The sequence below is a fragment of the Phyllobates terribilis genome, unplaced genomic scaffold (assembly GCF_046119375.1).
Source record: "Phyllobates terribilis strain yellow unplaced genomic scaffold, ASM4611937v1 Scaffold_3__8_contigs__length_932513732, whole genome shotgun sequence".
Classification (NCBI taxonomy): Eukaryota; Metazoa; Chordata; class Amphibia; order Anura; family Dendrobatidae; genus Phyllobates; species Phyllobates terribilis.
This window is the reverse complement of record NW_027362763.1, coordinates 574611798-574755976: the sequence shown is the minus strand read 5'-3', so window position 1 is coordinate 574755976 and position 144179 is coordinate 574611798. Positions and strand designations below refer to the sequence as shown.

General features: G+C 45.4%; 1 protein-coding gene across 2 annotated transcripts; it reads right to left on the bottom strand.

Annotated features, from left to right (window-relative positions):
• Positions 1-60238: 60238 nt before the first annotated feature.
• On the bottom strand, positions 60239-133526 carry LOC141258248 (protein unc-93 homolog A-like). Of its 2 annotated transcripts, XM_073673263.1 has the most exons (9): positions 133437-133526; positions 126750-126931; positions 124659-124888; positions 114832-114853; positions 81572-81681; positions 79196-79395; positions 70242-70377; positions 66344-66475; positions 60239-60743 (listed from the first exon to the last, which is right to left on the bottom strand). In XM_073673263.1, the coding sequence occupies exons 1-9, from the start codon at positions 133524-133526 to the stop codon at positions 60511-60513; spliced, it is 1335 nt and encodes a 444-aa protein (XP_073529364.1). In that variant the 3' UTR covers positions 60239-60510. The 2 variants fall into 2 exon arrangements, with proteins under 2 accessions (XP_073529364.1, XP_073529365.1); XM_073673264.1 differs by lacking the exons at positions 81572-81681; positions 114832-114853.
• Positions 133527-144179: the final 10653 nt, after the last annotated feature.

Here is a 144179-nt window from a genome sequence, read left to right as displayed (position 1 = left end):
TCCTTCCTGGGATAGAATGTGCCCCATCCTGGTTTCCTTCCTGGGATAGAATGTGTCCCATGTAGGTTTCCTTCCTGGGACAGAATGTGCCCCATCCTGGTTTCCTTCCGGGGATAAAATGTGCCCCATGCTGGTTTCCTCCCTGGGATAGAATGTCCCTTATCCTGGTTTCCTTCCTGGGATAGAAAGTGCCCCATCCTGGTTTCCTTCCTGGGATAGAATGTGCCCCATCCTGGTTTCCTTTCTGGGATAGAATGTGCTCCATCCTGATTTCCTTCTTGGTATAACATCTACCATCCTGGTTTCCTTCCTGGGATAGAATGTGCCCCATGCTGGTTTCCTTCCCGGGATAGAATATGCCCCATCCTGTTTTCCTTCCTGGGATAGAATGCGCCCCATTCTGGTTTTCTTCCTGGGATACAATGTGCCCCATGCTTGTTTCCTTCCTAGGATAGAATGTGCCCCATCCTGGTTTCCTTGCTGGTATAGAATATGCCCAATCCTGGTTTCCTTGCTGGTATAGAATATGCCCCATCCTGGTTTCCTTCCTGGGATATAATGTGCCCAATCCTGGTTTCCTTCCTGTGATATAATGTGCCCCATCCTGGTTTCCTTCCTGGGATATAATGTGCCCCATCCTGGTTTCCTTCCTGAGATAGAATGTGCCCCATCCTGGTTTCCTTCCTGGGATAGAATGTGTCCCATGTAGGTTTCCTTCCTTGGACAGAATGTGCCCCATCCTGGTTTCCTTCCGGGAAAAAATGTGCCCCATGCTGGTATCCTCCCTGGGATAGAATGTGCCTTATCCTGGTTTCCTTCCTGGGATAGAATGTGCCCCATCCTGGTTTCCTTCCTGGGATAGAATGTGCCCCATGCTGGTTTCCTTTCTGGGATAGAATGTGCCCCATCCTGATTTCCTTCTTGGTATAACATCTACCTTCCTGGTTTCCTTCCGGGGATAGAATGTGCCCCATGCTGGTTTCCTTCCCGGGCTAGAGTATGCCCCATCCTGGTTTCCTTGCTGGTATAGAATGTGCCCCATCCTGGTTTCCTTCCTGGGATACAATGTGCTCCATCCTTGTTTCCTTCTTTGTATAACGTCTACCATCCTGGGTTCCTTCCTGGGATATAATGTGCCCCATCCTGGTTTCCTTCCTGGGATATAATGTGCACCATCCTGGTTTCCTTCCTGCAATACAATGTGCCCCATCCTGGTTTCCTTCCTGGGATAGAATGTGCCCCATCCTGGTTTCCTTCCTTGGATAGAATGTGTCCCATGCTGCTTTCCTTCCTGGGACAGTATGTGCCCCATCCTGAATTCCTTCCGGGGATAGAATGTGCCTCATGCTGGTTTCCTTCCTGGGATAGAATGTGTCCTATCCTGGTTTCCTTCCTGGGATAGAATGTGCCCCATGCTGGTTTCCTTCCTGGGATAGAATGTGCCCCATCTTGGTTTCCTTCCTGGGATAGAATGGGCCCCATCCTGGTTTCCTTCTTTGTATAACGTCTACCATCCTGGGTTGCTTCCTGGGATATAATGAGCCCCATCCTGGTTTCCTGCCTGGGATATAATGTGCCCGATCCTGGTTTCCTTCCTGGAATACAATGTGCCCCATCCTGGTTTCCTTCCTGGGATAGAATGTGCCCCATCCTGGTTTCCTTCCTGGGAAAGAATGTGTCCCATGTAGGTTTCCTTCCTGGGACAGAATGTGCCCCATCCTGGTTTCCTTCCGGGGATAGAATGTGCCCCATGCTGGTGTCCTTCCTGGGATAGAATGTGCCCTATCCTGGTTTCCTTCCTTGGATAGAATGTGCCCCATCCTGGTTTCCTTCCTGGGATAGAATGTGCCCCATGCTGGTTTCCTTTCTGGGATAGAATGTGCCCCATCCTGATTTCCTTCTTGGTATAACATCTACCATCCTGGTTTCCTTCCTGGGATAGAATGTGCCCCATGCTCGTTTCCTTCCCGTGATAGAGTATGCCCCTTCCTGGTTTCCTTCCTGGTATAGAATGTGCCCCATCCTGGTTTCCTTCCTGGGATACAATGTGCCCCATCCTGGTTTCCTTCTTTGTGTAACGTCTACCATTCTGGGTTCCTTCCTGGGATATAATGTGCCCCATCCTGGTTTCCTTCCTGGGATATAGTATGCCCCTTCCTGGTTTCCTTCCTGGTATAGAATGTGCCCCATCCTGGTTTCCTTCCTGGGATACAATGTGCCCCATCCTGGTTTCCTTCTTTGTATAACGTCTACCATCCTGGGTTCCTTCCTGGGATATAATGTGCCCCATCCTGGTTTCCTTCCTAGGATATAATGTGCCCCATCCTGGTTTCCTTCCTGCAATACAATGTGCCCCATCCTGTTTTCCTTCTTGGGATAGAATGTGCCACATCCTGGTTTCCTTCCTGGGATATAATGTGCCCCATCCTGGTTTCCTTCCTTGGATAGAATGTGTCCCATGCTGGTTTCCTTCCTGGGACAGAATGTGCCCCATCCTGAATTCCTTCCGGGGATAGAATATGCCCCATGCTGGTTTCCTTCCTGGGATAGAATGTGTCCTATCCTGGTTTCCTTCCTGGGATAGAATGTGCCCCATGCTTGTTTCCTTCCTGAGATAGAATGTGCCCCATCTTGATTTCCTTCCTGGGATAGAATGGGCCCCATCCTGGTTTCCTTCCTGGGATAGAATGTCTCCCAACTAGGTTTCCTTCCTGGGACAGAATGTGCCCCATCCTGCATTCCTTTCTGGGGATAGAATGTGCTCCATGCTGGTTTCCTTCCTGGGATAGAATGTGTCCTCTCCTGGTTTCCTTCCTAGGATAGAATGTGCCCCATGCTGGTTTCCTTCCTGGGATAGAATGTGCCCCATCCTGGTTTCGTTCCTGGGATAGAATGTGCCCCTTCCTGATTTCCTTCTTGGTATAACATCTACCATCCAGGTTTCCTTCCTGGGATAGAATGTGCCCCATGCTGGTTTCCTTCCCGGGATAGAATATGCCCCATCCTGGTTTCCTTCCTGGGATAGAATGTGCCCGATCCTTGCTTTTCTTCCTGGGATACAATGTGCCCCATGCTGGTTTCCTTCCTAGGATAGAATGTGCCCCATCCTGGTTTCCTTCCTGGTATAGAATATGCCCCATGCTGGTTTCCTTCCTGGGATAGAATGTGTCCCATGTAGGTTTCCTTCCTGGGACAGAATGTGCCCCATCCTGGTTTCCTTCCGGGGATAGAATGTGCCCCATGCTGGTTTCCTCCCTGGGATAGAATGTTCCCTATCCTGCTTTCCTTCCTGGGATAGAATGTCTCCCAATTAGGTTTCCTTCCTGGGACAGAATGTGCCCCATCCTGAATTCCTTCCGGGGATAGAATATGCCCCATGCTGGTTTCCTTCCTGGGATAGAATGTGTCCTATCCTGGTTTCCTTCCTGGGGTAGAATGTTCCCCATGCTGGTTTCCTTCCTGAAATAGAATGTGCCCCATCCGGGTTTCCTTCTTGGTATAACATCTACCATCCTGGTTTCCTTCCTGGGATAGAGTGTGCCCCATGCTGGTTTCTTTCCCGTGATAGAATATGCCCCATCATGGTTTCCTTCCTGGAATAGAATGTGCCCCATTCTGGTTTTCTTCCAGGGATACAATGTGCCCCATGCTGGTTTCCTTCCTAGGATACAATGTGTCCCATGTTGGTTTCCTTCCTACGGTACAATGTGTCCCAACCTAGTTTCCTTCCTGGTATAGAATGTGCCCCATCCTGGTTTCCTTCTTTGTATAACGTCTACCATCCTGGGTTCCTTCCTGGGATATAATGTGCCCCATCCTGGTTTCCTTCCTTGGATAGAATGTGCCCGATCCTGGTTTCCTTCCTGGAATACAATGTGCCCCATCCTGGTTTCCTTCCTGGGATAGAATGTGCCCCATCCTGGTTTCCTTCCTGGGAAAGAATGTGTCCCATGTAGGTTTCCTTCCAGGGACAAAATGTGCTCCATCCTGGTTTCCTTCCGGGGATAGAATGTGCCCCATGCTGGTTTCCTTCCTGGGATAGAATGTGCCTTATCCTGGTTTCCTTCCTGGGATAGAATGTGCCCCATCCTGGTTTCCTTCCTGGGATAGAATGTGCCCCATGCTGGTTTCCTTTCTGGGATAGAATGTGCCCCATGCTGGTTTCCTTCCCGGGATAGAGTATGCCCCTTCCTGGTTTCCTTCCTGGTATAGAATGTGCCCCATCCTGGTTTCCTTCCTGGGATACAATGTGCCCCATCCTTGTTTCCTTCTTTGTATAACGTCTACCATTCTGGGTTCCTTCCTGGGATATAATGTGCCCCATCCTGGTTTCCTTCCTGGGATATAGTGTGCCCCTTCCTGGTTTCCTTCCTGGTATTTCCTTCCCGGGATAGAGTATGCCCCTTCCTGGTTTCCTTCCTGGTATAGAATGTGCCCCATCCTGGTTTCTTTCCTGGGATACAATGTGCCCCATCCTGGTTTCCTTCTTTGTATAACGTCTACCATTCTGGGTTCCTTCCTGGGATATAATGTGCCCCATCCTGGTTTCCTTCCTGGGATATAGTGTGCCCCTTCCTGGTTTCCTTCCTGGTATAGAATGTGCCCCATCCTGGTTTCCTTCCTGGCATACAATGTGCCCACTCCTGGTTTCCTTCTTTGTATAACGTCTACCATCCTGGGTTACTTCCTGGGATATAATGTGCCCCATCCTGGTTTCCTTCCTGGGATATAATGTGCCCCATCCTGGTTTCCTTCCTGCAAAACAATGTGTCCCATCCTGTTTTCCTTCCTGGGATAGAATGTGCCACATCCTGATTTCCTTCCTGGGATATAATGAGCCCCATCCTGGTTTCCTTCCTTGGATAGAATGTGTCCCATGCTGGTTTCCTTCCTGGGACAGAATGTGCCCCATCCTGAATTCCTTCCGGGGATAGAATATGCCCCATGCTGGTTTCCTTCCTGGGATAGAATGTGTCCTATCCTGATTTCCTTCCTGGGATAGAATGTGCCCCATGCTGGTTTCCTTCCTGAGATAGAATGTGCCCCATCTTGATTTCCTTCCTGGGATAGAATGTCTCCCAACTAGGTTTCCTTCCTGGGACAGAATGTGCCCCATCCTGCATTCCTTTCTGGGGATAGAATGTGCCCCATGCTGGTTTCCTTCCTGGGATAGAATGTGTCCCTTCCTGATTTCCTTCTTGGTATAACATCCACCATCCAGGTTTCCTTCCTGGTATAGAATGTGCCCCATGCTGGTTTCCTTCCCGGTATAGAATATGGCCCATCCTGGTTTCCTTCCTGGGATAGAATGTGTCCCATCCTGGTTTTCTTCCTGGGATACAATGTGCCCCATGCTGGTTTCCTTCCTAGGATAGAATGTGCCCCATCCTGGTTTCCTTCCTGGTATAGAATATGCCCCATCCTGGTTTCCTTCCTGGGATATAATGTGCCCAATCCTGGTTTCCTTCCTGGGATATAATGTGCCCCATCCTGGTTTCCTTCCTGGGATATAATGTGCCCCATCCTGGTTTCCTTCCTGGGATATAATGTGCCCCATCCTGGTTTCCTTCCTGGAATACAATGTGCCCCATCCTGGTTTCCTTCCTGGGATAGAATGTGCCCCATTCTGGTTTCCTTCCTGGGATAGAATGTGTCCCATGTAGGTTTCCTTCCTGGGACAGAATGTGCCCCATCCTGGTTTCCTTCCGGGGATAGAATGTGCCCCATGCTGGTTTCCTCCCTGGGATACAATGTTCCCTATCCTGGTTTCCTTCCTGGGATAGAATGTCTCCCAACTAGGTTTCCTTCCTGGGACAGAATGTGCCCCATCCTGAATTCCTTTCCGGGGATAGAATGTGCCCCATGCTAGTTTCCTTCCTGGGATAGAATGTGTCCAATCCTGGTTTCCTTCCTTGGATAGAATGTGCCCCATGCTGGTTTCCTTCCTGAAATAGAATGTGCCCCATCTTGATTTCCTTCCTGGGATAGAATGTGCCCCATCCTGGTTTACTTCCTGGGATAGAATGTCTCCCAACTAGGTTTCCTTCCTGGGACAGAATGTGCCCCATCCTGAATTCCTTTCCGGGGATAGAATGTGCCCCATGCTGGTTTCCTTCCTGGGATAGATTGTGTCCTATCCTGGTTTCCTTCCTGGGATAGAATGTGCCCCATGCTGGTTTCCTTCCTGGGATAGAATGTGCCCCATCCTGGTTTCCTTCCTGGGACAGAATGTGCCCCATCCTGAATTCCTTCCGGGGATAGAATATGCCCCATGCTGGTTTCCTTCCTGGGATAGAATGTGTCCTATCCTGGTTTAATTCCTGGGATAGAATGTGCCCCATGCTGGTTTCCTTCCTGAGATAGAATGTGCCCCATCTTGATTTCCTTCTTGGGATAGAATGGGCCCCATCCTGGTTTCCCTCCTGGGATAGAATGTCTCCCAACTAGGTTTCCTTCCTGGGACAGAATATGCCCCATCCTGAATTTCTTCCGGGGATAGAATATGCCCCATGCTGGTTTCCTTCCTGGGATAGAATGTGTCCTATCCTGGTTTCCTTCCTGGGATAGAATGTGCCCCATGCTGGTTTCCTTCCTGGGATAGAATGTGCCCCATCCTGGTTTCCTTCCTGGGATAGAATGTGCCCCTTCCTGATTTCCTTCTTGGTATAACATCTACCATCCTGGTTTCCTTCCTGGGATAGCATGTGCCCCATGCTGGTTTCCTTCCCGGGATAGAATATGCCCCATCCTGGTTTCCTTCCTGGGATAGAATGTGCCGCATCCTGGTTTTCTTCCTGGGATACAATGTGCCTCATGCTGGTTTTCTTCCTAGGATAGAATGTGCCCCATCCTGGTTTCCTTCCTGGTATATAATGTGCCCCATCCTGTTTTCCTTCCTGTGATATAATGTGCCCCATCCTGGTTTCCTTCCTGGAATACAATGTTTCCCATCCTGGTTTCCTTCCTGGGATAGAATGTGCCCCATCCTGGTTTCCTTCCTGGGATAGAATGTGTCCCAACTAGGTTTCCTTCCTGGGACAGAATGTGCCCCATCCTGAATTCCTTTCCGGGGATAGAATGTGCCCCATGCTGGTTTCCTTCCTGGGATAGAATGTGTCCTATCCTGGTTTCCTTCCTGGGATAGAATGTGCCCCATGCTGGTTTCCTTCCTGGGATAAAATGTGCCCCATCCTGATTTCCTTCTTGGTATAACATCTACCATCCTGGTTTCCTTCCTGGGATAGAATGTGCCCCATGCTGGTTTCCTTCCCGGGATAGAATATGCCCCATCCTGGTTTCCTTCCTGGGATAGAATGCGCCCCATCCTGGTTTTCTTTCTGGGATACAATGTGCCCCATGCTTGTTTCCTTCCTAGGATAGAATGTGCCCCATCCTGGTTTCCTTCCTGGGATATAATGTGCCCCATCCTGGTTTCCTTCCTGGAATACAATGTGCCCCATCTTGGTTTCCTTCCTGGGATAGAATGTGCCCCATCCTGGTTTCCTTCCTGGGATAGAATGTGTCCCATGTAGGTTTCCTTCCTGGGACAGAATGTGCCCCATCCTGGTTTCCTTCCGGGGATAAAATGTGCCCCATGCTGGTTTCCTCCCTGGGATAGAATGTCCCTTATCCTGGTTTCCTTCCTGGGATAGAAAGTGCCCCATCCTGGTTTCCTTCCTGGGATAGAATGTGCCCCATCCTGGTTTCCTTTCTGGGATAGAATGTGCTCCATCCTGATTTCCTTCTTGGTATAACATCTACCATCCTGGTTTCCTTCCTGGGATAGAATGTGCCCCATGCTGGTTTCCTTCCCGGGATAGAATATGCCCCATCCTGTTTTCCTTCCTGGGATAGAATGCGCCCCATTCTGGTTTTCTTCCTGGGATACAATGTGCCCCATGCTTGTTTCCTTCCTAGGATAGAATGTGCCACATCCTGGTTTCCTTCCTGGTATAGAATATGCCCCATCCTGGTTTCCTTCCTGGGATATAATGTGCCCAATCCTGGTTTCCTTCCTGTGATATAATGTGCCCCATCCTGGTTTCCTTCCTGGGATATAATGTGCCCCATCCTGATTTCCTTCCTGGGATATAATGTGCCCCATCCTGGTTTCCTTCCTGGAATACAATGTGCCCCATCCTGGTTTCCTTCCTGGGATAGAATGTGCCCCATCCTGGTTTCCTTCCTGGGATAGAATGTGTCCCATGTAGGTTTCCTTCCTTGGACAGAATGTGCCCCATCCTGGTTTCCTTCCGGGGATAAAATGTGCCCCATGCTGGTTTCCTCCCTGGGATAGAATGTGCCTTATCCTGGTTTCCTTCCTGGGATAGAATGTGCCCCATCCTGGTTTCCTTCCTGGGATAGAATGTGCCCCATGCTGGTTTCCTTCCTGGGATAAAATGTGCCCCATCCTGATTTCCTTCTTGGTATAACATCTACCATCCTGGTTTCCTTCCTGGGATAGAATGTGCCCCATGCTGGTTTCCTTCCCGGGATAGAATATGCCCCATCCTGGTTTCCTTCCTGGGATAGAATGCGCCCCATCCTGGTTTTCTTTCTGGGATACAATGTGCCCCATGCTTGTTTCCTTCCTAGGATAGAATGTGCCCCATCCTGGTTTCCTTGCTGGTATAGAATATGCCCAATCCTGGTTTCCTTGCTGGTATAGAATATGCCCCATCCTGGTTTCCTTCCTGGGATATAATGTGCCCAATCCTGGTTTCCTTCCTGTGATATAATGTGCCCCATCCTGGTTTCCTTCCTGGGATATAATGTGCCCCATCCTGGTTTCCTTCCTGAGATAGAATGTGCCCCATCCTGGTTTCCTTCCTGGGATAGAATGTGTCCCATGTAGGTTTCCTTCCTTGGACAGAATGTGCCCCATCCTGGTTTCCTTCCGGGGATAAAATGTGCCCCATGCTGGTATCCTCCCTGGGATAGAATGTGCCTTATCCTGGTTTCCTTCCTGGGATAGAATGTGCCCCATCCTGGTTTCCTTCCTGGGATAGAATGTGCCCCATGCTGGTTTCCTTTCTGGGATAGAATGTGCCCCATCCTGATTTCCTTCTTGGTATAACATCTACCTTCCTGGTTTCCTTCCGGGGATAGAATGTGCCCCATGCTGGTTTCCTTCCCGGGCTAGAGTATGCCCCATCCTGGTTTCCTTGCTGGTATAGAATGTGCCCCATCCTGGTTTCCTTCCTGGGATACAATGTGCTCCATCCTTGTTTCCTTCTTTGTATAACGTCTACCATCCTGGGTTCCTTCCTGGGATATAATGTGCCCCATCCTGGTTTCCTTCCTGGGATATAATGTGCACCATCCTGGTTTCCTTCCTGCAATACAATGTGCCCCATCCTGGTTTCCTTCCTGGGATAGAATGTGCCCCATCCTGGTTTCCTTCCTTGGATAGAATGTGTCCCATGCTGCTTTCCTTCCTGGGACAGTATGTGCCCCATCCTGAATTCCTTCCGGGGATAGAATGTGCCTCATGCTGGTTTCCTTCCTGGGATAGAATGTGTCCTATCCTGGTTTCCTTCCTGGGATAGAATGTGCCCCATGCTGGTTTCCTTCCTGGGATAGAATGTGCCCCATCTTGGTTTCCTTCCTGGGATAGAATGGGCCCCATCCTGGTTTCCTTCCTGGGATAGAATGTCTCCCAACTACGTTTCCTTCCTGGGACAGAATGTGCCCCATCCTGAATTCCTTTCCGGTGATAGAATGTGCCCCATGCTGGTTTCCTTCCTGGGATAGAATATGTCCTATCCTGCTTTCCTTCCTGGGATAGAATGTGCCCCATGCTGCTTTCCTTCCTGGGATAGAATGTGCCCCATCCTGGTTTCCTTTCTGGGATAGAATGTGCCCCATCCTGATTTCCTTCTTGGTATAACATCTACCATCCTAGTTTCCTTTCTGGGATAGAATGTGCCCTATGCTGGTTTCCTTCCCGGGATAGAATATGCCCCATCCTGGTTTCCTTCCTGGGATAGAATGTGCCCCATCCTGGTTTTCTTCCTGGGATACAATGTGCCCCATGCTGGTTTCCTTCCTAGGATAGAATGTGCCCCATCCTGGTTTCCTTCCTGGTATAGAATATGCCCCATCCTGGTTTCCTTCCTGGGATATAATGTGCCCAATCCTGGTTTCCTTCCTGGGATATTATGTGCCCCATCCTGGTTTCCTTCCTGGGATATAATGTTCCCCATCCTGGTTTCCTTCCTGGGATATAATGTGCCCCATCCTGGTTTCCTTCCTGAATACAATGTGCCCCATCCTGGTTTCCTTCCTGGGATAGAATGTGCCCCATCCTGGTTTCCTTCCTCGGATAGAATGTGTCCCATGTTGCTTTCCTTCCTGGGATAGAATGTGCCCCATCCTGGTTTCCTTCCTGGGATAGAATGTGCCCCATCCTGGTTTCCTTCCTGGGATAGAATGTGCCCCATCCTGGTTTCCTTCTGGGGATAGAATGTGCCCCATCCTGGTTTCCTTCCTGGGATAGAATGTGCCCCATCCTGGTTTCCTTCCAGGGATAGAATGTGCCCCATGCTGGTCCCCTTCCTTGGATAACATACCCCATTCTGGTCCCCTTTCTAGTATAAAGTGCCCCATCCTGTTCCCGTACTTGGATAATGTGCTCCATCCTATGCCCCTTCCTCTGATAATTTGTCTTGTTCTTCTGCAGCACATGAAAAAAAAAGATTCTACTCACCTTGTCAGCGAGCCTCCCTCCACCTCTGGGTCCAATGCAGCTGCACCGCCGATTTGTCTGTCTGAAGGAAACTCCCCTTAAGCAATATGAAACTTTTTAGAATTTACCAAATGGCTGCAATGAAACAGAGAGTGAAAAATGTAAAGGGGTCTGAATACTTTCCATACCCACTGTGTGTATATATATATATATATATATATATATATATATATATATATATATATATTATTAGTTATTATTATAGCGCCATTTATTCCATGGCGCTTTACATGTGAAAAAGGGGTATAATACAAGAACAATTACAATAATCTTGAACACAATGCGACAGCGACTGGTACAGGAGGAGCAAGGACCCTGCCTGCGAGGGCTCACAATCTACGAGGGATGGGTGAGGATACAGTAGGTGAGGGTAGAGCTGGTCGTGCAGCGGTATGGTGGAGCGGTGGTTACTGCAGGTTGTAGGCTTGTCGGAAGAGGTGGGTCTTCAGGTTCCTTTTGGAGGTTTCCACGGTAGGCGAGAGTCTGATACGTTGGGGTAGAGAGTTCCAGAGTAGGGCGGAAGCATGGGAGAAATCTTGTATACGGTTTTGGTAGGAGGAGATAAGAGGGGAGTAGAGCAGGAGATCTTATGAGGATCGGAGGTTGCGTGCAGGTATGTAACGGGAGACTAGGTCGGAGATATATGGAGGAGACAGGTTGTGAATGGCTTTGTATGTCATGGTTAGAGTTTTGAACTGGAGTCTCTGAGCAATGGGGAGCCAGTGAAGAGATTGACAGAGAGGAGAGGCCGGGGAATAGTGGGGGGACAGGTTGATTAGTCGAGCAGCAGAGTTTAGGATAGATTGGAGGGGTGTGAGAGTGTTGGAAGGGAGACCACAGAGCAGGAGGTTGCAGTAATCAAGGCGGGAGATGATGAGGGCGTGCACTAGTGTTTTTGCAGATTCATGGTTTAGGAATGTGCGGATCCGGGAGATATTTTTGAGTTGGAGTCGGCAGGAAGTGGAAAGGGCTTGGATATGTGGTTTGAAGGAGAGTTCCGAGTCCAGGGTTACCCCAAGGCAGCGAGCTTGAGGGACTGGGGAGAGTGGGCAGCCATTGACGTTGATAGATAGGTCAGTTGGGAGGGTTGAATGAGATGGCAGAAAGATGAAGAATTCTGTTTTGTCCATGTTAAGTTTTAGAAATCTGGCAGAGAAGAAGGATGAAATAGCAGACAGACGTTGTGGGATTTTGGTTAATAAGGAGGTGATATCGGGTCCAGAGAGGTAGACCTGTGTGTCATCAGCATAGAGGTGATAATGAAAGCCATGAGACTCTATGAGCTGTCCCAGGCCTAAGGTGTAGATGGAGAAGAGCAGGGGTCCTAGAACTGAACCTTGGGGGACACCGACAGATAGGGGGAGAGATGAGGAGGTGGTGTGTGAGTGGGAGACACTGAATGTCCGGTCTGTTAGGTATGAGGAGATCCAGGATAGGGCCAAGTCTGTGATATATATATACACTGCTCAAAAAAATAAAGGGAACAGTCAAGTAACACATCCTAGATCTGAATGAATTAAATATTCTCATTGAATACTTTGTTCTGTACAAAGTTGAATGTGCTGACAACAAAATCACACAAAAATCATCAATGGAAATCAAATTTATTAACCAATGGAAGCCTGGATTTGGAGTCACCCCCAAAATTAAAGTGGAAAAACACACTACAGGCTGATCCAACTTTGATGTAATGTCCTTAAAACAAGTCAAAATGAGGCTCAGTATTGTGTGGGGCCTCCACGTGCCTGTATGACCTCCCTACAATGCCTGGGCATGCTCCTGATGAGGTTGCGGATGGTCTCCTGTGGGATCTCCTCCCAGACCTAGACTAAAGCATCTGACTCGCCCCCTGGGCCGCGTGGGGAACCCGGAACCGGGCCTCTGGTGGGATGCTGGGGGTGGTAGTCTCAGTGTGGCGACGACCCGGTCCGTGGCTCAGGGTGGTCAAACCAGTGGCAGTCTTAGTGTAATAACAAATGTCCGACTACGCCACCCGTGGATTGCGGTCAGTGGGGACCGCCGCTGCGCTGCCGACCGCTGAGGCTGATGTTGTAAGCGCAGCCAAGTATGGGATAACTCCCCACAGGAGAAGTATTGCCTCAGTGCAGCTAGTGTGGATGATGGGAGTGATGGTGTGAGCGTCCCAGTACTAATGGTGCTGGTGCGGCGATAAAACACAGAGTCGTGTGGTGCAGTTCAGGGCCTTTACTGATGGTATAAAGCAGACCTTCCCGGGAGTACTGGTTAGCAGTAGAGGCCTGGTCAGTCTGTGAGCAAGCAGGATCTCCCCTGGCCAGGCGGAGTTGTAGGCCTCCCTGTCTATCTGCACTTTCCTGGCTACCTTGCTGTAAGCGGTTACAAGTAGCCCACATCCCTGAGTATACCGTGTGGTGCTCACCAGTATGGCTGGTGACTTGGGGCCTTCTGTTAGCCTCCGCTCCTGGATGGCGGCGCTGGTCCCTTTCTTGTGACTGAGCCTCCGGGCTTCTATGGCCAGACGACCTGGAATCCCCTGCCGGCTGGTTTCTGCAGCTGGGTGTATATCAGTCCCCACAGCCTCGGACTCCGGTGTCCGGTTGTAGTGTCCTCAGCCAGGGCGAGCTCTGCTCAGCTCCAGCCCCTGGTCTTCAGCTACTGTTCCTACAGAGCTCCTGCTGTATCTTTCCCTCTCCAAGCTCTGACTCTCTAATCCCACCCCAGACCCAGTTTATAAGGGCAGATTTCTCCCCTCCCAGGTCTGGGCGGGCAGTGTTGCATGCTTATGGCTCCTGACCAGAGAAACCTCCCACTTGCTCTCAGACATAATATTTCTATTACTGTGGCAACCAGACCCCTGGGGTGCCACACATCCGCTAACTCCTGGACAGTTTGTGGTGCAACGTGACCTTGGTGGATGGAGCGAGACATGATGTCCCAGATGTGCTCAATTGGATTCAGGTCTGGGGAACGGACGGGCCAGTCCATAGCTTCAATGCCTTCATCTTGCAGGAACTGCTGACACACTCCAGCCACATGAGGTCTGGCATTGTCCTACATTAGGAGGAACCCAGGGCCAACCGCACCAGCATATGGTTTCACAAGGGGTCTGAGGATCTCATCTCGGTACCTAATGGCAGTCAGGCTACCTCTGGCGAGCACATAGAGGGCTGTGCGGCCCTCCAAAGAAATGCCACCCGACACCATTACTGACCCACTGCCAAACCAGTCATGCTGAAGGATGTTGCAGGCAGCAGATCACTCTCCACGGCGTCTCCAGACTGTCATGTCTGTCACATGTGCTCAGCGTGAACCTGCTTTCATCTGTAAAGAGCACAGGGCACCAGTGGCGACTTTGCCAATCCTGGTGTTCTGTGGCAAATGCCGAGCATCCTGCATGGTGTTGGGCTGTGAGCACAACCCCCATCTGTGGATGTTGGGCCCTCATACCACCCTCATTGAGTCGGTTTCTAACCGTTTGTGCAGACACATGCACATTTGTGGCCTGCTGGAGGTCATTTTGCAGGGCTCTGGCAGTGCTCCTCCTGTTCCTCCTTGTACAAAGGTGGAGGTAGCCATCTTGCTGCTGGATTGTTGCACTCCTACGGCCCCCTCCACGTCTCCTGGTATACTGGCCTGTCTCCTGGTAGCGCATCCAGCCTCTGGACACTACGCTGACAGACACCACAAACCTTCTTGCCACAGCTCGCATTGATGTGCCATCCTGGATGAGCTGCACTAGCTGAGCAACTTCTGTGGGTTGTAGAGTCCGTCTCATGCTACCACGAGTGTGAAAGCACAACCAACATTCAAAAGTGACCAAAAGATCAGCCAGAAAGCATTGGTACTGAGATGTGGTCTGTGGTCCCCACCTGCAGAACCACTCCTTTATTGAGGGTGTCTTGATAATTGCCAATAATTTCCATCTATTGTCTATTCCATTTGCACAACAGCATGTGAAATTGATCATCAATCAGTGTTGCTTCCTAAGTGGACAGTTTTATTTCACAGAAGTTTGATTTACTTGGAGTTATATTCTGTTGTTTAAGTGTTCCGTTTATTTTTTTGAGCAGTGTACTACTGTCACTATTTCACAGTCTTGAGTCACAAAATAACTGCAGACAAATGTTAGGAACCAGACAAGCCCTTTAAAGGGAACCTGTCTAGTAAAATAAACACTATTAACCTGCAGATATGGGGTTAATCTGCAGATTAATAGTGTTCCGAAGTCGTGTGGCCTCCGCACTTAGAGTCCCGCTGCCAGGAGGAAATAAACTTTAATCCTCCCGGTAGCCTAAGGCTTTCAATCATAGAGGTGCTGCTGGGCGGCTTCAGTAACCGCTCAGTGCATAGTGAGCAGCAGCTGTAACTGCGCCCCTGCCCTTACTGCCGACTCTAATGGTGAGCAGTTGTCAGTGCCGGGGCGCGGTTACAGCCAGGATCTGTCTCTCACAGCCATGGGTGGAGATGAGCTCCGCCGGCTGCTGTTAACTCCTTTTCCAGTACCCGGACAACTCCATCTCAATCCATATGTTTCCCCCTTGTAAAATACCAACACTTCTACTCAGCGCTGGTGCCGTACCAACAGTGCCGCTAGTATGGCACCAGCAGTCAGTATAAATGTTATTTTACAAGGGCGAAACATATGGAATGAAATGGGTTTGTCCTAGTAGTGGAAAACCCTTTTAAATGGAACCTGTCATGTTGGATAACGCTACTAACCTGCAGATGTAGGGTTAATCTGCAGGTTAATAGTGTAGAAAGGCACCTGACAGCTGTACTGAAAGTGAAGCTCATAGGAAGAAAAATGGACTTTATTCATCGCAGTAACCATATTGTCTTGGCCTATGAGCTGTTCTCCTCATTGCAGTACGGCTTATGGTCTCTTTTTCTTGTCCTGATTGAAGGAATTCCCTGATGAAACTGTGAATGACCAAAAGAGGGACAACACGTCGGCAGAAGATGCCATTAACCTAAGTACACAAGTTTTCAGGCCATATAGGGTCTAATATTTATATGAGGTATATGGGTGTGGTTTAATTGCACTGCCATATAGGGGGAAGTTAACATACTTAATTCTGCTCAGTGTTAAGCCATACAATTAATATAAAAAAAATAATTATAATTAATATGTTAATATTGAGCAGAATTGATTTCAGTATATTGGTTCCACCTCCACAACAGTCACAGTCTCTCTTATGGCCCACTGGGAATATTAATCTCCCTCCCCTGCTCTATTATGTATAGTGCTGTACATAAGGGAGAAATTTGCGCTACGTGTGCCGCTATCTGTAGTTTTCCATCTACAGATGAGCACCTGTGTGTAACTCACAGAACCTATCACATCATCTATCAAAAGGGATCAAGTGACATGTCATGTGATACATCAGGTACCTGGGGGGGACCCACACCTTCTAAACTGCCCGGGGCCCTGGCTATTCTTAATCCACCCCTGGTCATTAGAGGCACATAAGTGCAAGATTTATTGGAAAAAAAAATCAGTTAGGGTAGTGGATAACTTCTTTAATTATCTGGATTTTTTTTTAATTCTCTTTTTTATTTTTTTTTTTACAGAATTATTCAGCCCTTCCCAAAAAGGACAGAATAAGGAATGCCCAGAAAACAGCCACAACAACAATATTGGTGAGGTGTGAATGAATGTCAAATTTGTCTGAGGTATGAAACAACTAAGTACAGTACAACCCCTGGTAAAAATTATGGAATCACCGGGCTCGGAGGATGTTCATTCAGTTGTTTAATGTTGTTGAAAAAAAGCAGATCACAGACATGGCACAAAACTAAAGTCATTTCAGATGGCAACTTTAGGGCTTTAAGAAACACTAAAAGAAATCAAGATTAAAAATGTGATATGCCGTAAGGATAATTTTTTTAAGACCAAGCAGAGGGAAAAAATTATGGAATCACTCAATTCTGAGGAAAAAATTATGGAATCACCGTGTAAATTTTCATTTCCAAAACTAACACCTGCATCAAATTAGATCTGCTCGTTAGTCTGCATCTAAAAAGGAGTGATCATACCTTGGAGAGCTGTTGCACCAAGTGGACTAACATGAATCATGGCTCCAACACGAGAGATGTCAATTGAAACAAAGGAGAGGATTATCAAACTCTTAAAAGAAGGTAAATCATCACGCAATGTTGCAAAAGATGTTGGTTGTTCACAGTCAGCTGTGTCTAAAATCTGGACCAAATACAAACTATATGGGAAGGTTGTTAAAGGCAAACATACTGGTAGACCAAGGAAGACATCAAAGCGTCAAGACCGGAAGCTTAAAGCAATATGTCTCCAAAACAGGAAATGCACAACAAAACAAATGAGGAACGAATGGGAGGAAACTGGAGTCAATGTCTGTGAACGAACTGTAAGAAACCGCCTAAAGGAAATGGGATTTATATACAGAAAAGCTAAACATAAGCCATAATTAACACCTAAACAGAAATAAACAAGGTTAAAATGGGCTAAGAAAAAGCAATCGTGGACTGTGGATGACTGGATGAAAGTCACATTCAGTGATGAATCGCGAATCTGCATTGGGCAAGGTGATGATGCTGGAACTTTTGTTTGGTGCTGTTCCAATGAGATTTATAAAGATGACTGCATGAAGAGAACATGCAAATTGCCCCAGTCATTGATGATATGGGGCTGCATGTCAGGCAAAGGCACTGGGGAGATGGCTGTCATTACATCTTCAATAAATGCCCAAGTTTACATTGATATTTTGGACAGTTTTCTTATCTCATCAATTGAAAGGATGTTTGGGGATGATGACATCATTTTTCAAGATGATAATGCATCCTGCCATAGAGCAAAAACTGTGAAAACATTCCTTGAAAGAAGACACATAAGGTCAATGTCATGGCCTGCAAATAATCAGGATCTCAATAAAATTGAAAATCTTTGGTGGAGGTTGAAGAAAATGGTCCATGACAAGGCTCCAACCTGCAAAGCTGATCTGGCAAAAGCAATCAGAGAAAGTTGGAGCCAGATTGATGAAGAGTACTGTTTGTCACTCATTAAGTCCATGCCTCAGAGACTGCAAGCTGTTATTAATGCCAGATCTATCTCTCCTTATCAACTGAATCTCTGTATTATTGTCTTTTTTTACAGACTACACTAATCTTCATATCTGCAGTCCACTGTCTTATGACTTTCTCACCCAAAATGGCTGATGCATTTATATTGCAGGTATACAAAATGCAACAGCAGAGACACAGGCAGATCAAAAGTATATTTCTTTTAGTTAACAACTAATATTAATTGTAAAACACGTATTATATGGTAACAATTTCTTTACAATGTTAGATAGTAAAACAAGCTTAAAATCACAGAACAGAATAAAATATCAGAATACACTAGAATTCAGGGGCTGGTAGTTTAAAATGATCTACTGGAGGGAAGAGGAACTAGATTGTCATTAACTATACCGGCCGAGGGGCAGTCTTTTAAAGGGAATCTGTCACCCCCCTGGGCGATATAAGACCGCTACTCTGGGCATACAGGTTATAGAAAAGTAAATCCATACATGCCTGTATGGTCCTTAGTAGAGGTTTGATTGCACAGAAAAGCGCTTTAATCAATTCTATTTTGTACAGGCTTGGCATCCGTGGGACGCCAAGCAATCCCCGCCTATGTGCTTATTATTCCCCCAAATCCCCGCCTGTATGCTTAATTATCATATTTCCCCCCCACCTGCACGTCACAGGGACCTGTGACGTGCACTGTGCTCCCTGACTTCCCGGGCATGCGCAAAGAACCGCTCACATAGATCGCGCTTTTCTTCTTCCCCATCTGCCTGTGCACTGCGCTGCAGGTTTCTATTGCGCAGGCGCCGGGGAGTCACTGTCACTTCCCGGCACCTGCGCAATAGAACCCTACAGCGCAGTGCACAGAGAGACAGGTCCGGGAGGAAGCAAAGCGCACTCTATGTGAGCTGCGCTTTACGCATGCCCAGGAAGTCAGAGAGCACAGTGCACGTCACAGGGCCATGTGACATGCAGGGGAGGGGGGGGGATATGATAATTAAGCATATAGGTGGGGATTTTGGAGAATAATAAGCACATAGGTGGGTATTGCTTGACGCAAAGCCTGTGCAAAAAAAAATTTAATAAAGCGCTTTTCTCTGCAATCAAACCTCTACTATGGGCCATACAAGTATGTATAGATTTACTTTTCTACACTCTGTATGCCCATAGTAGAGGTCTGATAACTCCAAAGTGGTGACAGATTCCCTTTAAAGCTTTGGCTATACTCTGTTCCTATCACAACTCACTGCCCGTTTCCCCCGTCATTCTTTATTCACTTTTGCGATGCCGCTCTTGCGTCTGCTGATCTCCGTCTGACTACTGTCTTTCCCTCTATCCGTGCCCGGTACCATATGTCTTTGTAAGAGGTAACGGCCCATCTCGTGCGTCCTTCCTGGTCGCCGACCCGACCGTAAATCTCTGACACCTTCAGAGTTTTCGCAATATCCTGTCACACGTCTGAGAAACGTGCCGCCGCAACCTGTTCCCGTTCTGTTGACCGAAGTCACCCGGGCGATGAATCTTGACTAGCGTTGCTCTGGTCTTCGGGGCTTAACCGTTGACGTCTTGGTTGGGAACCTTGACTGGCGTCACTCGGGTCTTCAGGGCTTGACCGTCAACGTCTGGGCTGGGCGGATACGCGGCACCGTTCTTACTGACTGGAGCTCCGGACGCTGATGTTGCTCCTCCCATTTCTCTCTTCGGCATCAGAATCACCTCAGAACTTGCACATGTGCCGTTTTTCTCCTCAGCTCATTTCCCTGACAACACTGTACCCAGAGTCCTGACCAAATGCCTCCCTTCTGTCACGCCTCCATGCTGTTCTGGTTCCACAATGTCTTATCTCCTTACATTCCTCCCTTTTTTTATCTTGCCAGTCCCTGGACCAGGGAAGTTTACAAATGTGTGTTGCTTCTTTAAGGGTAGTCCAACTTCTGCCAAGAGCTGCACACATTCCTGAGTCTTCTGTTAGATTTGTGTCCACATGAACTCATCTTGTGCATACCGCATAGGAGGAATGCCTGCATTGGCTCATTCTGCCCTGTGAGGTTTTCCCGATAGAGGTTCTTCTGAGAGATCTGAGATCTAGTCCGTTCACTGGGCGTCAGCCCCAGTAGTTCCGTCGGTACATTGATCCACCCTTCATTATGATCAACTGCCAGTTCAGTAACTGTTTCTAGTGGGATCTTCAGGGGGAGCGGTAATTGGAAAAATGATGATCCAGCTCCACAGACTCCAATAGTAAAAACAAATGTCTTTTATTTAGAATTTTAAAAATATCCAGATGGCGAAAATGTAACTCCAGCTGGTAGAAGAACGATACTAGAAGGGAAACACAGGAGCACCAAGGAGGGGTGCGCTACCAGACACGTTTTGAGAGAAGAACACTCTTAAACTTGGTATGAATAAGTGTCAGACGGGAGGAACCCTTCTTATGCTGTCACTAATCAAGAAAAGGTGCTGCAGGTGTGTAACAACCCAAGATAACAGAGAAAAAAAGAAAAACATTTTTTGTAAGAGTAGTGAATTAAAAAGCAACAGGAATTTTAAAAACAAGAATGAGACACCAAATCAATAATGTAACATGAACTCTTTTCTATAGTTTAAGCCTGAGGGAATTCTAGTATCCAGTACAAAAATCCAAAACACCTCCCTATTTCTGAGAGTATTTTGTCTGTCTCCGCCATGGATGTGGCGGGGAACATGTTCTATAGCATAAGCTAATAAGCCTTAAGTGCATTTATTATGACAATTAATAAAATGTCTGGAAGCACCAGACATACTACGATTAGATTGATGGAAAATATCATATAAATGTTCCCTCAGGCGTACTTTAAATTTCATAGAAGTTGATCCGATATATTTTCGATTACAAATAGTGCACTCAATCATGTAAATAGCATAATCAGTGTTACAATTCAGAAACCCTTTTATTGGATATACCTTGGAACTATTTTTATCCGTAAATGTTAATTTTTTTTATGAAACCAGACATGATTTGCAGTTCGTAAAACAGCACTTATGGTATCCACTAGTTGATAGCCAGTTACCAGTCGTTTTGATGGGCTTTCCTCTGTATAAACTTGCAGAGATTTTGTTGTCTATTGTTGGTGCTCTACGTGGAACTACTCTAATTCCGTCCTTTAATATTGCATCCATAACTGAATCCTCTCTCAGAATATCTATATTGCGTTTTACTATATTAGATATTGCAGAAAAGTGAGTATTGTAGGTGAGAACTAATGTTGGAATATTAGAGCTAGTGTTGTTGTGGTGGTTCCTTTTAGTAATGAGATTGCTTCTAGATTTACTATGCACTATTTTTCTTGCTCTATCTAAGGTCCATTTTGGATAATTTCTACATGATAGTCTAGAATTAATGGTGGTATATCCTTTTGAGAAGGAAATGGAATTCTCCAACTGGAATGGCTTTTAGAACATGGGGTGGGTGAAAACTGTGCTCATGCAAAATTGTATTCCCTGATTTGGGTTTCCTGAATGTTTTAGAAGTGTACAATTCATTATTTTGGCCGTTTAGTTCTAAGTCCAAAAAAGTAATAGAGTTACGATTGATGGTATATGTAAATTGTAAATTAAATTCATTATTGTTCAAATACGATATAAATTCTGGAATGTCATCCATGTTGCCCCCCCCCAAAACCATTAAAATATCATCAATGAATCTTGAGTAATAAATGAGGGATGTACAAAAGGGGTTATGGACACTGTACACATAGCATTCCTCCTACCAAGCCATAACAAGATTAGCAACCGAAGGGGAAAATTTAGCCCCCATAGAAACTCAACCAGTTTGGAGAAATTTTTTTCCATTGAACATAAAATAATTGTGTGTTAATAGAAAAGATAAAACTGTTTTATTGAACGATTGAAATTCATGGGAGTAATAACTATACTTGAACATATGGTGATCTATGGCAGAGATTGCTATGTGGTGAGGAATGCTAGTGTACAGTGCCGTAACGTCACAGGTAAGCCATGACCATGAATGTGACCAGGTAACATTATCAAATAAATTAAGGACGTCGCATGAGTCCTCAAGATAACCTGGAATACGCATGACAGGTGGCTGGTAAAGCAGAGTCCAACCATTGACCTAATCTTTCTCCCAGGGAGCCAATTCCTGAGATAATTGGGCGCATGGGTGGTGGTCGTTCATTCTTGTGAGTCTTAGGCATGTAAGATGGGAATAGTTGGAGAATCCACAATGAGGAATTCTGATTCTTTTTTAGTGAAAAAGCCCAAAGAAACCCCCTCTTGTACTAATTTGATGAGTTTTTCGTGAAAAAATGCCGTTGGGTCATTGAAAAGAATGATATATATATTATGATCTTGCAACATGTTATTAATAGAAAGGACATAATCCTCACTATTCAAGACCACCACTGATCCACCCTTGTCCAACATCTTGATCACAATGTCTGTTCTTTTGGAAAGATTGTCTAAGGCAAGTTTTTCAATTCTGGACAAATTGCACTTTCCTCTATGAATTTGCATGGATTCCTGCTGTAATCACGTTCTATATTTTCTTGGAATCTGTCCATGGTGTCAGTGCGTGTTTGTACTGGATAAAACTGTGAATTTTTGGTCCGGAATGAGGAGATGGAAGATAAATCCTGAATAGGAGTTTCCTCTGAGTTGAGATCTGTTAGGCATGAAAGTGCAAGTTGTTCTGGAAATCTTAAACCCCTGTAGAGATTGATATGTTTCTGGGGGAGTGTTTGGTTTTGTGAGTCATCTGACCAGAAATGTTTTTTAATGGTTAAGCCTCTCACAAAACGGTTGATATCTTTGATAGAAAAGATATCAAGTTTGCTGTTTGTGACAGCAAAATTTAACCCTTTGGAAAGCAGTCGATGTTCAGCAGTAGTGAGGGGAGTGGATGATAAATTAACCACATCTAGTGTTGGAATCTGCTCCTGTTCCGGAGTCGATGTTTGATTGATTCCACATTTTTTCCGGTGCTTGCGACCTGCTCTTCTCCCCCGTTTTTTGAAACTCGCTGTTTTTAAAAGTAATAATATTGGGGTTTTACATTCACTAGATCTCCCTCAGAGGCATCAGTGGAATTATCTGATTCAAATTCAGATGAGGAAAACGTGACTACTTGGGATCTAGGTGTGGAACCTGTCCTAAATCCACTGCATTTTAAAATGGATTTAGGAAGTTTTTTAGGGTGTTCCCATCTGCCCCACTCATATACCTGATATTTCTCATAATCTATTGTGTTACGGCTGAATTTCTTTTCTTTAGTACAAATAATAGAATCTTCCAGATCTTGCACCTTTTTTTAAGGATTTTTTGAAAAATGTCAAAATCTTCAGTGGGCATTACTGTTTTAATTTTCTCCATCAATTTAGTTATTTCACACTGTGTGTGTTTTAGTTGTTCAGTCTCGTATTTTAAAATAAGTTCAATAAGTTGAAAGGAGCAAGTGAATAGAATAGCATTCCATTCAGTAACAAATTGTGGACAGTAAACTGTAGTGGAGATTTTTTTGATGCGTAGACCACGTGGAATCATATTTTTTTCAATATAATTATTCAAAGTTGTTTGGTCCCACCATGTTTTGGTTTCATTCAAAGAGAGTTTTTCTATGTCCATAATTACAGTACAGACCAAAAGTTTGGACACGCCTTCTCATTTAAAGATTTTTCTGTATTTTCATGACAATGAAAATTGCACATTCACACTGAAGGCATCAAAACTATGAATTACCACATGTGGAATTATATACTTAACAAAAAAGTGTGAAACAACTGAAAATATGTCTTATATTCTAGGTTCTTCAAAGTAGCCACCTTTTGCTTTGATGACTGCTTTGCACACTCTTGGCATTCTCTTGATGAGCTTCAAGAGGTAGTCACCGGAAATGGTTTTCACTTCACAGGTGTGTCCTGTCAGGTGTAATAAGTGGGATTTCTTGCCTTATGAATGGGGTTGGGACCATCAGTTGTGTTGTGCAGAAGTCTGGTGGATACACAGCTGATAATCCTACTGAATAGACTGTTAGAATTTGTATTATGTCAAGTAAAAAGCAGCTAAGTAAGGAAAAACGATTGGCCATCATTACTTTAAGAAATGAAGGTCAGTGAGTGCGAAAAATTGGGAAAACTTTGAAAGTGTCCCCAAGTGCAGTTGCAAAAACCATCAAGCGCTAGAAAGAAACTGGCTCACATGAGGACCCCCCCAGGAAAGGAAGACCAAGAGTCACCTCTGCTTCTGAGGATAAGTTTATCCGAGTCACCAGCCTCAGAAATCGCAGGTTAACAGCAGCTCAGATTAGAGACCAGGTCAATGCCACACAGAGTTCTAGCAGCAGACACATCTCTGCAACAACTGTTAAGAGGAGACTTTGTGCAGCAGGCCTTCATGGTAAAATAGCTGCTAGGAAACCACTGCTAAGGACAGGCAACAAGTAGAAGGTACTTGTTTGGGCTAAAGAACACAAGGAATGGACATTAGACCAGTGGAAATCTGTACTGTGGTCTGATGAGTCCAAATTTGAGATCTTTGGTTCCAACCACCGTGTCTTTGTGCGACGCAGAAAAGGTGAATGGATGGACTCTACATGCCTGGTTCCCACCGTGAAGCATGGAGGAGGAGATGCGATGGTGTGGGGGTGCTTTGCTGGTGACACTGTTGGGGATTTATTCAAAATTGAAGGAATACTGAACCAGCATGGCTACCACAGCATCTTGCAGCGGCATGCTATTCCATCCGGTTTGCGTTTAGTTGGACCATCATTTATTTTTCAACAGGACAATGACCCCAAACACACCTCCAGGCTGTGTAAGGGCTATTTGACCAAGAAGGAGAGTGATGGGGTGCTACGCCAGATGACCTGGCCTCCACAGTCACCAGACCTGAACCCAATCGAGATGGTTTGCGGTGAGCTGGACCGCAGAGTGAAGGCAAAAGGGCCAACAAGTGCTAAGCATCTCTGGGAACTCCTTCAAGATTGTTGGAAGACCATTTCCGGTGACTACCTCTTGAAGCTCATCAAGAGAATGCCAAGAGTGTGCAAAGCAGTCATCAAAGCAAAAGGTGGCTACTTTGAAGAACCTAGAATATAAGACATATTTTCAGTTGTTTCACACTTTTTTGTTAAGTATATAATTCCACATGTGTTAATTCATAGTTTTGATGCCTTCAGTGTGAATGTACAATTTTTAAAGTCATGAAAATACAAAAAAATCTTTAAATGAGAAAGTGTGTCCAAACTTTTGGTCTGTACTGTAGATTGTGCACATCTGTGGGTAAATCCGGTTTAGTAGGGTTAATAGTGAAGACTTTAGCAGCACGCTCTCTGCGTGAATGTTCATATAAAGGATCCATGTCCAAAAAAAACAAAACAACTCCTTTGGTGCATTATGTATATTGTAATGGAAAACTAGCATAAAATCCACTGTGTTTCCCCAAAAAACTATACAGTAAGTAGTCCAATCTTAGGAGATATGGAGGAGCATGGTGGCAGAGTCACAAAATGGAAAGGGAAAAGAAAAAAAAACAGGGGGAGCACCTTTTCCCATTTTTCCATCTCAGAAAGGCATGGGCGAAGCATATTTCTGTGCAACACTCGTGTCGGGGCACTCTCTTCACCTTCCGGTTGAACTTCATAAACTATTTGGGTGGACTCTCCACACAATTTGATAGGGCACTTCTTCCCACTGGAAATGTAATTTATTCTTGGGTTGCTTGGCTTGTATTAACATTGTCTGTCGCAGCTGAGGCCAGTACACTAATCGTTGCAGCCATCAGAAAGTCTTTTCAGTGCTGAAACGGGCCCCCCGTTCATGAGCTTCTGACGCGCCCCCTGACCCGTGGGGATACCCGGAGCCAGGTCTGGTAGATGCTGGGGGTTGTAGTCACCGTGGCGGCGACCCGGTCCGTGGCCCAGGGCGGTCAAACCAGGGTAGTCTATGGGTGTCTGTTATATATAGTTCGACTACGCCACCTGTGGAATGCAGTTATTGGGAACCGCCGCTGCGGAGCAGTCCACTGAAGCTGATGGTGTGTGCAGCAAGCTGATGTGACTCCCCACAGGAGGAGTGTAGCTTCAGGGCAGTGTGACTGGATGATGGTGGTGCTTGTGCAGGGCGTTCTAGTGCTGTGAGTGCTGACGCCGCAAGGAACACAGAGACAAGATAGTGCAGTCCCAGGGTCTTTACTCACTGTTGTTGTAGTTCAGATTACAGATACCAAGCAATCTTCCCCCGTCGTGCTGTGCATACTCAGTGAGGGGTTCAGTCCACCCTCAGGTATTTCCAGAGCACTTATCAGGACCCCGTTCTGTGTACCTTCCTCTGGCCTCTTCCTGCACCCCACACCCAGCGCCACTTCTATCCGGTACCCTCGGGCCTTGGCGGGCGACGTATGTTCCGTCCCCTGGGTCCTATATGGCTACCTTCTTAGGGCTACTGGTGTGGACTTGTGGCCTACAGTACTTGAAATTCTGCAGCCTCCGGTTTCTAGCTGAGCCTTTGTGGTTTCTCTACTAGTTGAGGGACCCGGTTCCCTGTTCTGGCCTGACCCCTCTACCTCCTGGTAGCAATGGGCGTACGGGTGGCCTTCTGCATGGCCCGCACCCCTAGGGTCCCTTCTCTCCTCATTTCCTGGAGCCGTCCTGCTCCCTCTCCTCTCTCAGGCTCAGGCCTCAGTGCTATGCCCGCCTGTGGAGCAGAGCTCATACAGAGCCTCTGCTCCCTGACTTCTCCTCAGTCTGTCTGACTGGAACTCCACATACTGACTCCCCTGAACCAAGATGGTTACTAGTTTTTATAGCTCCTACACATGTGCTCCCAGGATCTACGTCCTCCACCCATCCACTACATAGTTCCCCCTCTCTAAGTGGTTCCTCCCCACTCCAGCCAGGGATCAGGGACTGTGCTCTCCCGTAGGAGCAATCTCGCCCTGTCCCCCGGAAATGTGGTGTAGTGGATGTAGTGTTAGGGTCCTGAGCCATACTCCTTCCTTACCTGAGAGTGAGATACCACACCTCTGGGTGAGATGCAATACCTCTGTGGTGACCGAACCCTCAGGGGCGCCACACTTTCTTTGCAGACTCATCGCTATTTCTTCAGAGATCACCACTTGCCAGGTGACGTCCATCTCCTGAAGCAACAGAATCATTCAGCACAGCAGACCATTCTTCATGACAAGTCATTCCCATTGGCCTAAGATCTGCAACATACCAGCTGATATAGACGCTCTTAACTCCTGATCAGGTTTCTGCCCTAAGGTAACCCACTTCCTCAGCTCTGCAAGTTCAGGATTGGACTGCTGGAGATAAATCCACTCATCCCTTGGGCGTCCCAGGACCTTGGCGGGTTTGCTCTTTTTCTTGAGCAGCCACCACGGCGGCTGCGAAACGAGTGAAATCCGGGATCTTGTCACCTTCTAGATCTTCATCTGTGTCTCCCTTTGGACTTATTGGAGTATCCTGAGACAGTGCATCGGCATGGGTATTCTGAGCTTTTGACCGATATGCAATTCTGTACTGGTACTTGGACATTCTGTCAACCCACCTTTGTTCCAGCACTCCTAACTTTGTATTTTCGAGATGAGCAAGGGGATTGTTATCGGTTCTCACCTGAAGCTCCGACCCTGACAGATACTCAGCAAACTTTTCAGTCATGGCCCAGACTAGCACAAGCACCTCTAACTTGAATGAACTGTAGTTATCAGGGTTCCTTTCGGTTTCTTTCAGTGACAGACTAGCATATGCAATCACCCGTTCTTTGCCTTCTTGAATTTGCGCTAATACTGCTCCTAAGCTGTACAGACTTCCATCAGTGTATAGTAAGAAGGGTTGGGAGAAATCAGCATAGGCCAATATGGAAGCATTGGTTAATGCCATCTTTAGGGCACAAAAGGCTTCTTCTTGTCGGGGCCCCCACTGAATGGCCCATTGTTTATGTTCCCCAGCTGGTCCTCTCAGAAGCTCGTGGAGCGGGGTCGCTATTTTGGCAAAATCTTTGATGAATCTTCGATAGTAACCTGCCAGGCCCAGGAACAAGAGCTCTCTTTTATTAGTCGGAATGGGCCACTTCTGTACAGCCGACACTTTTTCAGGGGTGGTGTAGACCCCAGCACTTGAGACAATGTGCCCTAGATACTCAATCTCCCTCTGGAACAAGTGACATTTCCGAGGTTTAATCTTCAGCCCATGCTTTTGGAGCCTTTCTATCATTTGTTCTAATCGACTGATATGTTCCTCGAAGGTGGAGGAGAATACTACAATGTTGTGCAAGATAGATTAAGGTTGCTTTGAAATTGAGATACCCAAGACATCTCTCCATCAACTGTTGAAAAGTTCTAGGTGCATTAGTTAGGCCGAAGGGCATCTGGTTGAACTCGAATAGGCCATGGGAGGATGAAGGCAGTCTTCGACTGATCCTTATCGGAACTTACCAGTAGCCGCTGGCCAGATCGAGGGAGGAGAAATATTTAACTTTTCCTAAAGCAGATAGGGACTCTTCAATCCGCGGCAGGGGATAGGTGTTATGATCTGCAACAAGAACTAAGGAAAGATAGGGGAAAGCTGTCCCTACAGTAAGACTAAGCTGAATCCCTACGATGTAGCGGGCTGCCTGTTCCTAGTGAACAGACCCGCCTTCATCCTCGGCTAGTCTGAACAAAGACCTATAGAATGAAGGGAGGGGTCCCTAAAAGAACTAAGGACTGGGACAAAAATGGGACACCTCCTAAACAGAAATTGTTGTAGAGCACAAAAGACAAACTGACAAAAAGTACTAGAGGTCACAGAGGACCAAGCGAACTAAACAGAGATAGGCACCGAAGCACCTGGCTAGAGAGACAGTCAAACAACACTGAAGTCCAGCAAAGCCACAAGGGCGGAGCTGGAATAAATAGGCTGATGGTCACGTGACCGCAAAACACAAGATAGAAAAAACTAACAGGTGGGTTCTAACAGTACCCCCTCTTTTATGAGGATCCTCCAGATCCTCCAGGCCCAGGCCTATCCAGAAACCTCCTGTGGAAAGCTTTAACAAGCCTAGGAGCAGAGACATCATCCATCCTTACCCAGGAGTTGTCTTCGGGACCGAAACCCGTCCAGGAGACAAGATACTGTAATTTCCCTCTATGCCATCTAGAATTCAAAATACGAGAAATTTCATATTTGCCATCTTCCACCACAGGAGGAACTGTGACACGTCAGCCTTTTTCAACAAGGAAACATGAAACACAGGATAAATCTTCCAGGAAGTAGGGACATCCAACCTAACAGCAGACGGGTTAACAACCTGAAGCACTTTAAATGGACCCACAAACTTAGGACCCAGTTTTTTAGAGGGAATCCTCAACCGCAGGTTCTTCGAGGAGAACCAAACCATGTCACCCACAGTAAACAAAACCTCTTTACGTTTCCTGTCAAAATACTTCTTGGACTTCTTGTTAGCCTCTTGCAGGTTACAACGTACATTAGTCCAAACTCTCTCCAAATCACTGGAAAAATTCTCCTCCTCCACCACCGCCGACACAAATTTGGAGAACGAACCAAAAGACGGATGTCTCCCAGTACAACAAAAAAAAGGAGAACACCCAGCAGAGGAGGATGTATGATTGTTAAGAGAAAATTCTCCGAGAGGCAGAAACTCAGACCACACCTCTTGATTGTCTGCCACAAAACAACGCAAAAACTGTTCAACATCCTGGTTCTTTCTTTCAGTCTGTCTATTCGACTCCGGATGATAACCAGACGAAAATGACAAATGGACTCCCAACCTGTCACAAAAAGCACGCCAAAAGCGAGCCACAAACTGAGGTCCTCTATCAGAAACAATATCCGTGGGAACGCCATGGAGCTTGACAATCTCCTTAACAAACGCCTTAGCGAGTGTCTTGGCGCAGGGCAACTTAATGAATGGAACCAAATGACACATCTTACTAAAACGGTCCACGACCACCCTCGGACACAGGAAGATCAGTAATAAAATCCATAGTGAGATTCGTTCAAGGCGCACTAGGAACCTCTAGAGGGCAAAGCAACCCCGCAACAGGAGTATGTGAAGCCTTTGACCTAGCACACACAGTACACTGACGCACCCACTTGATGACTTCCTTCTGCCATCCAGGCCACCAAAAACTGCGACTGATAAGTCTCTTAGTCTCCGAAACTCCCGGATGACCTGCCGAGACTCATGACACTCCACAAACAAATCTCTCCTAAAGGCTCTAGGCACGAACAACCTCCCATGGGGAGTGTTAGATGGAGCATCATCTTGAGCATTCAGAATCCCCTTCTCCAAAACGGAGTCCAAAGCCGCCACCACAACTCCTTTCTGCAAAATGCTCTCCTCCTCCTCGGCACCGACTGTAGGAGAGAAGCTGCGAGATAAAGCATCGGCTTTAACATCCTTAGTACCAGGGATGTAGGTAACAGAAAAATGAAACCGAGAAAAAAAAAGTGCCCACCTAGCTTGACGGGCATTCAAGCGCTTGGCAGCATCCAGATAGATCAAATTCTTATGATCTGTGAAAACCTGAATAGGAAATCTAGCGCCTTCCAAAAAATGACGCCAGTGTTCAAACGCAAGTTTAATAGCCAGCAACTCCCGATTTCCAACATCATAATTCAGTTCAGTTTCCGAAAAAAAATTCAAAAAGAAGGCACAAGGATGTTCTCCACCCTTGTTCTCCTGAGACAAAACTGCTCCAACCCCCACTGATGAAGCATCGACCTCGACCAAAAAAGGCTTGGTCTCATCAGGCTGCATAAGAATAGGGGCAGAACTGAACCTCTCTTTGAGATACTCAAACGCTTCAATGGCCTCAGTAGTCCACTGGGCCGTATTTGCACCTTTCCTGGTGAGATCGGTTAGAGGTTTAACAATTACAGAAAAATTCTTAATGAATATCCTGTAATAATTGGCAAAACCCAAAAATCTCTGTATAGATTTCAAACCAATAGGCCTAGGCCATTCCTGCACAGCCTGAACCTTCACAGGGTCCATCTCAAAGCCCTCACTGGAGACAATGTAGCCCAAAAAACTAATTTTCTGCACAGCGAACTCACATTTCTCCAGCTTAGCACAGAGTGAATTATCACTGAATAACTGCAAAACTTCATGTACACTCTGCCAATGGGACTCTAGATCTGGTGAATAAATCAAAATGTCATCCAAATACACAACCACATTCTTACCAATCAAAGGTCTCAGGATGTCATTAATAAGGTTCTGAAAAAATGCAGGTGCATTGTTAAGACCAAAAGGCATCACCAGATTCTCAAAATGACCTACCGGAGTGTTAAAAGCAGTTTTCCATTCATCACCTTCCTTCACACGTAACAAATTGTATGCCCCCCGGAGATCAATTTTTGAGAACCACTTGGCTCCCAGTAACTGGTTAAACAAGTCAGGGATTAACGGCAATGGGTTGGAATTGCGTACGGTAATCTTATTAATTTCACGAAAATCCAGACATGGACGTAAACCGCCGTCCTTTTTTTTAACAAAGAAGAATCCAACTGCCACAGGTGACTTAGAAGGTCTAATGTGACCAGCAGCCAAGCTAGTCTGTATGTACTCCTCCAAGGCCTTTCTTTCAGGGATAGTCAGATTAAACAAGCGACTTTTGGGAAGAGTAGCACCCGGAACAAACTCAATGGCGCAATCATAATCCCTATGAGGAGGTAAAACTTGCGACTCCTCCTCCGAAAACCCCCCCCAAAAATCTTGAATAGGTACAGGTAATTCCCCTTTTTCCACAGCCGCAATGCGACCATTACAACGTTTATCATAGCAATTAGGACTCCAAGACTTAATCACATTAGAAGACCAGTCTAATAAAGGATTGTGCAGTTTTAACCAAGGCATTCCTAGAACAACTGGAGAGGGCAAATTATCCAAAACAACCAAGTCCAAAATTTCTTGGTGAACTCCATTGATAGTGAGGGAAAATGCAGCAGTCTTGTGAGTAATACATTTCAAAGGAGTGTTATCAATTGCAACGACAGAAATAGGTGATGACAAAGGTTTAGATTTCAATTTAAGGTTTTCCAAAAACCCTTTATCAATCACATTAAGTGTTGAACCACAATCCACAAATACCTGAAATTCAATCAAATCTCCCTGCAGAGTAGTACTCCCTGAAAGAAATACTCCTGCAGAGCGTAAGCAAGCTATATAGGCGTAACTGACCTTTTTTTTCTTTACTTAAACGACGCTCACAATACTTAATCAAATGATCAGCTTTACCACAATAAAGACATAAACCCTCTGCGAATCTCCGGTCTCTTTCCTGAGAGCAGAGTGACATTGCCCCAACCTCCATTGGTTCTCCGCTGTCAGAGCAGAATTTCTGGGAACTAGGACCTGACGTTACAGGAGTTTTTACATCATTCACCCTGGACCTCAGTCTCCTGTCCACACGAACAGCTAACTGCATAGCTTCCTGCAGAGTCTCAGGTGCAGGGAATGCAATTAGCAAATCCTTAACCCTTTCACTCAGACCAGCAAGAAATAAACATCTCAGTGCCGAATCATTCCATTTAACTTCTGAGGCCCATCTCCTGAAGTGTGTGCAATAATTTTCAACATCATCTGACCCCTGATTCAAACGTCTAAGTTCTGATTCAGTAGATGAGATTCGATCAGGATCGTCATATAATAGCCCCATGGCAGAAAAAAATTCTTCAACAGAACTTAAACACGGATCATTAGGCTGGAGAGAAAAGGCCCAACCCTGTGGTTCTTTGCACAAAAGTGACATAATAAATCCAATACGCTGTGATTCATTCCCAGAGGATCTTGGTCTCAAACGAAAATATAACAAACAAGCATTTTTAAAGGAAAAAAAATCTTGCTGTTTACCATAAAAAACATCAGGCAGTCCTATCTTCGGTTCGACAAAATGCGCTCCAGGACAGCTACTCACGTGTTGCTGAAGCTCGGCCACCTCCAGAGACAATCCCTGCAGGCGCTGAGCCAAATCCTGGACGGAAACCATACTGATTCCCGAATTTCTTTCCTTTAAGTTTTTTGGGCTGGACTTACTGTTATGATCTGCAACAAGAACTAAGGAAAGATAGGGGAAAGCTGTCCCTACAGTAAGACTAAGCTGAATCCCTACGATGTAGCGGCCTAGTGAACAGACCCGCCTTCGTCCTCGGCTAGTCTGAACGAAGACCTAGAGAATTAAGGGAGGGGTCCCTAAAAGAACTAAGGACTGGGACAAAAATGGGACACCTCCTAAACAGAAATTGTTGTAGAGCACAAAAGACAAACTGACAAAAAGTCCAAAAGTTCCTAGAGGACCAAGTGAACTAGACAGAGATAGGCACCGAAGCACCTGGCTAGAGAGACAGTCAAACAACACTGAAGTCCAGCAAAGCCACAAGGGCGGAGCTGGAATAAATAGGTAGATGGTCACGTGACCGCAAAACACAAGATAGAAAAAACTAATAGGAGGGTTCTAACAATAGGAATCCCGCACCATACAAGCGTTCAGCCGCTGATAATCTACGCAGAAGCTCAAGGTCCCTTCCTTCTTCCGAACTAGTTCAATGGGTGCGGCCCAAGGGCTCTGACTTTCTCGAATTGCTCCATTTCGTAACATATGGGACAAGAGGTCTTTCACTTCTTGATACATTTTGTGGCAGAATCTGACGGTATCTCTCTCTAATGGGAGCGGTGTCCCCCATAGGGATCTCATGCTGGATAGCCTCAGTGCACCCGAAATCCTCTTCATGAAGAGCGAACACCTCATCATAACGCTGCAGTAGGCCCTCGATTTGTTCTACTTGCTCTGGGGAAAATTCTGTAAGGTCAGCCTTCACCTGTTCCAGGAGAGAGCGACCAACCCATACTCCCCCCTTCTTTCATTCTCGTAGCAAGAGACACTGATAGAGTCCCTCCTTCCAGAATTGTCAACTCAATGAAGTCGGGTTACGTTCACCTGGGCTATTTCTTTTCAAGGGTTCAACTGTAAATTTATTTAGCTGAAGTTGATGCAGCATACCGGCACATGCCCGTGCCTCAATGTGGCGAGAGTTCGGGTGACCAGGAGCCCAGGTATTGTTTCGTCTCCTTCTATGGGCTCAATTTGCACCTCCACCCACTCGATTGGTACACAGGCCCTTACAGGGAGGGTGAGTATGGTTTGTGCAATGGGTAGAATCATGGCAGCCTCCGGAGGTATAATCACTTTGCCAAGAAGCTGAGAGATGTCTGGTAAGTTCTGGACCAGACTCACTCGGATGAGTTGTTGAAAAACCCTTCATCTAGCGTGACGCCTGGTTAAGTAATTCCGGTTGCCTCTTTGTTGTTCACCAGTCAGGAACTTTCCTAGTTCCTTCCGGATATTCATTCCCAACGTCACTATGGGCCTGGGGCTTATTGGGCCTTTCACCAACACAATCCCTGTCTTTCCTAATACTCGTCCACATATATGAACAGTCATTCCCACCACCCCGGCCACTGGAATTGGGAGCTGGTTGGCAGCTACTAGTCATCATATTCGGCACTTTGTTGGACCAGCCGACTGCAAGGAAGTGAGCGTGGAAGTATTCTTCAGGCATAGTGGTCACCTGAGAACCCGTGTCCATTAAACATTGAATGCATTTCCCATCAAATTCTGCCCAAGACATGGGCCTTTCAGTGACAATATTTTCAGAGCCTTCCTCTCCTTCTCCTGGGACATGGTACCCCATGGTGTGCTCCTCAACCGTGGGGCGCCTTAGTTTAAAGGACGCCCCCTTCTTCCTTAGCTCTGGCTTCGGCACTCTCAGGATATATGTCCTCCGCCACCACAGTTTCAACATTCAACTCTTCGCTCTTCCGGCCAGCAATGGGTCTGAGATGACAAATTCAGGGTTACAGCATCTTCTCCTTATATCTAGCTGAGGGGCCGTCCCTTGGCAAGTTACTAGAGACTCCTTGTGTCTCCTTTTGCTGTCTTTAGTGTTAGTGGGGACTGACTAGCACTCATCCCCCTCCGTTCCCTAGCCAGACCCTAGCTCTAGGGAGAGACAGGGTTTTAGGTTCCTGCTCGGCGATTGGTGAGCAACTAATATAGGGATGGTAGGGAAGGATAGGGTGATATCAGATCAGCCTAGGAGGTCTCCACCCCCTCTGTCCTTAGTGTCTGGACTCCCTTCCCCTCATCCCTTCGTGTTGCACATTGTCTTTCCTACACTGTGCGTGACCCAGCCTGTTGCAGGTATGGGTCCCTTAGTCCGACAACAATTTGATCCCGCAGTACTTTATCTAAGGATCCCAGCCCTCAACATTCCTCTTGAGTCTTCTTGGCAATATGGGCCATCACCTCCTGCAGAGCATTGACATACTGCACAATAGTCTAACCTTTCCCTTGAATTCGTTTAAATAAGCGCATGTGTAAGTTACCAAGGTCAGTTGTGTCACCGTGCATATCTTCCAAAATCTCAATCACTTTTTCTATTGTGTCACAGTCCTTAGGTTGTCGGTACATAACAGTCTGTCATGCCTCTCCATCAAGAGTCAGTAAGGCTACCTCTGCCTGCATGGCTGGGGTCATAGGGTACATCCTGACCATGCTCCGCAGTCTCTCCCCCCAGTCCCACAACTGTAAATTATTCCCCGTGAATTTTGGGAAGTTACTGAGCATGGCCCCAGGGGAATACTTCCCCTGACAAGCCTGCCATCACCCTGTTCCGCTATTCCCATAATGGAATGTTGCATCCTGCCGCCTATGCCAAATATAATGCAGGGCAGGTAAACAGTATGCAACAGCGGAGGCACAGGCGGATTAAAAGAGTGTCTGTGACGTCCTGTCACCGGCGCACACATTTGAGAACCATGACGCCGCAACCTGTTCCCATTCTGTCAACCGACGTCACACGGGTTAGGAACCTTGACTGTTGTCGCTTGGATCTTCGGGGCTTGACCTTCGAGATCTAGAATGGAAACCTTGACTGGTGTCGCTCATGTCTTCGGGGCTTGACCGTCGACGTCTGGGCTGGACGGATACGCGGCACTTTTCTTCCTGACAGAAGCTTTGGGTGCTGCTGTTGCTTCTCCCGTCTCTCTCTTTGGCATCAGAATCACCTCAGAACTTGCACACGTTCTGTTTTTCTCCTCAGCTCATTTCCCTGACAAAAATGTACCCAGAGTCCTAATCAAACTCTTCCCCTCTGCCACGCCGCCATGCTGTTCTGGTTCCACAGTGTCTTGTCTCTGTACACATTTCCTGCCTCTGCTTTTACATAAGCTATATCCTGTTATGTGATAGTTGCAAGCTATTTTGAGGAAAGCAATCAAAGGTATCCAGCCATTTGGATATAAAACATCACTAATTTATTAGTACAGCTTAAAAGGTTCCAGGTATATTAACCCCTTTACAACCCATGACGTCTTAGTACGCACATTTGCGTACTGCCCGTTCAGTGAGGGCTGCTGCGCTGAGCCCTCACTGAACCGAGCACATGTCAGCTGATTCTTACAGCTGACATGTGCCCGCAACAGCCGCAGGTGGAATCGCGATCCACCCGCGGCTGTTAACATGTTAAATGCTGCTGTCAATCTCCGACAGCAGTATTTAACGCGCGCTTCCGGGTTGCGCGTCATAAGCCCCGCCCATCGGCGACCTCGTCACGTGATCGCGGGTCACCGATGGGTGGGCATGACAACCCAGGGTCTGCAGCAGACACCTGTGGTTGTCATGATCTGGTCGCTATGAGCGCCACCTAGTGGTCGGCGCTCATACTACAGAACCATTTCTGCTGCATGCAGGGGATCTGCTGGTCCCCTGTATGTAGCAGAGACGATCAGACAACTGCTGCTTCTAGTCTCCTATGGAGACTATTGAAGCATGCAGTAAGTGAAAAAAAAAAGTTTTTAAAAATATAAAAAAAATAAAAAAAATATAAAAGTTTAAATCACCCCCCTTTCGCCCCATTCAAAATAAAATATATAAAAAAAAACCTACATAGACATATTTGGTATCGCCGCGTTCAGAATCGCCCCATCTATCAATATAAAAAAAGAATTAATCCGATTGGTAAACGGTGTAACGAGAAAAAATTCTAAACGCCAGAATTACGTTTTTTGGTCGCCGCAAAATTGCAATAAAATGCAATAACGGGCGATCAAAACATCGGATCTACCCCAAAATGTTATCAATAAAAACATCAGCTCGGTGCGCAAAAATAAGCCCTCACCCAGCCCCAGATGACGAAAAATTGAGGCGCTATTTTTTTTTTTTTTTTACCAAATTTTGGAATTTTTTTTCACCACTTAAAAATAAAATAACCTATACATGTTTGGTGTCTATGAACTCGTAATGACCTGGAGAATAAGAAGGGCAGGTCAGTTTTAGCATTCAGTGAACGTGGTAAAAAAAATAAATAAAAAACAACTGTGGTATTGCACTTTTTTTGCAATTTTACCGCACTTGGATTTTTTTTCCCGTTTTCCCGTACACAATATAGAAAACTAGTAATGGCGTTGAAAAGTACAACTTGTCCCGCAAAAAATAAGCCCTCACACGGCTATATTGTCCAAAAAATAAAAACGCTATGGCTCTGGGAACAAGGGGAGCAAAAAACGAAAAAGCAAAAATGACAAAACCCAAGGTTGTGAAAGGGTTAAGAAATATTGCATCCTGAGGTCATGTGAGCCTTCTCTGGCTAATGTAATCTTCTGCATTGTGTAAACTGACAGTAAGCATTTTTAACAATTTGTTTAAAATGAATCGAAAATTTTTCAGATTTTTTGAGTCCAGCAAATTCTTCAGAATTCAACATAAATTTGATTTGCATTGAATCAGTTTGTTTATCCCTATCAATATAAATATGAATGCTGTATTTCATAGTCTAAATCCATAAAACATAAATGTTGATTAGTTTTGCTCATTTTGGTAGCTATTTTATATCTTAGACAATTTTGATGTAAATACTTATATATATTCTTTCTTGTTTACAGTCCATCATGTTGTTGTATTATATAGATTTTCAATAAAGAATTCATATTTTTATATAAATCCTGCAGCACTTTTTCTATTTTGATAAATTTCCAATCATGAATCTACATAAAGTAATAAATAGTTGATCAATGGACCAAATAATAAAAAGTAAATTGTATGTAAACAATTGAACAATCAGCAACAATAATTCTCAATCAGTTTTTAACAAATAGCCCTCTTGATACACGTCACTCTTTCCTTTTTGCATTTTTATGACACACAATGTGTGATAATATGACTTTATTATAGTACATTAAAAACAAAAGCATTTATAAATAATTGCATAGCACAACACATTCTGGCAATAGACATTTACCATTCCCATTTGCAGACACAAAATAAAATATAACAGCAATGTGAAATACTGTATGTACAATTAAAAAACACTAGCAAGAAAATTAAAAAAATCTAAGATTAGTCATATGAAAGTGTATTAAAGGGAAGGTGCCGCGATTTTTAATTTTGTATTAATAATTATTGATTTTGTAATAAATTATTTTTAATACAAATTAAATGTACCACTTTATTAGTTTTTTATTTATTCATTTTTATATTAGCCACTGGGGGCTGCAATTTTAATTAGGTGGGTGTGTAAGAGTCTAAGCAGGACTTTTACACACCTCACTTATGGCAACTATGGGCATAAGAGACTGTGGTCGGTCTCTGACCACATCTCTAACATTAGAAGCCACTCCTCCTGCCTCTAGCTGCAACCTGGGCATGCCCCCCTGGGCTGTCCAGGTCGCAGCTCTGGAGGAGACCACGGCCATCTTTGTGGATCCCACAGTGTAAGCTGGAAAACGTTTGCCAATCTTAAATTTTTCTCAATCTACCGTAACATCTCCGCCTACACCTCACCCACGGTCCAGCAGTTTGTCATGTGGATACAGATGGTTCCCGAAAGCTGATGGCAGTAGAAGTCCCCCAGTACCAGTTGCCCAGTTGCCCAGTCGCCATTGCTAGAAAGCTGTGCCTGCACTACACCAGCATGTTGCAGACAACATCACCTATTCCTTGAAAAAATCTATGTCTGCCAGGGTGCATTTCACCACTGACACCTGAACAAGCAAGCATGGCCAGGGGCGTTACATCTTGCTGACTGGGCAGTGGGTGACTCTGGTGGCTGTGGGGCAGGCTGGGAAGGGACTGCTCTACAAGTCTTGGAATCCTCAAGGCTTGCGGGAGAAACCTCTGTATCTAACACTTCCTTCACTGCTTCTGCCTCCTCCACCTCCTCTTTCCGCTGCAGGTTATCATTGCGGAAAAAAACGTAGCACTACCAATTATTTTGCGGAAGCGCTGTGTTTTCGCCGCCATTGACTTGCATTGAATTGCTTGGATTCCGCATCACTGCATCTGTAGATGCGGAATCCAAGCGTTTCAATGTGCGGATGGTACCCGGGTGTGGAGGAGAGGAGACTCTCCTCCGGACCCGGGTACCATAGAAACTGTAAAAAAAAGAATAAAATAAAAAATAAATATTATATTTACCTTCTGATGGCCCCCGCTGCACTCGTCCTCCCTTGCCAGCAGCTCGCGGTGGACTGAAGGACCTGCGCTGACGTCATAGTTATGTGATGGCAGGTCCTTCAGTCCGAGCTGCCAGCAAGCCAGGACGGAGCGAAGCAAGACTCCAGGGGTCATCGGAAGGTAAGTATAGATTTTTTATTTTTTTTTTAAACATTCTTTAAGGTCACACGATATAAATCCATACTGTTTGCATGGATGTATATAGTGTGACCAAGTTGACAAGCACTTTCCAAGTGATGCTAAAATCGCTTGGAAAGCGCTTGTCAACCCGCATGCGGAAATGCATCTGAAGAACGCTTCACATCCGCATGTCCCTGGCAGGAAAAACGCACGTACAATCCGCATGTACAATCCGCATGTACAATCTGCATGCGTTTTTTCTGCCAGGGAGATGCAGAAACGCTCAGGAAAAAATCCTGAGCATTTCTGCATCGTGGGCACATAGCCTTACTGTTAGAGCACGGACCCCAAGCACGGACTTCATCAGGAAGTCTGTGTTACTGTTCGGGTCCGAGTGTTTCCTGCGCTGTCATCTGCTCTGATCGGCGGTAGCATCGTTACCACGAGTCATAGCACTGCGGGATCACGCTGTTAGATGTCAGCGGGATCACACAGCTGTGACCCTCATCCGCGGTAAAAAGCTTACCGCGGGTGACAAACGCCGGCGATAGGATCATTTGTAGCACAGTCACATCAGCAGTCACTGATGTGACTGCTCTACAAGACAACAGACTATACACTGACAAAGCAGTGTACTCACTCCTGTGTCAGTGTATAGCGCTGAGCTGCCGGTAGTGAGAGCACCAGAGTTCAATCAGCTGATGAGCCCGGGTAACCTCACTTGGGAATTTTCTCACACAGCAGTTGTGCTGTAAGTGAGGTCACCAGAGCTTCATTAGCTGATGAACTCACTCATAGCAGCTCAGCGCTATACACTGCACAAGCAATGACGCCGGCTGCTGAATAGAGTGGTTACATCTAACGATGTAGCTGTTCTATTCATGAGATTTGCATGGGACACTCGGGACTACGGCAGATAGGTGGGGATTATGGTGGTTTATTATTTTTTATTTATTAGAGGTGACAGGGGACGAGAGCATCGGGGACTAGATGTAAGTGAGTATAATGTGTTTGTTATTTTCATTTCAATATTTATTTATTAATTTTAACTTCTTTTTTTTTTACTTTCAGGACAGGCACCGCTGATGAGAGACTACTGCTCCCATCTAGTGCGCTTTCTATTTACAATGACAGCAGGCGCCGGCTGATGGGGGTAGTAGTCTCATCAGCCAGCGCCTGTCACTCATGGTAAGCTTTTTCCCACTGGTGATAGTCGCAGCTGCGGGATCACGCTGTGATCCCGCAGCGCTCTGACCCGCGATAATGATGTTACCACTGATCAGGGCCCATGTTTACCGCGTTGCCACACAAACGACAGCGTGAGGAACCAGGGATGTTTGGGTCCCCAATTCGTATGAATGGGGTCCGTGTTTGGGTTCAGGTACGATTCTGGTACTTGAACTTGAACTTTTAATAAAATGTTTGGCTGAACTCGCCGGACCCAAACAATCAGGGGTTCGCCCATGACTAGCCTTAAATTTTTCTGCCAATAAGAGTCTCCGGAACTGATGTTTGTACCACCTGAGTGGCTGAGCGGAAAAGCGGTTTAAGCAGTTGCATTAGGTATCAGGGCTCCCACCACAGCAGGCCTACACCGGTCCCTCTCCCACCTCGTCTTAATATGAACTGAAATTCAAAGCTGTAAATGACCCTGATACCTCATGCATGGCCCATGGCTGACTGCTGCTGTGCCATTCTACAATTTCTACTGTGGGTCAACTGATCAGTCAACTACCTGTGTTACTATCCTTAACTTTTTCTACCATTAGTAGTCTGCAAAACAGATGTTAGTGCCACATTAAATTCAAAGCTGTATATGCTGGTCCAGACCCTGATACCTCATGCATTGCCCATGTGTAGTAGAAGGCAATGAAGCATCAGGAGAACTCTTGCAGGATGTGCCAGTAATGAGGAGAGATTGCCATCTCCTGGCCAGGCGAAAAAAAGTGCAACCAAGTTGTGCTGGAAGAGTTGAATGAAGAGCAAATTCAGATGCCGGACCTGATCAGGTGACTCTCCAGGAACGATTTCCTGAATATAAAAGTCCAGCACGCCAGGCTGCAGAGTGGTGCAGACGTGCTCCAGAACTACCGCAGAGCCCAGCGTGACAGACCTCAGCTGGAGGCCTGCGTCGCACAAGAGCCGGACGCCACCTGATAAGCTCCGGACTCCTCACAGAAGTGTCCCGAGTTCTACGCAGGTTTATGAGAGTCAGGACCTGCGCTCTGCACTGAGTAAGTTCCTGGAACCCGAAGTCGTCTGTCAAGAGCTGAGGTCTGGATCCCCTTACCCCAAGCGTGAGAGACTACCGTCGATGGTTAAGTTGAGAAGAACTGAAAGAATACTTTGACAGTAGAGACGCAGCAGCGGAGAAACCGCGCACGTAAACAGGGCTGTCACTTCCAACTTTCATCTACAGTACCAGGGACAGTTGGGATTAGGACTTCAGGTTGGGAGGGGGCCGGTTGGTGCATGGGAGGCTAAACGTAATCTGATAGACTTTATCCGGAAGAGACTTGTGGCCTAGCGGGAAGAACCAGTGACCTCCGCTAGGGCCATATAAAGAGAACTCCCGTGGTGACTCCCACGACTGGGTACATCACATTTTTGCAAAAAACTTTACTGTTATTGACTGAAAATACTTCTTATTGTTATTTCAAGTTACTGTTTATTTCCCTTGCTACTAACTCCCTTTCAGAATAATTGTTATACATATTAAGTGGTTACATCAACTCCTGACTGTTCCCGCCTTGTGTCTCTGTGTGTTACATTCGGGTACCTGTGTTACATTTGGCTTGGTCGGCAGGATGCAACATTTAGACACAGAGATGGTGAACAGGTCCATGACCGAGTCCGACAGGGGTCATATACCCTTGGGGGCTATGCTTGGCAACCTTCCTAAGTTTACGGGGAGCAGCATGCCACTGTGGGACTGGGTGGAAAGACTGAGAAGTATGCTATGCATGGATCCCCTGACTCCTCTCGCCCAGGCTGAGCTGGCCCTCCTAACACTTGATGGGGAGGCCCAGCAGACCGTGATGCACCGCCCACCGGGGGACCGTGACACCATGGATAAAGTGATAAAAACCTTGGAGGACATGCACGGTGATACCACGGACCCAGGGCACTTATGTCTGCAGAAATTTCAGTGGGTCCAAGGGGAAAATGAGACCATAAATCAATATGTTAATGCATTGCAGGAAGTGATAGCCCATATCATCAAGAAGACTCGGGATGAGAACCGAGAATTGGGACCATTAGACAAAGTGTTGCGTGACCAACTGATTGCTAGCCTGAAGGATCCCTCCCTGAAACAGATCTTAAAGGACCGACTGCACTTGAGTCCTGATCTGGGCTCCCTGGAGATTGGGGACGAAGCTAGAGTCCTGGAGAAAGAGGTTTCTGTTGTCAAGGCCGCAGTCAGGAGCCATGAAGTGACTACTCCTGAATTAAACCACAAAGAGCCCGACTGGGTGTGGGAGATACGTCAAGAGATTCGGGATATTAGAGGTGAGCTGCGCAATATTAAAGGGACCCCCTACTGCCTTCTCCCTGGCAGACCGCACAGCCCCTCGTGGATTGAGGTCAGAGCAGGAAAGGTGTTCCTACCGAACTCCACCACGCCATATACCCAGCCCATCTGTTTAGCGAGTGCCAGAGTGTTGAACCTGCGGAGGTAGAGGACATATCTCCAAAGACTGCCCAAGTCAAGAAAGGAGAAGACAGGGGCAGCCGTTAAGCTAAGATGCACCCCATGGTCGAGGAGCATACCGTGTGGTTCTGAGCCTCAGAGGGTGAAAAGGAAAACTCTGAAGACATTGTCTCCAAGAGGCCCATCATCTGGGCTGAATTTAATGGGCGATTCATTGTTTAATGGACACAGGGTCTCAGGTGACCACTATGCCTGAGACGTATTTCTAAAGTCATTTCCCTGAAGTTATTCTCTACTGGAAAGAACCCACTGGCTGGTGGCGGCTAATCAACTACCTATTCCTGTAGCGGGAGTAGTACGGATGTCTGTCCAGGCGTGCAGAAAAGACCTTGGTCAAAAAGGGATAGTACTGACCATGGGGTCTGGAGGCGAAGGACCCATTGTAACCTTGGGCATGAATGCATTAAAAGAGGTCGGGCAGTTCTTAGCTGAGGGCTCGACAAAAACAATTGGACCCGCGCCACTCGCGATCCAGGCAGCAAGAGAGTATTTCAGCATCTCGTGCAAGTCAACCAAATTCAGAAGCTACCCGATGCTTCCCAGTATCTCGTTAAGGTATCAATACCGCTCGAAGCCACAGTAACACTGCCAGTGGGACAGACTGTAATCACTATACTAGTACTGGCACATGTATCCTTACAGGGGGGAGGGCGTTCAGATTGAGCCAATGGAGGGAGAGGAGGCACCCTCTGGACTCTTGATTGCTCACACTCTAGCCACCATGCGGCAGGGGAGGGTGCCCGTGGGTTGCATCAATCTAAGCGGAGCGAGTCTACAGTTGTTGCCCCAACAAGAGTTGGCTCGAGTTTGTATAATGCCGGAGGATCTCACCAGAGCTGACACTATAGGATTGACACCTGTGAAAGGAAAACCATGAATCATAGAGGTGTCACTCAACAGTCAAGATAATGGAAGAGAATTACTGGCTGAACGCCATCTCTTAGAGCAGATGAAGGCTAACCTACGGTGGTACCAGGTGGTGTTTGCACAGCTTGAAGATAACTTTGGGTGCACCCAGGACATTCAGCATGAAATACCTACAGGAAATACTGCTCCCATTTGAGAGAGGTATCAGCAAATCCCACCTCAAATGTATCAGGAGGGGAAGAACTGTTGGCTCACATGATGCGGAAAGGCGTGATACGTGAGAGTCAGAGTCCCTGGGTAGCCCCTGTCGTGTTAGTTCGGAAAAAGGACGGTACCTTGAGGTTTTGTATAGACTACTGGAAGCTGAATGCATGCACTGTCTCCTATCCCTTACCCAGAATCGAAGAGTCTCAATCAGCACTGGGAAGTGCCAAATTCTTCTCTTCCCTCAACCTAGCTAGTGGCTATTGGCAAGTCCCAGTAGCTGAGAAGGACAGTCTGAAGACAGCCTTTGTTCTCTCATGGGCTTGTTCAAGTTCAACCGGATGCAGTTCGGGCTGACAAATGCGCCAGGGACCTTCCAAAGGCTGATGGAAAGATGCTTAGGGGATCCACTTTGATATCATAGAATCATAGAATCATAGAATGGTAGAGTTGGAAGGGACCTCCTGGGTCATCTGGTCCAACCCCCTGCTCAAAGCAGGATTCACTAAATCATCTCAGACAGATGTCTGTCCAGCCTCTGTTTGAAGATGTCCATTGAAGGGGAACTCACCACCTCTCGTGGCAGCCTGTTCCACTCATTAATCACCCTAACTGTCAAAAAGTTTTTTCTAATATCTAATCTGTGTCTCCTCTCATTTAGTTTCATCCCATTGCTTCTAGTCTTTCCTTGTGCAAATGAGAATAAAGATGATCCTTCTACAATGTAACAGCCCTTGACATATTTGTAGACAGCTATTAAGTCTCCTCTCAGTCTTCTTTTTTGCAAGCTAAACATTCCCAAATCCTGCAACCGTTCCTCATAGGACATAGTTTGCAGACCAGTCACCATTCTGGTCGCTCTTCTCTGAACTTGCTCCAGTTTGTCTATGTCTTTTTTAAAATGTGGTGCCCAAAACTGTACACAGTATTCCAGATGAGGTCTGAACAAAGAGGAGTAAAGACCGATAATGACTTCACGTGATCTAGACTGTATGCTTCTGTTAATACATCCCAGAATTGTATTTGCCTTTTTTGCTGCTGCATCACACTGTTGACTCATGTTCAGTCTATGATCTATTAGTATACCTAAGTCTTTTTCACATGTACTGTTGCTTAGCTCTATTCCTCCCATTCTGTATATGCTTTTTTCATTTTTATTGCCCAGATGTAGTACTTTGCATTTTTCCCTGTTAAAAACCATTCATACTTAGATGATATAATTATCTATTCCGCTACGTTTGAAGATAACCTCCGCCAACTGGAATAAGTGTTAGAGCGACTTCAGAGACATGAATTGAAAGTTAAGCCTTGCAAGTGTCATCTATTCAAGCGGGAGATTGAATATCTGGGGCATACGTGTCCAGTGCAGGAGTGCACCCCACCGCAGAAAAAGTAGCTGCAATATAGAAGTGGCCCACACCTACCAACCTGAGAGAACTGAGGGCATTCCTAGCGCTCGCCGGATACTACTGCAGATTCATAAAATACTTTGCTAAGATTGCAGTACCCCTTAATGAGCTGCTGTAAGAAACGGCAGGGGGAGCCAAGTGACATCCTATTCAGTGGGGCCCACGACAACAAGAAGCGTTCCGAGCATTGAAGATAACACTAACGGATGCCCCAATTCTGGCCTACGCTGATTTTTCACATCCCTTCGTGTTGTACACTGATGGGAGCTTGTATGAGCTGGGAGCAGTATTGGCGCAAGTGCAAGAAAGAAGAAAGCGGGTGATGGTGTATGCCATTTGGTCACTACGGGATACAGAGAAGAACCCAGACAACGACAGTTTGTTCAAACTGTAGTTACTGGCATTGGTATGGGACATGAACGAGAAATTTGCTTAGTACTTGCCGGGGTCAGAAGTACAAGTGCAAACAGACAACCCCTTGGTCCACTTAGAGAATGTGAAGCTGGGTGCATTAGAACAGCGGTGGGTCGCAAGGAAGTCCAAGTACCAGTACAAGATCTCCTATCGGTCTAAAGCCCTGAACACCCATGCAGTTTGCCACTGCTGTGGTAGATGCCCAGAAGTCTGGATCTGAGGAAGAGCCCAGACCCACCCAAATTCTGGGCCGCTCAAGGGACAAGTGGATACATCTGCAGCAGTCCACCCAGAATTGGCAAAACTGAGAGAATGGGTCACCCAGGGGCAAAGACCTGACCAAGAGGCTAGGGCTGCTTCACTCCCAACTACCCTGCAAATCTTGGGCCAATGGAAAAGGCTCTTCCTAAAACATGGCTTGCTCTGCCGAAGGATCCAATTACCTTGGGAGTTTGATGTCACCTGGCAAGTAGTGGTCCCAGAAGCGCTAGCGGTGCAGCTAGCCAAAAAAGCTCATGAGAGGGGTGCTCACTTTGGTGTGGAGAAGACCTTTCGGTGGTTACAATGGCTGGTGTATTGGCCCCAACTGCGGCAAAAGTTGAATGAGTCTGCCGAAAATGTCGTCAGTGTGAGCTAAGTAAGCCCCCGGAACAGAAGGCTCTTATCAGACCATCCAAACTTCTGCACCCTTGAAGGCCCGGATGATTGACTACCTCATGATAGAAACTTCATACAATGGCTACGGGCATTGCTTGGTGATGACTGACCACTTCACCAAGTTTTCAGTGGAGATCCCTACTCAACACCAGATGGCAGAAGCTGCAGCTAAGGCTATCTGCCAGGATTTTATTAAAATATATGGGTGCTCTAAGCGAATACACTCCGACCAGGGAGCCTATTTCCAGGGGCGAGTGATGGATGAGCTGTATCATATCTATGAAATCGATAAATCCCGAAAGACGCCATATCACCCCCAGGGGAATGGAGCCTGCGAACGCTTCAACCGAACCCTGTTGCAAATGCTGCAAACTCTGGAAGAAGACAAAAAGATGAAGTGGCCCCCGAATTTGTGTCTGAGCTGGTGTGGGTGTATCATAATTGAGTTCATGCAACTACTGGCTACACCCCTCACATGTTGCTATTTGGAAGAAATGGACGAGAAATCACTGAACTAGACCTGGACTCAGAAGACCCCTGTCCGGGCAGCAGCCCAAGTACCTGCATTTGAGAGCACCGACGCTGACTTCACACAATGAGAAGATTGGTTGAACAGAAGTTTCAGGAAGTAGAGCATTCAAGTCGGTCCCCGACCTCGGGTGGACTATTCCAGCCAATCGACCATGTGCTAGTGCGGGCCAAATGACTCGGGAGTAGCTGGATCACCGTTGGGAGGCGATACCCTATCAAGTGGTGAAGAAGGTGCACCCAGATAACCCAGTCTACGAGGTCAGACCCGATGGGGATGAAGCCGCGACATCTAGAGTGTTACACAACAATATGCTGTGGCCCTGCTCCTCCGAAGAGGAGGACTGTAGCGGGGCTGAGTCTCCAAATGAGGTGGCTGAAGCATCACAAACAGGGGCCTTAGGAGATGAAGAAGGATGGGCTACAGTAACATTGAGTCCACCAGAGCTGCCAATGCCACTCTCAAGTGGGACAGTGAATGAATCAGGAGGTGATTTACAATCCCCAGTGATTGATTCTTCAGGGACTCCAGAATCACCTCTGAAAGAGGAGCTCTGTAGCACTGAGTGGGCTAATGCCGGGATCCCTCTTAACCAGTATGCCCAACAAGAGTTTATCTGGTCTCAGATTCAACAGAAAACAGAAGCATGTGCTCAACTCTTGTCTGAACTTGCGCTACCTGGATGGAGACGTCAATCCCGCAGGAAGTCCACTCGCTCGAGGACTGGTGAGCAAAAAGGGGGGTGGAATGTAGTAAAAGGCAATGAAGCATCAGGAGAACTCTTGCGGGATGTGCCAATGATGAGGAGAGATTGCCATCTGCTGGCCAGGCGAAAGAAAGCGGAACCAAGTTGTGCTAAAAGAGTTGAAGGGAGAGCAAATTCAGATGCCAGACCTGATCAGGTGACCTCCAGGAAGGATTTCCTGGATATAAAGTTCCAGCGCGCCAATGCACAAGCAGATTTGGCACTAGGCTGCAGAGTGGAGCAGACGTGCTCCAGAAGTACCGCAGAGTCCAGCGCGACAGGCCTCAGCTGGAGGCCTGAGTCGCACAAGAGCCGGACACCACCTGATAAGCTTCGGACTCCTCACAGAAGTGTCCTGAGTTCTGCGCAGGTTGATGAGAAGTACCAGTACAAGATCTCCTATCCATTTAAGGCCCTGAACAGGAGAGACGCTCTATCAGTAGCGGAGAAACCGCGCAAGTGAAAGGGGCCGTCACTTCCAACTTTCACCTATGGTACCGGGGACAGTTGGGATTAGGACTTCAGATTGGCAGGGGGCCGGTTGGTGCGTGGGAGGCTAAACGTAATCTGATAGACTTTATCCGGAAGAGACTTGCGGCCTAGCGGGAAGAACCAGTGACCCCCCCTACGGCCATATAAAGAGAACTCACGTGGTAACTCCCACGACTCCCACAAAGAACTTTACTGTTATTTACTGAAAATACTTCTTATTGTAATTTGTAGTTACTGTTTATTACCCTTGTTACTAACCCCCTTTAAGAATAATTGTTAAAGTGGTTAGATCAACTCCTGACTGTTCCCGCCTTGTGTCTCTGTGCATTGCAGTCCAGCACCTGTGTTTCGTTTGGCGTAGTCGGCAGGATGCAAGTTGAGATGAATCTGTGCTGCACTTTATGTACATGCTCAGTAATGAGGCAGAGCTGTGGAGTTGGAGTCGGAAGTCAGGGAAATTGAGGAGTTGGAGTTGATAGTTTGGCTTACCGACTCCACAGCCCTGACTTAGGAGGCAATGCTGCAGGGACTAATCCAGTCTCTGAAACAGATGTCACTGATGACGCTTTGTTTCACGGTGGGGAAAGCAGCTGTGACACTGACTGCAGCCTCTGACCCCTGATGACATCCTATGAGAGTATCCCAAAATGCGCTGGGATTCTCAAACAAAACGTCATTGGCAGTAAAAAAAAAAAAAAAAGACACTAAGTTAGAATAGGGGGGGAATGGTAGAAAATGTTTAAAATTAAGTATATTTAAAAACGTATTAGATTATTGAATTAAATAGACCTTTAGAATGAAATCCACCTTCTGTTTTGGACCACCCCTTTAATTCTGCATAATATTAATTTTATCTCCTTATAAAAAGCAGTTACATGAGCGTATTAAAAAAATATGATTTTCATTCAGAAAAACAGACGACTTTTATACATCAGAAGTGAATAAAATTTACAAGAACAAATACAGGGTCCTATGTTAGTAATGGAAATGTATTAGTAAAAGTCGGATGCTATACAGATGATTCATATGGGATCAAATTTTTTTTTTCACACCCATAGACTTCAATAGGCGAGAATCATCTGAAATACAGAAGAGACCAATACGTGCTTGTGATCTTTTACACAATCTGAATAGCTGAATTGCATAACATTGTTCCTAGTGCTGTCTGTATGGGGTCAAGGTTATGTTTTTTCACGGACGGCTCTTGGACCAAAAATACAGTCGTGTGAACTTAGCCTGAATACTTGTTGCAAAAAAGCTTATCGTAACAAGCATTAGCAGTTGATCAAGCAATAAATAAATTGGGAGCATTGGAAAAAAAGTTGTTTGCCCAGGCATAGATCCACATCACATGTGGGGCAGGAGGTGACAGTCAGGAAAGGGGGGGATCTTTATTGCAGCCTATGGTATGAATGTGATAAACCACAGATCACAGTGGTGATCACAGGGGCCTAACCCTTACCTCACCTGCTAGGTGCAAAGGGGGAGGAAAGGGTTAACCTTCACATACAAAGGTGAGGAGGCAGCAGAATACATGGTAAAGCAGAAAAGCAGTTTGAGGAGCACACGGAATATCCCATCTGCATGCTGCATGTAGTGGAGATGAGAGGGGCACTTCCCTGTTGGACCCTGTATTCAGTAGGAATACTCAGCCCACGTGTTTTATCTCTCATCAGCTGCCAGGAAGACCCAGGTAGATACTGTGGCTACTAAATAGCTGCTCTCCCTGAACATAAACTGTAGTCCCAGATTTTATTCCACAGTTAGGCTATGTGCCCACGATGCAGAAATGAAGCAGAAAATTTCTGCAGCATTTCTGCATCTCCCTGGCAGAAAAAACGCATGCAGATTGTACGTGCGCTTTTCCTGCCAAATACATGTGGATTTGAAGCGTTCTTCACATGCGTTTCTGCATGCGGGTTGACAAGCACTTTCCAAGCGATTTTAGCATTACTTGTAAAGTGCTTGACAACTTGTTCAATGTGACACCCAGGGGTCTGGTTGCCACAGTGATAGAGATATTACGTCTGAGAGCAGGTGGGAGGTCTCTTGATCAGCGATCCTATGCATGCCACACCTCCTGCCCAGTCCTGGGAGGGGAAGAACTTCCCCTATATAAACCTAGGGCTGAGGCAGGGTTAGTGAGTAGAGAAGAAGTAGAGACAGAGAAGCAGATATAGGAAAAGAACATCAGGAGCTCTGTGGGAGCAGTGCTACAAGGAGTCAGGGGCTGGCAGCTGCAGAGCTCGCCCTGACTGAGAAGTTATCACCGGACTCGGAGTCCGAGGCTGTGGGGACTAACTCCTATCCAGCAGCAGAAACCGACCGGCAGGGGATTGCAGGTCCTCTGGCCCAGAAACCCGAAGGCACGGTCACACGCGTGGGACCAGCACCGCCGTCGTGGAGCGGAAGCTACTAGAAGGCCCCGAGTCACCGGCCATACGGGTGAGCACCACACGGTACACTCAGGGACGTGGGCTACTTATACCCGCCTCTAGCAAGGTAGCCGGAAGAGTATCGTTAGTTTGGGAGGCCTACAACTCCGCCTGGCCAGGGGAGATCCCATCTGCTCAAGGACTGACCAGGCCCCAATCACTAGCCAGTACTCCGGGAGGGTCTATCTTTGTCACCAGTAAAGACCCTGAACTACACCGTACCGTCTCCGAGTGGTTCCTGCTACCCCCATCATCCACGTCGGCTGCCCTGAGGCCATACCCCTCCCGTTGGGGGTTATACTATCACGCTGCACAATCCTACCACCGGCCTCAGCGGTCTGCCCTGCAGCAGCGGTTCCTCAGCTGTACTCAACGGGTGGCGTAGTCGTCCAACATCTACCGCTAATACAGCGCCACTTAGTCTGACTCCCTGGGCACGGACCGGATCACCGCCACGAGACTACAACCCTCAAGAGATCCGGCTCCGGGTAAGCTCCCGCGTGCGCAACGCAGCGCGACACAGGCCCAGGGGCGCGTCACTTGACAACTTGTTCACACTATATAAATCCATGCAACCGGCATGGATTTATATAGTGTGACCCTAAGAATGTTTAAAAATAAAAAAATAAACCTATACTTACCCTCTGATGGCCCGGCGTGTGTAGCTGCGCTTGTTCCTGGCTGCCAGCTGATCGCGTGACACTGCACTGAAGGGCCTGCGGTCACATGACTGTGACGTCACCGCAGATCATTCAGTCCTGCCCGCACGCGCAGGGAAGGAGACCGGGGGCCGTCGGTAGGTGAATATAAACTTTATTTTTTATTTTAAATTCTTTTTTTTACAGGTACAATGGTACCCAGGTCTGGATGAGAGTCTCCTCTCCTCCAGACTTGGGTACCATCCGCACATTGAAACGCATATAATCCGTGAGTACAAATGTACTGACACGGATTATGTGCGTCTCAATGCAAGTCAATGGCGGCGATTACGCCGCACTTCCGCAAAATTAATGGACATGCTGCGGATTTTTGAGCGCAGCATAAACGCTGCGGAAAAATCCGCACCATGGGCATAGAACTTGCGGAATCCCCTTGGGGACCATGGGGTGCGGATTACCTAGCGTTTAACAAGCGTTTACGCTGCGGAAATTCTGCAGCATATACGCTTGAAAAACACTACGTGGGCACACAGCCTTAGTGTGAAAGGAGTCATGGCAGGTGCCATGATGTAATCAGCACAGCACACACACAATGCTGCCTCCTAGGTGTTATCTGGGCTCCAGCTTCTTGCCCATTATCTGCAGCAGATGGGTGTTGCAGTCCCAGCTTCCCTCCTCCTGTCCTGAACACTATAGCAGAAGTTTGAGGCAGCAGCAGCCCTGCATCCACCAATGAAAAGGCGGGGGCGGGGCGGCTGCAATCGTACTCGTCTTCCTCTGGCTCTCTGTCTGAGGGTGTCTGCGGGCCAGACAGGAACAGTCAGAGGGCCGAATGTGGCCCGTGGGCCGCAGTTTGCCCAGGCCTGACATAGGACATAGGGATTAAGTTACAAAGGGGAAAGATTTAGTTATGGGAATATTAGACACAGGAGGTTCAGTGCATTTTGTTAGAGGGTAGTGACTGTAGTTAAGTGATGGAACGGTGAAGTTTGCCTAGCAACCAAAGGAGACACAGTTGGGGATTGGCGCAGTTAAAAGTGGGAGGGATTTGGACCAGAGAAGAGCAGCATTTTTTTTCCTGTTAGTCAGTCAGGGATGAAGTGAGATTTAGATGGAGATAATTCTGTTTAAAGAAAGATAAACAATGCAAGCAGAGTTCAGGGCCTGTGGGCTGAAAGTCACTCAGGACACCAGGAAAATGAAAGGAAAAGAAGGCAGCATTATGAGTTTGCAGCGACCAATTTCAGTGAACTATCCCTTAATGTCCGAGGCCTGTGGCTTGGAAAAGGTATGGAGGAGCCAGCCTTGCTTTTGTTCCCGAGGGGAATTAGGGACAGGGATTCATGGACAGAAAATAGGTCAGTGGTGCGGGAGGCTGCGGAGCCGTGCAAAATATCCCAGGGGCAAGAAGTGCCAGGAGAGAAAAGGACAACGCAGCCATCAGAAACTGTTACCACTGTAACATGCGGCATGGTGTCCATGACTAAAACTTAACTGAATGTTTTAAGTAAAGTTGAACTTTTGAAAACAGATTAAGTGTCTGGTGTAAAATGTATGATTGAAACCAGGACTGTGAGACAGAGGGAGCCCTCAGGAGAAAACGTGAGTGTTATACAATACACACAAGTCACACAATAGACAGGACTTTATCTTTTATTTGTGGTGTGCCAGGGTGTGGGAGGAGTACAACAGCCCCTCGCCATGAATACCATCCTGTGCCCCACTCACCTGAGTGCGGCTGAGCAGAAAAGCAATCAACTACCTCTGTTACTATCCTTAAATGTTTCTACCAATAGTAGCCTACAAAACTGATGTTTGTGCCACCTGAGTGTGGCTGAGCAGAAAAGCAGGTTGAGCTGTTACATGAGGTATCAGGGCTTCAGCACAGCAGGCCTACACCTATCCCTCACCCACCTCATCTTAATTTGAAGTTCAATTCAAAGCTGTAAATGCTGGCCTAGACCCTGATACCTCATGCATGGCCCATGACTGACTGTTGCCGTGACATTCTATAATTTCTACTGTGGATCAATTGATGCCACTTTTCTTGGTGTCTGTTCCTAATTTTTGGAAATGTTTGGACTCCAATATTGGGTCTCCTTTTGTGAACTTGGCATGGCTCTCAGAGCACCAGGCCTACATCTGTTGTGACACCCCAGGGGTCTGGTTGCCACAGTGATAGAGATATTGCGTCTGAGAGCAGGTGGGAGGTCCTTTGGTCAGGGATCCTGTGCATGCCACACCTCCTGCCCAGTCTTGGGAGGGGAAGGACTTCCCCTATATAAACCCGGGGCTGAGGCAGAGTTAGTGAGAAAGAAGACAGAACAAGAGTAGAGAAGAGAAGCAGCATAGCAAGAAACATCAGGAGCTCTGTGGGGAGCAGTGTTACAACGAGTCAGGGGCTGGCAGCTACAGAGCTCGCCCTGACTGAGAAGACTTCTTTCCGGACCCGGAGTCCGAGGCTGTGGGGACTAACTCCTACCCAGCAGCAGAAACCGTCCGGCAGAGGATTTCAGGTCCTCTGGCCCAGAAGCCCGAAGGCACGGTCACACGCGTGGGACCAGCACCGCCATCGTGGAGCGGAAGCCATTAGAAGGCCCCGAGTCACCGGCCATACGGGTGAGCACCACACGGTACACTCAGGGACGTGGGCTACTTATTTCCGCCTCTAGCAAGGTAGCCAGAAGAGTACAGTTAGTTGGGAAGGCCTACAACTCCGCCTGGCCAGGGGAGATCCCATCTGCTCAAGGACTGACCAGGCCCCTATCACTAGCAAGTACTCCGGGAGGGTCTATCTTTGTCACCAGTAAAGACCCTGAACTACACCGCACCGTCTCTGAGTGGTTCCTGCTACCCCCATCATCCACGTCGGCTGCCCTGAGGCCATACCCCTCCCGTTGGGGGTTATACCATCCACGCTGCACCATCCTTCCACCGGCCTCAGCGGTCTGCCCTGCAGCGGCAGCTCCATAGCTGCATTCAACGGGTGGCGTAGTCACCAACCATCTACTGCTAGTACATCGCCGCTCAGTTTGACTCCCTGGGCACGGACCGGGTCGCCGCCACGAGACTACAACCCTCAAGAGATCCGGCTCCGGGTAAGCTCCCGCGTGCGCAACGCAGCGCGACACAGGCCCAGGGGCGCGTCACTGTCACTCATCCATCTGCTACTGATCTATGTTTAAGCTAGAAATGCTGGTCCAAGCCCTGTCCCAGGCCCTGTACCATGCATCCGTGCTGCGCAATTATACTATTTGTACTCCAGGTCAATTGATGCCACTTTTCCTGGTGTCTGCCCCTAATTTGAGCTGTTTTCGCAGCTTTCGGGTACCCCTGAAGGTGTTGTCTTTGCGATTGGTTTTGCCTCCCATTGAATTCAATGGGGTTCGGATATGTTCGGCGAACTGTCCGGTGAACATCAGGAAGTTCACCGATCGTAACTGAACCAAACTTCTAACCAAACCTCATCTCTAGTATATACCCCAATACTGTATCAATAAAAACGTGAACTTGCCATTCAAAAATAAGTCCTCATACAACTTCATTCTCCTTGTTCCTGGTAAAAACCACCTCTTCTTTCTTGATGAATGTGGATGACGTCTCTTACACCATCCACACAGTGCTCAAAGTCTATGCAGTTGAATCAGATACCTGTGCAGGCATGCCTCACTCTGTCCTATTGAGCAGCCAGCAGCTCATGGGAAAGTTGATGACATGGTAGTAAAGCTGGTGCTTATGCACTACAGGACTTTGCTCTGCATTCAGTAGAGCAGAGCGAGGATCATCTGCTTAAGTCAACAATTCAACTGCACAAGCACAAGGCAAAGAGTATTGTTTTGATGACATACAGTAGGAGTCTATATCCATGTCTATCAAGAAAGTAAAGGAGGTGTTTCTTGGGACTGAAGAGGCCTTGAATATGGTCTGGAGACACTCATCAGTCTGGACAGAGAAATTTGAACATTGTACAGGACACAAATAAAATACTTTTTTGGAGGTGTGCAGTGCTCCTCTGATGAACCCCTTTTACACACTCGGTGATGGCCAGGGTTTATAAAGTGAAAAATTGCTGACAAGTTTTTTTAAAATAAAAAAATAAACTATACAAGTTTGATATTGCCGTGATCATACTGAGCTGAAGAATCTTATAGCAAGGACATTTTTACCACACAATGATTGTCATAAGTCATAAAAACAAAACCCAAAATTGCAGAATTGTATTTTTAGGCAATTTCAAAGCACGTTTCTTTTTCTTTCGTTTTCCAATAAATTGAATAGTAAAATTAATGGTGCCGTTCAAAACTAGAAATTATCCTACAAAAAAATAAGCCCTCATAAGGCAATAGGAAAGGAAAAATAAAAATTTATAAAGGAAGGGAGGAGAAAATGACAGCTCAGAAATCCAAAATTGTTTGGTCGGGAAGAGGATAAATCAACTCTGATCCCATAAAAGTGATTACTTTGATGTCTAGGCCTCAAAAACTTTCCTGTTGTATTCAAGATAATATGAATACAAGATGGAGATTTAGAAGATTATACAGTACAGACCAAAAGTTTGGACACACCTTCTCATTTAAAGATTTTTCTGTATTTTCATGATTATGAAAATTGTACATTCACACTGAAGGCATCAAAACTATGAATTAACACATGTGGAATTATATACTTACCAAAAAAGTGTGAAACAACTGAAAATATGTTTTGTATTCTAGGTTCTTCAAAGTAGCCACCTTTTGCTTTGATGACTGCTTTGCACAGTCTTGGCATTCTCCTGATGAGCTTCAAGAGGTAGTCACCGGAAATGGTCTTCCAAAAATCTTGAAGGAGTTCCCAGAGATGCTTAGCACTTGTTGGCCCTTTTGCCTTCACTCTGCGGTCCAGCTCACCCCAAATCATCTCAATTGGGTTCAGGTCTGGTGACTAGGGAGGCCAGGTCATCTGGCGTAGCACCCCATCACTCTCCCTCTTGGTCAAATAGCCCTTACACAGCCTGGAGGTGTGTTTGGGGTCATTGTCCTGTTGAAAAATAAATGATGGTCCAACTAAACGCAAACCGGATGGAATAGCATGCCGCTGCAAGATGCTGTGGTAACTATGCTGGTTCAGTATGCCTTCAATTTTGACTAAATCCCCAACAGTGTCACCAGCAAAGCACCCCCACACCATAGTAACATAGTAACATAGTTTGTAAAGCCGAATAAAGACTTGCGTCCATCAAGTTCGACCTGTTAGTTCTGTAATTGCTAAAGTTGATCCAGAGGAGGGCAAAAACCCCAAATGATTTGGCCAATCTTCACCTGAGGAAAAATTCCCTCCCGACTCTGAAACCAGCAGTCAGAATAAATCCCTGTATCAACCTACTATTTTATTTTATTTTTAAGTATACGCTGAAATCTGCCTGGTATCTAGAAATGCATCCAGTCCCCGCTTGAACTGGTGTAGTGAATCTGACATTACCGTCTCCTCACTCAGTGAATTCCATATTCTCACTGCTCTTACCGTAAAGAACCCCTTCCTATGCTGGTGCTGAAACCTTTTCTCTTCCAGTCTTAGTGAGTGCCCTCTTGTTACCGTAATATCCCTCCTTTTGAACAAATCCCGGGCAAGATCTCTATACTGTCCCCTAACATATTTGTACACATTTATTATGTCCCCCCTCAACCTTCTCTTTTCCAGGCTGAATAGTCCTAGTTTTGCCAACCTCTCTGGGTATTGCAGTCCCTCCATTCCCTTTATTAATTTTGTTGCCCTCCTTTGTACCTTTTCAAGCTCATTTATATCCTTTCTATATATTGGGGCCCATAACTGAGCACAGTATTCCAAGTGTGGTCTGACCAGTGCTTTGTACAGTGGAAGAACAATGTTCTCATCCTTTGCAGCTATACCTCTTCTGATACATCCCATTACCCTGTTTGCCCTTACAGCAGCGGCCTGACTTTGGGCACTCCAATTTAGTTTGCTATCACACCTCCTCCTCCATGCTTCACGGTGGGAACCAGGCATGTAGAGTCCATCCGTTCATCTTTTCTGCGTCGCACAAAGACACGGTGGTTGGAACCAAAGATCTCAAATTTGGACTCATCAGACCAAAGCACAGATTTCTACTGGTCTAATGTCCTTTCCTTGTGTTCTTTAGCCCAAACAAGTCTCTTCTGCTTGTTGCCTGTCCTTAGCAGTGGTTTCCTAGCAGCTATTTTACCATGAAGGCCAGCTGCACAAAGTCTCCTCTTAACAGTTGCTGAAGAGATGTGTTTGCTGCTAGAACTCTGTGTGGCATTGACCTGGTCTCTAATCTAAGCTGCTGTTAACCTGCGATTTCTGAGGCTGGTGACTTGGATAAACTTATCCTCAGAAGCAGAGGAGACTCTTGGTCTTCCTTTCCTGGGGCGGTCCTTATGTGAGCCAGTTTCTTTGTAGCACTTGATGGTTTTTGCAACTGCACTTGGGGACACTTTCAAAGTATGCCCAATTTTTCGGACTGACTGAACTTCATTTATTAAAGTAATGATGGCCACTCGTTTTTCTTTACTTAGCTGCTTTTTTCTTGCCATAATACAAATTCTAACAGTCTATTCAATAGGACTATCAGCTGTGTATCCACCAGACTTCTGCACAACACAACTGATGGTCCCAACCCCATTTATAAGGCAAGAAATCCCACTTATTAAACCTGACAGGGCACACCTGTGAAGTGAAAACCATTTCCGGTGACTACCTCTTGAAGCTCATCAAGAGAATGCCAAGAGTGTGCAAGGCAGTCATCAAAGCAAAAGGTGGCTACTTTGAAGAACCTAGAATATAAGACTTATTTTCAGTTGTTTCCCACTTTTTTGTTAAGTATATAATTCCACATGTGTTAATTCATAGTTTTGATGCCTTCAATGTGAATGTACAGTTTTCATAGTCATGAAAATAAAGAAAAATCTTTAAATGAGAAGGTGTGTCCAAACTTTTGGTCTGTACTGTACATAAAATTAGTGTTATGGTGAACACTTTGGTATGTTCACTAGTTGCCTGCTCCTGGCCTAATGGATATGATCAAGTGCATGCAAGAAAGAATAACATCAGACACACACACAGTCGGATGTAAGCTCTCCTTGATCAGCTATGGCACAGCTCCAAGTGTCTTTATTCAACCCGAACATAGACTTATATAGACTGTAAATAGGGCTCGGTTAACCCTAGAATGGGAGTAACCAGATGTATTCATTGGTTAGTCCATGGGCAGATCCATGAGGTCATCAGGGGGCGTGATCCATGAGGTCATCAGGGAGCGTGGTCCATGAGGTCATCAGGGGGCGTAGTCCATGAGGTCATCAGCGGCGTAGTCCATGAGGTCATCAGGGTGGGTTGGTCCATGTGGTCATCAGGGGGCGTAGTCCATGAGGTCATCAAGGTGGGTTGGTCCATGAGGTCATCAAGGTGGGTTAGTCCTTCTATAGAATGCAGCTTCCTCCCAGAACAAAGCATGGTGTGATGAAACAGGAAATGGCAGATGCAGATGTGTTATGTGCAGCATGAGATGGGGCATTATCATGCATGAAAATGATCTTGCTGCGGAATGCACGGTTCTTCTTCTTGAACCATGGAAGGAAGTGCTGTTTGAGAAACTCAACATACATTATGGAGTTCATCTTTACCCCTTCAGGGATCCTAAAAGGGCCGACAATCTCTCTCCCCATGATTCCAGCCCAAAGCATTACTCCACCTCCTCCTTGTTGGCGCCGTAGCCGTGTTTGCATGGGGTGTCCATCAACCAGCCATCCTCCACTCCATCCATCTGGACCATCGAGATCATTTCATGCATGATAATGCCCGGTCTCATGCTGCACATAACACATCTGCATCTCTGGCTGCTATGAGCATAAAAGGGGACAAACTTATGGTGTGGCACCCATGCTCCCCTGACCTCAACCCCATTGAGAACCTCTGGAGCATCATCAAAAGGAGTGTCTATGATGGCGGGAGGCAGTTCACATCTAAGCAACAGCTCTGGGAGGGTATTCTGTCCTCATGCAAATACAATTGAAGCAGAAACCATCCAAAACCTGACAAATTCAATGGACGAGAGAGTTCAGAAGCTCCTTTCGAACAAGGGGTCCTATGTGCAAATGTAAGATCACCTAGAATAAAGTTTTCATTTGAAAACTGTTTGATTTCAGTGTGTAATAACCTGCTAATGCTTATAATTTCATAAATGACCATTTTTTTCTTCTTTATTAAAATGAAAAGGTTGAAAACTCTGCTGTGCATAATAATTGGGAACATGCATTTTGAGTGCAGTTTGAGTGTTTTATTTTTTTAAAAATATCCTGTTATCATAGGCAGTTTGTACAAAAACCTTTCAATTGTACTCTAATAGTTATTTGACTGGAAAATTACAATGACTGCAATTCATATAGGTAATTTGGGAAAATCTGAGAAAATATTATTTGCATATTAATTTGGAACACAGTGTAGTGTGACCAAGTTGTCAAGCACTTTTCCAAGTGATGCTAAAATCGCTTGGAAAAGCGCTTGATAACCAGCATGCGGAAATCGCATGTTAAAAACGCTTCACAAACGCTTATACTTGGCAGAGAAAACGCATGTACAATCTGCATGTACAATCCGCATGTACAATCTGCATGCGTTTTTTCTGCCAGGGAGATGGAGAAACGCTCAGGAAAAATCCGGAGAATTTCTGCATCATGGGCACATAGCCTTAATGGTGCTATATATGTGAGTAAAATAAATAAATAAATTAAAATATAATAATTTGTTAATAATTGTGTCATTTTAGATAAAATAGACAGCTCTTAGTAGTCTCCCCCAGATGGGAGAAAACTGTTTATTAGAAAACTGACATTTTATACTATAAATCATATCGTAAACTAGAAGTGAAAACATTTTATCAAGTCATTCAAGGTTAGGACATTTTGGTTATAGGGTACATTATATATATATGTATATTGTGTACAACTCCATAATCCTGGCCGAGTCTGGTGTTAATCTTTGGGTCCTTCTTCACTTGTTCCACAAGGATTTTTATATTCTATATATTCCACAGCTCCATATAGCAAAATTCCCACCACAATAAAACACATCAAAATATAGAGTTTAATGTACACACATAAAAATGAACTGTATCCAAAGGCAATGGCAAATCCAAGGGATTCCCAAAGAGAGAAATTGGCAAAGGCTGCTTCCTTGTTTTTTTCAAACAAAACACCATATAATGCTGCAAAAATAAAAACAATAAGAAGAAACATGAGAACCAACAAAATCAGAAAAAGATAAGAACATGAGTATGTTCCACCCTGTTTACCAGCAAATTTTCCTTTCCTCCTTTACTATTATGGAACTATGCTATATTTCTACTAAATAAGAAAAGTAATTTAAACCATGGTTCAGTCATATAAAGGGGACACTATGCAGAGAGAGCAGCATGATGTGTGGGCAGTGTGGAGATCATACTTGTGTAAAGGTCATAGTTCACAAGGGCTGACAGTGTGGTGGTTATAGTATTTAAGGTAGTTTGGTGTGATAGGAATATTTTATAGGAGATGATATTATAGATAGGAGATTTTATAGGAGATGATAGTATAGAGGCCCTGTATCATAAGAGGCACAGTGTGGGGTTATTTTTGTGCAGGGAGCACAGTGAGGAGCTATTATTTACAAAGGGGCACAGCATGAGTGGTTATTATTACTCAGGCGGCATACTAAACTTGGTGCTGTATTCATGTACTAATGGAAGTTTTGGTGATGTAGTTATGTACCGATGCTGACTCTGCTGCTGCATTTATGTACTGATGATGGTTCTGATGATGTAATAGTGTACTGATGGTGGTTCAAGTTAAGCAGTTATCTACATATGGTGGTTGTGATGATGTAGTCACGTACTGATGGTGGTTTTTCTGATGTATTCATGTACAGATGGTGGTTCTGATAATGTAGTCGTGTACATATGGTGGTTCTAGTGATTTATTCATGTACTGATGGTGTTTATGGTGATGTATTCATGTACTGATGGTGGTTTTGGTAATGTAGCCATGTACAGATGGTGTTTCTGGTGATGAATTAATGTATTGATGGTTGTTTTGATGATTTATTCATTTATCAATGGTGGTTCTTGTGATGTGACCATGTACAGATGGTGGTCCTGGTGATGTAGTCATTTACAGTTTTGGTGGTGTATTCATGTACTGATGGTGGTTCTGGTAATGTAGTCATGTACTGATGGTGATTCTGGTAATGTAGTCATGTACAGATGGTGTGTCTGGTGATGTATTGATGGTGGTTTTGGTGATGTATTCATATACTAATGGTGGTTCTGGTGATGTAACCATGTACAGATGGTGGTTCTAGTGATGTATTCATGTTCAGATGGTTGTTCTGGAGAATAGTCGTGTACTTATGGTGATTTTGATAATATAGCCAAATGCTAATGATGATGATGACTAATGATGACTGTAATGATGTAGTCATCTTCTGATGGTGGTTCTGGTTATGTATTAATGTAGATGTAGCAATCTTTAATTAATTGGACTTGATATGAGGTCATTATAAGTTCAGTGTGGTGGACTAAAAATACAGTTATCAAAATGAAGCCATATACAGTCATGCCCAAAAGTTTTGGCACCCTTGAAATTGTTCCAGAAAATGAAGTATTTCTCCCAGATAATTATTGCAATTACACATCTTTTGTTATACACGTTTATTTCCTTTGCGTGTATTGGAACAACACGAAAAAAGGCAAATTGGACATCATTTCACAAAAGAACAAAAATAGGCCAGACAAAATTGTTGCCACCTTCCCAAAATTGTGGGTAAACAACTTTGTTTCAAACATTTGATGCTCTTTTAAACTCACCTGTGGCAAGTAACAGGTGTGGGCAATATGAAAATCACACCTGAAACCAGATACAAAGTGGAGAAGTTTACATAATCCACACTAAGCATGGAGAACAGAAAGAAGAGAAGAGAACTGTCTGAGAACTTGAGAACAAAAATTGTTGAATAATAACAACAATCTCAAGGTTAAAAGTCCGTCTCTAGAGATCTTGATGTTCCTTTGTCCATGGTGTGCAACATAATCAAGAAGTTTACAACCCATGGCACTGTAGCTAAGCTAATCTCCCTGCATGTGAACGGCAGAGAAAGATTGATGAAAGGTTGCAACGTAGGATAGTCCGGATGGTGAATAAGCAGCCCCAATCAAGTTCCAAGTTGTCAAATATGGTGGAGTTTCAAAGATGTTTGAAATGTTTGAAACGCTACCCCTTAGACCTCAGTCCAGAGCCTCTCACCTAGCCAAATCACTTCTCTTACTTTGCACTGATGAGGGCCAACAGCCAGAAACACTGTGTCTGCAAATTGAGATTGTGATTTGGCTTTTATCCTAAGTCATATTGCACGACTCGTTAAAGGGTTGATTGTGACTTGTAGGATTGCTACTTCCAAAAGGTGGCGCTATAGGGTACAAGTCCTCTTTTTCTCTGAAGAGGGAGTTTGCATATTAAATTTCCCAGAGGAGCATTGCATGGCGAATAAGCCTCCTTACCTTGACGTGCCAGAGCTGGTGTGTCACTTTCCATAAGGAGAAACGCTTCCCCTTAGACCTCAGTCCAGAGCCTCTCACCTAGCCAAATCAGTTCTCATACTTTGCACTGATGAGGGCCAACAGCCTGAAACACCGTGTCTGCAAATTGAGATTCTGATTTGGCTTTTTTCCTAAGTCATATTGCACGACTCGTTAAAGGGTTGATTGTGACTTGTAGGATTGCTACTTCCAATAGGTGGTGCTATAGAGTACAAGTCCTCTTTTTTCCCTGAAGAGGCAATTTGCTTATGAAAGATGTTTTGGGGTTGTTTTGCTGCCTCTGACACTGGGTACCTTGACCGTTTGCAAGGCATCATAAAATCTGAAGATTACCAAAGGATTTTGGCTCGCAATGTAGTGGCCAGTGTAAGAAAGCTGGGTTTGCGTCCTAGGTCATGGGTCTTCCTGCAGGATAATGACCACAACCATACTTCAAGAAGCACCAGAATTGGATGGATACACAGCCCTAGAGAATTCTGAAGTGGCCAGCAACGAGTCTGGATCTAAATCCCATTAAACACCTGGAAAGAGATCTTAAAATTGCTGTTGGGAGAAGGCACCCTTTAAATATGAAAAATCTGGAGCAGTTTGCAAAAGAGTGGTCCAAAATTCCAGTTGAAAGGTATAAGAAGCTTGTTGATTATAGAAAGTGATTGATTGCAGTTATTTATTCCAAAGCGTGTGCAACCAAATTTTAAGTTGAGGATGCCAACAATTTTGTCCTGTCCATTTTTGGGGTTTTGTGTGAAATTATGTCCAAATTGCCTTTTTTTACTCAGTTTTTTTGTGCTGTTCCAATACACCCAAATGAAAGTAAACATGTGTATAACAAAACATGTATAATTGCAATAATTTTCTGGGAGAAATATTTCATTTTCTGGAACAATTTCAAAGCTGCCAACACTTTCGGCCATGGCTATATGTGTATTTGCATGATTGTTCTTAACGTGTTTTGTTTTTATGGATTAAAAGAGGTGTTATTCAAATTTTTATATATTTTTTTTTCAGATTTTTAAAAACTTTTTTTTGTTTACTTTTTACTGTATTTTCTAGTCCCTTTAGAGTACTTGAACCTGCTGTCGTCTGCTCTCTTGTACTATATACCGTATTTTTCGGACTATAAGACGCACTTTTTTCCTCCAAAATTTTGGAGGAAAGTGGGGGGTGCGTCTTATAGTCCAAACCTTCTATTCTATACTGTCTTGTTGCTGTGGGTGGTGGGGTTATAGGGAGAGCAGCAGCGGCGGAGGAGCGGGGTACAGGAGGCAGCAGCGGCTACTGCAGCCTACACTGTCCCCGCTGCTTAAGAAAATGAATATTCAGTGTTCCCCACGCTCATGGGCGTGGGGAGCACTGAATATTCACTGTCCTTAATCACGGGTGTACAGTGTAGCTGCAGCGCGGCTCCTGCTGCGCTCGGCAGTCATTTGTGCCCGCTACTAAAGAGCATGAATATTCACCCCCTCTCCACGCCCATGGGAGTGGAGAGGGGGTGAATATTCATGCTCTTTAATAGCGGGCACACGCAACTGCCCAGCAGCAGGAGTCGCGCTGCGACTCCAGTGTGCGCCCGCTATACGGGAGCATGCAGTCACTGCTCCCCACGCACACAGTCCCAGCGTGGGGAGCAGTGACTCTTCCGGCATGTCAGTGACGTCATGCGCGGCTCACACAGGGAGTTCAGTGCTGGCTGCAGAGGAGGACACAGCGCTAGAGGAGAGAAGAAGAAAGGTGAGTAGGAGTGTTTATTTTTTTTTGTAATGGATGTGGGGGTTCCAGGCATACCAGGATGTGGGGGTGCCAGGCATACCAGGATGTGAGGGTGTCAGGCATACTAGGATGTTGGGCTGCCAGGCATACTAGGATGTGGGGCTGCCAGGCATACCAGTATGTGGGGGTGCCAGGCATACCGGGATGTGGGGGTGCCCGGCATACCAGGATGTGAGGGTGCCAAGCATACCAGGATGTGTGGGTGCCAGGCATACCAGGATGTGGGGCTGCCAGGCATACCAGGATATGGGGCTGCCAGGAATACCAAGATGTGGGGCTGCCAGGCATACCAGGATGGGGGTGTGCCAGGCATACCAGGATGTGGGGCTGCCAGGCATACCAGGATGTAGGGCTGCCCGGCATACCAGGATATGGGTGTGCCAGGTATACCAAGATGTGGGGGTGCCATGCATACCAGGATGAGGAGGGGCATGCATACCAGGATGAGGGGGACCTTGCATACCAGGATGAGGATGGCCTTGCATTCTAGGATGAGGGGTGCCATGCATGCCAGGATGAGGGGTGCCATGCATACCAGGATGAGGGGGGCCTTGCATACCAGTAAGAGGGGTGCCAAGCATACCAGGATGAGGGGTGCCAAGCATGCCAGGATGAGGGGTGCCATGCATACCAGAATGGGGGCTATTAGAACAGAATTAGGGGATATTACCCCTATAACCGTGTCAGCAGCAGACCCTCAGCCCCCTTAACAGGGCATCATGACCACATTTTTTGCTTACATTTTTTTCCTCTATTTTCCTCCTCTAAAACCCAGGTGCGTGTTATCTTCCCGTGCGTCTTATAGTCCGAAAAATACGGTACAGCAATACTACAATATTGCTGTATATAATAAAAATCAAGGTTTCTTACACTTATTTACTTGAAATGGAATTTGTCACCAAGTCTTTGCCACCCAATCTGAGAGAAGCATGATTTAGAGTCCATGACCCAGATTCAAGCCTAGTAAGGCGTTATCAGAGACCCTGATTCCACCTAGTATCCCTTACTAGGTGGCTTGCTGTAGTTTTGATGAAATTACTGTTTTATAAATAGGAGATTATCTAGAGGAATATTTATCCTGCTGCCATGTAATTCTCCAAATTTGTGAGCTTTGAATAACCCAGTCCCACCACTCATTGGCAATTTTCTGCCTATGCACAAGGAGCACAGAAAGCTATCAATTAGTGGTATGGGTGGGGTTTTATAGAGCTCAGCATTCAGAGAAATGGCAGATAAAACAGTGATTTTATCAAAACTATAGCAAGCAGCCCAGTAAGTGACTGATACATCATTGGTCAGAGTCTCTGTCCTGACATCATACTGCTCTCAGATGGAGTAGGAAAATCCTGGTGACAGATTCCCTTTAAGGCAAACAGATCATTGGTAAAATTAGCATAAAGTATGAAAAGAATCATGGCTATAAATTGTTTTGGGTAGTGGCCTTTGGCAAGCTATTTTATACTCACAGCTTAGTAGCGTCTGCCACACTGCATCTGCAATTCCCCATAGTCCAGACATCACAAAAAACACTGCAAAGTTACCAGTAGCTGGTTTCCATATCAAGAAGCCAATGATACACCCAATATTAATAGCTGCTCCTATTAACAAAAAATGGACACGTCTGTTGAATACACTAAAATAATCTAAAATGTGACATGTATTAGAAAATTGCAGTAATTTTAAATGCAACCTAAACTATAATGTAGCAGCGATTTAATGTGACTTAGGTAACACACTCTTTATTACACACATATTTATTATAAGGTATCATAATATAATGTATTATATGCTAAAATGTTCTAGTAATCACAAATGTCAAATACTTTTCTGCTTATAGTGTTCCTATCTGTTAATTATAGCCTTTCTCATACTGAATCTTATAGAACCTGCATTTCCTATTGGTAAAAAGAAATAATTAATCACTAGTTCTAATGAATTTCCTTATTATTTTCATATGTAGTATTTCAGTAGCTCCATGGGAACTCTTAGATTTTCAGTTTAATAATGTATTTAAAGTGTTTCTCACTACAGACGTCCACTGTAATAATCAGCCATAAAATTAGACCAGAATAAATAATGTTCTTAAATACATTTAAATGAGTTGTCTAGTACTTTAAGATTGATGATCTGTCTTTTGTGTATGTGCTTAGTAAAGTGACATATCGGGGTCGAGTTAGTGCCGTGTACTACTGACCAATTCTCCAGTTTTCTCCTAAACTTAGCAACAATAGGATTTCAATTCAATCACTCATTATCTGAAAAAGATTCCAAAATGTATTTACAGGTTGTAATCAGGCACTGTTATATTATGCTTCTCCATCGACTGGTAAGTAACTGATTGAGACCAATTAGAACCAAATAACATCCTAAAATTTATTTGGTCTTCCTCTCTATCGTGAAGGAGCAGAAAGTTTCTCGTAAGCAAAACAGATCATCAGCTTATAGTCCTGTTTTTCTTCTAGTTAGCACTTTCTAATATTACTAATATATGTATGATTTTATAAGCTATTATCAGCTGTATGGTTTGTGTAAAGAGCAAGGGGGTCCGAGGGCACACACCAAATTAATTTCTGCTTCAAGTAAGCACTGGACAACTCTTTGGTTCAGATGGTTTCAGCTTTACAAAGCAGGCGGAATTCAACTTGCCTTCCTATCATGAATGTGACAGTTTTCGCTGTTGCTTTTTGGGAAATTTTGCTTAGGGTTCAAAGAGCTCCATGGTCCCCGGGAACCCTGATTGAGAAACACTTATATAAATTACTAGCTATTGAACCCGTTCTATGCCCGGGTGGCGAGCATTTTTATTGGTATATGCTGCCCCCATCCTCTTTTGTGCTGCGCCCCATTCTCTTTTGTGCTGACCCCATCCTGCGCCTCCATCCTGCTCCCCCATCCAGAGGCTGTGCCCATAACACACTGTCAGGCGCCATTTTGATGAAGACACACTGCAAATGTGTCTTCACTAAAATGGCATCGGACAGCGCGCTATGCGCATGCACCGATTCCAGCGCCGCACCCCTCCCCCGACCTCCGGACCGAACAGAGGCGTGGTGGCAGCACTCTTCCCGGTCAGGTATGTACTTATGGTGCCGGACAATGCGATATGCGTTCAGTGTCTATGCATACCGTGATCTCCAGCGCTATACACACCTCTTAGCTGTAATGGCTGGATGTGTTCTTCTGTCTGGAGCCAGACTGTGCAGGAGCATCGCGCATGCTTAGTCTGTAGAGGCTTCGGACAGAAGGACACATCCCTGATTATAATATAGATGTCCCCCAATTCTGTTAATATCCCCCATCCTGGTATATATGCCCCCCCTTCTTATTATACGCGGCCCCCATTCCATCCTGGTATGCATGGCACCCCTGATTCCCATCCTGTTATGTATGGTACCCCTCCATCCTGGTATACATGGCCCCCTCATCCCAATTCCTGGTATGCACGGCCCCCTCATCCCCAATCCTGGTATGCATGGCCCCCTCATCCCCAATCCTGGTATGCATAGCCCCCTCATCCCCAATTCTGGTATGCATGGCCCTCATCCCCAATTCTGGTATGCATGGCCCCCTCATCCTCAATTCTGGTATGCATGGCCCCCTCATCCCCCATCCTGGTATATATGCTCCCCTTCTAATTATATGCGGCCCCCATCCCATCCTGGTATGGATGGCACCCATGATCCCCATCCCTGTGTGCATGGCACCCCTCCATCCTGGCATGCATGGCCCCCTCATCCCCAATCCTGGTAAGCATGGCCCCCTTATCACCAATCCTGGTATGCATGGCCCCCTCATCCCCAATCCTGGTATGCATAGCCCCCTCATCCCCAATCCTGGTATGCATGGCCCCCTCATCCCCAATTCTGGTATGCATGGCCCCCTCATCCCCAATCCTGGTATGCATGGCCCCCTCATCCCCAATCCTGGTATGCATGGCCCCCTCATCCCCAATTCTGTTATGCATGGCCCCCTTATTCCAATCCTGGTATGCATGACTCCCTCATCCCCAATCCTGGTATGCAAGGCCCCGTCATCCTCAATCCTGGTGTGCATGGCCCCCTCATCCCCAATCCTGGTATGCATGGCACCCCTGTTCCCTATTGCTGGTATGCATGTCACCCCTGATCCCCATCCTGGTACGCATGGCACCCTTGATCCCCATACTGATATGCATGGCAACCCTCATTCCTATCATCGTATGCATGGCACCCCTCATCCCAATCCTGGTATGCATGGTACCCATCTCTATCCTGGTATGCAGGGTACCCACTCTTCCATATCCTGGTATGTAGGGCCTCTCATCTCTATCCTAGTATGTATAGCATCCCTCATCCCAATCCTGGTATGCATGGCACCCCTCATCCCATTCCTGGTATGCATGGCACCCCTTATCCCATTCCTGGTATGCATGGCACCCCTGATCCTGGTATGCAAGGCACCCCTCATCATGGTATGCAAGGCACCCCTCAGCACCAATCCTGGTATGTATGGCCCCCTCATCCCCATCCTCTTATGCATGGCATCCCATCCCCGAATCCTGGTATGCATGGCACCCCTCATCCCCCAATCCTGGTATGTGTGGCACCCCTCATCCCTATCCTGGTATGCATGGTACCCATCTCTATCCTGGTATACAGGGTACCCACTCTTCCCTATCCTGGTATGTAGGGCCTCTCATCTCTATCCTGGTATGCATGGCACCCCTCATCCTTATGCTGGTATGTATGGCCCCCCTCATCCCTATCCTGGTATGCATGGTACCCCTCATCCCTATTCTGGTATGTATGGTACCCCTCATTGCTATCATGCTGCACACACACAAAAAAATAAACACTTATACTCACCTCTCTTCCCTGTGCCTCAGAACTGCGTCCCGTTCTGTCGGAGGCCGGGGGAGGAGTGTGGCGCCGGAGTACGCGTGTGCCCATACCGTGCTGTCCGGCGCCATTTTGTTGTAGACACACTGCAAATGTGTCTTCAGTAAAATGATATGTGCCGATTGCGCCGCCTCATTCCTGCCCCAGCCAGAATTGAGGCGCCACAGCAACGCTCCTCCCGATCAGGTAAGTATGTCCTTATGGCGCCTGAGATCGCGGGATGCGTTCAGTGTCTATGCATATCGCAATCTCTGGCACCATACACTCCTCTTACCTGTAACGCTTGTGCAGTCTATAGAGGCTTCGGACAGAGGAATGAATCTAGCGTTATATTATAGATAATGGCATTCAAAATTAGCAGAGACAATTGCATTAATTGGCGAATGCAGTTTTCAACATACAGCCGAACTTTTGTTGGTAATTGGTCGTAATTTGAATAGAATTATAGGAGTACCATATAATTAGCATCATAATTAATTGCCATTACCTAGTAAAAACAAAGGTACTCTTCCGGTATATTGCGTCAGTTTTCCAAATATAGCTGCACATACTGAATTTGTAACACCAAAACAGATGATCACAAAGCCAACATATTTTAACCCCAAGATGCAGGTCACATAAGACTAGAGAATAATAAAAGGAAAAAACAATATTTAATATCATTAGAAACTTTATCAATATTTAATTGCATTATAAACTTTATCAAAGAGTGTTCAACAGATTTTCAGCAAAGCTTAAGGCCCAATTTTATGTGGAATTTTTTAAAGTCCCATTTCTTTTTTGTCTTGTGGTATTTGCTGCCTTTTTTTGCCTGAATAAGATGTCGTGCAGGTATACCTGAAAAATGACACATATCTCCTGGCTGGTACCAATGGTCAGGAGAACACAACAGGGGAATCACACAGATCCCACCACTGCCACCAATTTGTCAAGGGAACAGCAGGGGAATCACACAAATCACACCGATGCCAACAATTTGTCAGGAGAGCATAGTTAGCCGCCTGTAATCGTCAGAACAATTTAAGCAATTGACTGACGAGTGATAAATGAGGCCACAGCTGTTTTCACTACTTAGCCAGTTATTGGAGAATATAATATATACACATCCGATTCAAAGACATGGAATATATATACAGTACAGACCAAAAGTTTGGACACACCGTCTCATTTAAAGATTTTTCTGTATTTTCATGACTATGAAAATTGTACATTCACACTGACGGCATCAAAACTATGAATTAACACATGTGGAATTATATACTTAACAAAAAAGTGTGAAACAACTGAAAGTATGTCTTATATTCTAGGTTCTTCAAAGTAGCCACCTTTTGCTTTGATGACTGCTTTGCACACTCTTGGCATTTTCTTGATGAGCTTCAAGTGGTAGTCACCGGAAATGGTTTTCACTTCACAGGTGTGCCCTGTCAGGTTTAATAAGTGGGATTTCTTGCCTCATAAATGGGGTTGGGACCATCAGTTGTGTTGTGCATTAGTCAGGTGGATACACAGCTGATAGTCCTACTGAATAGACTGTTAGAATTTGTATTATGGCAAGAAAAAAGCAGCTAAGTAAAGAAAAACGAGTGGCCATCATTACTTTAAGAAATGAAGGTCAGTCAGTGTGAAAAATTGGGAAAACTTTGAAAGTGTCCCCAAGTGCAGTTGCAAAAACCATCAAGGGCAACAAAGAAACTAATAAATAAATTCCATGAACAAGGTTTAGCCGAAACGCGTTGGAATGTGCTGTACCTAAGAGCCGCTATATTGCTCATTCTGTAACTCATCCTTGGCTTTTACAATTTGAAATTAAAAGTGAAGTTTTAACAAGATATATACAACCCTGGTCCTGCTGGAGACATCTTTGCTTGATTTCTCATTACTTGAAGTTTTAAGTAAAGCTACTTTGTTTTGGAAACTTCCTATAACTTAGCTTTTCTTAGACTACATTGATAAAGTCTTATTCAGGTTACATGCACTTTTATTTCATTTCCGCTGTGGAAAAGCACAAAAGCATTTTTTATCTGTGGATTTTCCTCATCACATTCAAGTCTATGGGTAAAATCTGCAAATAAAACAGATATTTACCAGTCCGCAAGAGAAATTGACATGTTGCAGATTTCAAAATTGTATCAAGTTTAGGTATCGACAAAGTAAAAAAAGCACAGTTGGCATGAGATTTCTATAAATCCCATACACCAAATGCTCACCTGGGGAACTTAGTCTAATATGTAAGGGGCCCTCGACAGATGATTGTTGGGTGAGGTAAGGATTTATCGGACTACTGATCATTTTATTGTCTAACAGCTATGCCACCAGCAGAGATGTCTGACAGTGCCTTTCTCGTAGAGAACACAGAACTGGGTGTATGGGAGACTTAGGAAAGATAGCTGCTGGCTGATCAATCAACTGAACCATCATTTGGCTGACAGCTTTCTAAAGTGTATGTGACACGCCCCTTGGGCCGTGGGGTACTCGGTGCCGGGCCGGTCGGTGCAGGGGATGTCACAGTGGCAGTGACCCGGTGCGTGACCCAGGGCGGTCAATAAAAAGGGGATTATAGTTTTTATAGTTTAATGTTTGTGACGCCACCTGTGGTATGCGGCTATATGGAGCCGCCGCTTCGGTGCAGATCCTCTGGAGCTGATGGTGACGCAGCAGAGTTGGTTCAGCTCTCCACAGGTAGAGCTATGCTCCAGGGCAAGTAATAGTGATGTTATGAGGTAGATGTTGCTAGTGCTGTGTAGTGCAGGGCTGGTGATGGCGCAGCAATTATTCAAGGACACAGTGGGGTGCAGTCTTCAAGGTTTTACTCACAGTTATTGAACTCCAGGCTACCAGTGCCAGAGTAACCTCCCACATTGTCCTGCATTCAGCAAGGAAGGGGTTCAGCAATCTCTCAAGTAACTCAGGAGTACTTAAATGGGACCCCGTTCTATGTGCCTTCCTCGGTCGTCTTCCTGCGCTGGCTCTCACCCTCCTGCCCTGCGCCTAACAATCAGTGTCCCAAGCCAGTAGCCTCAGGTCTTGTCAGGCGACCTGCAGTCCCCTGGACCCTCTGTGGCCACCTTTTCGGCGATGTAATTGTGGTGGTTGGCAGCTGCACCTTGCAAGTACAGCAGCCTCCGGTTATCTAGCTGAGCCTTGTAGTTCTCCACTAGTTTAGGGGCTGGTCCCCTCTGCGGCCTGATCCCTCTACGTTCCTGCAGATTCGGGCACACGGGTGGCATCCGCACTTCCCGTGCCCCTAGGATCTCTTCTGTTCCTCCTGGAGCCTTCCCTGCTCCTTCCTCTTCCAGCCTTTCCTCCTGGACCTCTCAACTCAGGCCCGCTCCTCCTGAGCAGAGCTCCTACAGAGCTCCTGCTCCCACTCCTTCTCCTCAGACTGTTTGGTTCTCTCTGCCTGCTTCTAGATGGTTCCCTGCTTTCTTATCCTACTGCTGAAGTGCTCCCCTGAATTTCTTCCTCCACCCGCACCCACTACATGGTTCCACCCTCCAGCTAGGGACCAGGGACTGTGCTCTCCCTTAGGAGCAATCTCGCCCTTCGCTCCTGAAGTGTAATGGATGCAAGTGTATGGGTCCCGGGCAGTACTCCATCCTTACCTGAGAGTGGGATACCACACCTCTGGATGAGATGCAGTACCTCTGTGGCGACTGAACCCACAGGGGCGCCACATATGGGAGGCTTTAGTCGGACACTTGACCCTCCAAACTGTGCCCTCAATAAATACCACTCCCCCTCACTGGCTACAGTAAATATTCCTTGTATCTTCAGTCCCACTAAGGAGTGCTTACCTTCCCCTCCTTTGTGGCGCTCTATCACATACAGTCCTCACCCAGCGTCGGACTGGAGTACATTGGGCCCACCAGAGAAAATCATTCTTGGGGCCCACTATGTAGCTACATAGAAATAAATAAAAGACCACCAATTGTGGATCAAGTCAGTGGAAAAGGTGCATCAGTAGTAAAAATAGCAATATCTGCACAATATCTGTATGGATATTACCGCTATTAATTTGCTGTGGGATTTCCATTTTAGAAATTAAGCAGCAAATACAATGTGAATGTGCCCTCTAATAGTGGTGGGGGCCCTAAATCACTGATGTATGACATTGGAGTGATATTGAAAGAGCTTTCCCTTACATCACCCATAGACTTTTTATGGAGATCTCTCTGCCACATTTAAGGCCATAAATTTTTATGAAGGGCCTTATTTTGTCAGTAGTGGGGAATTTTTTTTTTTTAATCTAACAGGGGTGATAGAGGAAGAGGAGGCTCAGTCAGGGGTGACAGAGGGAGAGGGGGCTCAGTCAGGGGTGATAGAGGGAGAGGGGGCTCAGTCAGGGGTGATAGAGGGAGAGGGGGTGTAGTTAGGGGTGATGCAGAGAGGGGGCTCAGTTACGGGTGATATAGGGTGAGGGGGTGTAGTTAGGGGTGATATGGGGGGATAAGGCTGCTGTCAGGGGTGATGTAAGGGGATGGGGATAAGTCAGGGGTGATATAGGGTGATGGGGTGCAGTTAGGGGTGATGCAGGGAGGGGTCTCAGTCGGGTTAAATTGGGGGAAGAGGGTGCTGTTAGAGGTGATGTAAGGAGATGGGGTTCAGTCAGGGGTGATATAGGGTGATGGGTGCTGTTAGGGGTGATGCAGGGAGAGGTTGCAGTCAGGGTTGGTAAGAGAGATGAGGGAATAGGGCCTTCATTCATTCCTAAGTAACTTAGTCCCCTCCCCCTCTATCACCCCTGACTAAAGGCTCCTCATTGCACTTACTCACTATTAGGCTGGCAGGGGGGCCTCCTGTAATAATTGCAGCTGTAACAGGAAGTCGTCTATCTTCTCTGCTGCTGATGTGGCGCCCCTGAGGGTTCAGTCGCCACAGAGGTACTGCACCTCACCCAGAGGTGTGGCATCCCCTTCTTTCAGGTAAGGACGGAGTACTGCCCGGGATCCCAACACCAGCATTCAACACTACACTACTCCAGGCCGGCTGGAATTGCATTATGCACTTCTTCTGCTGCCCTGTCCCTGGCTGGAGTGGGGGGAACCAAAGAGAGGGGGAACCAGTAGTGAGTGTGGGTGGAGGACGTAGAACAGGGGAGCACATGAATAGGAGGTGTATAAAAAGGGGAAGCCATCTTAGAGTTCAGTGCAGTCGTTCAGTCAGTGAGTAGTAAGGAGAGGAGAGGAGGGGAGCAGAGTCTCTTCAGGAGCTCTGCTCCAGAGTGGGGCCTAGCAAGAGAGACCCAGGAGTGAGAGGGGAGCAAGGGAGGAATGCTCCGGGAACAGAAGGGATCCCAGGGGGTACGGTGAGTGCAGGACGGCACCCGTACGCCCAAATCTGCCAAGCGTCAGAGGAATCAGGCCGCAGGAAGGGAACCGGTCCCTGGACCACCCGTGTTACTCCAGGTCTCGGCTGGAAAACCGGAGGCTTCTGCACTTCCATGGTGCAATTGCCACAACCTCACCCTAGTCGCCGTGAAGGGCATCAAGTAGGTCCGGGAACTCCAGGTTGCCCAGAGGGATCTCAGAGTACTTGATCGGGACTGTGTGTGGGGAGCGCAGGGCAGGAGAGAGAAGACCCAGCGCGGGAAGTCGGCCAAGGAAGGAACATAAAGGAAGGGGGTCCCGTTAAGTGCTTCTAATATACCTTAAGGAGTGCTGAACCCCTGCCTGGCAAACGCAGTGCGACGCGGGAGTCTGACACCTGGACAGTGTACCCAAGGAACCTAAAAAGAACTGTGAGTAAACTCGGATGACTGCACTCCACTGTCTCTGTCAGTTATTTCCACCACGCTACCGCGCCTGCTCTACAACGCCCAGCATTACCATCTGCAACTACACTGCCCCGGGGGCTCGCTCCACCTGTGGGGAGCAGAAACATCCCAGCTGCCATCCCATCACCCCCGGAGGTCTGCAGCAGCGCTGGTCACCATTACCAGAAACCACAGGTGGCGTCACGAGACAAACTGTTAACAAAAACCCCCTTTTAAAGAGTGACCCCAGGGTACGGGCCCGGGAGCCGACTGCCGTGACATCCCACAGAAGGTCAAGGCCCGGGTACTGAGTTTCCCCCATGTCTCCCTGGGCAAGTCACTGACACAGTGGGGGAGGGGAGCGGGCACTGTGTGAATCCCTGTACAAAGCTGTGCTGTACAGCCAGCGAGGACACACACAAAATTAACACTGATTAGCTGTGCTGCGGCCAATCAGTGTTAGCCTTATCAATAGCTACACCTCTCTCTCTGCTTGTTCAAGGCAGGGAAGAGTGGTGACATAAGAAGCTATCAGGGTGCATCAACAGTCTGTTACCTACAACTAGCAGTCTGCAACAGGGTCGCCTGGCTTTAGTGTTGAGTGATGCGCACTGTGCTCCCCAGCCTGGTTGTGTAACTCTGGAAGGAGCTGCGAGGAGTAATGATGTCCTGCTGGCGGCTCTTCCCAGAGTAACCGGGAGAGCACAGCGCGTATCACTGATAACACTGAAGCCACGCTCCCCTGTGGCAGACTGCGGCACACTAGTTGTGAGTAACAGAATGCTGTTGCGCCCTGACAGCTTCTTATGTCACCGCTCTTCCCAGTTAAGACAACCGGGGAGAGCGGTCATTATGCGCATCGCTGGTACATGTGAGGTATGTTCACTGTGCCAGCAGATGTCAGTGCCTGGGCCCACTGGAGGATCCTCCGGTTCCCCGGTGGGCCAGTCCGACCCTGTCCACACCCCATGCACCCCTACATACAGTCTGCACCCCATGTACCATGCACATAAAGCCTGCTCCCCTATGTCCACCCTACATACAGCCTGCATTCCCATGTCCCCTACACATACAACCTGCACCCCCATGCCCCCCCCACAAACAGCATTCACCCCTATATGTACCCCCTATATGTACCGCCAAAAATAGCCTGCCCCTCCACATATATTTTATTTATTTATTATGCATTGCTTACACAGCACTATCATTTTCTGCTGCACTTTACAGACATTATCATCCCTGTCCCCAAAGGGGCTCACAATATACATTCCCTATCAGTATGTCTTTGCAGTGTGGGAGGAATTCAGAGAAAATGGAGGCAACCCATGAAAGACGAGGGGAACATACAAACTCCTTGCAGATGTTGTCCTTGGTGGGATTTGAACCCAGGATCCAGCACTGCAAGGCTGCAGTGCTAACCACTGAGCCACCATGCTGCCCATATAGCCTGCATCCCCATATATATCCTGCACCCCCACATATAGGCACCTCACAGAAATGGACATGAATTAAAAAAACATCACAGAAAAGAAACAGCCTTACCAACACCAGGTCAGATTACCAAAGCACAAGCAGGATGCAGCAGACCTCCATGATAAAGGCAGGGGGCAAGCACAGGTGCCAAATGCTAATGCGACAGCCACCCCCTCCATGAATTGGCAGATATGTGAGTGACTGTAGTACTACAATTGCACACAGATGGGGCTTGCATAGGACGCCAGTCACACAGGTGTGATGCACAGTGTCTGGCTTACAGCCTATTAATGATGCCCATAATTTTAAATCAAGAGGGCTGTCCAGCACTATATACATCCACCCCACAAGACAGACGCCCTAATTCATCCAACCAACACTAAAGGGCCTGGGTGCATCCTGCAAAAAATGAAAAATGTGCAAAAAAGATGAAAGATGATGTATGAGATAAATACATTACATGAGGTAAGTGGATAGTCACCGGAGGCAGATAGTCACTGGACGCGTTGTTAACAGCTGTTGACTATCTCCCTAAGATCCTTATTGGTCCACCAGCATTTAAATATCCGGTTTTTTGTCTCTAGAGCTACTTCACTTGGAAAAGCCAGGAGGGTGAAATATACGTCGGGATCTGCTCTTGTGTGAGGTCAGTATGTACATATACTTTCTGCTATTTGCTGCTTATTGTCTCTATATTACTCTATATTATGCACTAACTGCACTAATGCACTTTACCATCTGTACCTATTGACATACATTTTATTACATATCATGCTGCTCCATATGTTGCACTTTTTTTCACTAGTGTACTTTACTATCTGTACCTAGTGGCATACATATATGCTACATATTACATTATTTGTTGCACTGATTGCATATGTATATGGAAAATGATTTGTAACATATACTGTATGTCATTTGAGAAATTCTATTGGCATTGGGACAAAATACTTGAGCTGTATTATTACTTATTACTAACCTAATTATTGTTTGGTGCATATATTTTATTTCAGTGTATATGAGACCCCTCTCTTGTTTTTGTGGTTATTGTACCATATTATGTTATACTGTACCTCCACTTAGTTATCATGTTTGTGTCTAATATCCCCCCCTTTTTCCTTGTTTTTATGGATTCTTCTATAAATTAAAATAATTGATTTATATATTTGAGCTACGTTCCCCATTTTGTAGGTTCTACATCTGGGGCTCAGCAAATGTAACATGGTGTTCACAATCTATTCCAGCCAAAATTGTGCTCCAAACTTAAAATAACGCCCCTTCCCTTTGGAGCCCTGCCGTATGCCTAAAAAATAGTTTCTGACCACATATGGGGTATTGTCGTGGCCAGGAGAAATTGCATAACAAATTGTATGGTCCATTTTCTCCTGTTACATTTGTGAAAATGAAAAATTTGGGGCTAAAGCAACATTTTGTGAAAATAACTACATTTTAATTTATTGTTCACAATTTGTTTTAATCCTGTGAAGCACCTGAAGAGTTAACAAATTTCCTTAATCAGAATTTGAATACCTTGAAGGGTGCAGTTTTTAAAATGGTGTCCCTTTTGGGTGTTTTTTAATATATAAGACCCTAAAAATCACTTCATATGTGAAGTGGCCCCCCTAATAAAATAGATTTTGTAAATAATGAAAAATTGCTGCTAAACTTTTAACCCTTCTACATTTGTAACAAAAAAAATGTTTAAAAACGTATGCTGATGTAAATTAAACATGTGGCACATGTTATTTATTAATTATTTTTAGTGGTATGACCACCTGTTTTAAGGGCATAAAGATTAAAATTTCGAAAATGTGCGATTTTTTCAAAATTTTCATCAAACTTCCAACTTCTTCATAAATAAGCGCAAATCATATAAACCTAAATTTACCACTAACATGAAGTACAATGTGTCATGAAAAACAATGTTGAAGAATTTCAAATTTATTTTAACATAAATTAACATTGGTCAGAATTGAAAAATTTTGCCTGGTCAGACGGTGATAACAGGCTTCAGCGGTAAGGGGTGGAAGCCATAAAAAAGAATATTTTCTATTTTGCGAAAAAAAATTTGAACCACATGCACCATTTTGAAGAATTTGACTAAAAAAAATACAGAGAATACCACAAGCCTAAAAAGGAAAAGTGACTTCAATAAATCTCAAATGATGCCGCTGTTTATTAATTGTAGATATATTTGAGAAAATAAAGATACATACCTTTGTAAAATCACTGGCAATAAAGCCTTGTTCAAAACCGCTAAACATAGTGAGTGGAATAAGAAGACATTGTCGTTTATCTCGGAGATGCTTAAATGCTAAGAGAAGTGTGGAACCACAGTTAATGTCTTTTTCTTCTCTGTCTCCTTGTATTTGATCCAAAAATATGATTATCAATAACACAGCTAAAACTCCACACGCTTAAAGGGGAACAAACACATGTAAATTATATTTTAAATATTGCATATTGCAAATACATACAGCGTGGACAACACAAATTAGCACCTTTTGACTTTAAATGCTGAGTTCCGTGTTATATGTCTGAATATACAGAATTTTGCTATCACCACACAAACATAACGTCTATGTCAAGAGCAAATGAATATGAAACATCTATTGTGCATTTCTCACTCATATGCATAGTGTTAAATGGATTTGATAGTGTTTTTGGAGAATGTACAGACATGTCACATGGTGATTCAGTAAATGCTTGTTGAGAGAGCGTAATCCTCAGTGGCTCATGGAGTCACTCTCAAAATCTTCATTGGCTTGTTATAAACTTCAGGGCTTTATGTTTTCCATTTTTGGGGAGATTAATGAAAATGATCCGAAATGATGCATTATAAGCAGCGTGAGCCATATGTTGAGACAATATGGAAAAGTATCTCCTGAACAGCACCTTCAATGCTGATAGTGAAATTAAAGTAAAACTATATGGAATTCAGGTCAGGATAGACAAGTGTATGAAGAATCGATTGATTTTACAGAAAACAAACGATTTTCTTTTGTATTGTCATCCATTTTCCAAGCTTTCCAAGTTTTCCATCTGAGTATCTGTATTTTCCATACTTGTGCCATGACATTATTGCATATATAATAGACGGTCAGGTTAACCCTCAATGAAATATTTGAGCAACCATTAGTGCTAATCAACACAATGCAATCACCCAGGGCGTCCCTCTGGGAAAGCATGTACACATATCATGAAGTCAAACCATACCAGAATAAAAAATCCCTCAATGATCATATGGCAATTGCAGATCAATAAATATAGATGTTCCTATGAGCGGGCATATGATATGTAATAAATGTAATAACCACAGAGTAAATAATCCCACCAAATGATCAAAGAGAAGGGGGATAAGGAAGAACCACATAAGTAGACCAGAGGGTGTATGAGCCTACAGAAGCCCCCTATGCTGGTAAACTAACCACCAATGGCATGCTCATTGTGCTGAACATAGTAAGCCATAATGACAGAGGATACCATACTAAGACTGCGGGCATGGAAGGACCCACGCGTATCGCCGTCTAGCGGCTTCGTCCGGGCTGGTCATGTGGTGCAGTGCGCACACCGGTGAGTATATAGTGTGCATAATTACCTTAGGTATGGCTTATCATATGCCTTCTCATAGGGACATTTCTATTTATTGATATGCAATTGCCATATGATCATTGAGGGATTTTTATCTGGTATAGCTTGACTTTATGATATATTTACATGCTTTCCCAGAGGGACGCACTGGGTGATTGCATTGTGTTGATTAGCACTAATGGTTGCTCAAATATTTCATTGACGGTTAACCTGACCGTCTATTATATATGCAATGATGTCATTTATGCAATGATTGAATTGTTATTGTATACAGCATATATGGACATGGTTTTTGAGGTCTTTTTGTTTTTAAATGTTTTAACGTTTGCTTGTGTGCGCACTGATTTGATACTAATAAAATTATTGTTTTTTTATTTTGGTGTGCATAGCCTTCCCTTTGCATTAGTCTTTCCTCTCCCTTGTTGCATGAAAAATCATGCGAGAGGAGCGCAGGGAAGGAGCAGTGCCATATATGGTAAGTATATCATATTCAATCAATGATCATAACATATGGTATAGTAACCCTACACTTATCCAAGTGGGGAGGGCGTCAAAGGTACATATACATATTTAATGAATGCACAATTCTAAAATATAAATGCTGGAATACTGAATACCTTTTATAGACCCAAACATGTGCAGGGGCTCCAGAACACCTGCTTGCAGGCCCCAACGCGCGTTTCGGACCAGCCTTTGTCAAGGGGCATTTGACGAAGGCTGGTCTGAAGTGCATATCAGGGCCTGCGTGCAGGTCTTGTGGAGCCCCTGCACATGTTGGTGTCTATATAAGTTATTCAGTATTCCAGTATTGAAATTTTTGAATTGTGCATTCATCAAATATATATATGTACCTTTGACACCCCTCCACTTGGGTAAGTATAGGGTTACTATACCCTGTGTTATTATGACCATTGATTAACTACTGATCATTGTTTTTTCACCGTTTCTCCCTTTCATAACTGTGTAGAAATATAACAGTTTGTTCATGTATAACTAATTACCAGTATAGGATCCAAGAAGAATATAGATAACAGTGTTCGATGGCCGGCCAGATGTACTGTTTCCAGTTTGAGTGCTATCAACTGGGCAGTCACCTGCTCCACATATAGTTTGATTTGGCGTATCCAGACCTGAAAACAAGATTTAATCTTTTAAGGGTCTTGTCATACAGCAACCTCTCTGAATATAGTATATTAGGATATACAGTATGAATGTCAAAGCAGAGATTCTTTGATTTGGACCACCCTGTATCTGCCAAAATGACCCAGCGTGCCTATGCATTACATGGACATCCATTCATTTGACTATTATAATGAGGCTCTGTCACTGGTTGATTGGAAGCTCTAAAAATGGCTACCACAACAGATTAGGCACTAGTCAGTCTGCTAACAAGATCCTAAGGCCTGCGGTGGCCTTTACCCTTCAATCCCTGTACAAGGATCTGGACTTACACGTGGAACCCTGGGTTGGAACCATGGCATCAGCTGTTGGCCAATGGTGCAGACTGGCAGAAGAGGTCAGGTCGCCAGGTCAGAACTAGGAAGCCAATCAAGATGCAAAATGAGAAGATGGAAGAATAGTCAGGAAATGGGCTAGGTAAATAACAGGAAAAACACTGGAACAATAGGAGCTGTGATCAAGTGGTATAAACCAGGCAAGTACTATATCTGGTGACCCCCATCAGTAAGCTGGGAATTTTAGTAGGGTATTTTGCTGTCCCATTCTCCAATGCATGTGACTAAATAGCCCAGCTGAACCACACACATACTCATACAACCCTAGTCTCAGTAGCTCGACAGTACATGCGCTGACCAAAGGTTCTGGCCCCGACTTATACCCCATCACCATTGCTGCTTGCAAAATGAATATGGTGGCACCTGAAAAGCAGGTACTTAATGAGTTATGACAGTATCACCTTACCCCCTTTTAAGAGGGGCCTCCAGACCCTTGGGACCCGTTTTATCTTGGAACAGTAGAGAAAACCTTCTGATCAGGCTGTTGGCATTGATATTACGTGCCGCAACCCAGGATCTCTCCTCTGGGCCATAACCCTTCCAATGCAACAGATGGTGTATGGGCCATCTCACTACCTAAGAATCCAGCATTCTCTGCACCTCCAAGTTGTTGCCTTTTACTACCAAGGAACGAGGAAAATCTATGATGGAGCGAACCGGCAAATTATATGACTTGAGGAGGGACTTATGAAACACATTAAGTATTTTGATCGGCGGAAGAAGTTTCAGGCAGAAAGATACAGAGTTAATGACCTTAATAATTTTATAATCACCCATAAATATGGGACCAACTTGAAAGAAGGAACGTTAATATTGATATTTTTCATTGGCAACCACACCTTGCCCCAACTCCTAAGCTTGAACCCCTAGAAACAAAATGAGGATGCAACCCAAAATTAAAGAAAATTGAGAAGTTTTAATGGATTGTTGATATTGATTATAAATAGCAAATTCAGCTAATGGGAGATGTACAAACCAATCAGATTGATCATCTGAGGCTTTACACTTAAGATATTGCTTGAGAGTTAGATTAACATGTTCTGTCTGACCACTGGTCTTTGGGTGGTAGGCAGGAGAAAAAACTGAACTCAATATTGATCTTTTTCCAGAATGCCCTCGAATATTGGAAGATGAACTAGATCCCTTGGTCGTAAACTATATCTTTTGGAATGCAATGTGAACACACTATTTGTTTAATGAATAACTTGCTTAAACCATAACCGTCGTTTTAATTTTTATTTCATAAATCAATAGTATACATGAAAGTAGGCAGCTTTGTAACATATCTTATCAGATTTGCTTCTTTATCTGCTAAAATTGATCAGTCATTATCAAAATTCTCAATTGTGAGGTAAATCCCACATTCAAACGTTCAGTATGTGGTCAGTATTTTACATCAGTATTTGTAAGCCAAAATCAGGAGTGGAACACTCAGAGGAAAAGTATAATAGAAACACGTGCACCACTTCTGCATTTTTCACCCACTCCTGTCTAGCAAAACAGAAGACACAACTATACCTTTGGCGAGAATAGGAACTAGTTAAGAGTCCACAGGTTGAAATGGACAGAAACTTCAGGAAAGTGCATTGACATTTAGCTGATTCTATAAAAGTCAAATTCCTGTGGTCCGTGATAACAATAACTTTATGTTTGGCACCTTCGAGGAAGTGACACCATTCCTCAATTCCTGCAGTTCCCGGTTTGTCCTGACAACAGAGGTGGTGCTAGAGAGCAAAACCAAGACATTTTTTGTGTTTGTTGACAGTGGAGCCGGAGTCAGCATGATTGATGCTGAGTTTGTGAAAACTCATGGTCTTGCTTGCTGTACTTTAGATAAACCTATTTCCATTTTCACCATCGAATCGGCGCCACTTGCACAGAAAGCATTTACTCAGATTGTACATAATGTAAAACTGAGGGTGGGATCGGTTCATTGTGAAATAATCCCTTGCTATGTCCTGGACAGTCTTCCCACCCCAATTCTTTTGGGTCTTCCCTGGCTGGTGAAACATAATCCATTGGTTGATTGGCAAGCCGGGGAAATTATTGAATCGGGAGATTACTGCCATGAGAACTGTTTAAATATTTCCCTTGCTACAGTTTCTATGGAAATATTACCTGCTTTTCTGTCTGGTTTTGAGGATGTTTTCTCCCAAAGGGGGTGTCAGGATTTACCTCCTCATCGCCGTACGACTGTCCTATTAACCTGACTCCTGCAGCTAAACTACCGAAGTCCAGACTGTATAATCTTTCTGGCCCTGAGATACAAGCCATGAAGGATTTAATTGCAGAAAGTCTGGAGAAGGGACACATTAGGCCCTCATCTTCACCTGTGGCGGCAGGGTTCTTCTTTGTGAAGAAAAAAGATGGCAGTCTACGTCCCTGCTTATATTTCTGAGAATTAAATCTAATTACCATCTGAGATCCATACCCTCTTCCTCTGATTCCTGATTTGTTTAGTCAGGTTGTAGGAGCTAAGTTATTCTCCAAGTTGGATTTAAGGGGAGCCTACAATATGGTTAGAATCAGAGAAGGGGACGAATGGAAAACAGCGTTTAATACTCCTGAAGGGCATTTTGAGAGTCTAGTTATACCTTTCGGTTTGATCAATGCACCTGCTGTATTCCAGCATTTCATAAATTTATATTTTCCATCATTTGGTGGGAAGGTTTGTGGTGGTCTATATGGACGATATTTTGATTTACTCACCTGATTTTGAGACACATCGGGGGCATGTTAAACAGGTGCTCCAGATATTAAGGTATAACAAAGTTTATGCCAAACTAGAAAAATGTGTTTTCGCCGTTCAGGAGGTGCAGTTTTTGGGGTACTTATCATCTTCTAGTTTTCGGATGGATCCGGAGAAGATCTGTGCAGTCTTTGATTGGGACCGTCCCGAGAACCTTAAGGCTCTACAACATTTTCTGGGCTTAACTAATTTTTACCGGAAATTCATCCAAAATTACTCAGTAATTGTGAAACCCCTTACTGGCTTGACTAAGAAGGGGTCTGATTTTTCCAAATGGTCGGATGCTTCCCTCCAGGCTTTTTCTTCCTTAAAGAATTATTTTGCCACTGCGTCTATACTCAGTCAACCCGATGTTTCCCAACCCTTTATAGTGGAAGTTGATGCGTCGGATGTGGGGGTTGGAACTGTGTTTTCCCAGGGTCCGTCCCTTTGTAAATGGCGACCATGCACCTTCTTTTCTAAAAAAAAAATTTCGTCTGAAATTATGACATGGTAATAGGGATGAACAGTCGCCCTGCAGTTGGTTGCAGAAGATCTCTTCATTTGGCATTACAGACACCTTGTTAGCTGTTTCACTCTATGACCCAGCGACTACCTCCTTCCTGCTAATTGACACCCTGGCCTGGGTGTTTAAATAGTTTCACTTTGCAGCAGAAATGTGCCGGTGATACTCACATGTTTCCTTGTCAATGTTTGGAGCTCTCAGACTGCTATTTTCCTCTGTGGTGCCAAGAGGATGCTTGAAGTTACCTCTCTGAAGTCGGCTAAAGCTAAGCTACTTTCCCCCATGTTTGTCTCCCTGGTTGTCTTTAGTTGTTAGTGGGGATCGACTAGTGTTGATCCCTTCTTCCCTATCCAGGGCCAAGAGCTAGGGAAATACAGGGTTTAGGTTCACATGCGGCGATTGGTGAGGAACCAATATAGAGACATTAGTGGAGACAGGGTGGTATCAGATTAGCCTATGAGGTCTCCACTCCCCCCTTTCCCTAGAGTCTGGGCTCCCTTTTCCCCTTCCCTTTGTGTTGCACTTAGTCTTTCACACACCTTGCGTGACACTAGGACAGGCTGCAGTTTCAATTATACCAGGGATGCCATTTTATCTCATTTGCATAAAAACAATTTAATGGCTTGAACCTTAGAGCAGGGCCGAGACAATGTATTTTGGTGACTAGGCAGATGAAGCCAGTGGCGCCGCTCACCCCAAAGCAAAGGAATGGGTCAAAGACTAAGGTAACAGGACCCCTAATCCACATATCTCCCCTCCGATTGGTCAGGTAACAAGCTCTGATGACCACTTCCACTACAATTGTTACCTTTTTCACAAAAAAGTTAGAAAACGTAAAACAAAGTGGTGTAGTTTAAGGATGTGGCTTAACTGGGAGTGCAATTTCAAAGTTAGATACAGAATCAATCATTTATTGTGGACCATTAACATTTGATCTGATGTCCTATATTTTAAATGTCAAGCCCAAGGATAGTAATGGAAACTAATAACAGGTAACTATAATGGGGCCATTTGATTTCAATTTAGATTTCGCAGATACCCTAATGGAAAATAAACAGACCCCCATTATAGATAAAAGGATAAATCTGATGGTTTTTGCGTCCGTCATGTGACAAATACAGCTTGCACAAAACTGATGGTGGTTCAAGTGATGTATTTATGTATTGATGGTGGGTCTGGTGTAGTGATGATGATTTTGGTGATATATTCATCACCAGTACTATCATCAGTGCAGGAATACAAAAAAAATCATATTCAGTACATAATTAGAGCACCAGAGCCATCAATAGTATATGAATATGGCACCAGAAGCATCATCAATGAATAAATACATCACCAGAACCACCATCAGTACATTAATGCATCACTAGAATCACCATGAGTACGTGAATGCATCACTAGAACCACCATCAGTACATGAATATATCAACAGACCCACCATCAATACATGACTACGTCACCAGAACTACCATCAGTAAATGAATATGTCATGAGAACCACCATAAGTACACAAATACATCAAAAGAACCAAAAGTATTTGAATACAAGAACCAAGCTTAATACAGCAATCAATTGTAATGTCAAGTCAGCCCCAATAAACAATTGTGTTACATGAACCCACAACCCTATAACTCCCAGTATATTCTTAACAATGGTAAGGAGATACTGGGAGTTGTTATTAACAGTCATCATGAGACTACGGACCATACAGTACTGATGTGACGCAGCAGTATCACAAATAAACATGATGAAGCCATATTTTCACATCCACAGCCTCTCTCTTTGACCTCTCTCTTTTCCAGTATTTGCATCACATTTCCACGCAATGCCCTTAAAAAAAGAGTTTTATTAAAATGCACTCTGCATGAAAACATCTGTCCATACTGTACCCTAAGTAAGCCTCCCATGATATATGGCTTCCACATTGTCTACCATTATCAGGTATAACTGCCACACCGTCCGCCTGTATAACCCACGACCTATACCATGGCTGTTCCCTCTCTAATTTTCCTTTACAGTTAATGTAACTATTGTCCCCTCTCCATGCTAATCCCTCTCCATATTATGATGCACCCCAAAGCACCCAATACAGTATTATGGGTCACAAACAGCACCCCAAACTGTATGCTATTCACCACAATCCCCTATCCTGTATGGTCACCACAGCCCCCAGTATAATGTCCTACACAGCCCCATATTGAGTAATGTCACCACAGCTCCTCATATACTTTGCTGTCCCCCCGCACAGCCCCTCATTTGCTGGCTCCCACATAGCCTTTGATTTTATGCCCCCCTGCACAGAACCTCATTTTATGCCCCCCCTGCACAGCTTCTCATTTTATGCCCCAAGCACAACTCCTCATTTTATGCCCCCCCTGCAAAGCCCCTCATTTTATGCCCCATGCACAGCCCCTCAATTTTATGCCCCTCTGCACAGCCTCTCATTTTATGCCTACCCTACACAGCCCCTCATTTTATGCCCCAGGAACAGCCTCTCATTTTATGCCCCCCTGCACAGCCCCTCATTTAATGACCGTTGCACAGCCCCTCATTTCATGCCCCCCTGCACAGCCCCTCATTTCATGGTCAAGTAATATAATAAAAAAAAGGCTTATACTCACCTAATCCAGGCTCCCTGTCCAGTCTCCTCTGTGCAGCAGTGTGCGCTTGATGGCTCAATGACATCACTGCGCTGCCTCATCAGACATCCCCTGCGTTCTCCAACAAGGAACACACTGGAAATTACCTGCGTCTTCGTAACCTGCGCCATGATGGAGATCCCGGTGGAGCAGGGGAGATTACAGCTCCTCTGGTCTTGTGCCAGGGGGCTCTGACATAAATTGTATTCATGTCTGATAGACGCGAGTACAATTGAGTGCAGGGAGAGAGGGACGGCCAGAGCACACAGAGAGAGGAGTGAGTGATGTCAGTGTGCCTTTGACCCTGCTGTCACTGTGCTGAATGCTTGCGGCCGGAGGAAGGCATTGGGCAGCCAAAGGCATTCAGCAATTTTTGAAAGTACACCTCCCTCGGGAAGGCAAGAGGTTCCTACCCTGCCTATCCCTTGTCCCGGCCCTGCTTTAGAGGGTTGTATTTGGAAATCTTTTAGCAGGCAAGATATATCCAAAAAGGTTTACTTTACAAAGCAGGCAAACTCGTTTTTCAAGTTAAGATAATAAATAATTATTTCTGAGTCTTTGGAATAAAGTAAATACATTTGGATGTGAGACTTAATGTCAGGTGAAAAAAATCAGACTAGCTCCTTGGATCAACATCCCCTCTCAGAATTTAATACCCATAAGCTGTAACGTCATATTTTTCAAGACTGGCATCCATGCCCTCCTTTATTTATACGGGCTGATGACCTGATCATACAGCTTTACATGAAAATCCCTATTTATTATAATTGCCAGACCTGAAATAACAAGCTCTTTTCACCTATTGTGTCCCCCCCATTTCCTTGTAGGATGTAAGCTTGCGAGCAGGACCCTCACTCCTAATATAACTGTTAAACTGTCTTATCTTGTATTGAATTTATTGTCTGTATATGTCACCGCTTAATTGTAAAGCTCTGCGGAATATGTTGGTGGTATATAAATAAAAAATATTATTATTATTGCCTTCTTGTCATCATTGAAGGCTTAAAGGGGTTGTACCACCATAAATAGTACATTTAACTAAACAGAAAATGTGGAAATAAATGGTTTTGTAATTTATAGTTATTAAAAATTATGCTCTATTAAAAAAATGACAAGCTTTCATGTTCTGAAGTATGCCCCTGGCGTTATTCCGTCTGCAAGCTTTATCCGTCCTCCCAGTGGCCAATCAGCTGGCTGAGCATGCGCAGTTCCTGTCATCATAAAAAAGTTCCCCCACCTCCTAGTGTGTACAACGTGTGTGAGACACTCCCCACACTCATGCAGGTCTGACATCATGCGCATGCTGTCAGACCTGTGTGAGCCCCGGGAGCATCTCACTGGGGGTGGGGAGGTGGGGGAGCTTTTTTATAATGACAGGACCTGCGCATGCTCGGCCAACTGATCGGCCACTGGGAGGATGGATAAAGCTTGCAGACGGAATATCACCAGGGGGCATACTTCAGATAATGAAAGGTTTTTATTTTTTGAACTGAGCATAATTTTTAATAACAGTAAATTACAAAACCATTTATTTCCACATTTTCTGCTTAGTTAAATATATTCTTTATGGTGGCACAACGCTTTTAAGTATAAAAGGATCATTAGAAGATCTCTGCACTGTTCCTTCATATATTTCTACATTCTAATAAGATCGCCTCTAAGCCTTCATTTTTCCAAGCTGAATAAACCCAAGTTTGATAACCTGTCTGTATACTGAAGTTCACCCATTCCCTTAATAATCTTGATTGCTCTTTTCTGCACCAGCTATGTCCTTCTTATGCACAGGAACCCAAAATTGTAAACAGTATTCTAAGGCTATGTGCCCACGATGCAGATTTGATGCAGAACGTTTTTGCCTCTCCCTGGCAGAAAAAACGCTTTTTTCAGCGTTTTCGCATGTGTTTTTTCAAGTGCTTTTCCAAGCGACTTTGAGCATCACTTGGAAAAGTGCTTGACAAGTTGGTCACACAATATAAATCCATGCAACTGGAATGGATTTATATTGTGTGACCAACTTAGATGGTTTAAATGCTGCATCTATAGTAAAAAAATAAAAAAGAATTAAAAAGTTAAAAATAAAAAAAACCTGTATACTCACCTCTCCGGTCTCCTCCCGGCGGCGGCGATCCTCTCTCCTTGGCGTCCCGCGGTGTACTGGCAGGACCTGCGGTGACATCATTTAGTCAGCTGATGATCACGCGACCATCACTTGACCGCTGACGTCAGCGGTCACGTGACCATCAGCTGATTAAATGACGTCACCGCAGGTCCTGCCAGTACACCGCGGGACGCCAAGGAGAGAGGATCGCCGCCGCCGGGAGGAGACCGGAGAGGTGAGTATACAGGTTTTTTTTTATTTTTAACTTTTTTATTTCTTTTTTTCACCGCGTGGTAGCTGGGATGAAGAGGAGTTGTAGTCTCCTCTTCATCCTGGGTACCACATGCACCACGATTACAGCGTGAATTCGCGGCCATTGAATTTAATTGAAACGCAGCAAATCCACATATACCTGCGGGTTTGCTGCGTTTCAATGTTCCTCAATGGCCCCGAATTTGCGGTGTAATCGCGGTAGAAATGGTCATGCTGCGTTTTGCAATGCAATTCGAATTCGGCATGCTAATTAGCACATCATGTGCACAGCACATCCAAATTCACATTGCTTTGCATGGCGTTTTACAAGCGTTTTCGCTGCGTTTTCGTGGCTCTAAAAATGCTGCAAAAACGCTACAAGAACGCTATGTGGGCACATAGCCTAAGTGTGGCCACACTAGTGACTTGTATAGAGGCATTGTATACTCATCAAGAGTATCTATGCCTCTTTTAATGTATCCCATTATTTTATTTGCATTGGCAGCAGCAGTCTGGCACAGGTCACTAAAGTTGAGTTTGCTGTTCACAATATGCCCAATTCCTTTTCATTGACAGTTTTTTTACCCAGTGTTTTACCTTTTAGTACATAATTATACATACCATTTTCTCTGCACAAGTACCTGACCTTACATTTATCATCATTAAACTTCAATTCCCATTTCACAGCTCAAGCCTCCAGTTTACATTAATTCCTCTGTAATATTGAATTATCCTCCTCTGTGTTGACTACCTTGCAGAGTTTAGTATCATCTGCAAATACTGAAATTTTACTCTGTGAGCCCTGTACAAGGTCATTAATAAGTGTGTTAAAAAGAGGAGGGCCCAATACTGACCCCTGTGGTACCCACTCTGTTAATTGTGACCCTCTGTTTCCTATCACTAAGACAGTTATTAACCTAGTTGCACATATTTTTACCTAGTCCCATGGCTCTCATTTTATGTACCAACCTTTTGTGTGGTTCCGCATCAAACACCTTTGAAAAACCCAGATAGACAACATCAATGACATTAACGCCTCATAGAACCTGATCAGATTAGTTTGACAGGACCAATCCTTCATAAATCCATGTTGATGTTGGGTCATGAGTTTATTCTTATTGAGGTACTCCAAGATATCATCTCTTAGAAAACTTTCAAGGATTCTGCCCACAGTAGAAGTTAAACTTATAGGCTAATAATTTACAGGCTCAGATTTTGTCCTCTTTTTGAATATTGGCACCAAATTTGCTATGCGCCAGTCATTTGGTACAGAATCTGTGGTCTATGTGTGCAGCTCCTTTTAAATAGAGTGCACCCGGATTATTGTGTTACTTGATGATACAAGCTTTTTTTGGGTCTGACTATCACACACGGGTCGTATCAATTATTCTGTGTCAGATATCTAACCCCTTATTGTATACTAGTTTTTGGATTTGTCTAAATCCCTTTGCATACTACAGTACCTATATTTATCAGGTCTGGTTTACAAAGTGTATGCTGTTGTTCTGCACAATTTTTATGCACTTGCACTTTCTTGTGTTTTTTTTCTAATTTTAATTGAACTAGTAAAAGTTATATTTTAACCCCTTTTTGCTATATCAATATTGTAATTACCTAAGAGTTGCATTGTCTGTGCTACTTTATATTGGCAATATATTTCCCAATCCTGGACCTCCACAGCCGATACCTCCCATTATTTCTCCCTCCTATCACTCCCCACTTATTAGAAAGTACCACAACCTCTCCAACATAAAGCCCATTTCCTTGACCCCTCACTCCACCGCTCCCTTTCTCTGGAGTGCACTGGAACTTCCATTTCATCTGCAATAAGTACCACATCATTCACGCCTCTTTATGTCTCGTAACCTATCCTTCCCGGGCCTCACTAAAAAATGGCTGGCACCCTTCGACAAGCCTCCTCTGCTGCACTGTGTTATGGTGGCCTTCACTTCACCCACAAAACAGACATGGTGGAGAAATGGGCCTTCTCCTTTCTAACAATTTCACCTTAAACACAATACCACCACTACCCTCCCTTATCCTTCTTTTGAAGTACACTCTCCCTCCAAGTGACCGTCATATACTGACCCCTGGGTCTGACTACTGCATTTATCGATCACTTCTCCACCTGGCTTCTACACTTTCTCTCTGCTGACATTCTCACCATCATCATGGGTGACTTCAACATCCCCTCTGATACCCATCAGTTGGCAGCCTTCAAACACCTGTCACTCACTTCATCCTTTGGTTTTACTCAGTAGTCCTCCACAGCCACCCACACAGATCGACAAACATTAGACCTTATCTTCACCTGCTTTTGCTCCCTATCTAACCTCACAACCTCCACCTATCTGACCACCATCTACTCACTTTCTCATCTCTGTCCTACCCACCTGCCCCTCATGTCTAGAAACTTCACACCCCGGCAGAAACCTTGTACACCTAAACATTCACACACTCTGACTCTACTCTATCGCAGTCCTCCATATCTTCACTGTACGACACAGACAATGCCACTGCCTTCTACAACACCCCACTCTCATCAGCTATTGACTCGATTACTTATCTCGTGCATGGCAGGGTCGGACAAATCAATAGACAACCCCTGCACAACAAACTCACTAAAAAGCTTAGGCAAGTGTCCAGGACTGCTGAGTGATGCTGGAAGAGAATGCACTCACAGGAAGACTTCACCAGATTCAAACAAGAAACTTTCACATTCAAGTCAGCCCTCACCTCTGCTACAGTTATTCAACACTTTTAACTCCCTCCTCTATTCACCATTGACCTCCCTCATCTCTGCAGAAGACTTTACAGGACATTTAAAAAAAAAGATTGACCAAATCAGGGAAATCTTTACTACTCAACTCATCTTCTCTTCAAATCCCACCTCACCTCAAATCAACACTTCTGCACTTGAACCCATCCCACCTACTACCCAACCTCACCACCACGCTTATCCTGGCCCTAACCCATCTTTTCTTCTGGCAAACATAAAATTTACATATAGAAAATTGCCGAGAGATGCTACTGCGTGGGCGCCATTTTGCTTTTGGAAAAAGAATTTGGGTGTAGCAATATGGCGCCGCACATGTGCAGTAGCATCTCTCGGCAACCGAGCGGGGGCCATATTGCTGCAGGCAAATTTCTTTTTCCTCCAGCAAAATGGCGCCCGCAGTAGCATCTATTGCTTGACAATGCTACTGCGCATGTGCAGGTGCCACTTTTTTAAATACTGCCTTTGTAATTTCTGTGGCAATCATAAAATTTGCATACAACAAAATGACCCCTGCCACTGCGCGCTTGCGCAGTATCATCTCTCGGTTGAACAGAAGGGTTTGGGTTCATGGAGAACTGGGCCGACTTCGCGGTCGGCTACAGGCTCTACCGTAGGGACGGGCTGCACCTCAATGGGGAGGGTGCAGCGGTGCTGGGGAAGAAGATGGCTAATAGGTTGGAGAAGTTTTTAAACTAGAGACGGGGGGGGGAACCAAGGAAATAGGTGGGATGTGAGGCAGGCAAGGGGGAAGGGGAGAAGTGAATATAATGAGGGTGGAGAGGGGGGTGGGGATAGTACAGTTAGATCGTTAGAGAAGAATAGGATGCTAAATAACCCCAAAGTTTTATCTTGCATGCTGACCAACGCAAGAAGCCTGACCAATAAGGCGGATGAGCTGCGGGCGCTTATATCGGAGGAGAGGTATGACATCGTAGGTATAACAGAGACTTGGCTAGACGATAGCTACGACTGGGCGGTAAATTTATTAGATTATAGTTTATTTAGAAGGGACCGGAAACAGGGGAAAGGCGGAGGAGTCTGCTTATATGTTAAGTCATGTCTAAAACCCAGACTAAGGGAAGATATAGGAGAGGGAGAAGAGGGGGTCAAGTCCATGTGGGTAGAGATAGAGGGGGCAAAAAATAATAATAAAATATTACTGGGGGTCTGCTATAAGCCACCAAATATAACAGAGGAGAATGAGAATCTGCTATTAGGACAAATAGACAAAGTAGCAAAACATAATGAAGTGATTGTAATGGGGGATTTCAACTACCCGGATATTGACTGGGAAACAGAAACCTGTAGATCTCAGAAAGGAAAAAGGTTCTTGACAAATATTAAGGATAATTATCTCTCCCAACTAGTGCAGGAACCAACGAGAGGGAAGGCCGTGTTGGACTTAATATTGACTAATAGGCCTGATAGAATAACTGAGGTACAGATAGGGGGGCACCTAGGTAATAGCGATCAGAATATTATCGACTTCAAAATGCCCTTCAGTAGGGTTATCAATAAGGGAACAACAAAAACATTAAACTTTAGGAGGGCGAAGTTTGATCAGCTGATAGAAAACCTTCAACTTATTGACTGGGACAAAGTACTTAATCAATGGAATACGAATAGTAAATGGGAAACCTTCAAAAGAATTCTGAATACTCAGTGCGAGAGGTATATACCGTATGGGAATAAAAGGGCCAGAAATAAGAGGAAACCAATATGGTTGAACAAGAACGTAAAAGAGGCGTTAAATAGCAAAAAAGAGGCATTCAAGAGATTAAAACAGGAAAACAGTAAGGAGGCACTAAAGTGTTACAAGGAAAAAACGAGAACCTGTAAAAAACAAATAAAAATAGCGAAGGAGGAAACAGAGAGACGTATTGCTAGGGAAAGTAGATCAAATCCCAAACTGTTCTTTACGTATATAAATAGTAAAAGGATTAAATTGGATAATATTGGACCGATAAAAAGTGAGGAAGGCAAAATCATAGAGAAAGATGAGGATAAAGCTAATCTATTAAATAATTTTTTTTCGACAACTTTCACAAAGGAAATAGAACTAACAGGAGAAATGAGAAGTGACAAGCTTAATCCTCCACTAAGTATGACAAATCTAACCCAAGCTGGGGTACAGAAATGCCTCAGTAACATTAAAATAAACAAATCACCAGGACCTGATGGCATACACCCACGGGTACTAAGGGAACTAAGTAATGTGATAGACAGACCGTTATATCTTATATTTAAGGACTCTGTTGAGACTGGGTCTGTACCACTTGATTGGCGACAGGCGAATGTAGTGCCAATATTCAAAAAGGGAGCGAAAAGTGACGCCGGAAACTATCGGCCGGTGAGTCTGACGTCCGTTGTGGGCAAAATTTTTGAAAGCTTCATTAAAGAAGCAATTACGGAGCATCTTGATGCTAATAATCTTTTAATCCTGAACCAACATGGATTCATGAGGAATCGCTCCTGCCAAACAAACCTGATTGACTTCTACGAGGAGGTTAGCTCTCGAGTAGATCAGGGGGAACCAGTGGATGTCGTGTATCTCGACTTCTCAAAAGCGTTCGATAGCGTGCCACATAATAGGTTGGTATACAAAATGAGAATGATGGGGCTGGGGGAAAATGTTTGCAAGTGGGTAGCTAACTGGCTAAAGGATAGAAGGCAGAGGGTGGTTATAAATGGAATATACTCAGATTGGGTAAGCGTCACTAGTGGGGTACCACAGGGATCTGTACTAGGCCCAATGTTATTTAATATCTTTATTAACGACATAGTCAACGGGATAAATAGTAAAATGTCAATATTTGCAGATGACACAAAGTTATGTAAAACAATTAATACAAAAGAGGACAGTGCAGACCTACAGAGGGACTTGGATAAGCTGGGTAGGTGGAGCATTAAATGGCAAATGAGGTTTAATGAGGAGAAATGTAAGGTCATACATATGGGAAGGAAAAATGGAAGTCACCAGTACTCACTGAATGGGAAATCATTGGGGAATTCAGAGATGGAGAAGGACTTGGGCATCTTGATTGATAGCAAACTAAATTGGAGTGCCCAAAGTCAGGCCGCTGCTGTAAGGGCAAACAGGGTAATGGGATGTATCAGAAGAGGTATAGCTGCAAAGGATGAGAACATTGTTCTTCCACTGTACAAAGCACTGGTCAGACCACACTTGGAATACTGTGCTCAGTTATGGGCCCCAATATATAGAAAGGATATAAATGAGCTTGAAAAGGTACAAAGGAGGGCAACAAAATTAATAAAGGGAATGGAGGGACTGCAATACCCAGAGAGGTTGGCAAAACTAGAACTATTCAGCCTGGAAAAGAGAAGGTTGAGGGGGGACATAATAAATGTGTACAAATATGTTAGGGGACAGTATAGAGATCTTGCCCGGGATTTGTTCAAAAAGAGGGATATTACGGTAACAAGAGGGCACTCACTAAGACTGGAAGAGAAAAGGTTTCAGCACCAGCATAGGAAGGGGTTCTTTACGGTAAGAGCAGTGAGAATATGGAATTCACTGAGTGAGGAGACGGTAATGTCGGATTCACTACACCAGTTCAAGCGGGGACTGGATGCATTTCTAGATACCAGGCAGATTTCAGCATATACTTAAAAATAAAATAAAATAGTAGGTTGATACAGGGATTTATTCTGACTGCTGGTTTCAGAGTCGGGAGGGAATTTTTCCTCAGGTGAAGATTGGCTAAATCATTTGGGGTTTTTGCCCTCCTCTGGATCAACTTTAGCAATTACAGAACTAACAGGTCGAACTTGATGGACGCAAGTCTTTATTCGGCTTTACAAACTATGTTAGAATCTATGGATGGAAGGCTGTTGAATGTCATCATAAAGAAAAGTGGCTATACTGATCACTAATTTTTTTGTTTTTTGTTTCTGCATGTCAGAAATGTTTATCTCTAAATTTTGTGCACTGATATTGGTTTACCTGGTGAAAATAAACAAGTGAGATGGGATTATATTTGGTTTTTATTAAGTTGCCTAATAATTCTGCACAGTAATAGTTACCTGCACAAACAGATATCCTCCTAAGATAGCCAAATCTAAAAAAAAAACACTCCAACTTCCAAAAATATTAAGCTTGGATATTTATGAGTCTTTTGGGTTGATTAAGAACATAGTTGTTGATTAATAATAAAAATAATCCTCTAAAATACAACTTGCCTAATAATTCTGCACACAGTGTAATAGTGCCACCAAGTGGTGAAATTTTTTTTTAACAAGCAAACAACTGTAATTTATTTAAATAACAGACACGGAAAGCAATGTTATTTTACCACACATTTGGGGCCTTTTGTGCCGAACTCATTATGTCAAGTTGTAGATTACTGTATCCAGCGAACCAGTACTTGGTAAGTATGTTCCAGCTATCCCTTCAATTACTTACAGGAGAGCTGAAAATTTGAAGGATATTCTTGTAAAGAGTCCAATCAAAGGTACAACTTTACATAATGCGTTCGGCACAAAAGGCCCCAAATGGGGCTTTTATCCATGTAGCCAATGTCTGGCCTGTTCTAACATGGAGAGATCCCTTACTTTTGATAATACCAAAACCTTTAGGATCACACAACATATTACCCGCAGTACTGAGGGGGTCATATACTATGCTTCCTGCCCATGTGGACTCGTTTATATTGGACTCACTTCCAGAAAAATCTGGGCTAGAGTAAGGGAGCTGTAGCATCGGTGTCTCTGCCCCCTGACAGGCTTACCGCCGCGCTCCTGGCCCGGCGTCTTCCGTCCCTCCTGCTGAAGCTGCCGGCGCGCGCAGCTTCCCGAATGCTGTGCTCAGGACACGCGCGTACGCTCCCTCCCTCTTAAAGGGGCCACGCGCGCCATCCTAAGGAGTCCCCGGCCAATGGCCGGAGGACCTCTCATATAAAAGGCACCTCCTCCAAAATGGAGGTGCCCGTGCAAGGTTGTAGCTCTGTGTTCTAACTCTGCTTCAGCCCTCAAGTCCCGCTGCTAGTCTAACTATCAGTCCAGTCCGCCAGCCTGACTATCAGTCCAGTCCGCCAGCCTGACTATCAGTCCAGTCCGCCAGCCTGACTACCAATCCAGTCCGCCAGCCTGACTACCAGTCCAGTCCGCCAGCCTGACTACCTGTCTCCCCCAGCCAAATACACTCTCCAGCCCGACAGTCTGCCTACTGTCCAAACCCGCCAGTCTGTCTATGGGCCAGTCTTGTCTGCCTACCCGGAGAACGTGCCAGTTACCTGCCATGCCTACCAGCCAGCCTACCTGGAGGCTCCTGCCAGTTACCCGTGGTGTCTGCCAGTCCGTCTACCCGGATCACCTGTCAGCCTGCCTGCCGTGCTCATCTGCTGTACTGGTCAGTCCCTGCCTTCTGACCCGTGGGAGTCACCTGCTCTCATACAAGGACTGGTCCAGAGTAGCACCTGGTCCCTCTGCTCGGTCTTTCCCTGGTTCACGGAGTCGAATGAGCCGCCGTGCGACCTTGGTCAGTCCGAGTTGATACCTAGTTACGCCCCTCTGGTCCCTCCTTGCACCGCAGCACAGAGGTTCCACCACCCGGATCTATAACAGGAGCACATACTTGATATTGGTAAAGCCAATGAGATCTGTGATGTAACCACACTCAAACCAATTCCTAGACATTTCAAGTTGAAACATGATTGTTTTGGGAGTGACCCCGCATTATGTCGGGGTTTTCTGAACCAGTGCACGCTGCACTTTGAACTACTGGCACATCAGTTTCCCTCCGACCGGGCCAAGGCGGCGTTCATCATGTCTCACCTCACCGGGGAAGCATTGGCATGGCTAAACCCTCTATGGGAGAGAGGGGATCCCCTGGTGTCTGATCTTCCAGCTTTCCTCACTGCCTTTCGGAAGGTCTTCGATGAGCCCGGACGAAGGACTTCCACTGCCTCCTCATTGCTCTGGCTCTGCCAAGGGAGTCTCACCGTGGGCCAGTATGCCATACAGTTCCGTACCCTCGCATCTGAACTTGCCTGGAACAACGAGGCCCTGGTGTCCACCTTCTGGGAGGGTCTTTCCGGATGGATCAAGGATGAGCTAGCCGGCCGGGACATTCCTACCACCCTGGATGACCTGGTGTCACTAGCTACTCGGATTGACATCCGTTTCCTGGAACGAGCTAAGGAGACTACCAACCGGGAGAGTAGATTTCATCTACTCCTGTTTTCCAGAAACCTGCCTCCCAACCAGAAACTCCCTGGGCACCTTCGCCCGAACCCATGCAGATCAACCAGACCAAGATGGTCAAGTCTCACCAAGAAACACGCCGAGCCGAGGGGAGCTGTTTCTACTGTGGTAGTAAGGAGTATCTGATCCGTTCCTGTCCGTTGAAGCCGGGAAACTGCAGTGTCTAGGACCGCTCGGAGAGGTCGTCCTAGGCAAGAGTAAATCCTCTCCGTCCTTGACTCTATCTGTTTCTATTTCCCGTGGAGAGATCCGCTTATTTGAAACCGCCCATCTGGATTCTGGAGCCGCTGGGAATCTCATTTCTCAGTCCCTTGTAGACAAGTATCAGATTCCCACCAAACCTCTGGCTGAACCATTGGCAGTCACTTCCGTGGATGGAAGACTCCTTCCGGTGAACATCTTGCTCGTCACAGAGCCTGTAAACCTTCAGGTGGGAATGCTGCACTCGGAGAGGATCTCCTTCCATGTGCTATCCGCACTCTCTCACTCCCTTTTGTTAGGTCTACCCTGGCTACAGAGACATGAACCAGTTCTGAATTGGCGATCCGATGAGGAGCTCCGTTGGGGGCTGGATTGCCATGAGACCTGCCTGGTTCCGGTTCGCCCGGCTCGACCTCCGTCTACTCCGGTTAATTTACCTGGTCTACCGGCACCTTACTGGTCCTATGCAGATGTCTTTAACAAGAAGGAAGCAGAGACACTGCCACCTCATAGGCCATATGATTGCACTATCGACCTGGTACCTGGTGCCTCTCCACCCCGTGGGCATATCTACCCCTTGACGCTGGCCGAAACCCGGGCCATGTCTGAGTATATCGAAGAAAATCTGGCTAGGGGATTCATCCAGAAATCTACCTCCCCGGCTGGAGCAGGATTCTTCTTCATATAAAAGAAAAACGGCTCGCTACGGCCGTGTATCGATTATAGGGGACTCAACTGGATTATTATCAAAAACAAATACCCCCTGCCACTCATCTCAGAGCTGTTCGACCACCTTAAAGGTGTGAAGATCTTCACCAAGCTCAATCTTCGTGGGGCGTATAACTTGGTCCGGATCCGCCAAGGAGACGAGTGGAAGACGGCATTCAATACCCGGGACAGCCACTATGAATACCGTGTGATGCCCTTCGGCCTCTGTAATGCTCCAGCCGTCTTCCAAGAACTAGTTAACGACATCTTCTGTGACCTCTTATATTCTTGCGTGGTGGTGTACCTGGAAGACATCTTGGTTTTCTCTCCGGATCTACCCACACACCGGAGGGATGTTCGTCAGGTCCTGCTTAGGCTCAGGCGGAATCACCTATACGCAAAATTTGAGAAATGCCTCTTCGATCAGACCTCTCTTCCGTTCCTGGGCTATATTATCTCTAAATCTGGTCTATGGATGAACCCCGAGAAGGTCTCTGCCGTGTTAAAGTGGCCCTGACCAGAGGGGTTGAAGGCGATTCGGCGATTCCTGGGCTTCGCAAACTATTACCGCCTCTTCATCCCGCATTTCTCTTCCCGGACTGCACCCATCTCTGCGCACACCTGTAAGGGAGCTAATCCTAAGGAATGGACATCCGAAGCAGAGGAGGCGTTCCTCTCCTTAAAACAAGCCTTCTCTTCTGCCCCGGTGCTGCACCGTCCGGATAGCAATAAACAGTTCTTTCTGGAGGTTGATGCTTCCTCTTACGGAGCCGGAATGGTGCTCACCCAGAAATCTCCGTCTGGGAGAATGGTAACCTGCGGCTTCTTCTCCAAGCTCTTCTCCTCATCTGAGCGCAACTACTCCATAGGAGACCGAGAACTGCTAGCCATCAAATTGGCGCTGGAGGAGTGGCGTTACCTGCTAGAGGGGGTTCTGCACCCGGTGGTCATCTACACTGACCACAAAAACCTGGCATATCTACAAAATGCCCAAAGACTCAATCAGGCCCGTTGGTCTTTGTTCTTCGCCCGTTTCAACTTTACCCTGCATTACCGCCCTGCGGACAAGAACGTTAAAGTCGACGCCTTGTCCCGATACTTCCTGTCTTCCGATCAAGAGGAGGAGCCTATGCATGTCATCGATCCCTCCAAAGTGATGAATGTGGCTCCCTTGGACCTGTCTCGTCTCCCACCCGGTAAGACATTTGTAGCGGTTGCGGATCATAAGAAGGTTCTTCACTGGGGTCATTCATCTAAACTAGCCGGCCATGCTGGCCAGAGGAAGACCTTCCTGCTCATTACCCGGCATTACTGGTGGCCTTCCCTGCGCAAGGATGTTGTAGACTGCGTCACGGCCTGTTCATCCTGTGCCCGCAACAAGGTTCCCAGACATCTTCCAGCCGGCCGTCTCCTGCCTCTTCCCGTACCTGCTGCCCTGTGGCAACACATTGCTATGGATTTTATTACTGATCTCCCTGTTTCTGCCGGTTGTACTGTCATTTGGGTGGTTGTTGACTGCTTTTCTAAAATGGCCTACTTTATCCCTCTGCCTGGTCTCCCATCTGCATCTGTGCTGGCTAAGGACTTCATCCATCACATCTTTCGTCTCCACGGCCTACCCCTCCACATTGTGTCTGATCGAGGGGTCCAGTTCACTTCGCGCTTCTGGAGAGCTATGTGTTGTTATGAACTGCTACAAACACTAAGGAAAGAAAGGAAAACTGTCCCTACAATAGGACTAAGCTGATTCCCTACGATGCAGCGGGGGACCTGTTCCTTGTGAACAGACCCGCCTAAGTCCTCGGCTAGTCTGAACGCAGACCTATAGATATAAGGGAGGGGTCCCTACAAGAACTAAGGACTGGGATATAGATGGACACCTCCTAGCAGAAATTGTAGCAGAGCAAAGACAAACAAACAAAAGTACTAGTGGTCAAAAGACCAAGCAAACTACAGAGTAAGGTACAAGGCACCTGGCTAGCTTAAGAGTAAAAGTAACACTGAAGTCCAGCAAGGCCAGGAGGGCAGAGCTGGATTAAATAGACAAAAAGTCATGTGACCAGCAAAATAGAAAAAACTAACTGGAGGGTTCTAACAGTACCCCCTCTTCTATGAGGATCCTCTGGATCCTCCAGGCCCAGGTCTATCAGGAAAACTCCTGTGAAACGCTCCGACAAGTCTAGGAGCAGAGACATCATCCGCCCTTATCCACGAGTTATCCGCGGGACCGAAACCTTTCCAAGCGACGAGATACTGCAATCTCCCTCTATGCCATCTAGAATTAAGAATGCGAGAAATTTCATATTCACCGTCTTCCTCCACCGGAGGAACAGAGACAGTGGCGTCCCTATCAGAAACATCAGCTTTTTTCAATAAGGAAACATGAAACACCGGACTAATCTTCCAGGAGGTAGGAACCTCCAACCTAACAGCAGATTGGTTAACTAACTGAAGCACCTTAAACGGACCTACAAACTTCGGGCCCAATTTCTTAGAAGGAATCCTCAACCGCAGATTCCTAGAGGACAACCAAACCATGTCACCAACAGTAAACAAAACCTCTTGACGTTTCCTGTCAAAGTACCTCTTGGATTTTTTGTTAGCCTCTTGAAGGTTACGACGTACATCAGTCCATACTCTCTCCAAATCACCGTAAAATTCTCCTCCTCCAGCACAGCCGATACCAATTTGGAGAATGACCCAAATGACGGATGTCTCCCAGTACAACAAAAAAATGGAGAACACCCAGCAGAAGAGGATGTATGGTTGTTAAGAGCAAATTCAGCAAGTGGTAGAAACTCAGACCACCCCTCTTGATTGTCAGCCACAAAACAACGCAAAAACTGTTCAACATCCTGGTTCTTTCTTTCTGTCTGTCCATTAGACTCAGGATGATAACCAGATGAAAATGACAAATGGACTCCCAACCTGTCACAAAAGGCACGCCAAAAACGAGCCACGAACTGAGGACCCCTATCGGAAACAATGTCGGTAGGAACGCCATGGAGCCTGACAATTTCTTTAACAAAAGCCTTAGCGAGTGTCCTGGCGCAGGGCAGTTTGATGAAGGGAGCCAAGTGACACATCTTGCTAAAATGGTCCACGACCACCCAGATAACAGTGAAACCCTCAGAGGCAGGAAGGTCAGTAATAAAATCCTTAGCAAGATGCGTTCAAGGAGCACTAGCAACCTCCAGAGGGCAAAGCAACCCCGCAGCAGGAGTATGTGAAGACTTAGATCTAGCACACACAGTACATTGACGCACCCACTTAATGACTTCCTTCTGCCACCCAGGCCACCAAAAACTGCGACCTACAAGTCTCTTAGTCTCCGAAATTCCTGGATGACCTACCAACCGAGACTCATGACACTCCACAAACAAATCTCTCCTAAAGTTTCTAGGCACAAACAACCTCCCATGGGGAGTATTAGATGGGGCATCCTCCTGGGCTTTCAGAATCCCATCTTCCAAAACGGAGTCCAATGCTGCTATCACAACACCTTCCTGTAAAATGCTCTCCTCCTCCTCGGTACCAACCATGGGAGAAAAACTGCGAGATAAAGCATCAGCTTTTACATTCTTGGTACCCGGGATGTAAGTAACAGAAAAATTAAACCGCGAAAAAAAAAGTGCCCACCTAGCTTGACGGGCATTCAAGCGCTTGGCAGCATCAAGATAGATCAGATTCTTATGATCAGTAAAAACCTGAATGGGAAATTTAGCACCTTCCAAGAGATGACGCCAATGTTCAAATGCGAGTTTTATCGCCAGCAATTCCCGATTACCGACATCGTAATTAAGTTCGGTCTCAGAAAATTTTTTTGAAAAAAAAGCACAGGGATGTACTCCATCCTTGTTTTCCTGAGACAAAACAGCACCGACCCCCACCGAAGAAGCATCAACCTCGACCAAAAAAGGCTTGGTCTCATCAGGCTGCATAAGGATGGGGGCAGAACTGAACCTCTCCTTGAGATACACAAAAGCTTCAATGGCCTCAGTAGTCCACTGAACCGTATTCGCACCTTTCCTGGTGAGATCGGTCAGCGGCTTAACAATTATAGAAAAATTCTTAATGAATTTTCTGTAATAATTGGCGAAACCCAAAAATCTCTGTATTGGTTTCAAACCAATAGGCCTAGGCCATTCCTGCACCGCCTGAACCTTCACCGGGTCCATGTCAAAGCCCTCGCTGGAGATAATGTAGCCCAAAAAACTAATTCTCTGCACAGCGAACTCACATTTCTCCAGCTTAGCAAAAAGTGAATTGTCGCTTAACAACTGCAATACCTCACGTACGCTCTGCCAATGAGACTCCAGATCCGGCGCAAAAATCAAAATGTCATCCAAATACACCACCACATTCTTACCGCTCAACGGTCTTAGGATGTCATTAATAAGGTTCTGAAAAAACGCTGGTGCGTTGGTAAGACCAAAGGGCATAACCCAGGGCTCGACAAACCCAGGCGCCTGGTCGCCAGTGGCGCCTAGAAAATGTTGTCTGGAGCCTAGAAAATGTTGCCTGGTGCTTGAGGAGTTGAGGAGTTGAGAAGAAAAAAAAATACTCTCAATCCAATCCCACCTCCTGCACGGAGTCATCCAATCGGAGGAAGCAGGGACAGTATCGCTCAGGCCGCCTTCTCCACTTTGCTCCGCCCCCCTTATGCTCCGGGACTGGACAGGGAGAGTTGGGTAACGGGGGAAGCAGGGCCAGCGTCAGCACCCGGCGTACCCGGGCAAGTGCCGGAGCCCTGGAAAATCAGAGGGGCCCAGCCGCCCACTCACTGTCGGGGCCCGGGCCCACACACCCACCCGCCCACTCACTGTCGGGGCCGGGCCCACACACTGTCGGGGCCGGGCCCACACACCCACCCGCCCACTCACTGTCGGGGCCGGGCCCACACACCCACCCGCCAGATCACTGTCGGGGCCCTGGCCGCTTCCTCGGCACCTGTTCAGGGACGCAGGCGCTGCTTGATTGCCGGCACTTCCCCCAGACATGGCCGCGCGCTGTCCGGCTGTGTCTGCTAGTAATGACACGGCAGGGTCGACGGCACTGCACCTTTAATTGTGCTTGTGTGTTGCTCCTGCCGCGTCATTACTAGCAGACACAGCCGCACAGCGCACGGCCATGTCTGGGGGAGTGCCGGCAATCAAACACCGTCGGAGCGGAGGTCCTGCACAGATGGGCGGGAGGGGCCCGGACCCGACTGCAAGTGGGCCCCTCTGATGTTCCAGGGCCATGAAGTCTGTGACACGCCGGGGGCCCTGCACTGCCCCATACCCGAGGAGCTGCTGGACAGGACACTGGACCGGGGACAGGTGAGTGAGGCTTCCCCAATCCCCATATTAAAAATATTAGTAATGGGTCTGTGTGAGTGCATGTATGTGAATGTCAGTGTATATGACTGTGTATATATATTTGTCTGTTTTATCTATGTGTATGTCTGTATGTGTACATATGTCTGCGTACCGTGTGTGCGCGCGCATATGTCTGCGTACCGTGTGTGCGCACGCATATGTCTGCGTACCATGTGTGCGCACGCATATGTCTGTGTACCGTGTGTGCGCACGCATATGTCTGCGTACCGTGTGTGCGTGCATATGTCTGCGTACCGTGTGTGTGCACGCATATGTCTGCGTACCGTGTGTGCGCACGCATATGTCTGCGTACCGTGTGTGCGCACGCATATGTCTGCGTACCGTGTGTGCGCACGCATATGTCTGCGTACCGTGTGTGCGCACGCATATGTCTGCGTACCGTGTGTGCGTGCATATTTCTGCGTACCGTGTGTGCGCACGCATATGTCTGCGTACCGTGTGTGCGCACGCATATGTCTGCGTACCGTGTGTGCGCACGCATATGTCTGCGTACCGTGTGTGCGTGCATATGTCTGCGTACCGTGTGTGCGCGCGCATATGTCTGCGTATGTGAAGGATGAGGGGGCAGGCTGGGCCATGTGTAATAAATAAATAAATATATATATATATATATATATATATATTTATATATTTATTTCTCCGCCGTATCTGTGCATCATTAATCGTGTATGTGTTAAAAGGGCCCACTGAGACTCTTTCGCCCGGGGCCCAGAAAAACCTGGAGCCGGCCCTGGGGGGAAGGATCGCTGTGGCCGGGGGCCCGTTCTCATCTCCCGCTACCTGTGTAAGTACATACAAAGGCCGTGCTCCCCGGGGAGACGCCGTGTGTGAGGGGGTCAGTTTGTCAACAAAAAAAATTCTGGCTCCTAAATTTTTTGGCTGGCTCCTAGATTCTGAACAACTTTGTCGACCCCTGGCATAACCAGATTCTCAAAATGACCCACTGGAGTGTTAAAAGCAGTTTTCCACTCATCACCTTCCTTCATACGTAACAAATTGTATGACCCCGGGAGATCAATCTTAGAGAACCACTTGGCCCCCACTAACTGGTTGAACAAGTCAGGAATTAATGGCAGTGGGTAGGAATTGCGTACTGTAATTTTATTAATTACGCGAAAGTCCAGACATGGACGTAAACCGCCGTCCTTTTTTTTTACAAAAAAAAATCCAACAGCCACAGGTGATTTAGAAGGTCTAATGTGACCGGCGGCCAAGCTTGTCTGTATGTATTCCTCCAAGGCCTTTCTCTCAGGGATAGTAAGATTAAATAAGCGACTCTTGGGAAGAGTTGCTCCAGGAACAAACTCAATAGTACAATCATAGTCCCTATGAGGAGGCAAAACTTGCGACTTCCAAAAATCCTGAATAGGTACAGGTAATTCCCCTCTTTCCACAGCAGCAATGCGACCATTACAACATTTATCATAACACTTAGGACTCCAAGACTTAATTTCATTGGTAGACCAGTCCAGTACAGGATTGTGCAATTTTAACCAAGGTAACACCAAAACCACTGGAGCAGGCAAATTATTTAATACCGCCAAATCCAAATTCTCTTGGTGGATACCATTAATGGTGAGGGGAAATTCAAACACCTTGTGAGTAATACCTTTCAAGGGAGAGCCATCAACAGCAACCACAGAAATAGGAGATGACAAAAGTTTGGATTCTAATTTAAATTTTTCCAAAAAACCCTTATCAATCACATTGAGTGTAGAACCACAATCCACAAATACCCGAAATTCAATCAACTCCTCCTGGAATGAGGTGCTTCCAGAAAGAAATACTCCTTTTGAGTTTAAACACGCTATGCGGGCGTAACTGACCTCTTTTTTTTTTCTTTGTTCAAACGAAGCACACAGTTCTTAATAAAGTGGTCAGATTTACCGCAATAAAAACACAATCCTTTAGCAAACCTGCGGTCTTTTTCCTGAGAGTGGGGTGACATCGCCCCAATCTCCATCGGTTCTCCACCCTCCGAACAGACCCTCTGAAAACTAGGAGCTGCCATAGCAGTAAATTTCTCTTCATTACTCCTAGCACGCAGTCTCCTGTCCAGGCGTATGGCTAATTCAATTGCCTTCTGCAAGGTTCCAGGTTTTGGGAAGGCAATCAGCAGATCCTTAACCCTTTCACCTAGACCATCAAGAAACAAACATTTTAATGCTGAGTCATTCCATTCCACTTCAGCCGACCATCTTCTGAAGTATGTACAATAATTTTCCACATCACCTGATCCCTGCTTCAAACGTCTTAATTCAGTTTCAGCAGATGAGACACGATCAGGATCATCATACAACAACCCCATAGCAGAAAAAAAATCTTCCACAGATCTAAAACACGGATCATTAGGTTGTAGAGAAAAGGCCCATCCCTGTGGTTCTTTGCGCAAAAGTGACATTATAAACCCAATGCGCTGTGATTCATTCCCCGAGGATCTGGGTCTTAAACGAAAATATAATAAACAAGCGTTTTTAAAGGAAAAAAAATCTTGCCGTTTACAATAAAAAAAATCTGGAAGTCCTACCTTCGGTTCGACAAAATGCGCTCCAGGACAGCTACTCACGTGTTGCTGGAGCTCGGCCACCTCCAAAGACAGTCCCTGCAGGAGTTGAGCCAACTCCTGAACCGACACCATGCTGAAATCAGGATTTTTTATTTATTTTTTTTCCTTAGAGTGTTTTATTTTAAAGGTTGGACTTACTGTTATTAACTGCTACAAACACTAAGGAAAGAAAGGAAAACTGTCCCTATAATAGGACTAAGCTGATTCCCTACGATGCAGCGGGGGACCTGTTCCTTGTGAACAGACCCGCCTAAGTCCTCGGCTAGTCTGAACGCAGACCTATAGATATAAGGGAGGGGTCCCTACAAGAACTAAGGACTGGGATATAGATGGACACCTCCTAGCAGAAATTGTAGCAGAGCAAAGACAAACAAACAAACAGAAGTACTAGTAGTCAAAAGACCAAGCAAACTACAGAGTAAGGTACAAGGCACCTGGCTAGCTTAAGAGTAAAAGTAGCACTGAAGTCCAGCAAGGCCAGGAGGGCTGAGCTGGATTAAATAGGCAAAAAGTCATGTGACCAGCAAAATAGAAAAAACTAACTGGAGGGTTCTAACACGTGTAAGCTGTTGGATGTCACCCTGGATTTCTCCTCTGCTTATCATCCTCAGTCCAATGGGCAAGTGGGACGTATCAACCAAATCCTTACCAGCTTCCTCCGGCACTTCGTCAATGCTCACCATACCGATTGGGTAGAGCTCCTACCATGGGCCGAGTTCTCCTATGAGAGCGAATCTTCTTCCAAGTCCCCGTTCTTTGTGGTCTACGGTCAACACCCCCGGATTCCGTTTCCCATCTCCGCTTCAGTGGACAATCCTGCCGCGGAGTCTCTGGTCAGCGAATTTTCCACCATATGGGAGGACACTAGATCCGCACTTCTTCAATCCTCCGAGCGGATGAAGAGACATGCTGATAAGAGACGTCTGGATCTGCCTCAATTTCGTCCGGGAGACAAGGTTTGGCTCTCCTCCAAACATGTTCGTCTCAAAATACCCTCCTATAAGTTGGGTCCACGGTTCATCAGTCCATTTGAAGTCCTCAAGCAAATCAATTCAATGGCCTACAAGTTAAAACTCCCCGCCACCTTACGGATTCCCAACTCCTTCCACGTATCTCTCTTCAAACCAGTTGTTCTTAATTCTTTTTCCGACGATCCAGGTACCTCCCTAGCTCCGGTCTCCGCTGAGGACATCTATGAGGTAGAGAGCATTCTGGCCACCAAGAGGGTAAGAGGAAAAACCTTTTTTCTGGTGGATTGGAAGGGGTTTGTCCCAGAGGAGAGAACTTGGGAACCCAGGGAGAACATCCACGCCCCGCTTCTTCTTAAAAAATTTCAGGCCGAAAAAAGAGGGGGCGTAAAGGGGGGGGTACTGTAGCATCGGCGTCTCTGCCCCCTGACAGGCAGAGACGCCGTCCCCCTTACCGCCGCACTCCTGGCCGGGCGTCTTCCGGCCCTCCTGCTGCTGCCGGAGCGCGCAGCTTCCCGAGCACTGTGCTTAGGGCGCGCGCGCGCTCCCTCCCTCTTAAAGGGACCGCGCGCCATCCTAAGGAGTCCCCGGCCAATGGCCGGAGGACCTCTCATATAAAAGGCACCTCCTCCAAAATCGAGGTGCCCGTGCAAGGTTGTAGCTCTGTGTTCTAACTCGGCTTCAGCCCTCAGGCCCCGCTGCTAGTCTGACTATCAGTCCAGTCCGCCTGCCTGAATATCAGTCCACTCCACCAGCCTGACTATCAGTCCAGTCCGCCAGCCTACCAGTCCAGTCCGCCAGCCTGACTACCAGTCCAGTCAGCCAGCCTGACTACCTGTCTCCGTCAGCCAAGTACACTCTCCAGCCCGACGGTCTGCCTACTGTCCAAACCCGCCAGTCTGTCTATGGGCCAGTCTTGTCTGCCTACCCGGAGAACGTGCCAGTTACCTGCCATGCCTACCAGCCAGCCTACCTGGAGGCTCCTGCCAGTTACCCGTGGTGTCTACCAGTCCGTCTACCCGGATCACCTGTCAGCCTGCCTGCCGTGCTCATCTGCTGTACTGGTCAGTCCCTGCCTTCTGACCCGTGGGAGTCACCTGCTCTCATACAAGGACTGGTCCAGAGTAGCACCTGGTCCCTCTGCTCGGTCCTTCCCTGGTTCACGGAGTCGATTGAGGTGCCGTGCGACCTTGGTCAGTCCGAGTTGATACCTAGTTACGCCCCTCTGGTCCCTCCTTGCACCGCAGCACAGAGGTTCCACCACCCGGATCCATAACAGGAGCACATACTTGATATTGGTAAAGCCAAAGAGATCTGTGATGTAACCACACTCAAACCAATTCCTAGACATTTCAAGTTGAAACATGATTGTAATACCAGATTACTGAAGGTGAAGGGAATAGATCGAGTTCATATGAACAACAGAGGGGGCAATCTAAAAAAGGTGTTAGCTCAGCTTGAGGCGCGATGGATTTGGAAGGTCGATACGGTATGCTCCAAAGTTTTAAACGAAATTTTGAGTTTTGCACCTTTTTATGACTTGGGCGCAAGTCATTTTTGATACGCTTCTCTTTTTTAATTATTTTATTTTATTGTTTTTAGGTTTTTAATTATCTTGTATACTCACCTTACGGCTCCATCTTGAAAATTGACACATTTGAAAATCAACTCCGGGACGCTATACATAATTCTTTTTTTTTATTTATTTCATAGTCAGTAATGGTTGTAATGAGTATATATTTATTGTAAGTTTAATCAGATATTAATTTTTATCCGTTCAGCATAATTCACTCCACTGGACGTTGTGATTGCACTCTCTGTCCACCATTTTGGTGGGCTGATAGTCCAATTGCAGTGTCCCTTACTTTTGAACACTCTTTTTTGTCACTTTTTTCACAATTTTTTTCCCTGTATTTTTTCAGGGTCTTTTTTTGCACTCTATGGTCTGGATGGGTGATTTTATCTTTTTGATCCAGTTTCTGGATCAAGTATTTGAAATCTTACCCTCCCCTTTTTTTTATCATATTTTACAGCAATTTAAGGTTTATTATACACCAGTGTTTATATATTTTGATGTATTTTTCACATCTCACTGATTTTCTCACATATACGGTATATTTTTACATTCAATAAAATTATTTTTTATAAGTTAATTATGTATTTTGATTAATTTCTTTTAATTATGAAATGGAATGCTGCTATTAATGATATTTCTCTTATGTAATATCTATTGTTATTTATTTTTAATCACTTTTTGTATGCATAATATTTAATTATTTATTATAATATAATGATTATTTAAAATTTAGGAGGAATAGAAAGAACATAATACCTGGTGGTTTTGATACATTTTTTTTTTCTATGTCTAGTTTGGATGGATGCTTATATGATTTCTAAAAAACCTCTAGATGGTAGTATGGTGTGCGTACTTCAACAACTCCTAGCAAAAATTATGGAATCACTGGGCTTGGAGGATGTTCATTCAGTTGTTTAATGTTATTGAAAAAAAGCAGATCACAGACATGGCACAAAACTAAAGTCATTTCAAATGGCAACTTTAGGGCTTTAAGAAACACTAAAAGAAATTAAGATTAAAAATGTATTTTTTTCAGACCAAGCAGAGGGAAAAAATTATGGAATCACTCAATTCTGAGGAAAAAATTATGGAATCACCCTGTAAATTTTCATTTCCAAAACTAACACCTGCATAAAATTAGATCTGCTTGTTAATCTGCATCTAAAAAGGAGTGATCACACCTTGGAGAGCTGTTGCACCAAGTGGACTGACATGAATCATGGCTCCAACATGAGAGATGTCAATTGAAACAACGGAGAAAATCTGTTTATATATAATAGTCTTTTTTTGCTGTATCAATGTGGGCTATTACATGAATGTAATCTATCTACTTTCCCCAGCAAAAGGTTTTATGTATTATGGTTTGTGCATTATCAAGAACAGAGTCTTGAATTTGCATTAAATGAGGTCTGTGGACTAGTGGTCACCTAATTATATTCACAAGTCGATACTACCCGCAGTACTAGGTGATTGCTTAATAGGGTATATTTTTTTGTGCATCATAGCATTTGGTATAAATCTGTTGACTATTTAACCCTATCTTGGATGTGTAATTCTGACTGTATATGCACATCTTAATGACTAGTTATTTTCACACTCTGGTTGTATCTATTTTCTATCTTGCTACTGCTGCTAAAGGAGTGTATAAATGCATCTGGGCCCTATCTTTAGGGTTATACAGCAATAAACATACTCTTTGATTACAGATAAAATTAAATTTTGTCTGGGCCGCTTGATTAATGTGCAATACTACACGATAGCAACCTTTTATGGTCTATTATTATATAGGATTTGCACTACAGCACTTTAGCATGTGCATATGTGTGTTGCTGTATAGATCCTGATTTTATAGAGATTTATTAAAAGTTTAATTTTAAGGGTTTTTTTTGTAAACTTCTAGGTCAGATCAGCATGATAAGAACTGCCCACAGGCCGCCCTGAAGCACAAGTATGTTCCGCATCATAGAGACAACCAGACAGAGAGAGAGGGGCGGGCCTGTGGGCAGGTCTTTTCTTGCTGATCTGGCCTAGAGCACCCAAGGAAAGACCCGCCCCGAAGCATGAGCATATTATTAACTCAAAACTGCAAACACTGATTACTCAAGAAGGACAAGACGTATTTCTTCTCCTCAGGTATCATATTAATCAGTGCAACAGCCTCAACATGACACTGCCTGTAGTTTACTTGGCAAAACCCTGCTGACAGGTTTGCTTTAAGGATAACGAGGTATACAACTTTGGGGGGACAAACCCCACTGAAGCTTTTTCATCTGATCTGGAGTCATAGGACATGGACAGGCCTGAATGGTGAAAATTTAGGACAATGGAGAGATTTATAAAACAGAGATGGAGAGGTATGGACTGAGGAAATCTTCATCAAAGCAGGATGAATGTAGGTGGTTACCATCAAAGCAGATCACCCTCACCGTCTGGTCCGTCTTCCTCATCTTCTTCTTTTTTGGAGCAAGGGGCACTCATGGGGTATTTACTGAGGAGCAGAAACCCGTCTGACTCTGGGTGTGGTGATACCTCATCAGGGTTAACTGGTTTCATATCTCAGCCACCGAACCCTGAACCCTTCCCCCACAGATCCCAAAATAAAGAAAAGTCCTGGCCTATAATAATGGGGTGTAACAAATCCTGGACGACACTGACCTCGTGGGACTCAGTACCGTGGGCCGTTTCAATGTCCACTCTGGCCACCGGATAGTCTTTAGCATCAAAATGAATGCAGCGGGAGCTAACCTTCTTCCCTGGGATCAGTTGGAGAGGAAGTGTGGCCCTCACAAAGGTCACCAGACTCCCGGAGTCTAGCAGTCCAGTTAGCTGCCAACCATTTACCTTCATGGGACAAGCTTGTGGCCTCTCGCTGGGTGGACAGTTCACACTGCATGCTGGATGTGCATAGTATGAACAGCGGCGTCCCAGGCTGCAGTCCATTTGCTCTCGAGTCAGGGGACAATGGGTGGCTATATGGCCTGGGCCGTGGCACTTCCAGCATATGATATCACCCATAGAAACCTTGGGCATTACCTCCCCCGCACCCTTGGATGCCCCACCTCCTTTTGGGCCTCCGCCCCCTGGTGGGATGCCCAGTATGGAGTGGGCTGCCTTCCCAAGGAATCCTCAACTCCCTGATATCTCTCGACCAGTCCGATCAGTTCATCGGCATTCCGGGGATCACCCTGGACAACCCAAGTCTGTATTGGCCTCGGCAGGGAATGCACAAATCAATCCATCACCACACATTCTACCATCTGCGCAGGCGTAGAAGTGTAAAAGGTCAAAGAGTTGGGAGCCAAGGGTGTTTGTCACGGTAATACTCCCAGCGGTGGACCCGCTGTGCCCTGACAGTCATCGTCACCCCCAAACATGCCAGAATTTCTGTTTTCAGCTTGCAATACTCTTTGGCATCCTGCAAGGCTAAGTCATAATAAGCTCATCCATCAAGTATGGTGCCAGCACCTCTGCCCACTGCTCTGGCGTAAGTCTCTCCCTCTCGGCGACCCTTTCAAACACCGTCAAAAAGGCTTCTATATCATCCTCCGGGGTCATTTTCTGCAGGGCTCCTTTTACTGCCTTCCGGATGGAAAAGGCATCCACTGACCTTGTCTGAGCTGTCGCCTTGCCATGAATGGCCTCTGCGAGCAAATCGATTTGCTGCTGCTGTTGACGGTGCTGGTTCTGTTGGAGCTGCTGCTAAAGCTGCTGCTGCATAAGCAGCTTACTTGTCTCCTCTTGTGCCATTTATTGCTGCTGCTGCTTTTCCCTATGCTACTGTAACAATTGCTCGTGCTGCTGATGTTGTGCCTGCTGTGCTTGCACGAGATGTTTAAGCAGGTCATCCACCTTGAATGGCATTGCTTGCTGGCCTGTGGCAGACTTTACCCAGGACATGCAGTATGTCTTGTAGCAGTCACACATATCTCTTGGGAATGCTGCCCACGCTTCTAACACCAATTGTGTGATTTCTACTCACTTGGGTGCGTTGGGAGGAAAACAGGAAGCGTTTTCATTTAAATGTCCATGTCGGTTTATTACTTCATAAACATATCAAAAGCAAAATAAAAACAAACAGCCTTTAGTGCAGGCAAAACAAAGTAAATAGTTCTTTAGGTAAAGTCTCTAGGTAGCCCATCCTGTAGGCACGCAGGCTGTATAGCATCCAGTACACAGGCTCTGGAGACAACAGCACACAGGAGGCCTTCTCCCTCCAAGCACAGACCATGTGCCAAACAGCGGGCTCCATTTTAACTGGTTATCCACACCCAGAGATAAGGTAGGTGGGCAACAAGACCCACCCATCTCTCAAGGTGCCCATAAAACCTGGACCCGGATGCACCAAACAATCCTCTTAGTGCTTACGTGCACTAGAGCAACATTCCAGGATTACATCACAGAGGACAACCATCTCTGTGATACATACCTCCCATCGACTATGCGTCCGTGAGCTATCTTACACTATATATATATATATATATATATATATATATAGATATATATGTTAAAGATAAGATTCTAAAATCTACTAAAAAACATTATATGAAACTCTGATGTATACTAATGTAGCGCCGGCGTCCCTGCCCTCTGCTAGGCAGGGACGCTGTTCCCCTCACCTCTCTGCTCCGAGCCCGGCGTCCTCCCCCCGCTCTGCTGGCAGCGCGCGCTCCTTCCCGGCCACTGTGCTTAGGGCGCGCGCGCGCTCCCTCCCTCTTAAAGGGGCCGCGCTCGCCGTCCTAAGGAGTCCCCGGCCAATGGCCGGAGGACTTCACCATATATAAGGCACCTCCTCCAAAATGGAGGTGCCCGAGCAATGTTGTTGCACTGTTCACTACTCTGCTTCAGCCCTCAGGTCTCGTTGCCAGTTACCTGCCTGATTCCTGCCAGAGTCCTGCCAGTTTGCTGTCTGTTTCCTGCCTGATATTCCTGCTACCTGCTTGCTAGCCTGAGGTCCGACGGTCTGCCTTCCTACTCCTGTCAGTCTATGGACCAGCTTGGCCGCTCACCTGGGAGCGCACATCTGCTACCTGCCTGCTAGCCTACCTGGAGGCTCCGCCGTCACGTGCTGTGACCACCTGCTATTCCAGAGACTCCTGCCCGCTCACCTGGGAGCGCTCCTCCGCTACCTACCTGCTTGCCTACCTGGAGGCTCCGCCGTCACGTGCTGTGACCACCTGCTATTCCAGAGACTCTTGCCCGCTCACCTGGGAGCGCTCCTCCGCTACCTGCCTGTTTGCCTACCTGGAAGATCCGCCGTCACATGCTGTGACCACCCGTTCATCCAGAGACTCTCGCTTGCTCACTTGGGAGCATACATCTTCCATCTGCCTGCTAGCCTACCTGGAGGTTCAGCCATCACAGGTCGTACCTACCCTTTACCCAGAGACTGCCCCGGTCACTTGCCGTGACCTCCAGCCCGTTCATCCAGAGACTGCCCCGGTCACTTGCCGTGACCTCCAGCCCGTTCTTCCAGAGACTGCCCCGGTCACTTGCCGTGACCTCCAGCCCGTTCATCCAGAGACTGCCCCGGTCATTTGCCGTGACCTCCTGCCCGTTCACCCAGAGACTGTCCCGGTCACCTGCTGTGACTGCCTGCCCGTCTTCCCTGGTCGCCACCCGCTCCCTTACAAGGACCGCCCCCTTGTATAGTAGCTCTGAGGTTCCGCCTCCCAGACCCGTTACAGTTTGCTCGGGCCATGGAACCCGGTGGCACCCAAGCTCCCTCGCTCTCGGACCTCTGTCATGAACTGTCCCGTCAGAGGTCCCAACAGGAGTCCATCCTGGGTCACCTGCGGAATGTCAATTCTCGCCTGGACACTCTGACTGCTCCACCAGCAACCACTGCTAGCGTCATGACCCGCAACCCGGCAGCTCCGCTGCCCACCAATACCATGGTATCCTACCCCGGACCCCGGCTTTCTGCACCTCCTCGCTTCGGAGGCGACTCCGCTCAGGCTCGGGGCTTCATAAATCAGTGCACCCTGCACTTTGAACTCCTGTCCCACCAGTTTAACTCCGACCGGGCCAAAATTGCCTTCATCATGTCCCATCTCACCGGGGAGGCCCTGGCCTGGCTAAATCCTCTATGGGTGAGAGGAGACCCCCTGGTGTCCGACTTGCCTGCCTTTCTCACGGCTTTCCGGAAAGTCTTTGACGAACCCGGACGGAAGACCTCATCCGCATCATCTCTGCTACGCCTCCACCAGGGAAATCTCACCGTGGGCCAATATGCCATACGGTTCCGTACCCTTGCCTCGGAGCTGGCTTGGGATAACGACGCTCTGGTGTCTGTCTTCTGGGAGGGTCTGTCCGGCCGTATTAAAGATGAACTTGCCGGTCGAGACATTCCTACCACTCTCGATGACCTAATAACTCTTGCCACCCGGATTGACCTACGGTTCCAGGAGCGTGCAAAAGAGGTCACCCGTGAGAGGAGGTTTCCACGTCTAGCTCCTACTTTTCAGAAACCCGTCACTCCCTCCGTTTCTCCCCAGGTACACTCTCCTGAGCCTATGCAGGTCGACAAGACCAAGATGGTCAAAACCCGTCAGGACTTACGCCGTGCCGAAGGGAGCTGCTTCTACTGTGGCAGTAAGGAGCACCGGATCCGTACCTGCCCGGAGAGGTCGGGAAACACCTGTGTCTAGGTTCGCTCAGAGAGGTCGACCTAGACAAGAATAAATCCTCTCCATCTCTGCTACTGTCAGTCTCTATTATCTGCGGGGAGAATCGTTATTTCGAACTAGCCCAACTTGACTCTGGAGCGGCCGGGAATCTTATTTCACAGTCCCTGGTAGAAAAATACCGCATTCCCACCAAACCTCTGGCTGTACCATTATCTGTCGCTGCTGTGGATGGGGGCCTCTTACCACGTCCCATCCAACTCATCACCGAATCCATAACTCTGCAGGTGGGAATGCTGCATTCTGAGAGCATCTCTTTTCATGTTCTGCCTGGACTCTCTCACGCCCTCTTACTAGGTCTACCTTGGCTCCAGAGACATGCACCCATGCTTGACTGGCAGACCGGAGAAGTCCTTCGCTGGGGACAGGACTGTCATAAGACTTGTTTGGTTCCTGTTCATCCCGTCCGTCCTTCTCCTACCCCAACTAATCTACCTGGACTTCCGATTCCCTATTGGTCATTTGCTGATGTCTTTAATAAAAAGGAGGCAGAGACATTACCCCCTCATAGACCATACGACTGTCCTATCGACCTGTTACCCGGTACTACTCCTCCCCGTGGGCGTATTTACCCATTGTCCGCTGCTGAGACCCGGTCGATGTCCGAATATATTGAGGAGAATTTGGCCAGGGGATTCATCCGGAAATCTACCTCCCCGGCGGGAGCAGGCTTCTTCTTCGTAAAAAAGAAGGACGGCTCTCTCCGTCCCTGTATAGACTATAGAGGCCTTAACCAGATCACGGTGAAGAATAAGTACCCCCTTCCGCTCATTCCAGAATTATTTGATCGCCTGAGGGGGGCTAGAGTCTTCACCAAACTGGACCTCCGTGGGGCGTACAACCTGGTCCGTATCCGTCAAGGGGATGAATGGAAGACTGCATTCAACACCTGGGACGGCCACTATGAATATCTGGTAATGCCCTTTGGTCTCTGTAACGCTCCTGCCGTCTTTCAAGAGTTGGTCAATGACATCTTCCGGGACCTTCTCTACTCCTGCGTTGTGGTGTACCTGGACGACATCTTGGTCTTCTCTCCGGATCTCCAGACTCACCGGAGGGACGTTCGTCAGGTCCTGCTCAGGCTCAGGCAGAACCACCTCTTCGCTAAATATGAGAAGTGCCTCTTTGAGCAGACCTCGCTTCCGTTTTTGGGCTACATTATTTCTCAGACCGGCCTACGAATGGATCCAGAGAAACTGTCTGCCATCGAGAAATGGCCCCGACCGGAGGGGCTGAAGGCCATTCAGCGGTTCCTGGGCTTCGCCAACTACTACCGCCTCTTCATACCACACTTCTCTTCCCGGACTGCCCCAATTTCCGCGCTCACCCGTAAGGGTACTAATCCCAAGGAGTGGCCGTCCGAAGCAGAGGAGGCCTTTCTTTCCTTAAAACAGGCCTTCTCTTCCGCCCCGGTGCTGCATCGTCCGGACGGCAACAAGCAGTTCTTTCTGGAGGTTGACGCCTCCTCCTCTGGAGCCGGAGCTGTACTTACTCAAAAATCTTCTTCCGGGAGGATGGTAACTTGCGGCTTCTTCTCCAAACTCTTCTCCTCTTCTGAGCGCAATTATTCCATAGGAGACCGAGAGTTATTGGCCATCAAGCTGGCATTGGAGGAGTGGCGTTACCTACTCGAGGGGGCTCTTCATCCGGTAATAATTTACACTGACCACAAGAACTTGGCTTATCTCCAGCATGCCCAGAGACTTAATCCGCGCCAAGCCCGGTGGTCCTTGTTTTTTGCTCGCTTTGATTTTGTTCTACATTTTCGCCCGGCTGACAAGAACATCAAAGCGGACGCCTTGTCCCGATCCTTTCTGGTATCTGACCTCGAGGAAGAACCTAAACATATCATTGATCCCGCCAGAGTAATGCAGGTGGCTCCCGTGAGTCTAAATCGTCTCCCTCCCGGTAAGACGTTCGTATCGGTACCTGATCGGGAGAAGATCCTACACTGGGGTCATTCGTCTAAACTAGCTGGCCACGCCGGTCAGAAAAAGACCCTCCAGCTTATTACCCGGCACTACTGGTGGCCTAACCTGCACAAGGATGTAATAGACTTTGTTTCTGCCTGTGTGTCCTGCGCCCGCAACAAAGTTCCGAGACACCTGCCAGCCGGTCGCCTCCTTCCTCTGCCAGTACCTGCTGCCCCCTGGCAGCATATAGCGATGGACTTCATAACTGATCTTCCCGTCTCTGCCGGTTGTACGGTCATTTGGGTGGTCGCTGACCGCTTTTCCAAGATAGCTCACTTCATTCCCCTGCCAGGCCTCCCGTCTGCACCCGAGCTGGCTAAAGACTTTATCCGCCACATCTTCCGTCTTCATGGCCTGCCCCGTCACATCGTGTCGGATCGTGGGGTACAGTTCACTTCTCGTTTCTGGAGAGCTACTTGTAAATTGCTAGACGTCACCCTGGACTTCTCCTCCGCTTACCACCCACAGTCTAATGGTCAAGTGGAGCGGATCAATCAGATCCTGACCAGTTACCTCCGGCACTTCGTTAATGCCCACCATTCTGACTGGGTGGATCTCCTGCCATGGGCCGAATTCTCGTACAACAATCACGAGAGCGAATCTTCCTCCAAATCCCCGTTTTTTGTAGTCTTCGGTCAGCATCCTCGGATCCCGTTTCCCGTCTCCACCTCGGTGGACAATCCGGCTGCGGAATCTCTTGTTAACAAATTTTCCTCCATATGGGAGAGTACCCGGTCCGCACTCCTTCTGTCATCCGAGCGTATGAAAAGACATGCTGACAAAAAACGTCTGGATCCTCTTCAATTCCGTCCAGAGGATAAGGTCTGGCTCTCGTCCAAGTATGTCCGGCTCAAGATTCCTTCCTATAAGTTAGGGCCTCGGTTCATCGGTCCTCTGGAGGTCATCAGTCAGATCAACCCGGTGGCCTATAAATTGAAACTCCCGGCCAACTTGCGGATCCCTAACTCCTTCCATGTATCTCTCCTCAAACCTGTGGTACTTAACTCTTTTTCCAAGTCTACAGGCACGCCTCCTGCTCCGGTTTCCGCTGAAAACGAGTTTGAGGTAGAGAACATTCTGGCCACCAAAAGGGTAAGAGGGAAGACCTTTTTTCTAGTAGATTGGAAGGGGTTTGGTCCTGAGGAGAGAACGTGGGAGCCCCGGGAGAACATCCATGCACCTCTTATCCTTGCTAAATTTCTGTCTGGCCTAAAAATGGGGGGGCCTAAAGGGGGGGTTACTGTAGCGCCGGCGTCCCTGCCCTCTGCTAGGCAGGGACGCTGTTCCCCTCACCTCTCTGCTCCGTGCCCGGCGTCCTCCTCCCGCTCTGCTGGCAGCGCGCGCTCCTTCCCGGCCACTGTGCTTAGGTCGCGCGCGCGCGCTCTCCCTCCCTCTTAAAGGGGCCGCGCGCGCCGTCCTAAGGAGTCCCCGGCCAATGGCCGGAGGACTTCACCATATATAAGGCACCTCCTCCAAAATGGAGGTGCCCGAGCAATGTTGTTGCACTGTTCACTACTCTGCTTCAGCCCTCAGGTCTCGTTGCCAGTTACCTACCTGATTCCTGCCAGAGTCCTGCCAGTTTGCTGTCTGTTTCCTGCCTGATATTCCTGCTACCTGCTTGCTAGCCTGAGGTCCGACGGTCTGCCTTCCTACTCCTGTCAGTCTGTCTATGGACCAGCTTGGCCGCTCACCTGGGAGCGCACATCTGCTACCTGCCTGCTAGCCTACCTGGAGGCTCCGCCGTCACATGCTGTGACCACCTGCTATTCCAGAGACTCCTGCCCGCTCACCTGGGAGCGCTCCTCCGCTACCTACCTGCTTGCCTACCTGGAGGCTCCGCCGTCACGTGCTGTGACCACCTGCTATTCCAGAGACTCTTGCCCGCTCACCTGGGAGCGCTCCTCCGCTACCTGCCTGTTTGCCTACCTGGAAGATCCGCCGTCACATGCTGTGACCACCCGTTCATCCAGAGACTCTCGCTTGCTCACCTGGGAGCATACATCTTCCATCTGCCTGCTAGCCTACCTGGAGGTTCAGCCATCACAGGTCGTACCTACCCTTTACCCAGAGACTGCCCCGGTCACTTGCCGTGACCTCCAGCCCGTTCATCCAGAGACTGCCCCGGTCACTTGCCGTGACCTCCAGCCCGTTCTTCCAGAGACTGCCCCGGTCACTTGCCGTGACCTCCAGCCCGTTCATCCAGAGACTGCCCCGGTCATTTGCCGTGACCTCCTGCCCGTTCACCCAGAGACTGTCCCGGTCACCTGCTGTGACTGCCTGCCCGTCTTCCCTGGTCGCCACCCGCTCCCTTACAAGGACCGCCCCCTTGTATAGTAGCTCTGAGGTTCCGCCTCCCAGACCCGTTACAACTAATATCTATACTTATATGCTGTTATATGTTATGAATCTTGTTTTGCATATATCTGTTATATTGGATATCATTTAGTCATATATATACCCTCGCTTTAATATATATTATGAAAACCATGATATATATATGTATCAGATATCTGTACTCGTGTGTCACTATATAAATATCCTGAAAGGACTAGTTGGAGCTGGTTATAGAAGTGAACTTTCAAATTGTTTACAAGAAGGAGACGAGACAAAGAATTCAACATGACACCTCCCAAGAGAATATCCTGGCGAATGAGGAGAATATCTGGGGAGGAAACACTTAACCCCATAGGACAACATAATGAGACTTATCTATACCATGGACCAGAGACTACTGTGATTGCTCAATTGCCTCAGGGCAACACCCTATTGGGACCTTCCTTTATACTGAACATATATATGTCACACTGGAATAATAAACACATCTTTCCTGCGCCATTTCTCTTCAACAGAAGTTCAGTATCTGACTCTGTCTGTCCGATATCAAAGCTTCACGTATACACTTGAATAAGTTAATTTGGCAAGGGATAAGCAAAGGGTTGGGGTCCTTTGAACCTCACTTCCACAATTGGCGCAACCAACGTGGGCCACCACACGGGCACCAGAGCAGAACGAATGAAGGTGTCCAGCTGTGGATCGTGGATGACTGGATGGGCCTGATCACCCCCATAACACGGTAAATCTAGTTAATTACACTGTAATTACAGACTTGCTTGTGTTTCCAGTCGTTCATAGATTAGCAGAGGGTACGAGTCGGTCAGTTGAGGTAATCCTTAAGTGGGGGTAGGTGTGACCCTGCTGGCGTTATCGAAACCCACTCACATTCCAATCCACTGTAACCTTTGCTTATTCTAATTTGTTTGTGTTTGAGACTGACTTAGTGGATGGGCTGTGGTGTGTGGCTTGTGAATAGAGTACTCTCCTGGGTGTAATCTCACATTGCATCTCCATATACCTCCTGTTCTTGAGAGAACGTAGGGGGGATGATGTGAAGGAAAAAAAAGAAAAAAAGTTTTGCAGTTCTGTATCGCTCCCTAAAAAAACGTCCTGTTCTTGGAAGATAGAACGTACGAGGGTAGGAAACAGAAGCTAGGCTGGCCAGCTAGTATCTGCGGTTATTATAAGGAGATTATTCTGTTTCATTGAGTCATACTGACACAAGAATTCATTTTGTCTGGTCCGTCTTTCTGTTTGTACTGTGTCAATATTCCGCAGCCATGCAGAAATTCTTGAGACTGTTCACAAAGAAAGTTGGTGTCGAATAACAGCTATAGGGCTCAGACACTGGTAGCTGACAGGGAAGGCGTTAAGTATGTTGCTAGAGTTAAACAGTTAATGGACATTGTAGGAATGAATAAGAGGGGAAGACTTCAGCGGGGGCTGTGGAAAATAGCTTTAAAGGGAAAAAAAAAAAGGGTTTCAAAAATGTTTTTAGGGGGGACTGTTAAAGATAAGATTCTAAAATCTACTAAAAAACATTATATGAAACTCTGATGTATACTAATATCTATACTTATATTCTGTTATATGTTATGAATCTTGTTTTGCATATATCTGTTATATTGGATATTATTTAGTCATATCTATACCCTCACTTTAATATATATTATGAAAACCTTGATATATATATCACATATCTGTACTCGTGTGGCACTATACAAATGTCCTGAAAGAACTAGTTGGAACTGGTTATAGAAGTGAACTTTCAAGTTGTTTACAAGAAGGAGACGAGACAAATGATTCAACATGACACCTCCCAAGAGAATATCCTGGCGAAGAGGAGAATATCTGGGGAGGAAACACTTAACCCCATAGGACAACATAATGAGACTTATCTATACCATGGGCCAGAGACTACTGTGATTGCTCAATTGCCTCAGGGCGACACCCTATTGGGACCTCCCTTTATACTGAACATATATATGTTGTGCTGGAATAATAAACACATCTTTCCTGCGCCATTTCTCTTCAAGAGAAGTTCAGTATCTGACTCTGTCTGTCCGATATCAAAGCTTCACGTATACACTTGAATAAGTTAATTTGGCAAGGGATAAGCAAAGAGTTGGGGTCCTTTGAACCTCACTTCCACATATATATATCTCAGGAGGCAGGGTCGCTGCTGCAGGAAGCTGGCGGCAGAAGTAGGGCGATTCTGTGGTCTGAAGGGAGGAAGGGGTGTTCGGCGGTGTAAGGCTGTGGCGGGACCTGGGCTTTTACAAAATTTGGGGAGTCCCTGTATTTCCTATCCTTTTCACTGTGGTGGACTTCAGGAAAATGGGCGTCTCCGGCTGGGAAGTGCGGGGACTCTCTGAAATTTTGTAAAAGCTCGGGTCCCGCCGCAGCCTTACCCGCCGAACACCGATTCTTCCCAGCCCGGAGCCCACAGCATCGCCCTACTCCTGCCATCGCTGCCAGCTTCCTGCAGAAGCGACCCTACCTCCTGGGACCCCATCCACTGCAGCTGCCCCCCACCAGTAGGCTAACATAAAAGTGGACTATAATACGCACCTCTTTTTCTCCCCAAAATTTGGGGTGCGTCTTATGGTCCGTTGCGTCTTATAAGTTTGCAAAATACGGTAATTTCACAGGTGGATTAAAAACATGCAAGGTTATATTCTGGATGTCCTTATGAAATGGAGCAACATGCTTGGAGCATGGAATGTAATGAACATTGATAATGCAGCTTGTTTGAAACCGTCAATATAAAATGTACTCTAAAGCATTTAGCAACTATTTTAAGTTAACAATAAGCAAGTTGCATATATCAATAGGAATTTTAATTAGGAATTTCACAAAGAAGACTATATGTTAATTCCACCACCATGTCAGTCAATATAATTATAATATATTACTGCTGTGATAACATGTACATCTTACCTGCATTTGGTGTTAGATGAAATACCAAAGAAGAAATGAGATTTCCCCAAACACGGCAAGTTTGGCAGATTAAAAAGAATATCCCAAAATACTGGTTTACAACATCTTTGGATAATTTTCCACAGGTTTCTGCATATTTGGTTCCAGTTATTGTTATATAAGTACTCTTGCTTGCCCACAAGGGTCCACCTCCTAGGCCAACAAGTATAGAGGAAATAATAAGTGTAGGCCTAAAAGAGAACATATACACTTTCAATTTTGTTGTTTAGCATTATATTATCATCTTTCTTATTATCCTTCTGAAATGTTCATGACAAAATTATCACTATATGAAGAAACAACTCGTAAGAAGTTCTACAAGAAAATAAGAAGAATCTATACTGGACTGGACACATGATTAAAAAAAGCCTGATGAAACATGTAAGTGGTACTTCAAGATGTTGCCATTTTCTTCCCATGGTCAGTTGTCATATATGTTGTTTACAAATTTTTAGGATGAAATTATTTCTTTGTGAATCTGTCAATGCATGTTAATGTGAACACATGTTTATGCCATCACCATATGTTGTAATACTCAGGCCAGGTGTTTCACTGTGTACTTAGCTGCGATGTGTAGTCCAATATAGCACAGGATGTCTTTTTCTCCCTCAGTCTGTGTAAGCAGGGAGGGTTGGAGTAAGCAGGCCACTCTTTAAGCAGTCCTGGTATAGAGTTGGGTTTGACCTACTAAAGTTAATTGTTAAAGGGAATCTGTCACCAGCTGGGATGTATATAACCTATTAATATGGGCATACAGGTGATAGAAATGTTAATCTACCTGTATGCCTCATAATAATGGTCTTGTATTTTGGTATTGTATTTTGTATATTTATGTTAATGATTCCTCCAGGCCCTGGGCCGGGAGGAAATCCCCTCCTTCTGTCTTCATTATAATAGCTCCCCCCTCCCCTGCACGTCACAGTGCCCTGTGACTTGCAACTGCGGCGCCGAACTCCCGCCCCTGCGCCCTACACTCCCTTCCACTATCCGCCATCACTCACCGGCGGTTGCGCAGAAGATTTCGGAATACACTAGTCAGTGAACTTCTGCGCAGGCGCCGGTGAGTCACTGCCGGTGCCTGCGAACAAAATCACTACACAGTGTATTCTGTGATCTTCTGGTTCGGTGAGTGACGACGGATGGTGGAAGAAAGTGCAGGGCGCAGGGGCAGGAGTATGGCGCCGCAACTGCACATCACAGTACACTGTGACGTGCAGGGGAGGTGGGTGCTATTATAATGAAGACAGGAGGCGGGGATTTGCTCCCGGCCCGGGGCCTGGAGGAATCATTAACATAAATATATAAAATAAAATTTCTCAACAACAAGACCATTAATATGAGGCATACAGGTAGGACTAGATTAACATTTCTATCACCTGTATGCCCATATTAATAGGTTATATACTGTATGTCCCAGCTAGTGACATATTCCTTTTAAGGCTGATTGAAGTCAAGGACGGACATGAGTATCATCTACAAAGAGGGCTAATTAGATTGCTGCTATCTATTGTCTTGTATTAAGAAGGTGCTGACAGTACCAAAATGTCAAAGGTGGGATCACCTCGACTTAGCTTCTGCTACCTGTGGTTAGAATTGTGTGATTCTGTGCCAGAGAGGTCTCACTACAAATCCTGTACTTAATGTGAAAAACTGTTGACAAAGTTGTCTGTTGTCAGCAAACTTGCTATTGTGCTTTACTTCGACAACTAGAACTACAACTGCACCCTGGGTGGACTTTGCAGTCTTACCAGAACACCATTAAAGGATAAAAGCTAGGACACCAAATCAGCTTGGCCTAGCTATTCTATTTTTAAATACACTCAGATTCTTTCACATTTTTGTGATCGTTTGATTTGACTAATATAGCATACACTGTATGTTCTTGAAAATGGGTGGCTCTTTCCATTTTTCCCATTTGTACCTTCTGGCTTTCCTTTTTTCCTCCCCACATTTAGAATAACTTATAGCTGGGTAGTGTATCACCTAGTATGTCAATCTTCCTCCTTTTGTATTGTTTTTACCTAATTAAGAAGTTTTACAAAGAAAAATTACCAGCTTGGGTAGAAGTTGCACAGACTGTAGGAAATGAAGCAAAACATTGATGCTACAATAGTCCATTTGCATCCAATTTTCTTTATCAGTAGAGGAGGTAGCAATAGGGAAGAAAGACTGAGAGACACATACATTACACTTAGTGATGCAACACCAAGTCCTTCTATATTATTGAGACTGCTCTGTAATAGAAAAGAAGTTAGATACATATAGCAAGAAAATCCAAATTATACGTTATTTCTCTAATTTACTGTAAAATTCTAGATTTTTATACATTTGTAGGAAAAGTGTAGGGACACTAAGCTCTATGAACTTCAGTAGGTTTTACTATAACATATCAGACAAAATGCATATAAAAATGTGAATAAAAATGGCAGTAGAATGCAATGAAATTGGCTTTCATATCAAAGAAAACTACATGTGATTTTTTTGTACATTTTTAATTACAACTTTAAAGGAAATGTGTCATTGGAAAATGTCCTATTGTATGAATCAGGTTTTCGTGCAAAATATAAATAAATATATTATATATATATTGAATTTCCATGTCACACTCTTTATTGAACATTAAAAAGTTGTAAGTCTTGCAAGTTTGACACTGGCCACTGGGAATTTTTAGAATCTAAGGTCCTGTTATTTTAGAAATCCACAATGAACAGACTCTAACCCTATCTTTTCCATTGAAGCATCTAACGAGCCTGTACACAAGTCATTGTGAAGGGAGAGGGAGCTCCTATATGTGAAATCACCTACAGTGATTCCTGGATCCTGTGTTAGTAGCTGTGTGTTATCAGTCATTGTAACCCTGTCTCTGATGGTAAGAAGCCTGCTGAAAACTGTTCCTGAAAGGATTTAAATCATAAGTCTAAGGGTGCTTTCATATTGCGTTTAGGGTCACGTTCGCTGGTCCCATCGGGGCATACGTCCAAACCCCCAGCAAAACGGGATCCGAAAGTATGTGCCTATGGCGCTATAGACTGTAATGGTGACAGCAGAGCGAACATCCGCTCTGACGTGCATCATTTTTAGGAGTGTATGCCTACTGGAGGCAGACACTCAGCGGTAGTAGGTGTACAATCCCGAAAACAATGCACATCAGAGCACATGTTCGCTCTGCCGTCACCCTTACAGTCTATGTCCCTGGCGGCGCATGCATCTGGATCCCGTTTTGCTGGGAGTTTAGACGTATGCCCCGACGGGGCCAGCGAACATGACCCTAGATATAATGTGAAAGCACCCTCAAAATAGCCCCATTGGCAATTGTGAAAATTGCAACATTTCTAATTTAGTTTTTTAAGAAACTAAATATTTATTAAAATATGAATTAAGATATTAAAAAATTAAATACATGTAACACAAAAGCCTGATTCAAACAATACTTCATTTTCTAATGCCAAATTCCCTTTAAAACAACAAAAATATCACTGTGCAACTCCAGAAACATTGTTTCCTATTCAATGGAAAGCATGTTGTTTAATACATACATTTGCATAGTAGAATTGTATATGGGTTTTCCTTGACAAATGTTCACTTTGGTCAATTTAAAGCTTTGAATCCCCTTCATAAGATATACAGTAGTTACTTAAGAAAGTTTCACTATGAACATTATTTTACTACTGGTATGCGGTCAGTGATTTATCTAGTGAATCGGTTTCACTGTTTCCTGTAGACCTTACCTAGTAATTAGAGTATGCACAATAGTTTGTCATCCATTATTTAACTCAGAAGGAAACAGGTGAACATTAGAGGGAAGAACCAAACACACCTTTGTGACACAGATTATTTCTTCTTTCATGTAACACTTTCTAAATGACTAAATACTCCAGTTATATGCCCTGCTTGTTGCATCCTACACACGTGGTCATGAAGTGTCCATTTATACTGATGACGATACGTCTGTAAAGAAGGCTTTATGGTAGGTATTTAGCCAGCGTCACAAAGGTATTATGAGTACTGAGCACTAGATGCATCATTCTGTATCAAAAAGAAGATTGTTAGGAAATGATTATTACTATTATCCTCCACACCTTTATGAATTAAATGAGCAAAGCTCTATTATTTGTATAATAAAGGCATGAGCAAGCTTCTTATAACTGTAAGTCAGCACATCATCTAACTAGGCTTTAATGCAAGTTATGGCTGTTTTATACATTATGTTCCATTTTTGGCCCTATGTTTGGAGTGTGCATTGACTTTTTAGAGCCTCAGACTTTTTTGTTCATGTTACAAGTGGCCACTTTTGACCCTGGCATCTCTGAATTTGTTCATATGTTGAAATGCTGTTTATTTTTTTTGCACATTGCAAACAATGTGAATATAATATATTTACATCTTTAATAGAATTTGCTGCCCTGGCATCAGCACACATTTAGTTGTTAGTGTCTGATTTCTGAAGAGGTGGGCATGGGATTTGCTGTTGGCTGGCAGCTACAGCAAAATCCTGGCACTGTGCAGTTACAGCAACTTCCAATTTTCTTAAGGTGTAGAATGCTGCAAACCACTAGGACACACCAAAACATACTCATTAGTGGAGGATTGACTGCTGGGAGCACCACCAATCCCTAAAAAGATGGAGCCATTCTGCTTTTTCTCTGTGTCACTTGCAGTTTTTAGTATCCAGAATGCTGTAACTCAAGTTAATTGGGAATTGTTTTACTGCCAGGATAGGGGAGGTGCTGTGCAGAAAAAACAGAGCGTTGTCTGTGCTCTACTAGAATAGAGAGTGACCCCTTTATTCTAGTGATCAGTAAGAGTTCGAGCAGTTAGACACCCCAATGAATCAGTGCTGAAATTAATAGTGCATGTTAGTAGCAATATATGATCATTTTGTTAGCTTGTTCAGAAATTTTTTTATTTATTGTTAAGGAATTATAATTTTTGTATTTCTTTTTTTATACCTTTAAAGTGATACTGTCACCCTAGACTTGCATATTAGATTAAACAAACTGCCTTGTAGGGGATATAACCCTTATAGAAAAAAACATACGTTACTTTTAAAATCACCTCCATTATCCAGAAAGTGCACTTTATTTCTTTCGCTAATTAACAAAGCACTCCCATAAACTTTTGTATTTATTAAATATGTGTAGATATGCATGTATTGTAATGTGAGTGCATATACATTAGATATGCAGATAGATTAGACAGATATATACATACACACATACAAAAAGATAGATATAAATATGTGAGTGAGGTATATAATCAGTGCTTTGCATGTGTAACTTATTGTACAATAGTGTTCAAATTAATATCAGTCCAATAAGACTAACCAGAGAAATCACTGTTTTTGGTATAAATTATATTACCACATGTCTAACAATTTACCAGTTGGTGCAATAGATTCTAAGAAAACCAACAAACTCGCCATTTATGATCTGCATGTTTTTGAGTCTGTGTATTTGAATAATGAATTGAAAGAGGGCGTGTTCAAAATAATAGCAGTGTGGAGGTCAATCATTCTGTGAAGAAACAGGTGTGAATCAGGTGGCCTTCATGTAAGGGCGAAGCCAGCACATGTTGTACATGCATTTCTCCTTGAAAGCCTGAGAAATATGGGTCGCTCGAGACATTGTTCAGAAGAACAGCGTACTTTGATTAAAAAGTTGATTGGAGAGGGTAAAACTTATAAAGAAGAGCAGGCAATGATAGGCTGTTCAGCTAAAATGATTTAAAATGAAAAGCAAAACCAGAGAGACGTGGAAGAAAACGGAAGACTACCATTCAAATGGATCGAAGAAAAGCCAGAATGGCAAAGGCTCAGCCAATGATCAGCTCCAGGATGATCAAAGACAGTCTCAAGTTAAATGTGAGTACTGTGACAGTTAGAAGACGCCTGTGTGAAGCTAATCTTTTAGCAAGAAGCCCCTTCAAAGTTTCACTGTTTAAAAAAAAAAAAAAAGACATGTACTGAAGCCGATACAATTTGCAAAAGAAGTTATTAACTGGCCTTTAGAGAAATGGAGAAATATTTTGTGGATTGATGAAAGTAAAATTGTTCTTTTTGGGTCTAAGGCCTGCAGACAGTTTATCAGACGACCCCCAAACTCTGCCTTCAAGCCACAGTACACTCTGAAGACAGTAAAGCATGGTGATGCAAGCATCATGATATGGGCATTTTTCTCTTACTATGGTGCCGGACCTATCATTTTGCATATATTAAAATACCTGAAGAGGTCATGTTGCCTTACGTTGAAGAGGATATGGCCTTGAAATGGGTGTTTCAACAAGACCCTAAACAACCGGTAAACAAGCAAAATCTTAGTTCCAGTCCAACAAAATTGAGGTTATGGAGTGGCCAGCCCAATCCCCAGACCTTAATGCGATAGAACAGTTTCTGAGGCAAAGCCAACAAATGCCAAAAAATTGTGGGATGTGGTCAAATCATCCTGGGCTAGAATAACAGATGACAGGTGCCAGAAGTTGGTTGACTATGCAACATAGCTGTGAAACAGTTCTAAAAAACTGTGGATACGCAACGAAATATTTGGCTGGTGATTCACAGGAATGCTAAATACTCAAAAAAAAGAGTGCATGTTGTGAGTTTATAAAGACAAATGCAGACACTGCTATTTTTTTATAACAGCCCAATGTTCATTTTTTGTTATTTTCTGTAAAGTAGTTAAAAATATTTTGAATTAGAAAACAGTGTGCAATGTTCCCAATGCATGGAAATAAAAATTAGTATAAATATTTTGTGCTTAACTTATGTTTTTGAACATACTGCTATTATTTTGAACACTACTGTACATGTAATTTAGTAATAATTCATAAAATTAATTTTAAAAAATGCGCTAGCATGCGCAGCTCAGTGTCTCTGCTGCTTGACATGTTGAACGCTCGCATCATGCCATTGTTCAACATGCCAAGTAGATGTAGCAGAGCTGGATGCGTCTAGGAACAAATGGATTATCTTTACGTTGGGGACAGGTGAGGATTATGTTGCTTTATTATTTTATTTTTTTTACAGGAGACATAGGCTTCAATGGATTGGGTGTTATGGTAAGTATTAAGGTTTTTGGTTAATGTAGATTCAATAAAGGAGTCTGTGTTTTTATTTGAAATAAAGTACTTTATTCTGGGTATTTGTATTTTATTTATCTATTTGACTATGAGGTTAGTAATGTGGGCGTCTTATAGACGCCTCTCCATTACTAACCCCTGGGCTTGATGTCAGCTGCCAATACAAAGCTGACATCAACCCCAACCTTATTACCCCACTTGCCACCACAGCCGGGCAAGTGGGATGAGTAGAGGCTAAACGCCAGAATTGGTGCATCTTTTGGATGCGTCTTTCTGGGGTGGCTGGGAGCTGATATTTTTAGTTTGGGAGGGGGCCAATATCCATGGCCCCTTCCTAGCCTATTAATATCCGACCACAGATGTCTTCCTAGCTTTTGCTGGTTATTAATTATAGGGGACCCTACGTCATCTCTTTGGGGGGTCCCCCATTTTAATAACCAGTAAATGCTAAGTATACAGCTGTGATCTGATATTTATAATCTGGGAAGCTCTTCCCAGGCTATAAACATCAGCCCCAGCTGTCCGATTTCCCTCTGCTGGTTAATAAAATTACAGGGGATCCCACACCATTTTTTTCTGTTATTTATTTATTAATAAAATACATGTACAGAATACTACACACACACTGCACTAATTATATATGTCACTGATATCTTTCTATCTATCTAGTCTATGTATATCTATCTACTCTCTCTATTCTATAATGTCGGGTCCAGCTGTGATTTTACTGTACGTGGCTGATGAATTGTTGGGTTTTCAAGGAGATGGGTGTGTAAAAATCGGACGGCATGGTCCGAGTGCTGTGCGATTTTTTTTTTTTCTCACACCCATTGACTTGCATTGGTGAGTCTCGTCCGATATATGATGCAAAACGCAGCATGCTGCAATTTTTTTCTCAGTCCAATTTTGATCGGATCCGAGCTGAGAAAAAAAATTGCGGATAAGCAGGGACTCATAGAATAACATTAGTCAGAGTGCAATCTGATATTTTATCGGATTGCACTCGTCCGTTTTTTCTTGCACATGAGTATGAGCCCTAATACAGATAACAGTGAGAGATGGTGTATATAGCCAGTTGGCCACACCAAGAGTGCAACAAGAACCGTAATTAGCATCTGAAATAACATGTATTTTCTGAATAAAGAAGGAGTCCATTGTAAAAGTAAAGGTGTGTTTTTTCAAGGGCTTATAGCTACTAAAAGGTAGTATGCTAAGCTTAATGTGTTAATTTGGGTTACAAACTACTTTTAATAGGTACATTAACAAATGTCAGATAATATGCCATTGTATTAGTTTATTTATTGTACGTCAACCTGAAGCAGCATATACTGTATAAAGATAAAGACAGGCTGCAGAGATACAGAGTATACAGAGATGAAGAGCCTCTGTCATCCAATAGATTTTTACAAGTGACCCATTTAATTAATGATCTGAATGTCCTACATGACTATAACAGACACTGGGAAGCTCATCAGAGTTAGATATACCAACCCTGATCGCCTTTGCCAAAGACCTAGTATTGCCTGACCTTGAAAGGAAATGTAAAAGAATGCTGAAATCTTGTGACACAATAGGAAGTGATCAATAAATATATGATTAGTACATGGTTGATATAGCAAACTTTTTATGAAAATGTTCTTTTTTTCATACAAGGTGGTACTTTACCTGAAGAGTCTGAAGTCCCATATAAGCCGTGTACAGGAGTAAGATTCCAAATGACAGAATAAGAATATTTTTGAGATTGGAACATTGCATTCTTTAACTTTTATTTTTGCAGATTCTGTTGTCTTGTCAGTCTTGTTAATGCTGTAAGTAACCATGAAGAGTTACTAAAATTTTGTAGATAAATTCATATAGCATATAATTACTTAGATAAATGCACACATTTTTTCCTTGGGGGTAGTTAAACAATGATTTTCTTTGAAGTTTGAAATGTCCTTAAGGGGGTTGGCCACTTTTTTCTTTACTTTAACAGCTGTGTTGATGATATGATGTTGTGCCACTTACTGTTATATAGGGGTTGTCCACCGTTGGGGGCTAAAATCATTTTTGCAATTGCGTCTCATTAAAAATGTTGCACTTTTGCCTATAGCATCAGTGTTGCACTGTATATTGCTGACTGCAGAATCAGTAAACTGTTATGTTCTGCTACCAGAGCTAAGGAAAGAGAGGAGATCTGTCCCTACGATAGAACTCAGCTTAATCCCTACGATGTAACAGGGAACCTGATCCTGCGATCAGACCTGCTAAAGTCCTAAGCTAGTCTGTACGGAGACCTATAGATGTGAGGAAGGAATCCCTACAAGTACTAAGGACTGGGAGGAATATGGGACACCTCCTAACAGAAATAGTAGCAGACAGACGAACAAACAAAATATATAGAACATAGAGGTCAGTAGACCAAGCAAACTAACAGAGCAAGACACAGAGCACAGGCTAGCTAGAAAGTAGATATACAATGAAGTCCAGCAAAGCCAGAAGGGCGGAGCAGGATTAAATAGGCCAACAAGGTCATGTGACCAGCAAAGGAAAAAAAAACTAAGAGCAAGGTTCTAACAGTACCCCCCCTTCTAAGAGGATCCTCCGGATCCCCTAGGACCAGGCTTATCAGGAAATCTCCTGTGAAACGCTCTGATAAGTCTGGACGCGGAAACATCATCCGACCTCACCCAAGAGTTATCCTCGGGACCGAAACCTTTCCAGGCCACAAGATACTGCAAACTACCTCTATACCGTCTAGAGTTAAGGATGCGAGAAATTTCATATTCCCCGTCCTCCACCACCAGAGGAACAGAGGCAGAGGCGTCACAATCTGATACAACAGCTTTTTTCAACAGAGAGACATGAAATACCGGATTAATTCTCCAGGAGGTAGGAACCTCCAACATAACAGCAGATTGGTTGACAACATGAAGCACCTTAAAGGGCCCTACAAACTTGGGACCCAATTTCTTTGAAGGAATCCTCAACCGCAGATTCCTAGAGGACAACCAAACCATGTCACCAACAGCGAACAAAACCTCCTGTCGTTTTCTATCAAAGTAGTCTTTAGATTTTCTGTTGGCCTCCTGAAGATTACCACGCACATCCGTCCAAACTCTCTCCAAATCACCGGAAAAATTCTCCTCCTCAGGCACGGCAGATCCCAACTTGGAGAACGACCCAAACGACGGATGTCTCCCAGAACAACAAAAAAAAGGCGAACAACCAGCAGAAGAAGATGTATGATTGTTCAGAGCAAATTCAGCAAGTGGCAGAAACTCAGACCACCCCTCTTGATTGTCTGCCACAAAACAACGCAAGAACTGCTCAACATCCTGGTTTTTCCTTTCTGTCTGGCCATTAGATTCAGGATGATATCCGGACGAGAACGACAAATGAACTCCCAACCTATCACAAAAGGCACGCCAAAAACGAGCCACGAACTGAGGACCCCTATCAGAAACAATGTCAGTAGGAACGCCATGAAGTCTGACAATTTCCTTGACAAAGGCCTTAGCGAGAGTTTTAGCGCAGGGCAGTTTGACGAAAGGAACCAAGTGACACATCTTGCTAAAACGGTCCACGACCACCCAGATGACAGTAAAACCCTCAGAGGGGGGAAGGTCAGTTATAAAGTCCATAGCCAAATGTGTCCAAGGAGCACTGGGAACCTCCAAAGGACAAAGCAACCCCGCAGCAGGAGTATGTGAGGACTTAGATCTAGCACATATAGTACATTGACGCACCCACTTAATGACTTCCTTCTGCCATCCAGGCCACCAAAAACTGCGACCCACCAGTCTCTTGGTCTCAGAGATTCCGGGATGACCTGCCAACCGAGATTCGTGACACTCAACAAACAAATCTCTCCTAAAGGTCCCAGGCACAAACAACCTCCCATGAGGAGTGTTAGAAGGGGCATTCTCCTGTGCTTTAAGAATCTCATTTTCCAAAACGGAGTCCAAAGCAGCTATCACAACACCTTCTTGTAAAATGTTCTCCTCTTTCTCAGCACCGACTATGGGAGAAAAACTGCGAGACAAGGCATCCGCCTTAACATTCTTAGTACCAGGGATGTAAGTAACGGAGAAATTAAACCGCGAGAAAAACAGTGCCCACCTAGCCTGACGGGCATTCAGGCGCTTGGCAGCATCAAGATATATCAGATTTTTATGATCCGTAAGAACCTGAACGGGAAATTCCGCACCTTCCAAGAAGTGGCGCCAGTGTTCAAATGCGAGTTTAATAGCCAATAATTCCCGATTACCAATATCGTAATTCAGTTCAGTCTCCGAAAAATTTTTTGAAAAAAAGGCACAGGGATGTAATCCATCCCCGTTATCCTGAGACAATACTGCGCCAACCCCCACAGAGGAAGCATCAACCTCAACCAAAAACGGCCTAGTAACATCAGGCTGCATAAGGATGGGAGCAGAGGTGAACCTCTCCTTGAGATACACAAAAGCTTCAATGGCCTCAGAAGACCACTGAACCGCATCAGCACCTTTCCTGGTGAGATCAGTCAGAGGTTTGACAATACTAGAAAATTTTTTTATGAATTTTCTATAGTAATTGGCGAAACCCAAAAACCTCTGTATCGATTTCAAACCAATAGGCCTAGGCCATTCCTGCACAGCCTGAACCTTAACCGGATCCATCTCAAAACCTTTGCTGGAGATAATGTAGCCCAAAAAACTAATTCTCTGTACAGCGAACTCACATTTCTCCAGCTTAGCAAAAAGCGAATTGTCCATTTATAACTGTAATACCTCACGCACGCTCCGCCAATGAGACTCCAGATCCGGCGAATAAATCAAAATGTCATCCAAATACACAACCACATTTTTACCGATCAAATGTCTAAGGATGTCATTAATCAGATTCTGAAAAAATGCAGGAGCATTAGTAAGACCAAAAGGCATAACCAGATTCTCAAAATGACCCACAGGAGTGTTAAAAGCAGTCTTCCATTCGTCACCCTCCTTCATGCGCAACAGATTGTATGCCCCCTTAAGGTCAATTTTAGAGAACCACTTGGCCCCCATTAACTGGTTAAACAGATCAGGAATCAATGGCAGTGGGTAAGGATTGCGTACAGTAATTTTGTTAATCTCACGAAAATCCAGACAAGGACGTAAACCGCCGTCCTTTTTTTTTACAAAAAAAAATCCAACCGCCACAGGAGACTTAGAGGGCCTAATGTGACCGGCGGCCAAACTTGTCTGTATGTATTCCTCCAAAGCCTTCCTCTCAGGAATAGTAAGGTTAAATAAACGACTTTTAGGAAGAGTCGCTCCAGGGACAAATTCAATAGAACAATCATAGTCTCTATGGGGAGGCAAAACCTGCGATTCCTTCTCAGAAAAAACTCTCCAAAAATCCTGAATAGGAACAGGCAATTCTCCCCTATCCAAAGCTGCAATACGCCCGTTACAACACTTGTCATAACATTTAGGGCTCCAGGATTTAATTTCACTGGTAGACCAATCCAGTACAGGATTGTGAAATTTTAACCAGGGCAATCCCAATATTACTGGAGAAGGCAAGTTATTCAACACTACCAAATCCAATTTCTCATGGTGAACACCATTAATAGTGAGAGGAAATTCACAGACCTTGAGAGTAATATTCTTCAAAGGGGAACCATCCACAGAAACCACAGCAATGGGGGATGATAAAGGTTCAGGTTTTAAATAGAGTCTTTCCACGAATCCCCCATCAATAACATTCAGAGTAGACCCACAATCGACAAACACCCGAAATTCCATTAATTTTTCCTGAGCAATCGTGGAAGCAGCTAAAAATACACCCTTGGAATTTAAACAAGCAATACGGGCATGACTGACCATTTTTTTTTCTTTCTTCATACGAAGCTCACAGCCTTTAATCAAATGACCAGATTTTCCGCAATAGAAACACAAGCCTTCAAAAAATCGACGGTCTTTTTCTTGAGAGCGAGGTGCCACCGATCCAATCTCCATCGGTTCACCACTGTTAGTACACACATTCTCATAACCAGAAACTGACATAGCAGAGGATTTGCTCTCATTAACCCTTGCACGCAGTCTTCTATCCACCCGTATAGCTAATTGCATAGCCTGTTGCAAATCTTCAGGTGTAGGATAAGCAATTAGCAGGTCTTTAACCCTTTCACTGAGCCCAGCAAGAAATAGACTTTTCAGAGCAGAATCGTTCCACCCTGTTTGAGTAGACCAACGACGGAAATGAGTACAATATTTTTCCACATTACCTGATCCTTGTTTTAAACGTCTCAACTCAGTCTCAGCTGATGCGACACGGTCAGGATCATCATATAATAGTCCCAAAGCAGAAAAAAAACTATCCACTGATCTGAAGCATGTATCACTAGGTTGCAAAGAAAAGGCCCACTCCTGAGGCTCTTTGCGCAAAAGTGACATTATGAACCCTACGCGCTGGGATTCATCCCCAGAGGACTTAGGTCTCAAACGAAAATACAATAAGCAAGCATTTTTGAATGAAAAAAATTCTCGGTGTTCACCAAAAAATAAATCCGGCAAACATACCTTAGGCTCCAAGAAATGTGCTCCAGGACAGTTACTCACGTGCTGACGGAGCTCGGCCACCTCCAGAGAGAGTCCCTGCAGGCGATGAACCAAATCCAGAACCGACACCATGATGGAACAGAAAAATCTTTCCTTAGAGAATTTGCTGGCTGGACTTACTGTTATGTTCTGCTACCAGAGCTAAGGAAAGAGAGGAGATCTGTCCCTACGATAGAACTCAGCTTAATCCCTACGATGTAACAGGGAACCTGATCCTGCGATCAGACCTGCTAAAGTCCTAAGCTAGTCTGTACGGAGACCTATAGATGTGAGGAAGGAATCCCTACAAGTACTAAGGACTGGGAGGAATATGGGACACCTCCTAACAGAAATAGTAGCAGACATACGAACAAACAAAATATATAGAACATAGAGGTCAGTAGACGAAGCAAACTAACAGAGCAAGACACAGAGCACAGGCTAGCTAGAAAGTAGATATACAATGAAGTCCAGCAAAGCCAGAAGGGCGGAGCAGGATTAAATAGGCCAACAAGGTCATGTGACCAGCAAAGGAAAAAAAAACTAAGAGCAAGGTTCTAACAGTACCCCCCCTTCTAAGAGGATCCTCCGGATCCCCTAGGACCAGGCTTATCAGGAAATCTCCTGTGAAACGCTCTGATAAGTCTGGACGCGGAAACATCATCCGACCTCACCCAAGAGTTATCCTCGGGACCGAAACCTTTCCAGGCCACAAGATACTGCAAACTACCTCTATACCGTCTAGAGTTAAGGATGCGAGAAATTTCATATTCCCCGTCCTCCACCACCAGAGGAACAGAGGCAGAGGCGTCACAATCTGATACAACAGCTTTTTTCAACAGAGAGACATGAAATACCGGATTAATTCTCCAGGAGGTAGGAACCTCCAACATAACAGCAGATTGGTTGACAACATGAAGCACCTTAAAGGGCCCTACAAACTTGGGACCCAATTTCTTTGAAGGAATCCTCAACCGCAGATTCCTAGAGGACAACCAAACCATGTCACCAACAGCGAACAAAACCTCCTGTCGTTTTCTATCAAAGTAGTCTTTAGATTTTCTGTTGGCCTCCTGAAGATTACCACGCACATCCGTCCAAACTCTCTCCAAATCACCGGAAAAATTCTCCTCCTCAGGCACGGCAGATCCCAACTTGGAGAACGACCCAAACGACGGATGTCTCCCAGAACAACAAAAAAAAGGCGAACAACCAGCAGAAGAAGATGTATGATTGTTCAGAGCAAATTCAGCAAGTGGCAGAAACTCAGACCACCCCTCTTGATTGTCTGCCACAAAACAACGCAAGAACTGCTCAACATCCTGGTTTTTCCTTTCTGTCTGGCCATTAGATTCAGGATGATATCCGGACGAGAACGACAAATGAACTCCCAACCTATCACAAAAGGCACGCCAAAAACGAGCCACGAACTGAGGACCCCTATCAGAAACAATGTCAGTAGGAACGCCATGAAGTCTGACAATTTCCTTGACAAAGGCCTTAGCGAGAGTTTTAGCGCAGGGCAGTTTGACGAAAGGAACCAAGTGACACATCTTGCTAAAACGGTCCACGACCACCCAGATGACAGTAAAACCCTCAGAGGGGGGAAGGTCAGTTATAAAGTCCATAGCCAAATGTGTCCAAGGAGCACTGGGAACCTCCAAAGGACAAAGCAACCCCGCAGCAGGAGTATGTGAGGACTTAGATCTAGCACATATAGTACATTGACGCACCCACTTAATGACTTCCTTCTGCCATCCAGGCCACCAAAAACTGCGACCCACCAGTCTCTTGGTCTCAGAGATTCCGGGATGACCTGCCAACCGAGATTCGTGACACTCAACAAACAAATCTCTCCTAAAGGTCCCAGGCACAAACAACCTCCCATGAGGAGTGTTAGAAGGGGCATTCTCCTGTGCTTTAAGAATCTCATTTTCCAAAACGGAGTCCAAAGCAGCTATCACAACACCTTCTTGTAAAATGTTCTCCTCTTTCTCAGCACCGACTATGGGAGAAAAACTGCGAGACAAGGCATCCGCCTTAACATTCTTAGTACCAGGGATGTAAGTAACGGAGAAATTAAACCGCGAGAAAAACAGTGCCCACCTAGCCTGACGGGCATTCAGGCGCTTGGCAGCATCAAGATATATCAGATTTTTATGATCCGTAAGAACCTGAACGGGAAATTCCGCACCTTCCAAGAAGTGGTGCCAGTGTTCAAATGCGAGTTTAATAGCCAATAATTCCCGATTACCAATATCGTAATTCAGTTCAGTCTCCGAAAAATTTTTTGAAAAAAAGGCACAGGGATGTAATCCATCCCCGTTATCCTGAGACAATACTGCGCCAACCCCCACAGAGGAAGCATCAACCTCAACCAAAAACGGCCTAGTAACATCAGGCTGCATAAGGATGGGAGCAGAGGTGAACCTCTCCTTGAGATACACAAAAGCTTCAATGGCCTCAGAAGACCACTGAACCGCATCAGCACCTTTCCTGGTGAGATCAGTCAGAGGTTTGACAATACTAGAAAATTTTTTTATGAATTTTCTATAGTAATTGGCGAAACCCAAAAACCTCTGTATCGATTTCAAACCAATAGGCCTAGGCCATTCCTGCACAGCCTGAACCTTAACCGGATCCATCTCAAAACCTTTGCTGGAGATAATGTAGCCCAAAAAACTAATTCTCTGTACAGCGAACTCACATTTCTCCAGCTTAGCAAAAAGCGAATTGTCCATTTATAACTGTAATACCTCACGCACGCTCCGCCAATGAGACTCCAGATCCGGCGAATAAATCAAAATGTCATCCAAATACACAACCACATTTTTACCGATCAAATGTCTAAGGATGTCATTAATCAGATTCTGAAAAAATGCAGGAGCATTAGTAAGACCAAAAGGCATAACCAGATTCTCAAAATGACCCACAGGAGTGTTAAAAGCAGTCTTCCATTCGTCACCCTCCTTCATGCGCAACAGATTGTATGCCCCCTTAAGGTCAATTTTAGAGAACCACTTGGCCCCCATTAACTGGTTAAACAGATCAGGAATCAATGGCAGTGGGTAAGGATTGCGCACAGTAATTTTGTTAATCTCACGAAAATCCAGACAAGGACGTAAACCGCCGTCCTTTTTTTTTACAAAAAAAAATCCAACCGCCACAGGAGACTTAGAGGGCCTAATGTGACCGGCGGCCAAACTTGTCTGTATGTATTCCTCCAAAGCCTTCCTCTCAGGAATAGTAAGGTTAAATAAACGACTTTTAGGAAGAGTCGCTCCAGGGACAAATTCAATAGAACAATCATAGTCTCTATGGGGAGGCAAAACCTGCGATTCCTTCTCAGAAAAAACTCTCCAAAAATCCTGAATAGGAACAGGCAATTCTCCCCTATCCAAAGCTGCAATACGCCCGTTACAACACTTGTCATAACATTTAGGGCTCCAGGATTTAATTTCACTGGTAGACCAATCCAGTACAGGATTGTGAAATTTTAACCAGGGCAATCCCAATATTACTGGAGAAGGCAAGTTATTCAACACTACCAAATCCAATTTCTCATGGTGAACACCATTAATAGTGAGAGGAAATTCACAGACCTTGAGAGTAATATTCTTCAAAGGGGAACCATCCACAGAAACCACAGCAATGGGGGATGATAAAGGTTCAGGTTTTAAATTGAGTCTTTCCACGAATCCCCCATCAATAACATTCAGAGTAGACCCACAATCGACAAACACCCGAAATTCCATTAATTTTTCCTGAGCAATCGTGGAAGCAGCTAAAAATACACCCTTGGAATTTAAACAAGCAATACGGGCATGACTGACCATTTTTTTTTCTTTCTTCATACGAAGCTCACAGCCTTTAATCAAATGACCAGATTTTCCGCAATAGAAACACAAGCCTTCAAAAAATCGACGGTCTTTTTCTTGAGAGCGAGGTGCCACCGATCCAATCTCCATCGGTTCACCACTGTTAGTACACACATTCTCATAACCAGAAACTGACATAGCAGAGGATTTGCTCTCATTAACCCTTGCACGCAGTCTTCTATCCACCCGTATAGCTAATTGCATAGCCTGTTGCAAATCTTCAGGTGTAGGATAAGCAATTAGCAGGTCTTTAACCCTTTCACTGAGCCCAGCAAGAAATAGACTTTTCAGAGCAGAATCGTTCCACCCTGTTTGAGTAGACCAACGACGGAAATGAGTACAATATTTTTCCACATTACCTGATCCTTGTTTTAAACGTCTCAACTCAGTCTCAGCTGATGCGACACGGTCAGGATCATCATATAATAGTCCCAAAGCAGAAAAAAAACTATCCACTGATCTGAAGCATGTATCACTAGGTTGCAAAGAAAAGGCCCACTCCTGAGGCTCTTTGCGCAAAAGTGACATTATGAACCCTACGCGCTGGGATTCATCCCCAGAGGACTTAGGTCTCAAACGAAAATACAATAAGCAAGCATTTTTGAATGAAAAAAATTCTCGGTGTTCACCAAAAAATAAATCCGGCAAACATACCTTAGGCTCCAAGAAATGTGCTCCAGGACAGTTACTCACGTGCTGACGGAGCTCGGCCACCTCCAGAGAGAGTCCCTGCAGGCGATGAACCAAATCCAGAACCGACACCATGATGGAACAGAAAAATCTTTCCTTAGAGAATTTGCTGGCTGGACTTACTGTTATGTTCTGCTACCAGAGCTAAGGAAAGAGAGGAGATCTGTCCCTACGATAGAACTCAGCTTAATCCCTACGATGTAACAGGGAACCTGATCCTGCGATCAGACCTGCTAAAGTCCTAAGCTAGTCTGTACGGAGACCTATAGATGTGAGGAAGGAATCCCTACAAGTACTAAGGACTGGGAGGAATATGGGACACCTCCTAACAGAAATAGTAGCAGACATACGAACAAACAAAATATATAGAACATAGAGGTCAGTAGACGAAGCAAACTAACAGAGCAAGACACAGAGCACAGGCTAGCTAGAAAGTAGATATACAATGAAGTCCAGCAAAGCCAGAAGGGCGGAGCAGGATTAAATAGGCCAACAAGGTCATGTGACCAGCAAAGGAAAAAAAAACTAAGAGCAAGGTTCTAACATAAACAGGCCTGGCCATATTATTTTTATTCTCACAGATGTGTGGGGTACATGATGGCTGTTGATGGAGAAGCAAGTGACAAGACAAGTCCATTAGTCTCCGTCAATTGAAAAAACACCTCACATAGGAAAGCTGCTTTGCTATTAGACGAAGCTGATGGACAGGTCTGGTCACATGCTCCTCCACCAGCAGCCATTGTATGGACTGGAGAGCTGTGCAGTCTGTGAGGAAAGCTGCACTAACAAGAGCAGGGGGAGTACCATTTACACCTTTTAATATTAATAATTTTAAAGGCCCAATGCACATCACATAAAAGTATTCCATGCTAATTTCAGGCTCATCTAATGGGTATGTGGGCCTCCCGACTCTCCCACAACAGATTTAATGAAAAGAAAGTGGTCTTTAGCCCCTTTCTGACTATCTCTGACAGTGGCATTTGACACGGCTGCGGCGGAAGGACGTCATAAATCCCACCCATCAGCGCCTGTGTCACATAACCGCGGGTCGCCGATGGGTTGGCATGACAACCCAGAGTCTTCAGGAGCACCCAGCGATTGTCATTGTTGGGAGGCTATGAGCGCCGTCCAATGGTCGGCGCTCATAGCCAATGAGCAATTCTGCTACACACAGGCAATCTGATGATCGCAGCTTCTAGTCTCACATGAAGACTATTACAGCTAGTGTAAAGTAAAAAAAAGTTTAAAAAACAAATATAAAAGTTTAAATCGCCCCCCTTTTGCCCAATTTAAAA

What these genes read in the sequence shown, in the direction of transcription:
- LOC141258248 (XM_073673263.1), bottom strand. Translation starts at nt 133,526, where the DNA reads ATGCAATGTTCCAATCTCAAAAATATTCTTATTCTGTCATTTGGAATC. An exon ending in TCTTCTTGGATCCTATACTG is followed by an intron (nt 79,396 to 81,571) that starts GTAATTAGTTAT and finishes TTCCCCTTTAAG; the next exon opens with CGTGTGGAGTTTTAGCTGTG. An exon ending in TTGCCAGTGATTTTACAAAG is followed by an intron (nt 70,378 to 79,195) that starts GTATGTATCTTT and finishes ATTATTCTCTAG; the next exon opens with TCTTATGTGACCTGCATCTT.